Genomic DNA, 143645 nt, shown 5'->3' with positions numbered 1-143645 from the left:
AGGCTTAGAGCTAGACTTTTAAATTACTCAGCCAGAAAACAATAACAAGCAGTAAAAGAAGATATTTTTTTTTTAAGAGAATATCGAGGCTACATTGAAGTGCAATGGGAGGGGGAGGACATTTATTTCAATTTGTCCCAGGTGGATCCAATACGCTGCTTCCACAGGCCACTTCTAATTAAGATCTCATTGAGAAGACCCCTTCTGGCAGGGCAATTAAAATGAAAAAGGAAGGGATGCGCTTGTTTGGAGTAAATATAAAGAGCACCAAGGCCTTGCCTTATGAAGCAATTTTAAAGTTAGGAAGATTCTGTGGGAGGGTGTTTTAGAAGAGGAGAAGGTGTTTCTGATCCTTTCTTTTTTGGGTGGGGATTTTTAAAATTTTTTAATTTTTTTTTTTTCAACCACTTGCTACCATTTTGGGTAGTGAAGGACTGTGGTGTTGATATAAATCAATGGACTTAAACTAATGGGTTTTTTGATGCCTGCGGGAGAAGAAGGCCTGGAAATGGCAAAAGTGGCTCCAGCTTTTCCAGGCAAGGTTTGGATTTGTCTGTGGAACTCGAGATGCTTCTGGAAATCAAGCCTTTTAAATCCCATCCTGTTAGACAGAGGTAAGTTGCTCTTTGCTCCACCAACGCTCTGTTGAGGGAAACAGCGGGTAGCTGCTGGTTTTAGCTTTGCTGTGCAAAGGGTGAGTCTCTGAAACCCGCTCAGTTCTCTCGGGGTGGGGGGGTGTCCATACTGAAGTCACAAACACGTGTATGTATTTATCCAGATGTAAAATAGCTACTGGTGCTGCTGGTTTGTCTCTGTTGATCAGGCTGGTGCTGTGTTGTTGACTTCGTGTAGGGTTGCAGCCACCCTGCCTGGTCCTGCAGGTCTCTGCTCCGTAGGAGTAACCTGCGGAGGAAACCGAGGGGTGGCAATTCCCAGTAATAACTCATTCCCCGGGAGGGCCACGCAGGCAGCGAGGGTTTCCCTAATGCCGGGAGCCCTCAGCCGTGTCGGCTTGCAACAGACACCGCTGATCTCATCGGCGCAACCATTGCCAGTTTGCTCACGCAGGGATTTTTAGGAGAGGAGGAGGAGGATTTGGCACAGAGCTGCGAAGCTTCTCGTCTAAATCCCTCCTTTCTGCCTCTACCAGCTGGGCAGAGCACCCGCGTGGCAGCAGGAAGAGGCAGGCAGCTGCCTTCAACCCCCGACGTGGCAAGGGGGTGCTGCGGTGGGCTGTCCCACTCGATGCCCTGGGACTGGGAGCACCTTGCAGCTGGAGAAGGCTGTGACTGGGCTTGGAGGCCCTTCTGATAGGGTCAGGCCGACGGATAGAATAAAATGGGCTCGGGAAAACTGAGGTAAAATGTTTGGAGAAGGCAGTTGTTTGTACATACTGATACCAGCGAGCAGAAACCCCAGTTCCCAGTCCAGGTGTTGCTCTTACCCATTGGCGCAAGGTGAAATAATGTTCTTCCTCATCCTCCTCTGAGCCTGAATAAACTCCCTTTGTATGACAGGAAAGAACGCCAGAGGAGGAACTCCAAAAGCATTTGACTTAATTAATAGGAGTAGTCTCTCAGGTGATATGCAAAGGGAATATATCCTACCAGGAGGGAATATATCCTGCCAGGAATGCGGAGGTCTGCACTTTCAGAATGGCATCTCATGCGTCCATGCTCTGAAAACGTTTCCCCTTGCTAAAATAATCCTTTCCTTATACCATCCCCTCCTCCCCTTTATTAGAAAAAGACCCCGAGCAAACAATCTGGTCTGGCTTAAGTCTACAAAGTACTGGAATTTCCAAGTTAAAGCTGCAGTTCATGTACGTAAACCAAGCTATCTTCCCCTACTGCGTTATATGGGTTATAATAGCCTTTAAGGCTACTCAGACTCTGAATAAGAGCGTAGGTACTTACTGCAATAAATATTCCATCAACTGGCACCTACACTGAGGATTTTAAATTATCCTAATAAGGTTTCCAATTGTAATTTTTTCTGACCTTTAACTAAAGACCATGCTGCTGGGAGACTCGTTTTTGCTCTAACCGCAGCATGGTCCTTCATATATATTTGGTCCTTTCACCATATTTGGACTCCAGGCTTGGGAATCTGTTATTTAAAGACAGTATGAAGTATGTGCAGCCATGTTTGTGTTACAAAAATAGTTAGCACTGCCAATTTTGTCACTTACATCCATGAAACAGCCCAAGGAGGCCATTTCATTCCTGGTTCTACGTTCCGCTCTTACTCCAACACACGTAATCCATGCACAGATCGGTAGAGCCGCAAAATTGAATGGAAGGATGTACGCGAAAGAGCTTCGAGAAACATAAAAAGAACAAATCTAGTGAGCTTTGTTGAAAGCAAAGTACCGGTGATGTGATGTGGGACAGTGGCATCTTAGATGCTGCTGCCGCCCCTTTTTGTAGCAGGGTGGACATCCCCGCTTCTGCCAGTCAGCTCTCACTTGGAGCAGGAATAAATGACAACAAATGCTTTTTTAGAGTCCTGTTTAGTTACAAGAGGTACACTTACTTGAACAAACAGCACACAGGCAACTCTTTTTCTTGCCAAAACTCTGCAGTACCTCTTTTTCTTTTGTCCTTCTGGCCTGCTTTATTCTTGGGACAAGCAAAATCGCCATCCTTGATGTCCTTGTGTGGTGCAGCCCACCTGGAGAGCAGCAACACCTGACTCAACAACAAAAGCAGAGGTACATTTATTTAAAAAAAAAAAATAAAATCACTACATCGGCTTATAAATTAATATCTTTTCTGCCCTGTCAGAGCTACCGCTCCAGAGGGTGCGGTCAAAGGGATGTGGTGCCGGTGTAGGTGCAGATCTCTCTGCCCACAGAAGGTGCCTGCCAGTGCCAGGCTGCAGCAAGAAGGTGACTTCTGCTCGCTTCATCTAATGTGTCAAGTCGCCTCCCAGCTGGTTACATCTCTTGGCCACCATTCCCTTGGATTTGATTGTCTTGGAGATGCCATCGTCTGGCTGCTTACTTCTGAAGGGTGCGCAAGAAAGCCTTGCTCAGCTTCAGCTTCACTCTTCACAACAGCCATATTATCTTAGGCTTGTCTTCCTTTAGAATGTCCCCTCCTCGCTGCCAGCTATGCTGGTGCGGAGTGCTCGCCCCCGCTTTCAGGGGATATAAGTTCAGACACGCTCATCCAGTCTCACTAATAGCTGCCGGTACGTAGCCCCGAGCCACGCGGGGCTCTGCCAGAGAGCTGTCATGGCAGGAGAGGGGCCACGGGGATGCGGCTTCGGAAACCAAAGGGGACCCTCGGCTCGGGAACCAGGGCACGGCAGCCTGCAGCCGCCTCTCCTCGCCCTGCTACGCAGCCTTTGAGTAGGGGCGTAGTTGGTATAAGACAGGAGTTTGCGTTATCCCACCACGTAGATGACCCTGTGCTTAAATTCTGACAAGGGGTAGTCTCCCCGCGGCGCTTCAGGAGGAATAAGCCACGTTCCTGTTGTGAGCAGTCTTGTTGCGAACGAGCTGTCTGGCGAAATGGAAATTCGTCACCTGAAGTGCTAAACAGCAGCTTTGTCTTCCAAGGAGAAACCAGGGCAAATGCTCGGAAGAGGCTATTGGAGGGAAAGCGTAGGTTTGAATGTGCCCTCGGAATATACGTTATCTTTAGCTTCCCAATAAGCTAAAAATCTTCGTGTGACTGTAACGAGCTGAGGCCTCGATAGCCGGGTATTTTACTGCGGGAAGCCCAGCGAGCGCGGGGACCGCAGGACCCCCTTTGCCGGCTGTTAAATTCAGCCTGCACAGCGTGGGACACGGGGAAAGGCAGACGAGCGCATGAAACCCCTTCATAAATCTGTCAGGTAGGCATCCGCGGTTAGCAGTAGCAGCGCTCTTCTTGTCTTTGCCTCCCCTAAATTAAACCAGAGATTCCAGGCATAACTCTGCATGTCCTTACGGCTTTATAATTGTTGCCCGCATGGCAAGTCAAAGAAATAATGAGGATAAAGTAGCACAAACAATAGCTATACAAGCTAATTAGCCCTGCCTGTCACTGAAAATAATACAGTGGATGGGCTGACGATCTAAAGCCTTGCTTGAACTTTCAAGGCAGGAAGTTAGTATGAAGAGATTCTGAAATAAAGCATTTTCCTGTAGCCTGAGATGATTTTTCGGCGCCTGCAATCCATTACCTACTCAACGGTCACATCATAAATTCCCCTTTAGGACCGCAATTCTCTGTTACGTGCTTCATAACGCAGTAGATATCTACAGTTTCTAAGAATTGGTGCAACATCTCTAATAAAGTATGTGTCAGGTATTATGCAGGGCTATAACTACGGTATAATTTACAGTTTGGTGCCAGACTGCTGAAATGACCACCTACGCAGTGATGCGTTGGAGCATTTCAGAACAAAGCTGTAAGCCCAGGAACCTCTGCAAATCTCCCTCCTTGGAGCTCTCATTTTTCTCTCCTTTAAATAGGACAATTTCTCCTTAATCACAGAGCCTAATTCTGCCGTTGAAAAGGACAGTGTCTACTGAATTTAGAGGGAGGATTGAAGAGCGACTCAATAAATCAATAGAGAACAAACCTGGCAAAACTCATTCTGCACAGAATCAGTTTTAGCTCGGGAGGTCCCTGGGATGAAGATTGGTGGAGGGGTATTCTGGGAGGCAATTGCTATGAAATTGCCCCATTTCTACCCCGGCCATCAGCTGTTGGCCACCACTGGAGGTCAAGCATGAGGGTGGCCAGACCGGTGGTCTCATTTGGGGTGGGTTTTCTCAGAAATGCGTCTCTGCGCTTGCAGAGGGATGTGGGAAAAGCTGCTGTGGCAGGCGGCGCTGGCAGGAGGACCAGGACGCCACCACGGCATGTCCCTGCGTGGCTTCCAGCCCTGGTGACCACTGACCCCAGAGAAGGAGTGAGTGGCAGCTCGCCTGGTCTGAGAGGCTGCTCCAAGGGCACGAGCCTTCTCCTGGGGGCCTGACAACAACCACATGTGTAACTTCTTCCTGCCACTCTGGTCTTTATGCTCCTAAATTGTGTGAGTTCGGCTTTCTGGTAAATTAAAGGCAGGCCAGCGGTCTGTTTCAGATTTACGTACGTGTATTTGAGATACAGCTAGCCTAGGGGATCGAGCAAGGATGAGAAACCCGTCGTGTCTCGGTGGTGCCACAGACTTGACACATGGCCTCAGGCACACTCGCGCTCCCCGGCTCTGCTTTCCCAGTGAGTTTTGCCTTTTTTTGTTGCTGTTGTTGGTCTGGATGTTGCCGATTATATATATATATATATATTATTTTTTTTTAGCAGGTTGCTAGCTGCAGAGCCCTGCGCCCGTGTGCGGGCAGATGTCCCACAGCTGTGCAGCCGGCCAGGAATTCCCGCTTTGCTTTGAAGCAAATGAGCTTGTTCCACCCAGCAGTTTCAATCCCCCACCAGACAGAGTGCAGGCCCTCTGCTCTGGTTCAGGGCCGTGGCTGCCATCTATTTCTGCTTCTTCATGTGCTATAGATCATACCCAGAGGTTTCAGTCATTACCCAGGAGGGGGTTTTGCTGTGTCTGTCCCTAAGCATCCTTGGGTCTCAGTAAGAAGACACTTAGAATCATAGAATGGTTCAGGTTGGAAGGGACCTTAAAGGTCATCTAATTCCAACCCCCCTGCCCTGGGCAGGGACACCTCCCCCCAGACAAGGCTGCTCCAAGCCCCATCCAGCCTGGCCTTGAAACCCTCCAGGGATGGGGCAGCCACAGCTTCTCTGGGCAACCTGGGCCAGGGGCTCACCACCCTCACAGGAAAGAATTTCTTCCTAATATCTCATCTAAATCTGCCCTCTTTCAGTTTAAAACCATTACCCCTTGTCCTATCACTCTGCTCCCCAGCTCTCCTATAGAGTCGCTCCCCAGCTCTCCTATAGAGTCGCTCCCCTTTAGGTACTGGAAGGGGCTGTATGGTCTGCCCGGAGCCTTCTCTTCTCCAGGCTGAACAACCCCAACTCTCTCAGCCCGTCTTCGTAGCAGAGGTGCTCCAGCCCTCTGATCATCTTCGTGGTCTCTTCCGAACTCGCTCCAACAGGTCCATGTCCTTCTTATGTTGGGGGGCCCTAGAGCTTGAGGGCTCCCAAGCCCCATTGAGGGCTTGCCTTTAGGGTCCTGCAGTGTTTTGCGATGGGTCAGCATTGGAGCAGTGTAATTATTTCCAAGCTGGTGCACTGTTTGCTTTGCAGTAGGTGCGGTAATTGGTGTTTTTTCAGCATCTGGCATACAAGTGCAGTTACGATCCTGTTGGGTGCTGCCTTTACCTGGCAGCACCTGATGGAAAGGCAATGCGTGGCACGCGCCCATGCTATGGGCACACCACCACCATGCAGGCATGGAGCGCCCTGCAGTCTCCTCCCAACCCACAGCTTGGGGAGCCCCAAAACTTACTGACAATGAGCTGGGACTGTTTAGTTTGAGGAAGAGGAGGCTGAGGGGAGACCTCATTGCTCTCTACAACTACTTGAAAGGACACTGTAGAGAGGTTGGTGCTGGTCTCTTCTCACAGGTAATTAGTGATAGAACAAGAGGGAATGGGTTCAAGCTCCAGCAGGGTATGTTTAGGCTGGACATTAGGAAAAAATTCTTCACAGAAAGAGTGGTCAGACACTGGAATAGGCTGCCCAGGGAGGTGGTGGAGTCACCATCCCTGGATGTGTTTAAGACTTGTTTAGATGTGGTGTTAAGGGATATGGTGTAAGGGAGAACTTTGTAGAGTGGAGTTGGTGGTTGGACTCAATGATCCCAAGGGTCTTTTCCAACCTAAAGGATTCTATGATTCTATGGTTTTGGGCTGGAGGAGAGCCACAGCCTGGCTCCCGGGAGAGGAGGAGGATGAGTGACCCAGACCCACTGTGGCAGGCGAGGGCTCCCATCCCGGCTGTGCCAGGAGCTGCACCCTGCCAAACCCCACAGGGGTCCTCTTCCCCCTGGAGCCCATGCTGCTCAACGGCTGCCGCAGATCTGCCTTCATGCGGAGAGACTTTTAATCCTGACTTTTCTTTAATCGTCTCGAATCAAACCCAGGCAAGGTGTCCTGAGCCCAGAGAATCACAGAATCTTAGTGGTTGGAAGGGACCTCTGAGATCATCGAGTCCAACCACAAAAAAAAAACCAAAACCAACACCCACCTACTAAACTCCACACCCACAACCCCACACACAACACCCCACCACAAACAATAATCTTGGGCACTAGAGCATGCCCTGAAGAGCCATGTCCTGAGAACGTGCACGGGAAGCCTCTGTGAGCCATATGGATGCAGAGCTCCACCAGCATCCCACAGCTGGGCGCTGGGGTGGCACCTGCTGTGTGTCAGGCTGGCATGGGTGACCTGTGGACCTCGCCAAGCCTCATCCCAGCCTACCCCAAATGCCACAACCCCCATAAATGCCCATCCCACCATGAATTTTGAACTTTCTGTCTCCAATCCCACCTTTGTGCACCGAGAACATAGGAAGTTCCATCTCAACATGAGGAGGAACCTCTTTACTGTGAGGGTGGCAGAGCCCTGGCACAGGCTGCCCAGAGAGGTGGTGGAGTCTCCAACTCTGGAGACGTTCAAAACCCGCCTGGATGTGTTCTTGTGCCACCTGCTCTGGGTGACCCTGCTCTGGCAGGGGGTTGTACTGGATGATCTCCAGAGGTCCCTTCCAACCCCTACCATTCTGTGAAAGGCCACTCCCCCAAGGCGCTGCATCCTCAGCAGCACAGCAACCCCCATGCTGCGGGATGGGGTGGCTGCTGCATGTCTGGCTTGGTAGGATCCCTTCTTTGGGCACGTTCGTCCCCTTGATCTGCTGTTGGGACCGAGGGTCTGGGTCTGGGGCTCGTGAGGAGGCAGCCAGGCAGGCACCGGGCAGAGAGGGTGGCAGGGAAGGGGGGCCTTTGGCACCTGCCAGCCAAATGGCTGTGGGAGAGGTTTGGCATCCAGTCCAAAAGGCTAGGCACTGATGGCAGCTCAAAGGATGAGGGCTGAAAAATAGCGTCGCTCGGAGGCACTGGGAGCAGCCAGCGGGAAGTTGTATTTCCCACGGAGCGCCGCGTAAGCTGGCAAATCTCTGTCATCAGGGAATTTTTAATTGTCCATCCTTCTGAAGTCTCGGGGTGGTGGTGGGGGGTGGAAATCGGAATGAGATTTTGGAAAACTCTTCCCTTTCTAGTGGCTACCACATGTTTCGAAGCCACTTGCAGCTTGGCTTCCCTACAGGGAGAGCCTCCTACCAGTTCAGACAACTGGTGCTGTGGTGCCTGCCTGTGGACGTGGAAATGGACTCTGTCGAACATGTATATTTAAAAAAAAAAAAAAAAAAAAGGCCGGGGGGAAGAGAGAGAGAAAAGCCTTTCTTGCTGTGAGCAGGAACTGCAGAGTTGCAAGAATTTATATTCAAAATACACCGTTTGAGCTGCAGAGATAAAAGCCTGGCTCCTCTCCTGACTCAGCAGGCACGCTCATCCCTCTTCAGGGGCCAGCTTGGTCTGCAGGGGGGCAAACTTACTGCTATTCCTTAATAGATCCGTTATAGACCTGAGCGTACCCGGCAGAATGACTGGGACCAGTGACACCATTTGGGTCAGGAAATATAACAGGATTTGACTAAACGTTGATGTGATTAGGAAAAGTGTTTCTTTCAACTGGTACCAACTACTACCACTGTGCTTCGGACCTACAATTTTCTTTCTTTTGGGATAAGCAATATATGATGCTAAAAAAACTTTTTTTTAGTTTTAAAAAAAACGTATTTACAAAGACTTCGGCACGTCACTGGACGCAAAACTCTATCCTTTCTATAAATACGTATTGCGAAATATCTGTTCATCGATGTCAAAATATCTACAGTATAAATATTGTGTAATATAAATATAACTCTACATTAAATAACTAAACAAAACCCATGACAGACTGCGTGAGTCACTAGTGCAGATATATGCTGTATTGATTGCCGATGCAAAGGTCCACTTTGTAGGCTGATTTTATTTATCAGAATACACGCACCATTCCAAAACTGGAAATACTCCCACCCGCGGAGTATTTAAAGGATGTTCAAAATAAAATCCCCCTCTGCAAGTATAAAACTCTGTCAAAGACTTCAGACTCCTCAAGTACACTTCAGGCTTGAAATGATGGAAAATATGGGCTCCAGACTTTTTTTTCTTTTTTTTTTTTTTTTTTTCCTTTTGGCCTGGCAAACAAATGTTGTGACATCTCCCGATGAGGTCTCTGGATGCGTCGCTCCCCTGCATGGAGCCAGGCACCGCAAACCAGCTCTTGCGCTTGGTGTTTGGCCGGCTCCAGCTCGGCCAGGATCCAGCACTTTCTGGGTAATCAGGGACTGGGAAAAATACCAGGAGCCGGTACTACCCGTCTGAAAACACCCGTGGATAATTAGCTAGCGCTGCTTCATGGTTGCACCATCATTGGTATCATCCCCTTGGCCCCGCTTCCCTCTTGTTGTTTCTCAAACTCCTCACTTGGGGAGAGCCCAGGGTGAGGACAAGCTTCCTCCATGGCCAGGGCCACCGCACAAACGTGGCCCAAGGGATGGGCTATCTCTGGGCAAAGCCACTCTCCATCCCCAAGAGAAGTCCAAGAGAGACTTCTGGAGAGCCTGTGGATGGATGAAGCAGCTGTGGGACAGCTTGCAGGACATGCTGGGGGGTGGCTGCGTAGGTCCGTGCTTCACCAAGGGAGTAAGACCTGTTAACTGCTTCCCGGGAAGGAAAAAAAAATGGGACAAAGCCATTTCTGGCAGAGGGGATAGGATTTGTCCCAGGAAGGAGTAGCTTGGAGGATTTCTGCAGCCTGGGAAGCGGATGGGAAGTCACCTTCCTGCCTTCTCACGGCCTTGGGGAGAAGAGTCTGAGATGCGGCATGTGGAGGTGACTAAACGGAGCAACTGGAAAGAAAAGTCAGCGAAACTAAACCCGGGGGAAAACGCTGGTGGCTGTGTGAGTGTGCGTGCAGGAAGGAGGAAAAGAAACAGGGCGATGCAGTCGGCCAGGGGGGAAAAAAACCCCAACCTTCAAAATACGGCATGGAGCTGCAGGCCTGGGGATGCCGCCGAGCGCAGCGGGTGAGCGAGGGGCTGGAGGGAAGGGGGGGACCGGGGCAGCCCCACGCAGGGGCCGCGAGCTCGACATGGGGATTGAGACGTGAGCAGCCTCCGCTCGGGGCTTGTTCGTGCTTGTGCGCTCTCGGTGCCTGAAACGGAGCAGCTCGGCTAATGAGCAGATGTTTTCTCTGTGTGGCTGTTACAACATCCGTTAGGGTTCCTGCTAGAGATGTGTAACCGGTCCCTCCCCACCTACGCTCCGGCTTTGAACGCGAGCCGTAACACACAGTTGTGCAACAGCGTTCGCCTCACGCCGCTCCTGACAGTCCAAGGTACGTACGGAAACTGGAGCTTTGAAAAGAAAAATACTCCTGTTAGAGCTATAAACGACTCGACGTTTCTGATCTTCAGACGCCCAGTAACCTGCCTTACCCAGAAACCCGAATTTGGGGTTCCCAATGTGCCGGCCACCTGCGCTGCCGGCTTTGCGGTTTCTTTTTACCCGGCTCCGGAGCTGCTTAGTCAGGTCACCCCATTCCGTACCCCAATTGAGAACAGGACACATGGGGTACCAGAGCTCCGGTCCCATCCATCTCCTCCAAACCAACCCATCGTTGGGCATCACGGGGCAGCTGGCTCAGCGATGGGGATGCTGAGGGGGTAAAAAAAAAAAAAAAAACACCACAAAAAAAAACCCCCACCCAAACATTGGGGTAGTGTAGGGTAACAACGGGAACGTTACTCCCGTAAGCCACGAGTGCTTGATGCTTTCGTCAGTGCTGTGCTGGGATATCAAAAACTTTTTCAGAGAAAAGCCCCAGCCATCCGCACGCACCCAATCAATGCAGCAGTCAGTTAAATCCATGGGCAGAGATGTTGTACAAAGGATGGTGTTTATGCCACGTCCAGCTGTAAAGCAGAAAAATGAATCCTGTGGGTTTTAGATAGCGCATACTGTAATTGTCGGCTTAATTATAGCCTACCTGAGGCGTAAGTCTGATATCTTCCATTTTTCTGGAAAAGCCTTGTTCAGTTTCTCATTTATCACCTGGGAATTAACGTCTTGCAGACACCGCAGAAGGTGAATGAGTAAGTATTGCTTCGGCGCTAAAAACGTTTTCATGAAAATGGAACAAATAATAATAAGTGCTTCTTTGTTTTTCTTAATGGATTAGCTGGCCTTTTAAGAGAGATTACTTTTCTTTACTATTCTTATCTTATTTAAATAAGCAGTTGTGTGCCTCTCGTATGTGGCTCCCTGTGCTTGAATGGTATTTCTGAACCTCCCTAATTGCTGCCGTTATTTGTGCCCGAGCAGGGTGAGGAGTAAAACTCTGCTTTGATTTAAGCAGATGTGTTTGCATATCGCCTAGGTTACCATTTGCATGGAAGGGAAAAAGATCGCAACCACGGCATCCTCTGTCTTTCCTGTGGAAAAACGCTAAATGCCGAAGAAATCGTCAATAAATCATAAGGCTCTTCCCTCTTTGAGCAATTTATCCTGGAGAATCTTGAATTGCAGTTATTTTCGGCATACCGCTGCGGGGTCCACGGGTGTTTTACGGTCGGGTAAACTCGGCACAGAGCGTTTCAGGGATTCGCTCAAGATCTCGCAGCAAACTAATGGCAGAATCGCCACGTCCCCTTTCTTTTCCAAATTGACCCATCATCTTCAGTTTGAAAGAAAATGAGGAAACCCTCGTGTCTCCCTTCTCTGCCTCGCAATGAGGAAACATGGCGTTTTCAAGGGCAGGGCCTGGGTTTGGGTGCGGAGGTGGCCGGCGGCAGGTGAAGGCAGTGCAGGCAGCCTGGACGCGGCTGAGCCCTCTGGGGCCACCGCCGCGGGGGATGGGGTAAGGGTGGCACTGCCTGGGGACCTGCTGGTACCCCAGTAGCCATCCACCTTCCTTTCTTCCACTCCCCGTGTATTTGCCCCACTTGACGTCGCCGTGGCGATCGGCCGGGGAGCGAGCCACCCAGGGGTGGGCAGAGGCACCAGGAAGGACCAGCAGGTGGATGGGGTGGCTGGGGTGGCTCTGCTCCATCACGTAACTTCTGCACCGCGCAGGACCGTGCGAGTGTAACTCAGATGGCGCGTGGTGTGACACATGGTGCCCGACCTGCGTACGCTCCGCTGCCAGGGATGCTTTTGTAGTCATCTTCCTCCCGATGCCGAATTAAGGTTCCCAGGCAAAATCTTCAACAAAGGCTATCTTATGCAAAGCAACGCTATCCTATTTGCAAAGCTTGCCCCCGCAGCGATCGCTGTTGCCGTTACCTTTCAAGCAGCTGAAGTTCAACTGAGAAACCAACTCTCCTGGGAGCGGGGTTGGGGAGGACCAGGGCTCAGCCAGGTGGTGATGAGGGCAAGGAGGGATGCCGGCATCTTCTAGCAAGGTTACAGCCTTGCCTGAAGCGTTGGGATTACAAGGCTATCAGACGCACAAATAAGACTGTTGCAGTTAAATGAATCCCAGCTCAATAGAGTTGGAGCTCTTCCGCGCTATCGAATGGTGTTAAAGCCTAGCTATATAGTGATACCTGGAGACGGGCACCCCAAAGGTTGGCTGCTCAGGTAAAGGAGGGATAAATGAACTGTTTTCCCCCGTTCTGTGTACAGCAGCATGTTTTCCCACACAGTCACGCCATCTGTAACGCATGTGGTTATAGATGCCCAAAGTGTAGAGCAGAAGCTCTATTATTATTATTTTTTTACCAGTAGGTGCTCAGGTACCTCTCGTTTGCTTTAGGAGCCTTTGGAATTGACATTTTCTTTCCAGCCATCAGGGCTGGAAACCTTTATTCCCCTAATAAAAGCTGAGATTTTCACATAACAACGTGATTCTGGTAACTAGAGCTTTAAGAAAAAGGTCGGATAATGTGACACTTGCAATAAAAGCCCAAGATTTGACAAAGCCATATTTAGTGTAGCTCCCAGCTGAATGAGGAATTGCCATTATGCCTTCGGTTTAAAGTACACTTACTTTTATTCCAGGAAAGCTCTAATGCAACCTTTTCCTATTAGCTAAATAAAAGATTAAGTTAATGCTGCCACTTATTTTAAAATTTACTGAAAGTATCGGAGGGGGGCGGGGGGGGAAGAGGCGAAGGTTTTTGTAGATGAGTCACTATAGAAATACGCGACGTTGGTAAAACTTTGCTCGGCGTCATTCATTAATATTCATAGTAGATTTCACTAATTATGGTCTGAAGCAACGCTTCCTCATTTTCTTTTTTTTTTACCTTTTTGGTCATTTCACGGAATTTCTGGGTGTCGTTTTATTAGTCAGTGTGCGTGGGTCTCTCTTCTGTGGAGCAGGGGCAGGAGGAAGAGTTTTAGGGCCCGCGCCGCTGGGAGGCAGCGAGGAGGGCGAGGGGTTCGAATGGGGATGTCGGCAAGCAGGTGCTGCTGGTCCTTGTCCTACCCGGGGCCGGGGGGAGGGCGGGGGGGTTGATATCGGTACAAGGCTCTCGTGGAAATTAAGCGTCCTCCCTCCTTTCATGTGGAAGAATTGCTTTATGTGGGACACGTGGCACCGGGTTTTATCCTCCCAGTACTTCCAGTACGAGCATGTAAAAAAAAAAAAAAAAAAAAAAAAAAGTGACTACAAATAACACACATACAAATTTGGGCAAGGAACGTACCTTTTCTTTCCATCACGGCCCAGCTCAGATGAGGAGAATATTTTTTTTTCCAGACTTACTAATGGCTGGCTTTTGTCTCCGCAGCATTGAGCATGCAGGGGACATATAGCTTAAAATGGCAGAGAAATAATATATATATATTATATAAAAATATATATTATATAAAAATTATGTATTATATAAAAACGCCTATATATATATAGGTTTTTTTAGCTAAACCATGTCCTTCGCCCCAAAAGACTTTGCAAGGGTACCTATGACTTATTCTTTAATGAAAAGGATTCCACCACATGCTTTATTTTTTGAGAACAGCAGAGGAATATGTCAAAATTGGTCAAAAATAAGCTATGCAAGTAACATTCAATACTGTAAATTGGAGCATGAAACGATTTGTGGCCAAATGTGTATATTTATATTCATCGAGATTCTTTCAGAAAGGATGTTTTATTCCATTTTCCCTTATTTCACAACTGAACAGCGAGATTTCATTGTTCCTCATATTCTCGTGCATGCTTTTTACCAGCACTGCCGATGTACAAAGTGATTTCACATATTCTTGCCACTGTTTACCAAAACGTCTTTAAATTATTGAATCCGGTCCTGTATTAGCCTTTTACTGTGGGCTTCATTGGGTAGGCGTAGCACGGGGTACGGTTTGTAGCCCTGCTCTTTCCTTTTCCGCTTGTTAATTAATCAGTTTCGTACCATTGATCAAATTTTCATGGCTAAAGACTGTTTTCCTGTATTCTGAAAATACACAAAGAAACGTTGCGGTAAAGGTCTGGCGTTCAGGGAAGGAGCGATTACTGGCTCCAGCGAGCATCTAGAGTAGAGTAGCATCTACTGGAAATTAAATGAAATGACAGCTCAGAAAATGAAAAGTACAATAAAACCTTGGCAATACAGAGGAGGTGGCTGCTTCCACTCCTCAGGCGCAAACTTTCCGCGGCCCGTGGGACAATGTGATTCAGAGAAGACCAACCTGGATGAACCCACATAGCCAGGCTGTTTGGCGTATTCCTCAGTTAGTTTTTATCGAGGTTCTTCAACGGAGGACAATCCCTCACAGGGGACAAGTCAGTGCCTGGTCCCAGCTGTCCCATCCTCTCTCCACAGGTTTGTGGGGACCGGTGGTGCCAAAAGCATCCATGGGAGGGGAAGGGAGGCTGGGCGCAGCCCCCTCTGCTCCCAGATTTCACGTCTGGGGACTGGCACCCTCCTCTCCCGGAGCAAGGCTTTGACCGCAGATCCGCCAGGGGAAAGGAGGAGGGGTTTTGCCGGAGTTGGAAGTGAAATCCTTCAGGATTTTGGCCTAGGAATTCTGTATGGGGCTTACCCCCCCTCCCAGAGGGAACGCACAGCCGGCTTCTCTGTTAGCATCGCTTCGCGTAGGTAGCTCGAACCGTGCGTCTGGAGCGAAAGAGGGAAGGTACTTTCACTAAGTGGGCTGCCATTGATTTTCATACGTTCATAGGTATTAGAGAGGAAAAAAGACCTATTAAATCATCTAGTCAGTATAATCAGTGCAGAACTATTCCCTGCTGGACATTTACTGGTGGTTTGTCAACTCTAGTTCAGGAAATTGAGTTGTAGTGTTCAATATAATGGATTCTAAATTTCCATTTAATATCAGTTTTCTTTGGTTTCTGCTTTTACATTAATGCATTGATGTGCTTTATATTGATTGACTTTTCTTAGTGTAATGAGAACAAAATGCCACTTATCATTTAAGTCATTTAACTCAAACTAGCAAGCTATCAAGCTAGCTCCTCCCAGGGGAAAATCATAACGGCTATAGCAGCGAGCCATGTCGATGCACAAGTGTTGGTAAGACAGATAATTCTACAAATGTTTTAATTTATTTCAAAACAATGGGAGAGAGTTATACAGCTGAATATACCTCAAAAACTACTCAAACAATGAATTAAATCCTCAGCACTAATCTTGCCAGTCCTACTTGTCTCCCAGCTTCCCGGCAGTTTCATGTGTCTTATGCGCTCGGCTGCCTTAGCAAAAATAGAGTAAATTCTTCAAAATCATGTAAAACAAAGCAAACGGAGCATTAACCTTTGAGCCAAATCCCTACTTGGTTATGACCACTATGCCGTGGAGATCTACTTGAGAAGGACCGAAAGAAGAAGAGTAGACCCATTGCCTTCCCTCCCCTCCACTAATAAAACCTGATGCCGCGAGTAGTGGATTATTCATAGATTTCACCACAGCAGCAGTCCTAGCGTGAGAGTAGGTGACAGAAGTAGGTTTTGATCCTTAAAAATAGGTTGCTGAAAAGGCGCTGTGACTACTGTCATATATATCCTTCCTTAATATGAAAAATATCATACCCGTCAAATACCAGGCTCTTATAAACACGTTCTGAGTTTTACCACCCCAACTGTTTCGCAAAGGCTGCCAAACTCTTTAGCCGCTGGAAGAGAGCTCTGGGCTCAAACATCTGTAGAGCGCAGATGCGGTGCAGGGTGAAGTGTAATCTAAAACTGCCGGGAAGCAATTAAAATCTTACCGTTCTTAGTAACACATCACTGGAATTATTTATAGCATTAATTTTGAATATTGGGCAACAGCCTACCCTGTATGCTGGGTAAGGAATGAAGATGATGCACTCGGGTGATCCATTCCTTGTGCCAGATTTTTATGAACTTTTAATAAATTTGGGGTAAAGAATTAAGGCAGATGATATAAAACTTTCTCTTTGCAGAATGATGCAGTCATGTTTAATTATGAATTCATGGGAAGGTGTGAGGAGGAAAAGACGTCCAGATCCTTCCTTCTCTTTTTTGTGTTGTCTGCTCTCACATTTGCCGTATTGCGGTGGTCTACGTCTTGCCTAGAACACGCAATTACTGTCAGGAGTTCCGTTTTTACCCAGCATTTCTCTGAGCTGTTCCAATCCAGCCTGAAAATATTAAAGCCTTACGACCACTTCTGACTGTCAACAGATCTGTTCTCGTTCCCTGCCAAAAAAAGTTAATTACAAATAAACTATTTCAAGAGAATCTGAAGTGCGCTTAGACCAAGCGGAGTGCTGTCAGTGATTCTCTGCAGAAGGTGAAGAATCGGAAAATTTCCCATGACTTCAGGCTGTTTCCCTGGAAAGGTGTCAAAGCCTGAACCGAGGAGAAGGTGGCTGGGAGCATAGCTAAGTCACACTCCTCATTTCCAGGACTAATTATACTACTTACGTATGGCTGCCCTCCAAGGAAAACAAATCTATCCGTGCTTTCTCCATCCATCTTACTTCACTTCAGAAGCAGCTTTTGATTCCTCCTCCACAATCTCATAAACAAAGTTGGAAGGCAACATAAGGGCAGCCAGGCTGAAGGTCCCTGCAGCCCAATAGCCTGTCTCCAGCGGTGGCATGAGCAGGCTACGGAGAAATAAGAACACAGCAAGTGAATATCATCCTTCCCCTAATGGTTTCCCTGAAAACGGCTTTTTGCAGGGGAGGGAACTTCTTGAGCTGATACTTGCTGAGGCTCCTGTTGGCCCTGCAGACGTTGCATCCTTGGGCAGGGAATGCCAGGGCCATTCTGAAAAGGACCATGTCTGTGTGGCTTTTTGAGCTCTGGATCCTCCCGGATCCCTCCGATTCTTCCGGGTGCTCGTAGTGGAAGATGTGTCGTGAACGCTTGACACAGCTCCGCTCCTGTGACTTGGAGCCTTTGGCTTATCTCCTCAGTTACCATCTCTCCAGGTGGAAGAGTCTTAGCCTACCAACTGGTTCCTCATAAGAAGTTTTTAGTATGTGGTCATGCTCATTGCCCCTTTTTGACTTTTTTCCCCCAGTTCTGCTATAGCTGTCTGAGACCAGATCTGCATACATACTGAGAACAGCCAACCCATGCTAACAGAGTAAGTTTATAGTAGCAACATCGACCTCAGAACTGAGATAAAACAGGATTTTTCATTTCCTGTTCTTTGTAAAGTGGAAACGCCAGACACAAAATCAGAAGCAGCAGCCGGAGCTGTGTACAGCCCCCCAGGGCCGAGAAGCAATCATAACATGTAGTCCTGCCTGTCCATCCACTGGGCTCCTTCTTTAAATAAAAAGGCGTTTCTGCTTCCATTCTCCCGCTCTTCATCCTCATTCCTGTCAAGAAACTTTCTCACATCTTTGTTCCTCTTTTTGGGTTAGAAACCTTTTTCTTCCTCCCCCTTCATTTTTGGTCCAACTTCATTCATACTCAGATTATGTCTCTTGTTCTTGTTGGTAGAGGTTATTCTTTGGCTTATGGATATTTTGCATGTCCCCTTTTAGCTATAGTTTGGCTAAGGCGTGTGAAACAGGATCTTCTACCTACTGCTTGGATGAACAAATCCTTCTGGGACAGTTCAAGAAAAATCACTAAAGCCAAGGTTCTCTCCACTAATCATGATACCTTTGGCTCAAGCAACTGTCCCATAGGTACAGTTTACCCTCCTTTAACCAAACAGAAACATTCAGTGTTAAAAATTTAAATGATACAAAATTTCAAACATGTATAAGAAGAGCGTAATCTAAACTAAGTGTCTTAGCCCTGTCGTGTCACAGGGGCCTGGAAGCCTTTCCCAAAACATCTAGTTTCACTTTGTGCGACGGTGGTGAACCCTTCAGCTGTGGTTGTTGTGGTTGTGGTATGGATTTGATCTGAGTTACTTCAGCTGTTATATTTATTACCGCCAGTGGACCCTACTGTGTGACATTATTACATGAGAAACGCAATAGCTCTGATAGACTCAATCACTCATTTTTATCTGTTACATCCTCTGGTGAGGCTGGCTTGGGGGAATGAGGATGTATCTTGGAAATATTTGTTGCGAAGAAATATGTTCCTACGTTGTTACAGAATGATTTTTTCCTCTTTGGATACAGGTTCTCCTGTTTGACTTGCCCTATATATGTGCTGCATATATAATGTCTCAGCAATGTTTCTTACTGTGCCAAAACTTCTTAATCTGTTGCCTTTAGTCAGGCTGGTATGTTGAACGCAGCTCTGGATTTTGTTCTGCTGGCTGGTCAAATCCTTAGAAAGTGTGTCTGCAGTCATGGGTGTGCTTATAATGTGCGTACAATTTGCATACGGCTATATCTTTGTGTTTTCCAAAGGCAGTAACATCAGTTTCAGCTATGGCGATCTTCTCAAAAGGTGGTATTAAACTTTTTACACCCATGAGCAAAACCCAAAGTTGTCTTCTCTGAACATGCTTGCATTTAATATTTTTAGCGCCTAAAATCTACTGCCCTGTGGTTGAGGTGCTGCTGCTGTTCCTCCAGTATCCCTCTTGAACCTGTCCTCGAGGAAATTGAATTCTACTTCTGAGAGATGGTCGGAGGGCGTCAGGAGTGGGGCCTGGTCAGTTAATTTAACAGAAAACAGTTAACTTATTATTCAGATTTGCACCACATGAGAAATAGCCATCGTTTGCCTGGTGTCTGTGGTTTGCTACCTTAGGTCCACATTTACCATAGCAAGGACTTATCCCATGGGAAAAGCCCTTCACCACCACCATCCACTCCAACAGCTCAGGGCTTCCTCCAGGACAGTTGGCTTCCTCCAGATTTTAGAGTTGAAGTGTTTATTGCCCCTCCATGCTCAGCTGGGTCATGCTGTGACCCATGGCCATGCAGGAGGTACGTCACTCTGCTTATGGACTCATTTTCGTAGACGATTCTCCCTTTTCTGGCCATGGCACGGCATCTTTGGTACTGGAAGAAGTTTGTTGCTTCTGATGACTGCTAGGTTAAATGGCATTTATTATACCGTATCGATGCTTTCCGTGAAGCATCCTCTGAGGTGCAAATCCTACAGCTGTGCCTTGCATAAAATACAGGTGAAGCCCTTGGCTGCTGGAACGTAACAGGAAAAATAAACGTAGACGGCTTCCAAGCTAAAAACCTTAACCACCTCAGGAAAATCCAATAAGTGTTTATGCTCTTTCCTTTTAAGCAATTCAATCTGCTTATTTTAAACCCAGAGTTAGTACGGCCGCGTCCTGTAGAGCCATAAATCAGGGCGGTCTGTCTCTTTGCCAGTGCAAGATGGATGCCTGCTTCGTGTTAATGACTATTCAAACCGTACCCGGGCTCTGAAAAGCAGCGTTGAGGCGCAGGGCTGTCAAGGCGCGGTGCTGAGGGTGTATCATCTGGTTCTCTTCATCCCAGGGAGCAGGAATACACCACCACCTGCCTCGGCTGTCTGGCCCCGGGAAGGTTCCCAGCCCACTCCGGCACGGCCCCATCGCTTCTTCGGTGCCTCTCGTCGAGCAGCTGCTCGTTACTCGCCCAGTTGCTATTCCTCGGTGCGTTCCCTCCAATTATCTCGATTTCCTGGATCCTGTGTGGTTGCTCGCATAAATGTTACTTTCATTACGCGGACAGCCGGGGCAATTTCTGCGTCTCTGCCGTGTAACTGGTGTTACGTGGTGTGGTTCCTGGTGGGTTTTTATCACTGGGAAGCTGCTGTAGGAAGGCAAGAGCCGAGGCAAAAGTAGTGCAGGAACATGTCCAGTTCTGGGCTCCCCAGTTCAAGAAGGCCAGGGAACTGCTGGGGAGGGTGCAGCAAAGGGCTACCAAGATGATTAGGGGACTGGAACACCTCTCTGAAGAAGAAAGGCTGAGGGATTTGGGTCTCTTCAGTCTGGAAAAAAGACGGCTGAGGGGGGACCTTATCAACACTTGTAAATACTTAAAGGGTGGGTGTCAGGAGGATGGGGCCAGGCTCTTTTCAGTGGTGCCCAGGGACAGGACAAGAGGTAACGGGCACAAACTTGAACATAGGCAGTTCCAGCTCAACATGAGGAGGAACTTCTTTCCTTTGAGGGTGGCAGAGCCCTGGCACAGGCTGCCCAGGGAGGTGGTGGAGTCTCTGTCTCTGGAGACATTCCAAACCCGCCTGGACGCGTTCCTGTGCCACCTGCTCTGGGTGACCCTGCTCTGGCAGGGGGTTGGACTAGATGATCTCCAGAGGTCCCTTCCAGCCCCTGCCAGTCTGTGATTCTGTAACCATCTTTTCCCAGAACTGAGCCTTTACTGAAATGCCAGGTGTGAGAGCTAAACTTTTCCCGGGGCTGTGAGAGTTCCCTGATAAGATCCTGTGGAACGATGCGGGGCAGGCTCGTTCCTCACCTCACGGAACAAAATTAGTGGAGGTTTCACAATGTATAAAATAAGAGAGAAAATATGCCAGGGGTGGCAGGGGATGGTGCTTAGTCACTGGGTATTAAGCAACGCGGGGCAAGACAAACAAGGATTTCAGACTCTTTGGGGAGGCCACATCAGGTAGCCATATGGAGGCCAGCGGGAGTCCTCGCCTGGCATCTGTGGCCACAGTTGCGCTCTGGCACAGGGCACGGAGGTAAGAGAGGAGAGCTCCCCAAAGCCAAAATGGCTAAATGCCCCTCAGCATTTCCAGGTAACAGGAAAGGACTAGAAAAGTTTATCTTAACACAGAGCTAGAAATGCAGCTGGCTATTCCAACAAATCCTGATTTTATTTTTTACTGTACTTTCTTATAAAGACATACCTTCTATCAAGTAAAAAAATTAATACTACCCTGATTTCCACCAATGTGGCAATTATTTGGTTTTTCAAACCTGATAATGGATTTTTTTATTGCTAAATTTCAGCTCAATCTTTAGTATAACTTCAGCTACATGTTTTATTTTTTTATATTCCTTTCTGAAACACTAACATATTCAGGCATGAACAGAGGATGTCCTCATCAGAAAACATTAAATGCTGAAGGCATGTGGTAATTAACCTGTGCTTAAAGAACCTCCTATGAAGCTGTTGCATAAATCCTAAATTATAGCAGCCAGAATTACTTCAGAGTTTATTTCATTACACAAATATGCATCACCAGATCCTGACTTTTTACTCCCGTGGACAGAAATAGTCAGAGTTTTAGCTAATATTTCTTACTTGTGGTTTTGGAATAGCATAATGTTCTAGACGGTAGGAACAGAAGAGAGTCCTTAGTTGCCACAGAAGCCAGGGAGCAAAGAGACTTGGAGGGGAAAAAAGCATATTCTGAGAAACTGCAAGTGTCAGACTTGCTCACTGTCAGGCTTATGTGGAGAAAAGCACCAAGAAGGCTTCTGAAAATAAGTTGGAGACAATTTTAGTACAGATTTATTCAACCTCACACAGCCAGGCTCTGGGCTGTGGAAGAAATTGGACCTGGCTGTGCTCAGTGTGAAATGCCACGTGGGGAGAAAACAGCCATGACGTGTCCATCTGAATACAAGCTTTATTTGAGGGACTTCAACTGTTGCTCTAAATTTAAGTGCAATTGGATTATGAAAACCCTCTCTGAAAACAAAACACAGCCTATTGACATTAGGCCGCAGCAGCATCTCCAAGCCCTTAAAATATTATGAATGGAGTTAAAAGGTGCCCCGCTCCTGGGGAACGCCCGTGTGCGACGGCATCTTGCCTCACCTGAACCCACGAGCGACGCCACTCCAGGCGCACCGCTCCCAGTTTCAAAGATTTGGGAAAGCACGCCCTTGAAGAAACATCGTCAACAGAAATAGAGAGAATACAGTTGTGCTGCTGCTTCCCCACGAACACGCTACTGCGTAAATGGCAACGAGAAGTGACGCCAAAATGACCAAGGGGTCACCACCTCCCCTGACCAAGCACCAGTGTGCAGTGTGAAGGAAGAGGTCTCTGGGTCTTTCTGCTGGGCTTTCTCAGCAAGCTCAGCACACTGCTCCTTTCTTACCTGTAAAAAATCACTTTTTTAAGCTCATACTGATCAACACCTGACAATTTCTTACAGTGGCTTGGTCTTTTCAGCACAATTTAACCCATTGGCTTTTTACCAGTACCCCATAAAAAACTCAAGTTCTTTCTTTGCTTCTCTCTGTCTGCTTTGGGTTTGTACCTTCTCACGCAGATGGTCTGTTTTAACTCACTGGCTTACTGAATTTATTTTTCATAGAATCATAGAACGGTTTGGGTTGGAAGGGACCTTTAAAGGCCATCTAGTCCAACCCCCCTGCAGTAAGCAGGGACATCTTCAACTAGATCAGGTTGCTCAGAGCCTCATCAAGCCTGGCCTTGAATGTCTCCAGGGATGGGGCCTCCACCACCTCTCTGGGCAACCTGGGCCAGTGTCTCACCACCCTCATTGTAAAGAACTTCTTCCTAATGTCTAATCTAAACCTGCCCTGCTCTAATTTAAAACCATTGCCCCTCGTCCTATCTTTTTCCTTTGAAAGAGAAATAGTTTGGAAATAGTCTAGAAATGGCAGATCAACCTTTTTATGTAAATAAGAAAAGAATAAGCGTGTTATTGACCAAATTTGGAGTAGGCTCTTCAGAAATGTGTTTACCGCTGAATTAAGTTGCTGGGCTCCAGCAAGAATTTCTAGTCAAAACAAGAAGGAGGAGAAAAAAAGGAAATGATGGAGCAGTTCCAAAACAGGCAATATTCTCGTGAGTACTTTATTCACCTGGAAAATGGTAGCTTGGGATCCTAATTTGGAACTAGTACTAGCTGAGGGCTATAGATATTTACATGATTTCTGTAAATGACTATATACTTACCTCTGTCTTTGAATGGAGCTATTTCATCTTGCATACATACATCAATACACATTGAGCCAAAGACTGCAAATTGCTATTTTCACCAAAAAAAAAAAAAAGAAGAATGAAATCTGTGATTCTCGTAGTTGGTTTTGATCTTCACTGCAACAAAAGTGAATGTTTAAAGAGCAGGGCCAAATTACAGAAAGGGAATGGATGGTAGAAAAGCCTTAGAAACTACACTAGCCCTGTGGCTAGTGCGCTGACTTCAGACGTGGCACATGTGAGTTTGACTCCCTGATTTGCCCTCGCATCCCCTAGGGAACTTCCTAGCCACAAATTTCCTGGATATTCTGGAGTTTCTTTCTCTCATTCTGGCTTATCATGAAAAATTTTAAGCATCTTGGTTTCATCTCGATGCAAATGAAATCAAGTGCCAAGCCTTTGTTTGTTTGGTTGTTGTTATTTAAATTAAATACCAGTGTCTCCCACCAAGCCTGCTCCTTCGCATTCACTTCTAAACCCATCAGGCTCTTGCTGGAGTGCCACCGACAGAGTCCGGTTTTTCTGGTTTTTCCTCTTCTAGAAAATCCTTTACACTTGAAGCACCGTAAACCTTTTAATCCTTCTCTTGACGTTTGAAACATCTTATGTAATTTTTAATAAAAGCATGGCTAATAGAAATCTGCATAATAGTGCCCGGACTTGTGGGCGGTAGCTTGGACTGGGACTTCTTGTGGTTCTCAGCGACCAGCGCATTTTCTCAGTGAGGAGGAGGAGGAGTAGCTCAGACTTTGGCTCTGGTAGGATGTTCTTCACAGTTTTCTGAGCAGAAGGGATTTGTCCCGGTTGTTTTGGGGACAATAAGACACAAGATAAAGTCTTTCATTGGGTATTTTGGAGCTGAGCCAGGCTCCATACTGCCTTACCCCATGCTAGAAGGAAGGTAAATCCAGCCGCTGATGGATGCTTATCCCTCTCAGATTTATCCATCATCCACTCCATGACAAACTTGTGTTGTGAATGCATACAAACACTCTTTCACTCCGAGGACATCACAGAATAACATACTTAGGATGATGATTTGGAGGGTCATTACGCTGGCAGAGATGGGACATTTCACTGTGTTAAAGCTTTCTGTAAGTTTTAACACGTGGTGAGTTTTAATGATAAAAGTATGCGCTCACTTTAAAAAGTGTGATTTTTCTCTATGAGAACAAAGACAAAACAATAAATCTCACCACTATGATTATGCTTAATATTAAAATTTCTTTCCTCTTTCAGCTAACTCGCCTTTTCCTTTTTTTCTAAGCCAGAATTTCCGTAGGAGCAACATATCTAAGCCAAAATCCGAAGCACAATGCTACTGAACAGTGCTGAAATCTTTCTAATTAAACTTCTCCTGAGGAGTTCTCCTCGGGAGGAGAAATGCTTTTGAGAGAGGTCTCTTTGGGCACTGCAAGCAACCCGCAGAAAAGCGGGACTTCTCACGTCCACCCCACTGGAGTCCCCGTGAGCGCTTTCTGACAAGCATAACGTAAACAGGAAGAAAGCTTCTGTCTTTATGAGATTCCCACCTGGAAAACAGAGGAAGACTCAATGGATAAATGAAATATGCCTGAATTAAAAGACGCTTGCCAATTTGACAAGATGGTTCACTAGCCAGGTTGTGACTAGGTTGTATTATAAAACAAGACAAAGTGAGTGATACATATTGTCTTCAGCTGAACGTTGTAATCTAAAAACACCTTGCGTTCTAAAATCTATGCTGTCCTTAAATAGCACGCGTTATCTTTAATGACGCTGTTCTTTTAGCTGTGGAGGAATACTAGCGGCAATCGGACAAGCTCAGCTGGCCTCAAATTTTAGCGGTCTCTGGTTTTCTTGTGTGTCTCAGCACAAAATCCTTTTTTATTTCTTGCTAAGCAGAAATGGCAGGGTGTGGAGAAGAGGCGGCGTGTTCGCACTCCAGAGGACGGGAGCTGGCTGTACTCCTTTTGAAACTCCATAAATTACTAGGAGCACAGGAAAGAGAGGAAAGCTCCTTATAGTCCTCCCTGCATAGCTGAGACATGAGGGGTTTGTATTTATTTTTATTTTATTTTTATTTTTATATTAGGGGCCCCAGACTTGTCACCATAAAACTCACAACACCCAAGTAGGGGAATAAAGCCTGGATCCCATCAGGGTTTCTATATGTGTGTTCAGGGTTTCTATATGTGCGTATGCTAACACAATCTTAGGGACATCTTCAGGTCCGACATCTATTCAGGGTTCCAGATCAGTTCATCTGCTAATTTTTTTAATTTTTTTTTTAATTTTCCTTTGTGTTTTTAAATGAATGCGTTTTACTACTACTTGCCTCCTGATTTTTTAAGTGTATTTACTCAGTATACAAAGACTTTTTAGATATTTTCATAAAGTTTACTTCCTAAGTGAGCCAAAACCAGAGAACACGACAAGTCTGAAAGATAAATCCACATAGATCTTTCTGAAGAACATAAAATACTAATTTCAATGTACTCGTGTTTCAAGATGAACTAAGAGAGTGTTGAAAGACTACTTTTAAAAGGGTATTTATGTCATATTGGCTTATATTGGTAGGACTATATGGAGAAATAAGAATTGTCAGACTATTGCAGTAGTCATGTAATTTGCCATAGACAGTTGCATTGTACTCTGTCGAGTGTTACAGCTAGGATCAGGTAAACTTACAACAGAGTGTAAAAATCTTTCCTATTTGATGAAAAGAGTAAGACTGAATGACCTCGTGTCCGTTCCCTTGCAGAGGTCTCTGCCTTGATGGGTGTTTCCATTCCTGCTCTGCCATATTTTTTGATGTAGTAAAGCTGAACTACTTGCAGGTGAAGATAGTTCTTGGTTGTTGGAAAGCTGCTAGAACAGCTTTATGTTTTTGCGGGGTTTTTTGGCTGTTTCAGTTGCAAAGCTTCTTCAGAATCAGGTTTCTTTAATGGCAGGGAGCTGGTTGATAATTCCTAACTTTGCTACTGGATAATCTATATCTACTTGTTGTCATCTCTCTCTGTTGTCCTCCCACCATTCCCAGCATATATTCCCCAATATACTCAAAGAAAGGAATCCTCTCTTCTCCTCACCCCTCCTTGTAAGTTGCGTCTCCCTTCCCCTAATCATCCGAGCAGTCTTTCTCCCCATCTGTTACAAATCACTGGTTTTAATGTATTTGATGGGAGCAAGAGACAGTAGAGTTGTTTGGGTTTTTTTGTTTTTTTTTTTTTTAGAGGTTGGAGGAACCTATTTTCCTTGCTGTTACAGGAACTTGCGTCTCAATTTCTGGTATTAGAATCTGATTTTGAAGCTTTTTTCATGCTGGGACTCTTCAAAGGGGTGTTCCACAGCAGGCCAGGGATGTCATGCAGAAGTATTTTCACTGAATTGCAAGGCTAAAGCCTAGGGGGCTTGTATCACCGAAACCACAGAACAAACTGGACCTAGGGAACACAATCCCAGTCTATAAACACTAATGCACTGCTCTGATTAAAGTATTTATGCTCAAAGGTGCATAAACACATGTCAAAATGTTTCAGAAGTGCTTAAATGGCCAAATCTCAGTGTATTGCAGCCAGACTTAGCTTCTTCCATCGCTTATTTGCTTTTGGTATTACCTGAAGTTCTAAATTTCACGAATTTACAAGCTGCCATGGAAATTCATTTTGTCATAGGCTGCAAATGAGTAGCAGTTGCACGTACTCATAAACCCCTTTTATTGGCTTCCTACACAAATTTAATTTCAGTCCTTCAGCTGAAATGTGAAACACAAGGAAGCACACTTTAAGAAAACTAAACCCCCATGTTTCTAAAATGTGCAAATGCAAACAAATAAATGTGTTTCAAATTTCATTCTGTGCTGATCACTAAAATGTAGCTTGACAAATCATATTACGAACTGAGTTCCTTCTTCCATTTTTTTAGCCAAAAAAAATTTTAAAATGTCAAATCAGTTGCAATCCTTTATTCTTTGAGCACAGAGGACACTTTTAGCACCAAACTACCAAGTATTTTCCCATGTGCATCATCCTTCCCATATGTGTAACTACAAAACAGATCAGAAAGAAACAGGAAATAAATAAAATCAGACAAATAAGACGTATTTTTCCCTTCAAAACATAATCCTAAATGCAGAATCTGGAATAATTAGCAGCCCCTAAACAATTTTAATGTAAATGGTATTGTAACCTGGGGCCCAAGCCTGCAAACATTAAAGAATATGAGGTTACTTTATGAATGTGAGTAATTCCTCTTGAGAATATTTGCAAGATTAGAAACCAGAGTAATGTGATAAAATAGTATGGAAGGAGATTGTATTACATTTGTACAGGCCGTACCGGTTAGATACCACTAATGTAGTCTATTTAATATTAATCAAACGCACAGGCTTCATAAAGATGACAAGATTAGATGTTTTAACAAAACAAAATTAATCTACCTCCGGCACTATCAGGTTGGCACCTTTGACGAGGAGGGAAAAGTCTAGCCAAAGACTCCATTTTGGGAAACAATCACGGTATATTTTTCAACATAGAGAAAGTAAGCTCTGAAAATCCTTATTGAGATGGAGAAAAATATATTAACGGTATATGCTACGCGGTACACCCAAAGAGGCAGCGTCCCTAACTTAGCTGTTCGGAGCGGTCCGGCCCTACCGCTATCGCAATTAACAGCAAAACTCCTGGGGTTGTCGCTGCAGCTAAAAGAGACCCGTGAGCCAGAGGCTGAGAGACAGCAGGGTTGCGCTACGGGAAGGTAACGTTGCTTTTCTATTACTCAAATATTTAAAAAAGAAAATTTTACACATTCACTTGAAATGCTTTTCTCCCGAGTTTTAAAAGTGCAGGGATGTGCAGCAGAACCCTTCCGGAGCTCGTTAAACTTCAGTGATGCTACTAAAACCACAATGTCTTTGAAACTTACGTTCCTTTCTGTGCGAGAGGACCTCGTTATGTGAAGGCGGAGGATCTGTCGGGGACCCTAAATGGTGGATGCGTTTTTGTAAGCATAAACAGTTCGACAGTAATTTCGCTTTAATGTTACGTTAGCAGTTTGCATCCGTCTTGTTACAATCAGACCTTTGAGAAATGGTATTTACAAACCATTTTTGGCCAAAAACACTGGAGGAAAAAAAAAAGACGTTTTAGAAAGCCAGAAATGTGTTACCCATCATTACAGCCAAGTCCATCTGCTCCTAAATATATACCTTAATTGTATTCAAATTTCCTCACTTGCACCAGAGGAGAGCGAGAACCACCTTCCTGGACTTGAATGGTCTTCTGGGGCTTAGTCCAACTCTCACTTATGTCAATGGCACACATTTAAGCTCTGCTTAAGTCATTAAACAGAACAATTTCAGATTTTAGGAGTCAAACCAGTGCTTTCTCTAGATTCTTCTGATCCCAGTGAGATTTCTTCTGAGATAGCTCATCTGAAGGTACACAGAGAAAGGGTTTGTTGCAGAAGGACTAGCCAAGGAACACTGGGGTCAGAGAAAGACTCAAACGCAGCCTGAGACAGCCGAGAAATTACCACAATGCAGGGAAAAAAGCCAAAAGGTGAAATTAAACTCCAGTCCAAACATTCACAAGGTCCTGAACAGCACAGATGCTTATTCTGCAGCGTGACCCTTGCTCATCGTAACAGTTCATCTGCTCGGGATAGCTATTCTCAAAAGATGTGACACAGCAAACTTGGTGCTGCCTGACGAAGACATACAATGTAAGATTTTATGTAACTCTGAGTTCTGGTTCCTGCTCGGTTATTTTCTTCCGTAAAGAGGAGAATCTCTCATACGTACTGTAGAAACAATATATTAAGTCTGGCTAACATAAAGTCTGCTCTGCGTTACAAAACACTGAAATCATTACATAGAGCCAGTGGTTGTCTATTATGTAGTAAAAATGTTTCTCTACGATTATTTTTGTAAATGTTTTGTGTGTGTGTGTGTGTGCAGTAATTGAGATCTGGAAAGTTTTCCTTGTCTCTTTATGAAAGGCTTTGTGGATATTTGTATTATATTTTAGGAGGAAACACTCTCACATTACAAATTACTCCCTTTCAGTGGAGTCTAAATTCACTAAAAGCCGATGTTTGGAGTTCACTGCTAACTCACGCCTGTATTTGTGCAGGACACGCACTGAATTTGCAACTTCCACCCCTTTCCTACTCAGAAAGCCCTGCGGAATTGAAATGGGAAGAAGAATATACTGCAAAGGCAGAGTTTCTTCTTCTGACCACCCATCCCAGAGGCCGAGGCCACAGGTTGCTTCCAGTGAGGAAAGCCGAGGGAGACTCAGCATGCTTATGTCCTTCTATCAAAAAGCTGTTCTGCCAAATCTCTTTTGGGTAGCTTTAGTGCAGCACTAGTTCTTTTTTAAAGCAAACTCAAACCTTGAAGGGGTCAAATAAAGTAAAGTAAAATGAGTAAGTAAAGTAAAGTAAAATGAGATTTTTCTTTTAATGTTGCCATCCGTTTGCCCACCACTTTGTCTTGTAAGCTACTTTAAAAGGACATTAAGCAAAGCACTTGAAAGGCAGGCAAATGTTGCTAATGCAATCTTACCTCTGCGACTGTTCAGAAAGACACAACTTAATCACATTCTTTTCAAAAACATCCCTGTCCCATTCCAGGTGAAAAGAAACATCCTGTGTTGCTTCTGAAATTCACCAGTTAACACAATTTCATTCCCTGAATGGCTGAAATAGTGTACCGAGGAAAACGTTCTTATAGGTGAGAACCGTGCCAGCGTAATTATTGTATTATGATCACTTGCATATTGGCAGCGGTAAATTCTGTCAAATTAGTGTTTGAGAGGAGGTTTTGGTTCTGTATAGAATACTATACTATATAATAATACCATTAATATATAATAATAAGTTAATATAATACCATTAATATATAATAATACTGTTCCATTTTGTAAACAGAAGTTTGCTACCCTTTAAAGCGCAATGTTGAAGGGGTTCCTGCGAAGCTGTACTACAGAACGCGTGTGGTAAGGTGAGTCTGTGTCATCTGTATGAGGTCTTTCATAGATATTATACGATTTATCAAAAAGCAGCATTTGCAAGACCAAGTATTTTCCTCTGAAAGAAAAGCAGATGCATTTAATTATTTCTGAGTATTAATTGCAATTAGTATTTAGATGCATCACTGGCTTTCCAGTTTGACTTTGCTTCCTCTGTCAGCCCTGTCACCAGTAAGCAGCATTTTCGTCTATAGAAAAGGCCAGAGGGATGATAATGACAAGACTTCCAAAAAAACTAACAGGCAGAGCTTTCTATAGGCCTGCTACATGTTCCCACATCAACCGGGAGTGACTAGAACATTTCAGAGAGAATTCACACAGTCACATTTCATGTAGAAAGAATAATTGACATGGAGACTAGGTGGCACATACCAAAACGCAGGACCCTTTCTACATGCTCATCAACCGGTGTGTGAGAGCTTAATCAAAATGCATATTCTGTAACATGTAACAAAGCAAAAATCTCTTCTGTCATATGAAGGCTGAAAAAATTGCTAGTATGTGCACATCCGAAAAAGGTACCAAGTTCTTCAATAGGTATAAAAGCCTGGACTTTGACAGGGACAATAATCAATCACAGTGTGTGACAGACCATGAAACTCGCTCCGGACTGGGCCAATGAATCAAAGTATTGCTGAAATTGCAGATACTAATGCAACTGTCAAAGATTTAAAGTGATTAAATTCAGCGGTATTAAAGCAATAAAATTCTACCAACATGGTAGTCCTGAGGCAAAGGGATGTCTTAATAACCTAAAAATTGAATTTGCACTCTCTTCTCTGCCCTGAATCATAAATAAAAGTCCTGTCATGGTTAATTTGGCCTTTCAGGTTTCCAAGGCAGACATTGCTCTTTGTGGACACCAGAGATTCCTCTGCAATTTTTATAACCATATATCGTGTTCTGATACCTATTTTAGCCTTTTTTTAAATCCAAATTGGTGTACTGTGTTCCATGATTAACATTTCCCCTTTAAAGGGACCTGGACGAATACATAAGTTCTACTGCAATTAGCTAGGCAATTATTTAGGTAAAATTCCTTTCAGTTGGGGCTTAACATTTGCCTAATAACGTTAAAACCACCTTGAGATCATTCTTGGCCATGTGCACGTGAAAACACATACACGAATAAATTCTGTGGGTGTGTGGTTTGTAATATCTGTGCTTTAAAATAATGCGCTAATTATCACTGTCACACTTCTAAAGATGTTATTGGGACTATGAAATTTTAGGAAACCATGTTCCAATGTTTTCTATAGCATCTAAAGGATCTTATAGTCCCTCCTTGTGACTAAATTCATGCCAGCTGGATGTGAAAGAAACTACTACCTAGCTGCAAGACCACTGTGGACTGGTCCTGATAACACAAGAACACCTATAAACACACAGGGAGAGTAGAACTGAGACATAAGTTTACACACCAAAAGAATTGTACGGAGATAAAACTAGCCACAACCCGCATGCATTTTCTTACTCTTCTGATCACTTTTTGGGTTTAGCACATCCAGTAACAAAGTATTTACGCTAAACCAACTCTAGCTATTCTTGTAAAAAAAAAAAAAGTCCCCGTGAGAGAAGTTCGTAAGAATGACTGCTTCCACAGCTGTAAACAGTGTCTCTTTTTCATGTGAAGCTTGAACCCAAACGTTGCACCCCAGCAGTAGCCCAACCAAAAAATGAACAAAGTTTCTTGAACCACTCTTCTTCCTGCATTTTGCCCAGCTGATCACAGAATACATCCTGTCGTATTTGCATTCCCTCCACCTGTGTCTAATGTCTAGAATAAAAGAGCCCCGTGTCTGGCTGCCTGTTAAGACGCTATCATAACAATACTAAGACCTTACTAGTTAATGTATAAAGAAACCTCATCCTCTTACTCGGTTATGGATTAACTTCTTACACACCAAGACCTCTCACCTAAAACAAACTGTCCTTTCATTTTAGGTTAGCTTACACTAGAGACTGATTTCCATTTTCTCTTGGATTGGTAATGCAACTATTTTCCAATAAAGACATAGGCTATATCACTTCACTATTGATAATCCTTCAAAAATAAAGCTAGAGTGTCACCGCACACACAAAAACCTGCAGGATGTGCTCGTTCCCAGAAGCCCTACTGACATATATGACAGCACGCGGCACCAACATTTCATGTGGCATTAAAGTGCAGCTGGTACCACCTAGGCTAATTCATCAACGAAGAAATAAGTAAAGTAACTCTGGTAAAAATGTCACAAGCTTGAGTGACACAGACAAATGGGTCTAAACTAATAATTTCATTATAGTTCGCAAAATACATCAATTGAAGTTTAATGCTTTAGATCTTTCATGCTTCTTAGCCACTACGGCGCAAATACATTTACCTAGTCATTCAGGAGGGGCACCCCCCAATCTTTGGGAATCGCTTCTGGGACCTGTTTTCCTCCAAACGCTTACTGGGATAGGGATTTCCAGACTAGGATGGCACAAACAGTTTGTCATGTTAATACTGAATCTGCCAGTATTATAGTATATTATAGTATATACCTCTGCTTTCAATTTTTCTTTAGAAAAACACAGCATGCTCTAGACTCAGGAGTTCCTTCCTTTCTGATGGGATGGGATTAGACGTCTGACTTACACAGTGGCTATTTCTTTAATTCAAATACATTTTCTTGTATTTTAAGACCCCAAAAAAATGCACTAAAATACCTCTGACGTAGCAACGCCTGGCTTTGTAACTTAAGACACTACTGCAAAAATCTGGCAGTCCTGCAACAATACAGCAGTGTGCCTAAATGTTACCTCAGAAAGGAAAAAGCAAATGGGTATGTATGCTTTTTCTTTTTCTACATAATCTTTAGCCTTATTTTTCTTCTCTCTGTTGTGATCCTGCACTGACATCCCACTTCTTCCAGTGGCATACGAAGCCTGTCACTCTTTCGTTCTTCTGGAGGACACAGAAAAGCCGTACATGCCAACTTTTAGCTTTTTTATTAAAATGGACAGCCATGTCAAATTTTATACCAAAGTTTTCTTTTTCTCGGGTATTTTCCAGTTGGTTGAGTTCCATAGGTGTTACAAAAAAGCAAACACCAAACAGGGTAAGTGGCCCCTTCAACTGCTTCTTTTCCATTATTTTGTAAGATTGTAATCCCGCTAGTTTTCCTGCTATCCACAGAATACCTGCTGTAAAAAAGGCCTAGCTTTCTCAAGTAAAAGATAATCAGAGAAAATTCCCTTTTGGAAACAAAGAACAAACCAAAGCAAGTAGCTATTACATTATCGACGTTCTTCACAGATCACAAATTAGAACCCAAATGTTGTTGTGGTGGTGTGCTTTTTTTTCTGCAGGTACAAATGAGTGCAAATTCATGGAGCGATAGGGTTTAAGCTGGACAGTGCTATGAAGTAGGCAGTGGAAGCACTACAAGAAATTTGCTTTTCAGATTTTCTTATTCTCGTAATGTCATTGTCCAGTTCACTGGGTCTACAGGAAAGTTAAAGCAGCCGCTTTAACTTCTGAATGTTTAGACCTTACTGAAGTATGTTTAAACACGTATTCTTATCACACGTCTTTTGGAAAAATCTTAAGATTTATGAAATATTGCTGAACACTCATTTTTCTTCATAGGCTCATCTGTCCAAAGTCAGAGCAGGCTATTTAAAATTTCAATCACTTCTAACAGAATGGCAGTTCCTGCATCACTGCGATAGAAACATCTGGATTTTATTCCAGAAACATTCTACGGTTCCATCTGCTAAAATGCTTTTTCTCGGTGGAAACTAGTCTGTGAGGATTTAATTTTATTCACCTGCAAAATTCCATTCATATGACCTTTTCATTGAAACGCACATGCAGCATCCTTCAAACTGAGAGGAACTGACATTAAAATGAATCACAGAACGGAGGGAGTACATCACTGTCACATTAGCAGACACTTGGAGCCCTGTTGAGAACTATTCTCTTTCAAAGCAAAAAATACAAAATGCAGACAAAATCAAAGCCAAACATGAAGAGTTATAGCCTTAGAATAAATTAAGAGTATATAAATACGTAACCTGAAGTAGCCGCCTACTCTTTTCCAGAAAAAACTCAGAGAATGTTGCACTTACATTGATTTAATACAGAAGGTAAATGCAATGCATTAGCCCCACACACAGATTAAATGGATGTCAAGCAAGACATGTAAAGCACATGCTTTGCATTTCACACAGGCAGAACATTTATATATACGTATTCCATCTACAGGGGGACTCGGGGTGCACAGAAAGATACGCACTCCCTGTGTGGTGTTTTTAGAGTGTAAAGAATGTTAAGGGGTAGGGAAGGAAGAAAAAAAAAAAAAAAGAAAAAAAAAAAGAGGGCATTTTCTAGTGAACCTGCCATAATTTTGGCTGGCCTCTGGGGAACACGCAGCCAAGAGGAGCCTGTCCCACGGCACCGGCGGGCGGGCAGGCTGCTGCCGGCCTCTGCAGGGACCCGCTGCCCCACATGAGGTAAACGCTGCAATGGCCCCCACGCCACTCACACGGAAGCCACCGGCTGCTACCGTACCCAAACCCTCTGCGGCCACCGCGCCCGCCATCTCACCCCCGTCAGGGCCAGCCCCGCCCCGCGCGCGGCCCTTCCGGCAGCGCTGCGTCACTTCCCGTGCGGGCCGCGGCGAGGAGAAGATGGCGGCGCTGGGGGAGCCGGTGCGGCTGGAGCGAGGTGAGCGCAGCGGCAGCTGGGGGACGGGTGCTCCTCGCCGCTTTTTTTCTGCCGCTCGGGCGGTGGAGCTGCTGGCCCAGCCCGGTCCTGCGGCGCGTTACCGGGGGTCCGGCCCGAGCCCTCGGAGCGGCCTTCCCCGTCACCCGGCCTGAGGCCTCAGGGAGCGGTGCCTCGCCGTGCCGCGGAGGGGGCGAGAGCGTGCGGTGGTGGCGATCCGGCCACCTCCGACCCCGAGCGGCTCCTCTGCCCTAGGGACAGCTGGAGAGCAGCCGTGCGGTAGCTGCTTGGAAAATGTTTTTCTCCGGTTCTGGTTTTTTTCAGCTTGTTGGTGGGACTTGGTTCTTCTTCGGCTTTTCTTCATGCGGCCCCCGAAGGTTTTTCTCGCGTTCCGGCTTGTGGCTGGGTTTCCGCGGGTGCGCTCCCCCTAGCTCTTATGTGGATGTGTCTGCTGTGCCGTCGCTGGTGTCGCCACTTCTGCGAGCTCTGAACGCAGCCTGCTAACTCCTTGTTTCTCTTTCTCTCTTGGGAAGACAGACTCTTGAACACAGCTGAATCCTTAGCTTTTAAGTTCAATCTGTTAGGTTGTGTCTTAGCAACGACAATATACTCGGTTTTTACAGACTTACAGAATGGTTTGGGTTGTAAGGAACCTTAAAGATCATCCACATCCAACTCCCCTGCCATGGGCAGGGACACCTCCCACTAGACCAGGTCAGTCAAAGCCCCATCCAGCCTGGCCTTGAATAGCTCCAGGGAAGGGGCATCCACAGCTTCTCTGGGCAACCTGGGCCACTGTGTCACCACCCTTCCAGTAAAGAATTTTTTCCTAATAGCTAATCTAAGCCTTCCTTCTTTCAGTTTAAAACCATTACCCCTTGTCCTATCGATACACTCCCTGATAAAAGAAGTCCCTCCCCATCTTTCTTGTAGGCCCCCTTTAGGTACTGGAAGGCTGCTATAAGTTCTCCCTGGAGCCTTCTCTTCTCCAACCTGAACAAACTCAGCTCTCTCAGCCTGTGTTCATAGGAGAGGTGCTCCAGCCCTCTGATGGTCTCTGTGGCCTCCTCTGGACCCGCTCCAACACATCCATGTCCTTCTTATGTTGAGGGCCCCAGAGCTGGATGCAGCACTGCAGGAGGGGGTCTCATGATAGCAGAGTGGAGGGTCAGAATCACTTCCCTTGACCTGTTGGCCAGAAGACAACAGACAGAGGCAGGGGTCCCTGTACACTTGTTGATGGTTCTGCTCAACTCTGTTACCCTCTCACTTTTATGTTTTCACACTGATTTTTGTGTTGTTAATACTGTGCAGTGTGTAACTAGAATTAGGAGGAAACGGAAAAAAATAAAAAACCTACGTGGGTATTTTTTCTGTGGTACATTTGTGTCTTTTATCCAGGGCTTTTAAGAAACTGTGATAGACTTCTTTCAGGGTGGTTCTTCAGAACTGTGCAAAGTCCGCAGTAGCTCAGTGAACACATGGTTGTGTAACAAATACGGACTAATAAACCAATCATATACATTAGGAAAACTGGGATGGGAAAATGGAATTTAAATGAGAAAAGAATACTGACTATGAGAAATCCTGTTCTTGAAAGGAAGGCAATTAAGTGGAGTGTAGTTGATTGGATGAATTGACTGTTTTGCCACTGCCGTCCCGTGGGGACCACCACCTTTGTTCACAGAGCTAGATGCTTTTTTGTAGATGTGTAACACACTGTATACATCCACTTTAGTGTGTTTAGTACTATCACATGTTACCTACCACAGAACTAAGTTTTTCTGTTTGCCTAACCCTCCTTCCCATTCCACTTCTAATGTGTGAGAGAAGGCCTGTAAATAGTGCCTTATGTAAGGACTTTGCTTCCCACTCTGCAGCTCATCTACCCTCCCCATTTACAGAGCTTGTTAATTAGGGCAGCTGCTTTCACAGTGGATTAGTTACTCTTGGTAGGTCTGCGGAGTTAAACCTCAGGCAGCATCCTCCTCTACCTCATTATCCTGCCACTATGCTCTATGCCTGAAAACAAACAAATCTGCAGAGTTACTTAGGGATCAGTGGAACAAAGGAGCTATTTAGTCTTCTGGTATATTGGTCTTTTTAAGAAAAGAAGAAGAAGGGAGCACAGTATAACAGACCTACAAAAGCAAGAGCTTTATTTACAGACATGAATAACCTCTGTTAATTGTGTGGGGTTAACTGCAGATAACCTGATTATGAATCATCATCAGCTTGAAAGTGAACATCACTAACGTTGGCATGTAGCATAAGAAAAGAGAGAATAGTGTAGAAAATGAGCTGATGTAAAATGGTTACCATATGCTTACAATGAGGGCAATTGAAAATTCTCCCTGTCTGTTCTTTCCTCCAAGCTGTGTTGCAAGCACCACCCCTCACATTCACCAGAGGGCAGGGATAAAGCAATATTTAACATTTTGAAGTTATTGTTATGGTTCAGTGGTGATGTGTGATAACTCTGCATACACCTTAGGAATCCAGACTATTTGAACATAAGCAGCGGAGGTGGTTAATCAGGAGTATCTATGAGGACACAGCAGATTCCCTTTTTCTGTGTTTTGTTCACACATATGCTTGGAGTGGTGGCATCTTGCTGGCTTTTTTTTCCTCGTTCTTTTAGTTTCAATGTGTCTCTTTTTTTAGGACTTCAATGTAGTATCCCATAATCACAAAAAGTTATTTGTGAAGAACAGGCAACTGATACAAAAGGGATGAAAAGGTTAAAATAAAATCTATTTCTTAGTTATGTGTGTATTCCATTTTACAATGAGTTTTACGGGTGATTTTAATCACCTACTTCTGGAGTTATTTCTACATCGATCCGTGTTGAAATCCATCCTGAAACAATTCTGTAGTGTTCATTTCAGTCTCTGGTGCTGAACAGTTGGCCGAACCGTAGTCGAAGACAGCTTTCAGCTGATCGTACCCCAAGCAGTAGTTCAGGAGAAAGCCAATTACATCAGCAGAGTAGTCAACAATCTTTTCTTGAAGAGAAAGTCTGTTTTGCCACTTGTTCCCAGCTAAACTAGTTCGTTTCCGGAGCAGTATTGCTGGGAGAGATTGAATCTTCAGCTTTTGACTAACGTTGCCTAATGCAGTTCAGTAGGAGAAAGTTACGCTAATTTCACGTTCAGGCTGGTGTAATGGGATCCTGTCAACAGGATAAAACAAAACAACTGTTGGGGAAAAAGTTGTTTTGTTTGTGCAATAATCTGATTTTCTTTCTAAAAGCTGAATCTGATTTACAGTGGGTTCCACTGCTAGGCTGGATGGGGCTTTGAGCAACCTGGTCTGGTGGAAGGTGCCCCTGCCCATGGCAGGGGAACTAGGTGGTCTTTAAGGTCCCTTCCAACCCAAACCATTCTATGATTCTGTGATTCTGTCTACCTGAGCAAGAGGTACAGTGTGATAAAAGGGGATCTGTAGAGTGCTGAGGACCCAGCTTTCATGCTGTGTTTGTCTGCTTTGGGCTTTTACTTTACAGCAGCAGGTTGGCCTTTGGTCTTCAAGCCCTTTTTAATTAAAGTGCATCTTCTGCTTTAGTTTCACCTAAAAGGAGTCCAGTTCACCATATCCCAGTCACTTTTTGACAAGCTGATTCTGTGCTCTTGCTCTGCGCTTTATGAAAGACATAGCCGGTTCCCAAACTAACCAATTTTACCTTAGGGTATAAAATGCTATGTAGTTAAGCATTTAGCCTGTTAGGAGATCCAGGTAGGAAATATATCTAGTTTATTGGTGAAACATGGAAGTCAAAAAAAAAAAAAAAAAAAAAGGAGAAATTAGCAAATGGAATTCTGGAGTCTTGATTTCTGCAGCTACTTCTTGGATCAGTAGATTGCTATCACCCTTCAGAATTTCCTGCAGTATCCTAATCAACCTGTTAGACAACAAGTTCATGCACCCTACAGCTTAATGAGGTTCATGGACCACAGGCTTGAGAATGACTGCCTAGAACTGTATTGTTTATGTGCATGAAATAGCCGTTTGTTTGCAAACATCTGCAAATATTTAAATGAGAGCTGTATTGTAATTTACAGACTTACTAGACTTTTATCATGAGGATATGGAGTGTTGCAGGATTGGAAGTGCTGCTATTACCATTTGTTGATCATTCTACTTCAAGCTGTTCAGTGCAAGACTTCATGAAATTAAGATATTGTGTTCTGCTATTGCTGAACACAAGGATTACTAAGGATGTTGGTGATTTTGCATCATAAAAAGATTTAAAGATTAATAAACAATCACATCTAGAATCTTTATTTTCACCAGCTATTTTGTAAGTTAAATGAAATACAAAATGAGTGTTAGGAAATTAAAAGCTTGAGAAGCATTGTTTTCATTTTTTAGTGGTACAAATAGCAAATATGCATGCCTGTGTGAAATGAGTTCATTGTAGACTTGGGATTAATAATAGGTTTTGAAATTTAGGTTTTGATATTTCTTTGTGTTAGATAACTGATGCTTGTAAAGCTTGGAAATGCTTGCCAAAACCTGCCAAGTTCTCATGGCACATAGAAACCTTAACTCTCATCTGAACCAATTTGTGTCTTGTGGCTGTAGCGGTAATAGTTGGATATTTTTCCATGAAGGATTTGTTTCCAGTCTGTGGATGACCAGTCTGTGAGGTTAATTCATACCTTGTTTAATTGACCATGCCACCCAATCTCAGTGTAGTAGTCAGTAAGATACATCTGATAATTCACAGGAGTGGACAGAACATTGCAGTTGGTTGTCTCCTGACGGTGCACTTCACCTCAATTTCAGAACATACACCCCACTGTCTTCTGTAAATTCTCTGTAAACACTCCACTGTTACGTAAATTCTCTCTCTTTACACTCAGCCTTCAGGAAAAGTTTGTGGCTATTGCACATCATCTGTGCTGACGTCACACCATTGAGTAGACGTGAATCCACATGAAAAATGATTGCCTAAAGGTTAATTACAGAAAAAAGGAAGTAATGCATTTGGGATATAGCAGTGTCCCAGACTTCATCCTTTTCTAAAATAATACTGTGCCTTATTTATATAGTAGATTAATCACTGCTTCTTTGCCTTTGTGATAATGAAGGTAATCCTTTCTATCTGCTTTTCTGAGAGACTGTTCTACTTCTGTTCCAGGACTTGCGTGATTCAGAGTCATCACTAATGTAACACTTTGGAAATACAAGTGAGGGATATGAATGTATTTTGCTCTTGTAGAGCTGCCAGGAGCATGTCACATAGCGTTTGATGCCTGTCTTGAGCTGCACTGGTCGGGAATCAAATCTTTCACAGGGAGTTCAGTTTCACAAAGCAGCATCTGCATTTATATGCACAACGCGAGTTCTTAGGAACAAATTTCTAGGAACGAACGAAGAGGTTTGGGGTTGAGGGTTCTAGACTACAGAGATATTCTCTCTCAACTGAGAACATCAAAAGGAGTTTGGTTGTTTTTCTAAGCACTTTGGGGGAGGCAGGGGGGAATAGACCAGATAGTTCTCAGCCCTGTTGTAGGGGAAATATTGAATGTACTCTTGTTGAACTGATTTTTTTAATTTAAAAGGAATGTTAGATAATATATTTGACAATATTCTAGGTGGTTTTAACAAAATGTTATCTGTGCAGTAGGTAAATTATGAAGTGAGCATATGAAACGATGATACTGTATATACCTATTAAATACTTCAGTCTGATTTAAACTTCAAGGAAAAATCACATTGTCTTTGTAAAATGCATATGGCAGTGATACCTCCAGATATTTTACAGGGTTGGGTTGCTGTGGTTGACTTAAATTGTCTGAAAGTACAGTGTTTTATTGTAACATTTTGTAGATACATAGTTTTATGGGAGAAAGGAAACTAATACATAGTTTTAAGGTGTATACAAGTGCACACATGCTGCTCCATTAACTTAAGTTAAAAAAAAAACAAACAACAAATCACCACTTGAATTTTCTTAATCATTCCTCATTAATAGTGCTTTATTTTTCTGTAGACATCTGCAGAGCAATTGAGTTGCTGGAAAAATTGCAGAGAAGTGGAGAAGTGCCACCACAAAAGCTGCAGGCATTGCAAAGGGTCCTTCAAAGTGAATTCTGTAATGCTGTAAGGGAGGTAAGTTAACTTGACGTAAGCAGTTGTCTTGAGTGAAAAAACAGTACGTTTTACTTTTTCCTTTTTGTGCTCAGTGCAATAATCTGATTTTCTTTCTAAAAGCTGAATTTGATTTACAACAATAAATACCTTAATAAAACAAGGCTCACTTTTAAAGTTCAAAAGAAAATAATTTGGAATAGCATAGGTGTATTAAATAGTGGCTCAGGAGCAAATAACTTTTTAGAGGTTATTTTGAGAGTCTGTCTTTACTGTCTGCTAGCACAAGATCCTCAGCACAAGAAGGATGTGGACCTGTTGGAGCGGGTCCAGAGGAGGGCCATGAAGATGATCAGAGGGCTGGAGCACCTCTCCTGTGAAGACAGGCTGAGAGAGTTGGGGTTTTTCGGCCTGGAGAAGAGAAGGCTCCAGGGAGACCTTATAGTGGCCTTCCAGTACCTGAAGGGAGCCTATAAGAAAGCTGGGGAGGGGCTGTTTGCAAGGGCACGTAGCGATAGGATGAGGGGCAATGGTTTAAACTAGAGCAGGGCAGGTTTAGATTAGACATTAGGATGAAGTTCTTTACAATGAGGGTGGTGAGACACTGGCCCAGGTTGCCCGGAGAGGTGGTGGATGCCCCATCCCTGGAGACATTCAAGGCCAGGCTGGATGAGGCTCTGAGCCTAGAAGATGTCCCTGCTTACTGCAGGGGGGTTGGATTAGATGACCTTTAAAAGTCCCTTCCAACATTCTATGATTCTATGAACGTAAAAATGGACAAAGTATCAATTGCCTCTGTTTCTTGTAAGCCAAATCCACATCGCCTTGCACCACGTTACAGATTCTCTTCTGGAGATTTTTAGGTGATTTAATATGCCTTTCTTTTGCTGTTGATGCTACCACTGATGATAACACCTGGAATGAGTTAAAACATCTGTTTGTAGACACAGGTGTCATCTTAATGTTTTCATCCTATCAAGGACAGTGTGTTTATTTCTTAGCAAGTCCAAATAATTGCCAGGTAGATAGGAGGATGTGGCTTAGCCCTCAGAGTAAGCACTTCCTTAGCATTAGTATTCTTACTTGCCTCTATGTTTTCAATATTTTTATTTTTCTTAAGATATTCAATTAGTTGCATCAGTTGAAGAAAAATTTGGGGTTTTGCGGGCAGGGATGGGTTGTCAGGAGAGATTTGAAGAGCTATCCTCTAAGTGATTTTTGCATGTGTCCTTATTGAAGAGTTCCCGCTTGAATCAAACATGAGAAGATAGTCATCCGTGTCTCCAGTCAGGTGTGTTAGGCTAGCCCTAAGCATTTCATGGTGATGTCTGAATGCTGTAGAAGGAGGGAAGATTTAGGTTGAAACCTGGATATGCATGGATTAACTGAGTAATAAAGATGTCAAGAGAGTTGTTTCTTCATAGAGTGGTAGATTTGTCACTTGACACCTTGTAGCGAATCAGGGAGTAACTTCTTATTAGAGGTATGTAGTTTTTAGTTTACACGTTTTTGAGTTGTATCTGATATTTTGTTATATTATGTAAGCAGAAAAGTACCTGTTTTCCCCATACTTAAACTGTTTTGTCTCTAAAGGTGTATGAACACGTATATGAAACTGTGGATATCAGCAGTAGCCCAGAAGTTAGAGCTAATGCAACAGCAAAGGTAAAAGCCAAACTATAACTTGTGTAAAATACAGTAGTTTGTTACTTTAGAAGCAGAAGAAGATTATTTAAAATTCAGACGGATATTATCTGGAAGTCTGATAAAATGGATAAGCTTAATGGGTTATTAAAAGGTGTAACAAAAGACCTGTTATTTTTAAGTTTTTCTGTTTTAATTTTATTCTGGGAGTTGTAAATTTTTCATACTAGTGTTGGTATCTAGGAAATTAATCTCATTTGTCTTCATATTTAAGGTCTCAGAGATAAAAATACTTTTTCAGCCTGCTCACTGTGTCTAGCTAAGGTGTCTATATTTAATTTCTTATAAATAGGAAGATCTTGTTTCTTACAGGCCACTGTAGCTGCATTTGCTGCTAGTGAAGGTCATTCCCATCCCAGAGTGGTTGAACTACCCAAAACTGAAGAAGGTCTTGGATTCAACATTATGGGAGGCAAAGAACAAAACTCTCCAATCTATATCTCTCGAATTATCCCTGGCGGTATAGCTGATCGACATGGAGGCCTGAAGCGTGGAGACCAGCTGCTTTCTGTAAACGGAGTGGTAGGAATTGGTTTTCACTTTATGTAGCAATAACTACTTGTTTCCACTTGGGGGCACACAGAGAATATACATGGCACAAGCTCGATGTCCTCTTTTAATCTTGGCAAAATAGTTTCTTTTTGTCCTTGCAAGAGCAACTTGCCTAGGTTTCTGTAGAGTTGTGTGCACTGAGAGATCTAGGATTATGCTTTGATTATCTGTCTCATCTGGGAACGATACTATTTATGTCAGTAATTCAGATTCTGAGGGGTTGTATAAATTTAGTCAAAGTATTGTTTTGTGGAATAGTAACTGCCGCTATGGCTTCCTCCTTCATCAAAGTTTCACAATGCAGATTTTAATTAATATAGTTTCCTGCACCTTCTAAGGTAAGTAGTAAATTATGCTATGTTGCGTTAGACTGACCAGATTCTTATTATCCCAATGAAAATGCTACTGCATAATGGAAGTGGTAATAAGACGGCTCTACAAGGTGTTATTATCTTCAGTTGTTAATTTTTTTTCCTTCCACTTAAGCGTACTAAGCTTCATAAATAGAGGCTTTCTAGCATATTTTAAGGAGTATATGTCTAAAGTGCTGTTGTGGATATTTATTTTTAATAAGTATCCTCTTCTGAAGAGTTAGAATGCAAAAAGCAAAACACAGGGTGACTGGAAAGAGGAGGCTATGGACAGGCTTTGACTTATGGCAGCTGTTAGTCAAATGCACATAAATATCTCTCAAACCATTGCTTTTATTTACAGAGAAGCTGTATGCTAGCTTAAAATTAATGTTTTCACCATTACATCTGCAAACTCAATTTTATTTTAAGACTGAGGGTCGAACTAAATCTTATGCCCTTTAGCCCAAGGGGTTTTTTTTCACACATGAAAGGAATTGGGACTTACTGGGTGTCTGTACTCTAGGAAGGCCCCGCTAGCACAAATCTTTGATATACTTAGCTCCTGACTATTACCTGGCAGTCCAGCTGTCCTTTTCAGGAGTCACAAGAGAAGTCATGGCCATAGTGACGCAACTGTCCTTGGCCTAGCCTTCCTGTTATTTTGAAGCATTGAGGGACAGGTGTAGAACTGTCTTCAGATGAGGCCTTCCTCACCCACAGACCCTCTTAAAGAAAACAAAACCACGGCTCCACCCAAAACTGAACTTGGTCATCAAACAGCTGGTACAGCTAACAATGGCTCTGTGTGTGCGTGTGTGCATGCACACGTATAAATACATGTAGCCATTGTAAGAATATAGTGAGTGAATGCATAAAGTACTGTTGAGAATGCTAATGTGGTCTCAGAAGAAACATCTTCTGATGTTTACAGATGGAATCATGTCATCTTAATACATGACAGGCATTTTCTTGTAACTTCTAATTATTTAAAAAAAAAAAAAAGCCACTGCCAAGACTGCAGTGAATGTGCCATAAAACCACTTTATTTTTTTTCAGCTGGGAGATCTGGAGTGTACCGCAGAATTTTAGGTGTTTTGATATAATTAAACGTAGAACTTTACAAACCTTTTACTACCAGTTTTAAACAGAACAGCCTACACATCCACTTGAATAACAAAAAAGGAACATATTCAAATATATGTGTTGTCTAAGTCTGATAGAAGAGAAATAACTTGGGTTTTTTTAACTGTTGTCTTTCTTTCTGTAAGTAACTTTATAGTAACGGGGAAACCCTCCAATCAACAGGTACATCACCTGCCTTCTAGCTTCTAATAGCACCAGTGGGAGGTAGGCTTGGGGTAGTCCCATCATTGTGTTTAATAAGTTTGGGAGAAATAAGTTTTGCTGATAAAATATATGTTGTCCAGGAATGTATGTTTGGATGCAGTTGTTGAGGACTGTTGCTTAAAATGTGTTATTAGATGAGTCTAATATAACCCTAATAAATTCTTAGAGTTGTTTTAGGAAAGTATTTTTATTCTGTTCTTATTGAGTTGGGTTAGGCTATTCTTAATCAGTTTAGAGGAAATTAACTTGAATACCTTGCATTTAGTGAGAGACGTGGGGAGCACTGAGGGAAGCGGCACACTGCATGTTAGCTGCTGTGGTGCAGGTGCCCAGTATGCACTGGTTTGCCTTGTCATAACACAGGATAAGGTCAAGAAGGCAGCTGTCTTGCAGGGGTCTGTGGCAAGTTATTAGGCAAATTGAGGGTGAAAGCTGAATTTAGAATGCATGCCAAAAAAAAGAAAAACAATCTTGAGTTTTAAATAAGTGTCCTCCTGAAGTTGCTGATTTTTAAGTATAATTTCATAATTGCCTAATGTTATTCTTGTTGTGCTTACTGTATGTGAATACAGAATTTAATTGTTCAGCATAAACCTAACCAAAAGTTTTGCACTACTCCTTTGTTAATACTAATTAGTATATTTATCGTCTCCTCTTTACTGATTTGCTGAAGAGTAAATCCTGAACTTGGGTGACATTGTCCTTGTGTGGTCTTCAAACTAGAATAAATACTTCAATATTTCATTACATAGACGTTGTTAAAAAAATGAAAAATATCTGTTTTCAGTGTGTGTCTTTACTAATCCTGTACTTCATGGTTTATGCTTTGCAGAGCGTCGAAGGCGAACACCATGAAAAAGCAGTGGAACTGCTGAAGGCCGCTCAAGGAAAAGTTAAATTAGTTGTGCGATATACACCAAAGGTCCTGGAAGAAATGGAGTCAAGATTTGAAAAAATGAGATCAGCAAAACGCAGGCAGCAAAATTAACATTGTATGCAATAACTTAAAGAGAAATATATTCCACTTACATTTTTATAGTTTGCTTTGTGACTCAGTTGATCCAGTGCCTGGGCTACAAAAGACCCTGTCCTTTTCATAGAATCACAGAATGATTGAGGTTGGAGGGACTCCTGGAGATCATCTCGTCTAACCCCCCTGCTCAGAGGAGGGTTAGCTAGAGCAGGTTGCTCAGGACTGTGACAAGCTGGGTTTTTAACCGTCTCCAAAGGTGGAGACTCCAGAAGACCTCTGGGCAACCTGTTCTAGTGTTTTGATCTCCCTCACACTACAAAGGTCCATTCTTATGTTTAAATGGAGATTCCTGTATTTCTATTTGTGCCCGTTGCCTCTTGTCCAGTCACTGGATGCTCCTGAGAAGGTTGTGGCTCTTTTTTTTTCACTTCTCTCTATCCAGCATTTACACATGTTGGTAAGATCAGCCCTGAGCCTTCTCTTCTCCAGGCTAGACAATCCCAGTTCTCTCAGCTCCTCCTTGTCTGTCAGGTGCTCCAATCACTTTAACGACCTCTGTGGCCCTTCTCTGGACTCAATCTTGTACGTATTGAACTGGGGAGCCCAAAACTGGACCCAGCACTTGCGTTGTGTCTCACGAGGGCTGAGCAGAGGGGAAGAATCCCCTCCCTCAACTTACTGCTCTTCCTAATGCAGACCAGGAGGCTGCTGGGCTTCTTTGCCGCAAGGGCACGTGGTGGCTCGCAGTCAGCTTGGGATCGTTCTCTGCAAGGCTGCTTTGCAGCTGGTTGTCCCCCCAGCCTGTACTGGTGCTTGGGGTTATTCCTTCCCAGATGTAGGACTTTGCACTTTCCTTCGCTGAACTTCCTGAGATGATTCTTTGCCCGTTTCTCCAGCCTGCTGAGGTCCCTTTGAATGGCTCGCTGGGAGTGTGCTCTGTCCCGTCGCCCATGTTATTAATGAAAATGTTAAAGAGTATGGACCCCAGTACAGACCGCTGGGGTGCATCAGTAGTGACTGGCGTCCAGCTGGACTTCGTGCCACTGATCACAGCAGCCCTCGGCAGTTCAGCTGTTTTTAGAATGTTTTCAGTCCCCATGTGTTTCACAGTTTAAGAGGAATGTGTACTTCTAAAATGGCCTAAGATACCCCGAAAAAGCATATATAAAAGCATATATGTTGATATTTCTATTGATTTTTTTAATAGGTCTCTTTGATATCAGACCCTTAAGCATGAAAGTGAATTTAGAGATTTTTTTTCAAGGGCGTTTAATAAGATGTACAATCGGCATCCCTTTTTTCCTCTTTTCTTTTGGCATTACTTAACATAGAATCTGCAGGTTTTTTTGCTGAATGATTTTTGAAAAAAAGATTCTTATGTAGCAGTATTTTGGCACTTTTCTTAAGAATATGTTGTATATCAACTACAAAACCTAATCATGATCTACTGTGTAGCTGATAATGATACCAGATTTTGTAATGTTTTGGTGAGTACATTATTTTTACACTTCTGCTAAATTGTAATTCGTTACTCTGGAAATAGTATTACCTCGCCTGTAAATAATTTACAGTTGGTGTTCTCATATAATGATTTTGTAATAGCTGACATTTACAGATTTGAAACAATCATTCCTGTAACTTATATTATTTTGTACTAATTTTGAAGCAGTTAAGGGGAAAAATGCAATTGTGTGTGCAGTTCTGGATTGACTCTCTAGATGTATTTTTATATTCAAAAACAGAAGATATATTAATGCAGTGCAAAAGAATTCCAGATGTTTCCCTGACTTTCTGCTGTTTAAAAGAAATATTCATCTTAATTGTCATACCTCTCTTGTGTTTTTAGTGTGTTCTGTTGTAGTCTTATCTACAGACTGATGGTCTTGGAATAGTTAGTACCTAAATTATTATTACATTTATAAGAGTAAAATGTTTTGAGGCTTCTATGCCAGGTTACCCTGACACGTGAACTCGTCTGGGGTTTTATTACTGACTGCTCCTGACTTGGGGGATTCTTTTTTCTGCCAGGGAAGTGCTACATCACCATTGCTGTAAAACTTTACATGGAATGGTGCTGTGGTGGTAATAAGGAACTCTCCAGGTATAAGAGATTAATGTCTTATTTCAAGCGTAGTTGACGGTGGCACGGGTTTTGTGTGCCGTTTTGAAGAAACTTTTTCTGGACAGAGGTCCAATTCCTGGAATCTACCAGGTTTGAGACTCTACTTGTGTAGTTTAGGTTTGGGGTTCTTTTTTGTTTTTGTTTTGTTTTAAAGCTTCACCTTTGGTTATGTATCTAGAATTAACTTGATTGTCTACTGGGTGTCTGTTCACTTGTACGGCAGCTATGAGTGCATCCTAATTGACTGTTAGTAATTTGATTCTTAGAGGCTTAAACTGAAAAGTGCAGTTCTTACTATGTGGCTAATCCCTAGTCTTTTCACATGGAGCAGTACGGTCCATTGTGAAATAATTCAGTATGTGAAAGAAAGGAAAAGGTTAGCGACCTAAAAATGGCAGCATGAAGTTTGTGCTTTGTCAGTTGATGTATTGGAAAAGAAAAATAATGTGATTGCTCCAGGCAAGTGAGAAAATGTGACTGCTTTCTGCATGTATGTAAGCATGGTAAGCCTGCAAAGAGAAATTTGGATTTTTGAAGATACTGATAGCTGGAAAATGCAGTATAAATATTTATCAGATGACACTGAGCACTGAATTGCATGGTTGATTGTGTCATAGGCCTCTTTCAAAAGGCCTCATGTGACTGATGCAACCATGTCGTTGAATTGTATATTTTTGTGGAACAACTAATGTTTAAAGTATTGAGACCAAAATCACTAGTTATACCAATTGTGGATGTGTTTTAATTTAATTGTAAAATAGTAGAGATTTGGTTTAGAGCTATATATAAATATATATATTAAAGAAAGGTATGGATACAAGATAGGAATGTGCATTTTAAAACCTGTATCCCTTGTGTTACTGAACAAAGAGGTGTGTTTTGTTACTCTACAGAAATATTTACTCTAGTGCAGCTAGAGCTGCTAAATGCAGTAGCAATTTCATTCTGAACTGTAGCATTTGGGTACGGCTTGCCAACTACTACAAAATGTGGGGAGGTATATCTGTGCATATAAATTCTATGTGTAGAATTTAATAAAAAGTTTTAAAATTCTACAACAAAAAAAAAATAATCCAATAAACAGGCAGCTCATTAACTACTTTAATTCTATGAAAACCCTACGATATTAAGGGAAGGATGGGATTGAAATATGCCAAGAAACTTGATCTCTGTTACTACTGAGCAGTGCCTGTACTGTGTCAATATGCAGTCGCTCCACACTTGGCGTACTTGGGTTTGCAAACAGATTAAGAAGAGAGGTATCCTTTCTGCAGGTAACTTCTGCATCTGTTGCTGCTGGGAGGGATCTTTGGGTTTTATCAACACAACAATAAAAGTTAAATTTCACGTGCATTGTGTTTGCGTGGGTCTTTTTTCCAACTTTCCATTTTGAGTGCTGTTCACAGATTGCGGTAATTGGGTGTTTATAATCTCTAGGGCATAACATAAACACCCTGCACGCGTGTGGCTGTCCAAAGAGAAAAACTTTAAATCTGTTACTAGTTTGTCCTCCTGGTTGCTTATGGATCTTCCCTTTTCTATCCTAATGTTTTGTGATTTGTTGGAGATGAAAATCAGCATGCCATAAAGTATGTATAATACCTTGAACCCTCTGCGGTTTTGAGACCTCCCAGGTCTCAGCTGCATAAACTTTACATTATGGACATTGTTCTGAGTCAGATACTATCTTTGAATGGTTTGAAGCAAGTATCTCAAGTAGCGGGATGTTGAATTTCTGTAATTCCTTCTTTAAAGACCTTGTAAGGTTATCAGCTCCTCAGAAAAATGTGCCTGGAGTTAGGAACTGAGATAAAGGTGGGAGAAAATGCTTCAGTTCTCAATGTAAAAAGGCTTTTTTTTTTTTTTTTTTAAATGTAGGTAATATATGGACATATATGCAGAATATACGCAAAAATACTTACATGAATATTTTTATTTGATGTGTAGAGGATTGATAACACATGAACTGGAAATCAAAACACACTTTCAATTTTATTTTAAAATCAAATAATTTCCATGATCTGACTTACGCACCAACTATCTCCGTTCGGCTAAACGTGGTTCAGATTTTTTGGAGATAAACTGTAAATTTCAGCATGACACTGAACCAAAGACTGAGAGACGTAAATGCAATTTCATAACTTAAAAAACCAGTAGATTATCTACCTCGTGTTTTTCATTGCAATTACGGGCTTCACTGATTTTAAAACAACTGAAAAAGTTGGTGGAAGGTACTTTGTTTCTGACTTCCGATTTCAGCTGTGATGGAGCAGGAAATATCCAGAAAAGTATTTTGTCCAAGCTCGTATCCCACCTTAAACAGTCATGGAGGGAGAGAACCAAAATTACTTATAAACTAAATGAAAGAAGCAACTTCAGGGGTTTGCTGCAAAATTATTTTCTTCTCTTCTGATCATTTCTTCTGGAGGCTGCCGCTGGATGCGAAAACGTGGTTTCGTCTTAATTTAAAACCAAAAATGCTGGTTTGAAAAAGCAAAACTTCTGCGTATCTGAGGCTGCCCGCATACTGGCATAAGGTGATGAAACTCGGTGCTCCTGTCACCCTCTTGTCCTCAACGATGAGTCCTTGCTTCTGCTGGCGTTTGCTGGTTGTTGACCGCCTACTACGGAGCCGTTTCAGTCCAGGCAGCCGGCAGAGACCAAGGGATTGTGTTCAGGGGTTTTGGGTCAAATTCCTTTGCCTTAAGCGAACTCAAAAGCAAAGTGCACGCTCACGGGAATTGCATTGGTGATTGGAATTACCGGGAAGCCCGGGATGCGGAGCAGTGTGGGGTTCTGTGAGCCTTTGGCTTGTAAAATCCTGATTAGAAGCTGGTTCTGGAGAAAAGCAGTCCTGGCTTTTATTAGGGGAGTTGTCCTTTGCCTGGGGAGTCTGAGGCTAAGACGGCACGCTCAACAAAAGACAGCTGAAATTCAAAAGTGTGCCTCAGGATAAAGTTGGTAGCTAGTTCTAATCATGTAAAAAAAAAAACCAACAAAACAAAACCCAAAACACAAAAAACCCCCACACACAAATGAAGAAAACAGCACCAGATGTCCCAGGGTAGCCTTTAAAAATGAAGTTAGCGTTGAATTTGAAGTATTGACGTGCTACAATTTCTGTTGTTTTACAGACCCATCTTGGGTCTGGAGTGACAAAATCAGGAAAAGTAGAAGAAACTTTTTGCATCCCTCACCTTTGTTCGTTGGGTTTTGTTGGGGGGGTTTTTTGTTTGTGGGGGGTTTTTTTGGTTTGGTGGTGGTTTTTTTTTGAAGTAAATTGGGTATTTTATTGGTAACAAAGGCTTAAAATGGTTTAAATAAAGTCTTCCACCTCAGGCACATGCTAATTATTTCTTCCCCACTCCTCAAAGAAAAACGAAGGAGCCTTGTCACACATTGCAAGACTTCGGAAACTGGATCTATTCATTCCAGACTGAACAATCCTCAGATCGAGGATTTATGCTATGTGAGGATATATGACTTTTGTATCTCTTTAATTATGTAGCATAATGTATTGATAAATCTTGCCTATATAGAGTCTTCTGTTAATATAAAAGCTGGAGTAATATGGGTATATTCCAATATTGCTGGGTGTTCGTGTTCAGTCCTATAAAACCTTGCATCGAAATGATGTGTCCTGTTGAGCCATGGTGATATTTAAATAGTCATTTTCTCCCTTTAAAGTAAATTTCTCCCCCCTCTTTTCACCAGTGTTTTTAAAATAGTATATTTTCCTGGCTGGCTGATCTGATTTGATAGCATAGAAGGCAAACACGGCTATCTAAGAGTGACCCAGGTTTCTGTATGAAGTTACTGGAATGTTTTTTCCATCATACCATCTGTTTTAGGCACTCAGACGTACATTCTTCCATGTTTCTTTCTGATTTCTCCTTGGCTATCTAGAAAATAGACCTATAGAAGGGGGGAAAAAACCCCAAATACCCCACCACCATCACCAAAAAGTCGTTTTCCAGAACAGCGCGAGGCTTTTACAGAGTTGTGTACTTGCAGAGGTAAGTAAAACCACCTGTACCTGCTCCTTATCTAATCGCAGCTCCGCTTCCCTGCCCCAGCGGTACAGTAGCATTGTCTGAATAAAATCTAATCTGTGCTGGAGACTGGCTGGCTAACAGCGGGGAAATAAGTCACCGGCCCTTTCACCTACTTCAAGTGCCTGTAAGTAAAAGGCAAAAGTTAGTGATTTATTGGATCGCTGGCATTGCAGCAGCGCCTAGAAGTCCCGGGTTGGAATCGGGATCCTATTGTGTTTTGCAGTGTACAAACACAGAACAAATAGTTTGGCTCCAGAGAGCCTCGATCTATTGCTAAGAAATTGTAGGTTTTGTGGCCAGTGTTGTATGATAAGTGTTTCTGAGAATTGGGGGGGGGGGGGGGAAACAGTAGAAAATAAGACTTTTTGCAGTTTCCTCTGCGATTTCATTTGGGGCATTATTTTTTTTATTATTATTTTTATATTCTGAGGAGCACAAAAGTGAGCCTGTCCCTCGGCACGAGCAGACAGCTTGAGACGCAGCTACCTCCCCTGGTGTATGTATTAAAACTTGCTCTTTTTTTGGCAGGCTCCTGACTGTAATTTGCTGAAGCCGAGAGCCTGCACTAGCCATGCTGTTTTTCCGTCATCCCCATGATAAATGTGGAGTCCCGAAGAAATTGTATTTCTCGGTGTTGCTGTTTTGCCAAAGTATTAAAGGTGTATGATGTGTCTGAGCTGCTGCCGGCGCTAGACGTGGGTCACACTGCAGCGTAACCACGTACGGCGACAATTTTAGGTAAACGTGAGGATGTTTTCAAATGAAATAGCAGGAGTAATTCTAATTAGACAAGCAGAATGCAACTAGGTAAGTTTAAAAAAAAGGATCACGATTATTCAGGATTGCAGTTACTTATGAAAAATGATGATTGTGTCTTTGAGGTTTTTGTTGTTTATTAGCGATTGCCAAATAGGTTTAGTTGCTTTGTCCTAGGTGTCTTCTAAGTTTTCGTATTAATTTCCAAGTCCTGTCTGGCGTACTAGGCGTTAATATCATGGTGTTAGGTCAGTCTTGGTATGGTGGCCAATGGATGTATGTCCCAAGTAGCGACCCATCCGTGGCTGGTACGTTTGCTCCCCTCCACCAAGAGTATCTTTGAAAATCATAGAATCATAGAATCTTCATGGTTGGAAAGGACCTTTGAGATCATCCGTCCCTTGGAGAGCATCAGTGTCAGTGTGTCTCAGTCCTTCAATCGGATAAAATAGGATAAAAAAGGCCCAAAATGACTAGTGTACGCTTATGCCCCAAATTTTTGAAGATAGCGTAGTCCCTGATAGCTCAACTCGATGATAAATCTTGGTTACTTAGCAGTTTGCTTCCCTTCCTCCCCCCAAGACACAAACTACTCCAGGTAAGGCCGGGGTTCCTCCCTCACTCTGGTCATCAGGGCTCTGTCGAAGCCTGTTGACTCTGTTGCCTTGTAACTGTAAAAGCTTTTCAAAAGGACAATCTGAAGCCAATCCCGCAGAAACTCAGGCACCTGCAGATTAGTAATGTTTATACCGCTACAAAACATGAATAAAAATGAAATCTTTTCTTCTGCTGCAGCGTTTGAGTGGGAGACAAAGAGCAATACAGACACGGCGTTAGATAGCCGATGAGCAATCGCATGCTGTAACAAAAAGAATCCCAACGCTTCTGTTCATCCTCAAGGCTCCAGGAAGAAATCAGTCTCCTGCGGTGAGCTAGTCATTGCAGGGAACATGCCAAAATAAAGGATCTGGCCTGTGCGCAACATGATTTACATCAATACGTTGCATCTGGGAACGTCGTTGGGTTAATTTATACTAATAGAAAATTCAACTTGAAACCTATGGGGAGTGTAGCCCCCTCGGTCTTCATCAGGGATATTCTGACTATGCCTGTGACTTAAATATAAACCATTCAATTTGTTAGCACTGCGGGATTTTTGGTAATGGAAATTGTTGATTAGCAAATGGTTATGTTACATACGTAATTGTTCCCTTATAAGACCATTTCTCCATGTGCATTTTTTTTTTCCGGAGCATTAGAGTTATTCTGTGGTGACGATACGTAATGTATCAGATGGAGTTTTCTTTGATAACGAACTGAAAGAAAAGGACTTTATTCACTCTAATGCAGAGGCTTTAATAATATTTTGCAAAACACCTTAGGAGCACAGGCGTGTTCTGGGAATAATTTATCATCGAAGTTAAGTTTACTCCTTTACATTACTTGGGCTCCATTATAGTTCTCCAAAATAGGGTTTAAGTAGGATTTAAAGCTACATAATCCTTAAGCTGGTCCTCTGCAAAGGCAGATTTCACCCTTAAAGCACTGCTTTTTTTAGGTTTTTTAATTCCTAGTGTAATGTCTTGCCTTAAATTTTATACTGGTTTTCGCTTCAGTGGCTCATGAAAAAAGTTAAAAACAGGCTGCGGGACTTTAAAAGTACATTTTTTTGTTGTTTTCTATGGAGGATCTCGAGAAAAGGGGTCTCCCCCGCTAGATGCTGCCGGAGAGCTGCTGCTGGGGCTGGCTGCGATCCCTGCCTGCCCCTGCCTGCCCCTGCCATCTCACCTGGAGCGCTCCTCTCGCCACTTCTCAGTTGGCCACGTATCATGAAATATACCCAAATGCTTAAAATACTTACCAGTGGATACGGACGTTGCCTTTTCAGCAATTAAATTAGCGGCAACGCTTGGCTTTGAGCTATTAGGTTTTTCTTCTCGCAGGTTGTTTCTCTATTCAGCTCAGCGGCTCTGTCTTCACCGAATTCCGTGTCCTTCTTTGTAACCCCATTCCCTGCAAAGTACTTGCTTGTCACGTATAAACCGCCTGGTCATGGGCTGATTTCACTTTGGCTATCGCCTGATTTATTTTAACGTTAAAAGTATTTCGTGCTAGAATGCCCGTGGAAAATCTTGATCGTGCCATGCTTGTAATGGATGTTTTATAGAAAAAAATTAACCTTTGAGACTAGGAACAACCTGCACTTTAGCACACATCGTTCCCACCTCTTTAAAATGAGTGAGGGTCCATTAGCTCAGCGTGACTCGGAAACTACGTTACAGCAAAGTGCACACAAATCTCAGCGATGCTCAAATCTCAACCAGCGCATGGGAGAGGAGACCAGTGGTCGGACGGAGAGGAGAGGTGAGCAGTGTCTGCCCCACCAGGGTATTCGAGCTGGGGTACAGATTGACATGAATATTGGGCTAAAAGCTTACCTTACGTCCTAGTTATTTTGCCCTAAATCACTTTTTCGTTCCTGTGTAATTACCTATTTTCAGCTGATCATTTGGTTAGAGGTGGCTAAGATAATATTAATTTGTTACGTTAGGATGCCATGACGTTATGGTGAGAACTGGTCTCCCTTTTATTTAAAAAGGAACACTTAGCACTGAAGAATCTCCAGGGCTAATTCTGGACGGCGGAGGAGCTGACACTTCTAGGCTAAAAAAAAACCCCAAACCAAACCAAAAAACAACAATAACCCCCCCCAGCTCTTTGGGCTGTCTTCTCTTTTAGCTTTGCTCTATTTGATAGAGCTTTGCTCTATTGGAAGTGTTGGAATAAACTGTCTGATGTTATGCTCTTGTCTTTATGGGGTAACGTCCCTTTTCTAGTCACAGCCCAGCTCACTGGATTCCGGAGGCAGCTTTTGGGATAACTGAGCAAGGACAAATTCATCAGGCCAGGCTGCAAAACGCATCCCGCTCTGAACTATGCGGGGCAATCTCGAAGTAGTGGTAGAGGCACTGTACCGTTGGAAGTTAAGTATTATTTATGTATAAAGGTAATATTTCATTACGGGCATTTTTAAAATTAATTTTCTCTCTTCAGTACTTAAGTTGTGTATTTCTTTCCTTGACTCTCCGTGTGCTGTTTTCAAACTGCGGATCTTAGCCGTCTTGCTTGTCTTCATTAGTTTGTCTCGTGTTACAGAGGTGTAAAGTGGGTATTGACAAAGCCATTTCCTGAGCAAGGTTTTGGCCCTACCAAAATAATTCTCAATTTTTTTGTCATTCCAATCATTTTTCTGAAGTCTTAAATTGTTCCTGCGTTTCTGCTATATCAAGGTTACCTTCATTTTCTTAGCAAAACTCTGAACTCTCTCTCTCATTTGACGCTTGGTTTCCTGAAGCAATTTTCAGTTCTACTTCAATTGAGTAAAAGTTTCGGCCTCCTTATTGGAAAGGAGTATGCTTTAATTTTTAAGAGAACTCGCTTTGTCAGTGCAGATATTCCAGACTTTGTTCTTTTTCTACTCGCAGCAGCTCCATGTGATGTTCTCCGGCATACCCTTAACTTCCTTGGAACTGGAAGCAGTGTGTTAATTAATTTCTCAGCAATACGGGACTGGAATGGGGGGATGGAGCAGCTCACAATGCAGGACCAACAGCGTGTGGGTCCCTGCTTCCCTCTCCCTCACCCCCTTCGGACCAATATTAGCATTAACCGTTCGCACAAATCCGTCTTAAATCAGCGCTGCTTTCGTGGCTTCCGTTGGCAAAAGCGATGTCAGAGAAGAAGAATCTGAGGATGAGGTTGCTGGTCCACTAGCTGGCGAGCCACCTGCTTTATAACGTCTAATCGTCTCTTAAAGCAAGACAAATTCTTCATCGTGACTGCGAGCCTGACGTTCTCGTTCACCTGCTGTCCTCCCCTGGCGCAGCTCCCGCCTCCAGGAGGAACTCCTCCGGCCGAACCTCGGGTCGTATGTATTTTTGTGTCTGTGCTTCCAGTCTTTATCTGCATGCTCTTTCACATCCAACTCCCATCAAATCCAAATGAATTCCTCTCTTTGCAGTGCTGCTAGGCAGTTTCGTGGCAACGGCAGAAAAAAAATCCAATGTCCACGGTTTTGTTTGGTGGTTTTGGTTTTTTTAATTTTTCCCTACGTCTTTCAAGCTTTTCAACAAACACCTGACCGAAGTTTCACAAACACCTGCCTATACATTGGGCTTGAAATCCTGAAGGTCTTATGCAGAGACAGACCGGTTTATGGCGCTTTCCAGTTTCCCAGAAGAAGAGCAGAACGTAGTTTCCTCACAGTTCAACTGAAGCAAATCTTTCATTTTATTTTATTTTTTTAATTGACTTGGTTCTTAAATCCTTATCTCTTTCATCTGGTTTAAAGCACACCTCGGGATCTTTCTCTCCTTTATGTTTTTTTTTTCTTTTTTTCTCTTAAACGAGCTGATCGCTGCCTTATGCTGTATTTTGAAGGACGCTTCTTGGAATTTGTGGCGTTGAGGATTGTTTTGGACTAGATCTTTTAACCATGATGATTTTAAAGTCCATGGGTACAATTTTTAGTTAAATACACCATTTGATAAAAGGTACCCATTATTTTTTTCAGCTTAAAAATACCTGAGCTTGTAGATCTGTATTACATAAATAAAGCAGCTTTGCAAGAAACGTTAGGGGTCTCCTTATAAAGGAAAATAAAACCAGTAAATGCCTGCAAACAGGGCAGCTGCATAAGAAGAGAGAGGGAGAAGCGTGGGCTGTTGATGGAGGAGCGAGCAACGCTCCGACAGTGCTAGTGAGGGAGACGGAGAGGTTGAAAAAATGAGGAAAGGATTGAAGTTACTTTGCCAGAACAAGTTACAGCCTAACTGGAAACAGCAAAGCAATATCACCTGAACGGAAAGGACAATGTGGATGGCTCCTAGGACAGGAGTTTAGAAGACGGAGACTTGAGATAGCTCCACTAAGGAAAAAAGCACCTGAAGAGATGCTGGGAAAAGAAATTGAAAGATTGAAATCAGGCAAGGATTGACAGGAAACGCTAAACTATTCCGGGGCTTCAAAGGATGAGGAAAAAAGTGCTGCTTTTCTGCTTTCGCTAGAAATCTTTCGTCCTTTTTTTCCAGAAGAGAAGTCCTGCGGGTGTTGCAAGTGGCCAGTACCGCAGTACAAAGTATGCTCCGTGCTAATATCCGTCTTCCGAACGCCGTGCAGGCAACAGGGGCCACTTCTGCTCCCTTTATTTTTGGTTAGTGAAGTGAGACTATTTGCAGAGTTGAATATAAGCACTTTGCTATTTTTCTTTGCCAGTTGGGATGAAAAGAATGCTTTTTCTTGTCTGCATTGGCTTGGGTCTGTTTTGTAGAAGTATGTCCAGAAAATAGTTATTTTTAACTTTTTTCCTTTGCTGTGTTGGTTCCTGCTCCTCCATCGCTGTCCCTGAGCGCGGTGCAGAGTCTGACGTGAATGTGCAGTGTCTTTGGCCCCAGTAGTTGTTCGAACAACATGGTTTTGACTTGACGTATTTCCCATTCCAAGCTCAACTAGGGAGAAGGACAAGAGAGAACCATATGTGTCTATATACGTATGGCAAAGCTTTATTGTATGTCGGCAAATTCAGCTTTGTTGAGAACTTTGTACTGCTCGCAAGGTATAGGCGAAGCACACAGCAAGTTATTAAAATGACCTTCTTTTTGCAGTGATGAATTACGATGTTCAAACAAAATCAGTGCACCAGGAACAGGATACCCACTATGGAAGAGAATAATATTTTTAGTAATTGGGTAAAATAGTGTTAACTTTTTTAGAAGGGAGTTAACAGTTGAAAAAAATGACGGGGAGAAACCGTAGGAGGTGGAGGAAGATGCTGGAAGCTCTGTATTTCTAGATTTGTATCCTCAGTGGGTGCTCTGCCTTTTTGAGCATGGATGATTTTAAATCTTCGGTTCTCCGCTATTTACATTCCTGATTTTTTAAATTTCACCAAATGACCTATTTTGGGCTAAGAGTTTTCTTCTTTGCCCCCACCTCAGTCAGCACAAGGAAGGCGTGATTAGCCCAGACTTCAGCCTGGCATGAAGAGTGTCCCCTGCGATGTCCCTGTGGGTGAGGGTGGCCCTTGGTAAGGTACAGTGTAAGGTATGGGCACCTCAGCTCCTGACGCTCCCGGCACGTGCATTGGAGCTCTGGTCCTGGGCCAGGGTTGCTGTGAATGCTGCCTTTTCACTGGGTGTCTGCTGGGAACAAGTATTCCTCATCCCCGATGCGTTTGGCTCGCCATACGTGTGTGGCTATTTGGGATTTTTCAGATTTGACTGTAGCAATGTGAAGTCAGCACCACCACGTCGTGTGAAACGCTTGCACGGTTGCTCTTGCGTTGGGCTGAGGGGTCAATCACCATTGCAAATCCGCTCTTGCCTTCGGGGAAGTCAGCAGAGCTCTGTGTGGTCCATCCCATCCCATCCCATCCCATCCCACCCCATCCCCCTGCTGCCGCGGAGGCAGGTCAGTCACTTACCTGGTTCTGTGCTCCTCCACCATCCACCCACGAAATGAGCAGAACGATACCTACCTACCGACCAGCGTGGCGGCAGAAGGGCTTAGGAAAGCTCCGATCTTGCAGGTGGCTCTCTGGGTCTCTGCTGTTTTAGTTAGGGCTGCGCAGGCTCATCCCCCGGTGCGATTCCGGCTGCAGCTGGGGGCTGTGCTGGCGGCGGAGCCGGGCAGGCAGCTCCCCAGGCGGGTTCAGAGCATCCAAACGAGACATGTAAAGTAGACGGTGCGAGCGTTTGTCATCAGGGCAGGCTCTGGCACCTTCACAGGGCTCGATTCAGCCAGGTCCCTCTGCTCAGAGCCCATTATGGGGTCTGGGCAAGAGGGAGCCAACAGTGAGAGGTCCCAACTGGTGTTACAGGAGTGCTGCCGTGGCATTCCCAGTAAGATATGGTTATTGCACGGAGCATGGTGCATAGGTGAGCAGAGCTGAACACGTAGCAGGCTCATTCCTGGTGGTAGCTGCACGTTAGAAGTGTCCAAAAGAAAGCATGTAAAAAAACCCCAAAATTGGTTAAAGAGAATAGCAGCACACACATGACGACGGAGGGTCCTAACCTCAAGGATAGATGGGTGTTCAGTTTTGTTTATTATTTTCTTAAGGCAGTAAGGAAAAGAGGACACAGACCCACTGCTGGCACAAGTTTGGTTACCATGCAGGGGTTTTATAAAAGCCAGATACCATCTTGTGGGGCAGGGAAACAGTTTTTTAAAGCAAATCGTTTTTGAGAAGAGTTTGTGGTGCAGTCATTTTGGTAACGGGAGAGTGAAACGCTTTATGTCTCTGACCTCCCGCTCCAGGAGATGGACGGGCGAGGCCGGTTGGGACCCTCTTGTACCGGACCCCGCCGGGGGCACAGGAGCCGGCTGCTGCCTTTGCCACCCCTCGCTGCAGGCCCGAGGGTTACTTCATACCGCTGCTTGGCGGCTGCGGTGCGGGGCGGGGGTCTGGGAGCGGGCCCGGGTGCGGCCGCAGCAGAGGTCGGGCTGCAGCAGGGGGACACGGGGACCGGGTGTGGCGGGGCCCTCCTTCACGCCGCCAGCCGGCCCCCATCTCCCCGCCCCAAGGCTCCTCCGGTCGCTGAGTCACGGTTCTGTAACCAAGGGCGCCCCGACGGCCGCCTCAACGAGGGACCGGGGGGTCCCAAGGTGTCCCCCGGGGGTCCCCGCGGAGCGGCCCCGCTGGCGCGGCGGGAGCGCGGGGCGGTGCCACCTCCCCCTTCCACCCGTCAGCCCCGCCCCCCAGCGCCCATTGGCCGCGCCCGCTCTGTGCTTTGCATATTGCCCCGCCCCGCGCCCTCTGCGCGCCAATCGGGGCGCGGGGGCGGCCGCCTCATTAGCATACGCACCTCGGCGCTGGGAGCAGAGCAGCCGCCGCCGCCGCGGCTCGCAGCCACCGAGGGCCGGGAGGGGCGGGCGCCGCGGGCAGCCCCCGCCGCAGGCAGCCGTAGGGGCCGGGGCCGCGCTCCCCGGGGCACCGCCACCCGCCGGACAGCGGCGCGGGCCAGCCGGCCATGGCCGCCCCCGCGCCGTACCTGCGGGGCTGAGATGAGCGGCGGCGGCGACGACGGGCGTTGGATGGGGCGGGCGGGCGGCGGAGGGCTGGCTTCCCCGGCGCGCCGCTGAGGCAGCCCCAGGGCCGCGCCGCGCCGGCCGGAGGCGCCTTGTTATTTTTATTTTTTTCTTCTTGTTATTATTATTATTTTTTTTAATATATTTTTCCGCCAGCCCGGTGGAGTAGGGGTTGTGCGCGGAGGGCGCCGGCGGAGAGCGGCAGGCCGAGCCGGGGGAGGCCGGCCGGCGGTCGGCGGGGGCCGGCGATGCGGTGCCTCGCTCTGCTCGGCCTCGTCGCCTGGGGCCTGGGGAGCTGGGCCGGGCCCAGCGGCGGAGCGTCCCCCCCGCCTTGCCCGGCCTCCTGCAGCTGCGACGGCGACCGCGGCGTGGACTGCTCCGGGCGGGGGCTGGCCGCCGTGCCCCCGGGACTCAGCGCCTTCACGCACGCCCTGTGAGTAGGGCCGGGGCGGGCAGGTAGCGGTGGGGGCGGGTGCTTTGTCCCCCTTTCTGAGGAAAAAACCCTCAGTAATTGCCTGTTTATATATTTGTTGTCGCTTCGGCGGGTGTCATACAGCACCCCCCGGCGCCGGCCCGCGGCGGGGGGGAGCGGCCTGCGGGCAGCGGCGGGGCCCGGCGGGCCGCACGCAGGGCCCGGCCCCGGCGGGGCAGGTGAGGGCGGCCTGAGGCGGCACCTGGCCGCCGGCTCCTCGGAGCCCCGTGGGGGCCCGGCTGGGCAAAGCCTTCTGAAAACCCCAGGGGATCGGTCTCGGGGGTTTAAAAGGGCGGGGAGTGAGGCGGGGGGAGCTGCTGGGGGGTCTTGTGGGGGCGAGGTTTGGGGTGTCCGGGTCGCCCCTGGGTTGCCGTCCAGGGGTGGGGACACACAACGCTGCCCGTACGTGTGTGCGATGTCCTCGCACCGAAGCGCCTTTCTCTTCAGTTTTCTTCAGAAAACCATTTCCCAGGCCAGCTCGTCTTCGCCCAAAAGTGAAGGCGTTTTCAGTCTGCAGCATGTCTAAATCCAGTTAACTGAGGATGACTTCGCTTTTACAGAATCTCTCAGTATGGCACACACAGCTGAACTTTAAAAAACACAGCATAAGACTCAGGAGCTTGGTCAGGTTCTGCTTGTGGATAGAGAAAAATGTAAACTCTTAAAACAGTTTCCCCCGTGTGCTATGGTATTGTAAACTAGGCGCAAACTGGTGGATCTTGTGTTGAGTTTGGGTAACTTTAATAATAAAATTTTAATTGAGGACTGAACACTCTCTTCCTTAGAGACACGACCGGAGAGGGATTTGCAGCTTTCAATATGGTAGTTTTGCTAATCCACAAACCTGTTAAGTTTCACAATAAAACCTGTCAGTCTTGCCCCACTTCTCGGCACAGATTTCACAGGCTGGAGTGAGGTCTTGTATGGGCCAGTGGTCAGGTCTGCTATTACTAAAGCTTCGCTGCCTTTACGACACATAGTACAGAGCACACTACAGCAAATTACGGCGGGTGGTTTCAGATCGGTCCTGAACTGCTGCATTGTCAAAATACAGTAGTAGTGTATGCCTTTGAAAATATCACTTCTTTTTTTTTTTTTTTTCCTCTTTGTTTGCCTACACTTACTTAATATGCAAAGGGAGTCTGATTCTTAGTTACTGGAGGTTTTGTTTACTGAGCAGGTTTCCAGTTTCTCCTACCTGTTTGGACTTTTTTTTTCATTTAATTGTTCAAGCTGGGTGGAGAAAGATTACTGGGCCTTTTGCTTGTGTAGTACTTGACAAGTGGCAAAAGTTGTTAACTGCACATAAATATTTTTTTCCTTTTTCTGCTTGTACGATGTTAGTGGGAGCAGACTTTGTGGTGGTTTTTCTGTGGCAGAAACAATGTTTTGTGAGCGTTTGGGGTAGGGAGTCAGGAGCTGCCGTTGGGAAGACTTGGGCTTGCTGGTAAACTGTCTTCACTTTCCTCCACAAGGAAGTTACCCCATTTCATAAAGTACTTGAAGCCTATCTGGTAAAAGCCGCATTTAAGCCCAAGGTTTTATGGCTACTACCTTGTCTGTCTGTCTTGTAAAATGGGAATGGTACATCCCCGTGTGTCTACAACATGGCATTAGACAACAACCCATGTTGTCTAATGGGTACAAGTCGTCATAGCCAACACCCATTAGAGATAAGGTTGCCAAAGAGTTTCAGTTTGTAAGTTCCTCCTTGCTATGCAGGTAAATTTCCAGAAACCAATTTAACGCTTACGGCAAAAGTGAGAGGAGACCCGACCCGCGCGTGCTTCAGCGTGTTTTGAGATGCGTTTGTGTCACTGCTGGTTTGGTTTTGCGTTCTTTAAACTGGAGCAGAATGTTTTCACTGTCTCGTTGTGTGGCAGTGAAGGATACCCTTGGTCCCCATTTGTGTTTAGTTCCTGTTTCCTTATTTACAGAAGGAAAAAAATGGGTGACTCTTGGCACTTCTGTGCCTGAATAGTCTCTGTTGTAGTGAGGCCACTGGAAGTTTAGGGTATGTAGAACACAGTTTCGTAGGCAATAGAAAAGTCATTTCTGACCTGCTTGGGCTGGGCAATCTATAGTTTTGCCAGAGAAGCTGAGTTGGCTTGTGTTGAGGGGGAAAAAAAAAATAAATAAAATAAAATCACACCTCCTAGCTGACATGTTTGTGTCATGGCAAAGTGTCTTAGCTACGTGAAGAGAGGAAAGCTTTTCTATGATTCGTGTCAGGCAGCATAATGATGCCAGGAAATCCCCTTAGCATTGCTACGGGGCTTTTTTTGATTATAGCCGTAGCAGCAGAGAGTTTGTAGTGTAGAGATGGCTGAAAAAGTGTTACAAGCGATGATGTTTTGCGATACTAAAGCAAAGTTGTGCCTACGTTTTTACTTTGGCCAGGAGAGAGCAACTGAAAGTTGCTCACAATTAACCCAAGCTGGCAGTGAGTGAGTTTCAGGGTGGTTGAGAACCATGGAAGGGGGTTGGTATTTAATTCTTACTGCTTCTGTTTTCCTGCAGCCTTAATTTCTTTGCATTAATTTTAATAATTTAACATGACTTCCAAGGTTTATTCCAAGGCTGTATTTATTTAAAATACAGCTATGTTTCTTGGGCTGCCACAAATGGTCAGGCAGGGATTTCTCTAGAGCCTCAGATTCCCCTTTTTCCTTATCTCTCCTTCTTCAGCTCTTGACTGATCCACTGCTCATTCCTTGCTTGCTGTGGTGGTTAGGAAGCTCCTCCAAACAGAGCAGTTGTGGGTTTGTTTTTTTGTGGAACGCCCCTTGAATAGACACTCCACTGCATTCGTACCTGGCTAAATGTGACACTGTGGTGCAGGAGGAGAAGGACTGGGCTCATAGCAGGGGGGTTCTATGGTTACCCCCTTGCACCGTGTGGTCACGTGTGGGTGGTTGCATCAGACCGAGCAGCGTGGAAAGACAGAGTATCTGCTCATTACTTTTGAGTCATCGGCGTGCTTTGAGAGGTGGAATTTGAATAAAGAAAGGTGAGTATGTCGTCCCAACCGCAGTCGTCTTGGTGAAGAGATTTTTGGGAGATAGACAAGTGCTGGGAGGAGAGGTGGCAGCACTAGAGCCAGACTCTCTGAGGGGCAGGAGGGGAGGAGATGGGATGGATGGGAAGGAACGCAGAGGGAGTCAGGAGGACATGACCAGGGATAATTACTCGATACTTTTACTGTGGGCGGCCATTTGTTCTGTATAATTTAGGTAGGTGTTTATGTAACTTTTAATTACCAGCTGCCTGTTTTTCTGTTTATGAAGGTTGTGATTTTGCTTTGTTGCAAAATAACTGTCGTCTAGCAAGTTGAGATGCCCATGCAAGAATGTGAAAATGTTGTTTGTTTGGATTTTTTAATCAGTGCAGTACGCTCCTGATCCTTGCTATGATATTTCACGTGCCATGTGCTAGAAAATGTCCATGTTAATGGAAGAAAGTTACGGTAGGGCATACTTGTACTTGTGCTTCTCATGGGTGTCAGTTTGAGAACTAAAATTCCAGTTTTGGGGCTTTAATACTTGTGTGAGTCTTGTGGAGGAGATGAAAAGCAGATAATTCTGGCTAATGACTTCGGAGAGGTCTTGCATGAGCCTGGCTCTTTTAGGGGCTTGCCTGACAACCATGAGGAATATAGTCCCTTTTCAGTGCCTGCTATTATATTTCGGGCACTTGAAATATAAAAACATTACAGACAATTTTCCTTCTAGTGCTTCTTGCTTGTATTTTCAGGGAATGGCAGGGTCCCTTGCTTTAATTTTACTTTCTTTGAATTGTGAAAGGAGGGTTTGCGAGTCCCGGCTGCCCTAAAGGATAGACCTTCAGGATGAAACAGTCATCTTGGTCTTTTGTTTTTTATTACTCGTTTAACCTGATACTGGCTGTCTTTCTGTGTGCTGTGTTCTAGCTTTATAAGATCAAGATGTGGCAGCTAGCATGTCGCTAGCTTTATAAGATCAAGATGTGGCAGTTGAGACGATCGTTTTTTTACTTGTTTCATACCACAGGTTGCTTCAGCAGATGCAGAGAGTTGATTATCTTCTCTTCAGTATGCAGGCTATCCGGAAGCACCTACACCATCTCACGTTTGAGTTGTCTTGATCCGTTTATGTACAAACAGCAAAATGATACGGTTCTGTTTGGATTCAGTAGAGTTTGCACGTTTTATTTTTTCCTTTTCGTCTGGCACTTTTATTTTTTGTAGAATGGTGATGAAATGCAGTAGGTAGATGTGAGGTGCCATCTTCTAACACGTCTGGTACGAACATGCAGGTACTTAGCATCCCGTTATGGTCAGATAAGCACAATAAGGACCTGGCTGCGGTTTTGTGAATGCTGTCTAGCAGAGTTGTTATGGTGAAAAGTAAAGATGTCCAGACGTGACCTTGAGTCTGGAAAATGTAGCATAATTGCAGTCCTCCTGAGATAGAAAAGCCTTATCTAATTAGAGGTTTGAAGGTTTTACAGTTACACCGTTTAGGTTTTCACTTGCCTATGCCACGTGCTGGTGATGTGATGGCAAGTACTAAAAGGCTTATTCTGTCTTTTTAAAAGCATGCTTTCCATACTTCTTTTGGAAAGACACGGTCATGTTATTTTAATGTGAATATTCCTGTTAGTTGGCAGAAATGTTGTTACGTTTGTACAGGCCTATGAAATCCCATGGGCAGGAGAGGGGTTTGAGTTTGCTGGTGCAGCATCCAGCACCTGGTGACTGGACCAGAGCCCAGTGACTCCAGTGGCAGTCTCTCCAGTTTCTTTCACCCAAGGATTGGAATTCTTCTGATTCATTTAAAACTGGCTGATTTGTCTGTCGGTCTTGTAAAAAAGTAGACACTCTTAGGTAGCGCCCAGAAAAGTGAAGTTGTTGTTTCAAAGTTTGTGAAATATTTTTTACCCTTTTTATGTTCTCTGTTGGCAGCAAATTTGGTGTTTTCCTCTTTTCCTTTTATTACTCCCCTCTAAAACCCCAGTGCTCTGCCATAGCACTTAATTTGTCAGGTATTTGGCATTTATTTTGTACATTGAGCTCATTTGTATCAGCAATATGTCACTTCTTATTTGATGCTTACTGGCTGAGGCTCATGAGTGTGACTTTGGGGAATATATACTAAGATAAGTGTGCAGCATGGAAAAAAAGTTGGACTTTAGTGTAAGCAAGTTTATGCTAGTAAATAATTACCTTTTCAGCTCTTGAGAGGAATTTACTAGTAACTATCTGCTTGAGATGGAAAATATGGAAGCTGTAATATAAGGACTGAAAAACAAAACAAAACCCAAAGAAACCTCCTCCGCAAGGATCTTTATTTGTTTTGTATTGTACATCTAAGCCAGCAATTTTTGCAGAACACAAGCTCTTATTTACCCAGAGAAAATTACTGGCCTAGATTTCAGAAGGGCTGAGCACCCATATCTCATTTTAGAGAGCATGGGAGCTGCGGGGCTCCGGGAGCTTCTCCGAATGTCAGAGACCCTCCTCTCCCTTCCCTCCTCTTGGCCACCCTTACGCTTTTCCTAAAAGTTTGTTCCTAAAGGTGGTCCTCGTGTTGGGAACGGGCAGGAGCTGGTGATGTGTTTATGTTCTGGAGGATTTGCCAACAACTCAGGTTTGCCTGCTCCTTGTTTTGCAAACAAGCAAGGGAGTGAAATGGATGGGGCTGGTTAGCTTCAGCGCGGCCGCCTGGGACTTCATGGCCAGCAGTTATTCTATTAAGGGATGAATGTGTTTCAGGCAGCAGCTCTGTGCTGCCAAGTTGTGGTTTTGGGGTTCTTTACGGAAGAAGCAGAAAGGCAAAAATAGCTTGAGGAGGAATTAGAGAGATCAGTATGATCCCAGAAATAGGAGACAAAGGTGGGAGAGGGTACACAGGAGAGGATAAGAGAAGAAGCTGTCTCTATTTGAAGAAACCTGTAAATTGAGGCAACAGAGATTTAAATGTTACGAGACCTCTGCTAACAGATTTATCAGAGCATTTCATGGGCTAGAGGTCCCTGGCCATCTTCTGCACTGACCGAGGATTTTGCTATGGGGAAATATTCTTCTGTAGTTTTTCATACCTGCCTTTCAGGTATGAAAACTGCCGCTGCAGTTTTCTGATAAGATGTTCTCAAACTTTGGTCTGAAAAGAGATTTCTGGTCATGTGACGTTGTTTTTTAATGCTCTCCCACCGCCAGCTTGCCCTGCACAACCCTCTTGGGAACATGGAGGTAGCTGTTGGTATTTCCTCTGCTGATAGTTGGGCAGACGGCTCAGTTGATGTGGAGTTGCGTGCAGCAATGGGTGTCACAGCAGCTTACACAGAGAGGAAGATCTTGGTGTTACTATATAAATACTGTCCTCTCTATAAACGTGTCTGAAAGCCTTTGTTTAAGAATCAGGCCCAGATTTATTCAGTTTTGTGTTCCAGATAAAGCTGGTATGGCCACATCGGAAACAGCTAGCATTAGATGTATGGGTGCCTGGAAAGCGTAATTAAATCATGCAGAAACGGCATGTGATCTACCTGGCAAAACAGTTGACCTTTTTGCCTTTTTTTTTTTTTTTTTAAAGTGCTGAGTTACTGCAGCTGTCAGTGAGTTTCACTGAAGTTGAAAGTTTCCAATATTTTCAAATCGTATGTAATTTATTTTAAAATACATAGCTGAAATAGCAGAATGCATTTTATTTTACTGTTGAATGATTTAACTGTTACAGGATTGTGACAAGGTCAGAACTTTCCACTTCCCAGAAACATATTGCTGTCACTGAAAGATTAGGGGAATAGAAATCTGTGTTTCAGCTTCACCCTGAATTTGAAAGCACATTCTGCATACAGCCAGTCAACTTACATTATTAATGATATACATCTTTTACAAAATAACAGAAGGACTGTAGTGATCTCAAAAATAAAACTTTAAAGTAGGTGTCTGAAAACCATTGTTGAATTTGAATATATAACAGCTGACTAATGGCATTATACATAATGTCAGTCAATATGAAAACATGTTTTTAAAAAATGCGGATAGCTATTTTTGAACAGGTGATATCGACATATATTCCCTGATAGACTGGAGCGTGACGTCTGTGAGGGATGTATGTGTTTTTGGGAGGCAAGAATATCACATAATGAATTTTTGCCAGCTTCGCTTTCCTGGTGTGTTTTTTATATTTTCTGTTAATACTTACTGAGTTATAGGGAAGTCATATTTTTCTTAAGTGGCCTGTTTCAGTCATAGAGTATGTTTTGGAGTCAGTAAAACTATTGGCTAAGCTTTTTACATTCATTTTTTTGAACTTATTAAAAAGCATATTATTCAATACATTTTGTTTAATTCAATGTCTTCTCAAAGGAAGAACAGTCTTCATAGCATGGCAGAAGTGAAAATGAATTCTTTAGGGCCTTCCCTTATGTGCATTTTGCACTTCTATTTGCAAATACAATTCAGTAAGGGAACCTGAAACGAGTATGTGGAAGGTAAGAGCAATACGTTTTTCACTATTGAAGAAAGCTTCTTGTGTTTCTCAAGTGATAGCAGTTTTAGAGGTAGCCAGATGTTCGTTGGTATAATGTGAGAGAACTCTAAAACATGTAAGGTCTGTTGTTGAAATTTGATGCTCAATGTGAATCAATGTTTGGGTTGTTTTGTTGATGTTGTTCAAATCTAATACTGATAAATACACATATAGTTAAAAATCTTGTCATAACTTTGTTACCTCTAGGTAATTCAGGCAGTAGTTGGTGATTTTTTTGACAACTCAACCTCAAGATTTTGGCACAGTGAAGATATAATTGAAGTAATTTTTGAGTCTGAAGTTTTTTTTGGTATTTAAAGTTAAGAAAATATTAAAGTTAATTCTTTTCTTTAGGGGTAGGAAAACTATTACAAAGCTTAATACCTCTATCACTTTTTTAAAATATAGTAAGTAATTCCTGTAAGCTTTGCATTAAAAATGTAATGCAAATTAACATTTTTATGTACAAATTAATGCAATTAAAAATGAGGGAGGAGCCTCAGACCATCAACATGGTCTGTAGGAGGGGATGGAAGTTATGCAGAAGGTGCTGTCTTTGGGGCAGAAAAAAAGATCTTTTTGCTAATCAAAAGACTAGCAAGTGCTAATTCTTTATCTTGAGGAAGAGATGATGAAGAAAAATCCAAAGTCAGGTGAAGTTGTTGAGAGCACCCTGAGAAGTCAGGCCATCGGAGAGTAAACAGCTGTCTTTGCAGCTCTCAGTTGAGCATTTTCTTACTGAAATATAAAGACTTTTTTTTTTTTTTTAAGCTGTGTACCTCCTCCTTTTCTCTCCCCAGCCAATCCTAGAGGAATGCTAGGGACTTAAAAGGACTTTTTTCACCCTAAAATTTTTGAGCAAATGTGTTTGGACTTTTAAATGGTACGCAATTAGCAATGAGTCATAAATGGATGTGCAATTTCAGAGGTATGCAGGGGAGGCCTAAACCTGTTTAATTTAGCTTAATAGTGCTGCAGTTGTGTATTTTACAACCTCGTTCTGTGAAAAATGTGTTTTTGTTTGGGAGTTTTCCCATTACCTTCTTGACATCTGCATGGTTACAGATGAATGGCCTGACCCAGTGCCCCAGCGGGGAGAGCGGCGTGGCTGTGCTTTCAATAGGCATGTTGCGGACAAAGGAAACATATGGAATATTTCATTCCTCTCTTTGCAAGCGGTGTACGGGGCTGTGAGGGCAGAGGGCTGGGGCCTTCAAACTTTGTGGTAGATCAGTAAGCTAGCCATAAGGTTTGCTGTGAGCCACCAAAATGTTCTTGCTGAAGGTGTTGTACTTTACGTGGTGCTGTCTTTTGCCGTGGGACCAGAACCCCAGCTGTAGAGCAAAGCCATTTTGTCATTGCAATATTAATAGTGTGACCATGCGGTGGAGTTCACCGTGGTCATGTTTTGTTCCTCCTGATACGTGATACTAAGCGATGTTTTTTTCTCAACCATTGGGGCACTGTGGTGGTTGGTATTTGGTGTTCAGTAGGTGTAGAAGATGTGAGTGCAGATGCGAGGGTCCCCCAGGAACGTGCCTTGGGGGTCTGTCTCCCCCTATGCCCATGACTTTCAGAGCATGAAATCAGACCAAATGTTCCCTGTCATCCAAACAGGACATCACAGTATGTTAACTTGTAAAGTGAGGGTTTGTTTTTCCTGCACTCAGGACTTTGGGGTTATGGCAGGAAAGCAGGGATGGTTTTCTCCTGTTGCAGCACCACCTTGGAGGAGAAGATGGTGCGAGTCAGGAGAGGACGTTTGGGGAAGCTTGCTGCTCCATGCCTGTTAAAAGGACTTGGTGGTGTCTAGCTTCGATCCTTTCTTTGTTGCTAAAATTTCATCTAAGGGGTGTTGTGGCTGTTCTTCTTGAAATTCCGTTTCATATGTTTTCAGAAATAACTCTTACTTCAGAAGTTTCCTTGCTATTTTTCTAAATTCTGATCCAGAACAGTTGTGGGTATAGCTGTCTCATCTGGAGAAGTGAAGGGACTCTGAAACCTGTGACTCTGCTGTTCAGGCCTCTCTCTTTGGGGCAGTGGGTCTTTCTGTGTGGAAGCCTGCCTGGTGTTCTTCGCTTGTCAGGACTGGTGGATCTGGCCTTCACTCAGTTCTTGCACGTAAAAGCTGTGAAGGAGCCATCTTCTTTTTCTGGTGCTATGGTTGAAAGCCCTAGAAATGTGTTGGGTTTTTAGCTAGGGGAAGCCTTGCCCAGGCTGGGAAATATGCTTGTAGCTCTCTCAGCAGTTCTCTGAGCTGCTCGTGCAAATTAGGAGCCCTTGAACATACTGAAGGGACACTGTGGTGTTTAAAAGATTCATGCAGTTAGGCCCAGATTTACGTGTTCTTGAAGGATATTTTGCAAAGTTGCTGCCAGCAGCAAACTCTTTGTTCATCTCTTTTAGTTGCAGTTTCACTCAAGTGGCTTCTCAGTTGAGCACTAAATCCTCACCCTGCTGTGCTCCCTCTGGGTGTTATCTTGGGGTCTCGGTGGCCCTCATGGAATTAGGGGGGGAAGGCTGAGCCGGGGAGAGAAAAGGATATAGTCCTGTGTGAGGGGCTCTGCTCTGAGGACGTAGCTGCTGGTGGTTTGGACCTGGACAGGCTTCAGCCTTTTGGTACTTTTTTACTGCTGTTGGTTTTAGCACTTGGGTTTAGAGGGGGGGGGGGGGGGAAAAAAAGAAAAAAATTGTATGTGCTAATATTGACCAAACTGTTAATATTTTACAGAAGTAGTGTGAGTCTTGCTAGGTGTAGAAAGTGTCTTTTCCAAGGGCAAATCTTCTGGTTCTGTGCTAAGTGTTTAGTGGAGGGATTAAATCTCTTCGATATCCAGCTCAATTAATCATTTATTCAGAATTGACTTGCTCTTGCTTGACACTTCGTTTTCAAAAATTTCAGCTATTTTTTTGCCTGTTCTTTTTTTTTTAACCTGCTTCCTGCAAAGACAGATCTCTAGTTTCCAGGACAAAAATGTACAGTATCTTGATGTTTAGGAGTTTTAAGCAGGATTTTTATTTGGTTTAAGGATAATAAAAGTCAGTCACTTATTGCTTCAGCAGAAGCCTCTGCAATTGTGCAGGAAGGCCAATTTTTTCTCCTTAAAAAAATTAAAAAAATCTTTCTCTACTCTCCTAAGTAATAATGCCGGTAAAATAAATCTATAGCGTGTTCAAGAGAGATGGCTATTGTTTAAACAGTAATATATCAGAAATCCTGCTTAAGAGTAGGACTGCTTCCGCTGTCATTGTCTCTCCACTCATATAAGATAACTTTTTTTGCCCTAATAACTAACTGCGTCGATGGGAGAAATTCTGTAACATACATTGGATTGATGCTTGTTTCCGAATACCCTGGATTTTATCTTGCCAAATATATTCCCCTTTTCCTTCAGGTAAAATGCATCATCTGGTCTTAGTTGGTTCAATGCCTTCAGGAATGGAGAATAGTGGAATAATAACATAAACATAAAAAATATTCCTTCTTAACGCCATTTTTCAGTGAATTGGAGTCAGTGAATTTGGTGTCTGGTCCAATTTATTTTGCTACAAAAGGGTCAGATTGATATTGTAGGCCACTTTGCTGTGCAAATTGCTCTGCCCACCAGTTTGTCCTTTGGTGCCTTCAATGGGAATAGACAGCTTCTGTTTCATCTCTGTCCTGCCAGTGCCCGGCAGGAGACACGGCTCGGGGCTTGCTCCTCATTCCCAGTTTGTGTGGAGCTGCTGAGGCCCTCCAGGCTCTTCTGTGCAAGGAATTTGGGAGGGTTCGGGGAGCTCTGTACAGTTTGATCCTTGACTGCTTGCTGTCTTAAAGTCCATGCCAGACTCATAATTTTTTGCCCATGTAAGCTTTGTTACCATAATAAATATAATAGAAACAAATGCTTCAAACCAGAAGGAATGTAATGTGCAAGTAATCACCAAGTTGAGAAATTCTGCTGTACCATGGCAATGTGAAGTCATGAACTTCAGTTGTGCCCGTGGAGAATACGTAGCTATAAATATCCCACAAATGGAAGGGCAATGTTTAGTTCATGTGCTTTCTTTCCTGGTGACTGTGAGATGTGTACTTGACCACTAAGGACTTCTACATCATGCCTGTACCATCCAACAGAGTACACATACTGCTATAGGTTCCCATTGCCCTACTGGTTTGGGACTGTTTTATAGAAGACCGTGCAAATTGGCAAACATTTGTACATGTATCTGTTTTGCTACATCTGAGAAAACCATGTTACGCTGACTGGAGTCCCCCTCATTTGTTGAGAGTACAGTTGGACTTTGATCTTTTTTTCTACCCTTTTGGAGTAGTAAATGCTGGTCATGGCAAAAATGGGTATGGACTCCCTACAATGAGATGGATCTGTTGAATGGCTAAACAAGCAACAGGTACTATTCTGAACTTTATCTGGCTTCTTAAAATATGAGCTTGTGCCTGTTTTCCCTGCCCTGTGTGTGTATTGCAGCATTCAGGGCTGACAGCATCACTGAGGAGTTATCCCTGTTCTGGAGTTCTTCTCTTCAACAGGCAATAGTTGAACATAGAATTTTCACCGATAGCTCCTGCGTGACCGGTCCCTGCTTGGTTTTTCACACCTTAGAGGTACTAGGGAAACTGAGGATTCTGCGCATGATATATGTGTATTTTTTCAAAAACTCCCACTTCTTTCAAAAGACAATACATTAGTTGCGTTGTGCTGTTAGAGAGGCAAAGGACAAGAAGTATGTAGTGCCTACAGTCATTCATCCCGTGTGCTGAGTTTTAATTATTGGGACCCTTCTTGAAGTACTATGATAAATTGAAAAGCAGCTTCTGATTTTAAGAGAACAGGTGAATCACAGTGTGAATCAGCAGTGAAAATGCAGAGGTATTTTTACGTGTGACCATTTTCACTATTACAAAAGTCCTTTGCATCTCTGATTTAAAGAAGGAAAAGCAATTGAGTGGTAGCACCCTGCTGCAGGATTTGCGCTCTGCCCATGTGTTTGCATTGCGGCGCGAGCCTTGTGTATGCCAGTGTTGAGGAACCTTGCCCAAATACCATTCTGTTTAGCTCTGTTGTACGTAGATGGAAATCTGTTGGTATGTAGAGATATCCAGTTTTGAAAATCAATCTAAGGACTTTGCCAAAAGGATTAAGAGACAGGCTAATAAAGTTTTAAAGTTTAGTAAAGGAGGCAGAAGGGTTCTTACAGCAGAACGGTGCTTAGCAGATGCTGCTTTTGAGGTTGGTGGCAGATATCTTAACAATTCATACGTGCAGATTTATTGGGGAAGCCTTATGGTCTGTCTACGTTACACGTCTTGATTCTCTCCTTTCGGAGCTCAAACACACAAGCATGGCCTTACATGGGATTGCTACTTAACCTGTCCTTATGGAGAAGTCTCTTTTTGGTTTACATCTCTCTGAAGTGTATAGGACACCAGAAATACAGAGTATTGCTCTGTACTTGCTTTATATTTTAAAAGCAGTTAGCACGCAGTTTATTTGCAGAGAATATAGGCAAATCATCCAAGAACCTTCTGCAAATAACAACCAAGAGTCTGTGCGATTAAAAATGCAAACAACCCCTGTTCTGCTGCCATCTTGTCGGCAGCAGCAGTGCATTGCTGAGGTCTTGGGCTCTTTTCCCCAGATATGGAACTCAAGGAGGAGATTCTGTTACAGCTTTCCTTCACCAGCTTTTCAGGGTTGTGCAAATGATTTTCACCAAGTTTTCACACAACAGCCCAAGGCTTTTGAGGAAGGACTAGACTAGAAACTCATCACGCTTATTCCCATATGTTGCACTCCTTTAGACAAGGCAATTTCCAAAACACTGTGGCGGCCGAAGCATGAGAGGCATCTTAAATACTGAAAACCTTGGTCATATTTTAAGCATTTTTAACTGTTAAGAAGATATTATCTGCGGAGAGATTAATGACCAATAAGTAAGCTATGTTGGATCCAGGCTTGCAGAATGCAGTTTAACTGCTTTAGGTTTCAGCACACTCATTTAATTACTGGGTTACAGAATGTTTTCTCTGCTCTGGGGGGAGATGTGCGTAGGGGAAATGTGTGCATTTATATAAAGAACTGTGAATGAAGTTAGGGGATACTGTCTTCGTGTTGCCTAAACAATCCTGCTTTAGGTTACCCCCGCCTTAATTTCCTTTCAAGAAGATTGTAGGTAGGTCTTGCTATCGCTTACACTCGATTACTTCAGTGTTCACTTCCCCTATGTGATGTAACATGCACAAGCTTAATTATTCTTTTCTGGCCTAGGGAGAGATTTCCTTCCAATAATTACCTTCACTGCCCTTTACCCTTCTGCACATTAGTTTGTTTGGAGAAATGTAGTTGCTCGGTAAGCAACTCCAAACAAGGCAGTGCCCGGAGCTGTCTTGGAAACATAATTTATACCTTTTACGTAGCATGTTAAGCTTCAGTTTGCTGAAACTCGACTACTAGATGTACCGAATTAGCAAGCTCTAAGCACTTCTCCCTTAACTAAAGGCGGTAGGAGTTCAGCAGAAAAGCACCAGTTTACACCGCACTTTGATACTGTAGTGGGGTGATACAGGTAAAAAGGAAAGTACATTTAAGTTAGCAAATAACATCCATTAATTCAACCATCACTTTCTACTGGTAGCTGTTGTTTAGTCATACACTATTTAAATGTCAAAAGAGAATGACTCCTCATGAGATGGATGTGATGCAATGCTGCCAGACTGATTGCTCCTGTGATAGCAAAGAAATACATATTTAATCTTGTGGAAATTTCTCAGGATTGTATCCTTCTGATTGCTCCTCATGCTGTTCTCCGTAATACATAGTATGGAGGAAAGAAAGGACAATAAGAATAGTAAAGACCAAAAGGAATAACGTGCATAAATTCTTTGTTAAAATCTTTTTTATTTTAACTCGGTGGTAGTTGGAGGAAGGATGACTGATCTGTTTCTTGGAATGGGTGGTGCAGAATTAGTTCTCAAAGCTTTGTCTCTTGCAACTTATATTAATCTGTATGCTATACGAAGTACAATTTGATATGTCAAAAGGATGGGGATGCTTCCTTCCCTACCGTGTTTACTGTAAATAGTCCTTACAATAATGTAACTATTTTGTGGTAAATATAATGAAAAGTAGCAAAAGGTTCCCTTTGTCTTGGACCTCTGAATATTTAGTGCTCTTATAAAGATGAAATAATTATTTAACTCTACTATTAATTGCACAGGAAGTAAATATATTTGTAAAATCGACTGTATTTAGATATGCGGAAAAAATAAACTGTTTTGAACATGACAAAGTTCTGTATATTTTTAAGTTACACTGCCTTCTTCATTATATCCTGATGTTTGTTTAAACACAGACAAGAAGTGATCATGTTTTGAATATTTTCTTGCCTTTTAAGGTAGTCTCTTAAAGCTCTAATCTCTGATCTGTTGCAGGATTACTTGTCCCTCAACTAAAAGTGAAAATAAATTACTACACCTGCTTTATACTTTTCAGGTTTGGTAGTGAATATAAGATGTGTTGGTATTTATTGTGGGATCTGACATAATTGCAGAGCTCTGCTTCATTTCTGGTAGCTTAAATGATTTGCTGGTTTCAGTAAAAACCTTTTCACCCTCTCAACTTTCAGGGAGTTAATTTTCTTTCCTTTTTAATAGTATCTTCACAATTTTGCTTGTGATAGATTGGAAAAATTGCTGTGTTGATGGTAGTAAATGAAGAAATTGGTTATGAGGAAAACAGAGTGTCAGGAGCACTGAGGTGTCCTTATTAGGGGCAGGTTTTGAGCTGCGTGGCAAGTTTTACTGGCCCCAGTTTACTGATTCAGTAAAACCCATAGTCTTTCAAGGCAGAAGAAACCGGACTTCTTTGAAACAAGCCAGAACAAGAAAAACCAGATCTTGTTATTAATGGAGCTTGGGAGGGGGTATTCTTTGTCCACCTTGCATGCATTATAGTTGTCTTCACTGCAACATAGGTTTATACGTTAAAAATGAATGTATATTGACCGGTGGCCTTTAGGTAAGAGCTAGACTGTATTTCCTTGCGTATAGGATAGCTATGATGAAGTAAAAATGTGCCCATGTTTGTCCTGTGGAGGTAGCCAAGGAGACAAGGGTTCACAAGCCCAATTTTCTTCTTGGAGTTCATCTGTAAAATGCATATTGCTGGAAAGATGCATGTGCTATTTCTGTCTACAAGCAGGCTAGAAATACAGGCGGATTACTTGATTGCCTTTTTTTGAGTAGCTTGCTTTTCCATCACATGCATTAGATGTGTTTATATAAAAAATTGATCCTATGTACATGATTAAACTTGACAAGCCTTAATCTCTGTTGCTAAGAGTGTGGGCTGGATAGTTAATGTGGTAGGTCTTTGTTTTTCATGTAAATACTTGTAATGTTCTGTTTGCATTAAGTATGCTGTTTTTTTCTTGACAGTTTAGTGATTAAAATCTACTCAGTTTTAAATAGGTGTAGTCATGTAAATACTGAGAACAGCGTTAAACTGAAGAGAGAATTTAACCGTTTCAAGAAAATTACTAGTAATAAGTGCTTCTTTGACCTCTTTTATTTATAATGGCAAGCGATGGATGTCAGGTTTTTTTGGCTGAGGGTTTCTGTAAAAGGTTTCATTTGCTTGTATATATTTTCCTTAAAAATTAGAAAACATGCTAACTTTTTATTGGTTTGTATTCTTAGTTCACCAATGGTAAGTATTATTATTTTTATTCATGTTAGGGCAGAATTCCGAAGTCCAGAGCTGTACCACTAAATTTGGTTAGCACAACTATCCAGTTTGGGATGCAGTTCCTAACCAACAAAGTCATGCTGGAGATTGCCTCTGTCCAGACGGTTTTTGGGGGAGGTTGTTTAGGCTTTGGGTGTTTTTTTTTTTTATTTGTTGTTTTCCCACTGTTGTGAGATATTTTTTTTTTTTATCAGCACAATGTGAATTTGTATTGTAGTTGATGCATTGGATGCACTTAGGGTGATGATGCATTGGATGCACTTAGGGTGATGATGCATTGGATGCACTTAGGGTGATATTTCATGCTTGTTTTCAGAGTTTAAATTATTTTTCTTGCTCTTTGCTGTTGGAGAGGAGTCCCTTCTAAACTGCTGTGGTAAATAATCACAGAAATTGTCAATAATATAACAGAACTTGAGAGCAAACTCCTGCTTGATCGATGTTGAAGCTCTGTCAAGGTCAGTGATATAACACATTCTGATAAAGGCTTGTGAACGGGCTTTCCAAAAATGTGGCCTTGGAGTTAGGCCTTCAGAACCAAGTCATGCAGATGTTATCGTCTTTTTTTTTTTTTTTTTTTTTTTTTTTACTTTTAGTACAGTTACATCGTATTTTCTTACAGCGGGAGGAAACAGGAACACCATATAGGACAGGTGGTAGTCATGTATTATTTGTGGGGGCCTTAGTTCAGTGGTCTCAGGTAGACTAGAAGAGATTTTGGTGTATAAGCAGTTTGATTTTTTTTTTGAATATTTTTTGCCTAAATAGGCAGTCTGTTTTTTTTTTTTTTTTTTGTTAAAAACAAAATCACTGATTACTGCTGTCAAATTACCATTCCTGAAAGGCAAGTTAATTCCTTGACTATGTGAATACAAATACGAGCAGCTAGCTCTCTGGTGTATTTTTTAAAAAATTAATAATAAAAGCTCTAAGCTGATTTATACCCAGTAGCATTTTGCCTGGATGCATATAGACTTTATAGCAAGGGGTGCTCGTTAAGGAATGCCTGCTGGATACGTAGGTAGTGTAGAGAGGAGGGTTTTAAACCATTGCTTTTTGTGTTTGCTCAGATTGGTGTTAGTAATAAAAACGTCTTTGTTCTGTTCTCTCTGTGTTGTGTGGGGTTTCTGTCAGTCATAAAAAGGCTATTCCCGGTTTCTTGCAGGGGAGAGGGCATTTTGGAGGTTACCAGAGCTTCAGCCTGTGGTTCTTTGACGTGAAAAATACCTTCCACTAGTGATTTTGGTAGCTTTTGGCTGCACCTTCTATTGCCGGGCCGGTCTCCTGGGAGGGAGCTGCCCGTACGCTGCCGTTCACGGGATGAGGGCATTCACAAGGCCATGGGGAGGGCTGGACCCTCGCTGGCTGGGTGTTGGCTTTGTTGGGTGGTGGATGTACCAGGTGCCTCCCTCTCACCCCTGCACCCATCACCCCACAGCCTGCCCCCCAGGCTGGTTTGCAGTGGGGAACGACTAGATGACTAGGTTACTGCACCTACGAGGATGATATTGCAATGGCACTTCCTTAAAAACTCTTTTGTTCCCTATTTGTGGCTGGGGGAGAAGCCCTTCAAGCAAAGAGCTGCTCCTGTTTGCTCAAATATTCCAAGTTTCTACAGCATTTCTGTTAAACAGAGAATGTCTACGCTGCTGAAAAGCAGAGGTAGTCCCCAAATGTCCCGTTTAGTACACAAACATCGGTATTACATCAGTTTGGTTGTAAATAATGGAGTACAGATTACCTTCGCGTATATTAAATGCAAGCAGATATTTAATTGTACGCAAGGCCACTAAACCCAGCAGGGTATGTATCTTAGCCTCCACAAGCGCTGATTTCCAGACAATGCCAGTGCGTCATGTGCAGTCTCAACAAATTAGTCCCCTGCCTTACCCCGTCCTTTCTCAGCTGCCTGCTCCAGGATGCCCAGGGATGTTTCATCAACATGCCTTGTTCCACTTGCCTTCACTTTGGGAGCTGCCGGCTCGCCATGGATTTGGGCGAGCTGCTGCGGTTATGCCAGATTTATGACCGCCTGTATTTATTTATTTATTCTTGACGGAGCAAGGGGTGTACAGCAAAGAGCGGGCACAATAAGGGTGAACTTCTTTTTATTGACGATAATATTTAAAAGCTAAAATGTAACAGTATTTCAGTTGTGAATACATGGAAATTGTGTGTACTGCTTAATGTGTTTCAGAAATCCCTGTTACTTTTCTTCCTTAAATACAAGAAAACAGGCGTGTAATGCCTCATTGAAAGAAGCCTGTAGGGGTGCTTTGTGAGGGTCTTAATTAAGGGCTTTGAAAGACTAAACAAAAGGAAAAAGAAAATGCTACAGGGTTATTGTTATTCCAGCCCATTGGCTCAGCGAGCTGACCATCCATTGGTGCCTTCTGTCCATTTGGGAGCTGAATGACACTTTTGTTCGTGGTTAACAGAGGTGAAAGAAGCCAATTATTGGCTGTCTTTTCCACAGGGCAGCTGCAGACGGATTTCACTGCAGGCAAATATGGACTTTTCTGCCACAAGGATGGTTGTGATGACAGTTATTTTTGTGGAATTGTATGAAAGAAAACAGATTATTTTTTTATTTCCCTCGCCCCCCCCCCCTCCAGTGACTTGTGTAGATGTTTATTGAAAACTACTGTGAATATGCTGGTGTGGAATGGGAATGTGTAAAGAGCTGGATTCCCCACGGTAACAGCGTACTTGGCTTTTTCTCTGGGTGTGTGAGAGTGAGGTTTTTTTGGTTTTCTTTTTCTCCTCTTATTTTTTTTTTTCTTTGCAATTGCAGTTAATTTTAACTATAGGGTTTTTCTAATTGGTGTGCAGTGTGCATTAACCCTCTTATGGCTGCCAGCTCAGACTGTGCTGGCTGCTTTGTCTGCTGTAGTGACAGAGGGGCAACCTCTGCAGGTTCGCAGGAAGCCTTGCAACAGCAAAATAAATGTCTGCGTGCCGTTAGGGACATCAGAAAGTGTCTCTGTGCCTGAAACTTGCCACCCCTTCTCCCATGTCTGTCAGTTGGTACATAATAAAGTCTTTTCCCACAACTCTTGCTTTTAAAATCCAAAACTTATTCCTTTCTCCCCAAATTTTCTTTGTTTGAGCCTTTAGTTGTAGTTTAAATATGTGAAAAGACTCAGTTGATGAAGAACCAGGTTCACCGACTGTTTTGATTCTGGAGAAGTTCCCTCCAGTTTGGGGCAGGTTTTGAGTAAGGACCCATGTCTCGGGCAGAGTTCATCCATCTGTTTGTTCCACTGAAAGACTTATCAGCATGTGAGCTGCTCAGGAGGCCTGACAGTGGTTATGGGAGGTTCCTTGTAGTGGCCTCTCTGGGTAGCCATCTAAAATCTGCATTTAGACATAGTTCATAATAGTAGTATGGAAAAAAAAAAAAAAAGAAAAAGGCGGTGTTCCTCATCTTATGTGGCTTTCTGCTCCAGGTAAAAGGAGAGTCTGTCCTTTTGTCCTCCGACCTTCGGAGGTGGAAGCGCTATGAGGACACTCCTCCTTCATCTCTTGGTGCATAAAGAGGAGTTTTTGTGCTTTCAGTTGCCATCTCTTCATCCAGACTGATTATTTTCCTTAACAGATTTCTTTACTGGGTGGCTTGTTACTTGCAGATGTGACTGCTCCTGCCAGTTTCCACTATATTGCCAACCCGCATTGACTGAAGTTGGCCGTGCCTGCCCCTTGAGCTTAGTGTGGTGCAGGCAGCCTTGCTGGAGGCTCTCAAACCATCTGTGGATGCGGCTCTGCGGGCACTTGTCATCTGTTGGCCAGTGTCAGTGGTAGGGCCGTACCTCTGCCAAGTTCCCAAGAGCATATGAGATGCGTACGTGCGCAGTGCTGTGAAGTTGTCCACGCAACTCTGGCAGCGATGGTTGTGCAGTGACAAGGGTGACCATCTCCTGGGTGCGGGGACCATCGGAGTGAGCGAGCAGCCCGGCTCTCAGGAAAGCAACATCCCGCAATCTGATGTTCCAGCAAAGGGAGGTGTCTGGGTGTGAGACCCTGCTCTGCCTGGTGGGAGGTTGTGGGAGAAGGCTTAGTCCCAGGGCTACTTGCAGAAGTAGGACTAGTCTCTTTGTCTTCTAGGAGAGAGGGCCAATTGGTGGCCAAATTTGGAAAGCAATAGAGTAATGACTTTTTTTTTTCTTTTTTTCTCATCATACCAGCTAGTTTTTTACTGCAGACTTTGTGGGAGAAGACCCACTGTTACATATGTGCACACCACGGATGCTGCTGTCACTGTAGATCCTGAACTTTGATGCGTTTCATGTTGCTTTAAGATGACAGCAAGTGCAGGTTGGGGAGGAAGAATAAAAGCTACACAACTTTGACCACCAAGGGAGGAGTTGTGATTTTTCACAAGGCAAAGCATACGTCAAGTTTTGCTTCTTGAAATGAAATAATTAGCTCTGTGATAAGTCAGATAAGAACGAGATAATACCTAACACTTTCATTATAGAAGAAGAAACAAAATTGGTTTGGAATACTTCCTTGACGTCCCTTGTTCGGTCCTGTACTGTTGAAGTACAAGCTGCACCCCGTAGCTCTTTTCTAAGATTGTCCTGGAAGACATTTTGTGCAGCTTTCATTTCGATTCGTGTCTAAGGTTCACTGGAAGGTAAGGTGGATGTGCTCAACCTGTGTCTTCATGTGTGTAAGGGACTTGGCCATGCGTCTCAAATAAATCAAAAGAGGAATGTAGCTGAAACCAGTATAACCCGAAAGGATGGGAAGCTCGTACGAAGCTGGTGTGGCTGTTTGGGTTCCTGCATTTAGCTACATGTCCTGTCAATAGGCAGCAGCCCTGGCATTGCCTTTTGTTGAAGGTCCTGTTTCACTCGGGAAACACAACAGTTATGTTGTAGCACGTGTGAACCCTGCCGTGTGAGAAACTTCAGAAGACTTCAGGCAGACTTTATTCCTTCAAATGTCTTAAAGTGGAAGTTACTCTTCTGTTAAAGTACTGTGCAATAATTGATGATCAAGAATTTCCAAAACCTAAGTTTTACATCTTATCAAAATTGCTTGGGCTTCTTCGGCTACTTTAAGATCCCTTGAAAATTGCTATGTAAAAGCATGTTTGGTTCTATAAAGGCCATTCCAGGTGCTGCCACGAAATCTATTTTGACACTAGAAAGCTGTACTGTGTTCTTTTAGTTTTCCCACAGTATATAGATAATTATAGTGCTGTATTGCAGAAAAAAGATTTTTTTTTTTCCCCCCCGAAATAATTTTCAGTTACATCCAAGTTAACATGTTGTATGTAAGTGAAAAAAAATTCTTAAATGCTAAAGCTGTTGTATATAGCTGTTTGGACTGATTGGGATGTTTACATTTTGCCTTCTGGCTTCATCATATCAGTGTCTGTGTTCACACACTGATTTTTGTTTTGCTTTTTTGCTTTTAGCCTCTAAAAATGTAGGGCTTACCCAGAGTTTTGAGGCTCAGGTTGCTTTCTAAACATTGGGTGGGACAGACTAGGAGACCAAAATAAACCAGAAGAAAATGAATAAAATTCAAAGTACTTAGAGTTACTAAAGTTGGCATTTTTATGAAACTGGATTTGTAGCTGTTTGTGTTCTTTTTGCAACAGAGCAAAAACACAGAGTGAAAATGCAACAGAAGGCTTTTATATGTGTGTAGCACTGCTTTTCTATCCGAGTAAACAGATTTAAGTGCCGGGCTCTGTCTGGACAGCTCAGAAGCACTGGTAGCTTTATCCTCCCCCTTCCTCTCAGAGATGCAGAAGAGATTATTCTCCTTTGAACCTGGGCTTTGGGAAGGGGAAGCAACCTGTCCAAACCCACAAAATGAGTCTGTGCTGGGGCAAGGAACTGAACCTCGGCAGATCTGTGTCCGGGGTTGTAATGGGGAGCTTTTGGTGTGAAACGTTTGTTGTAGTAAATACTGTGTTGCTAGGTGGGGTGAGATGTGGTGTCCTTGGAGTCCAAAGGGTGAGCATGGCTCCCTACGCTCCTCTTGAGGCGGTTTAAGTTTTATGGAATTGCCCTTGAAGCTGTTAAATGAAACGAAACGTGCCTTGTAGTTGTTTGTGGGTATGCAGCAAGGGCCCGAGACTGGGGAGGGGGAACCCAGATCTCATTAAACTGGTTTGATTACATAGTTTGATGATGTTCATAGTGTTTCTGCAGTGCTTGTTCACAGAAGTTTTTGATAAGGAAAAAATGCTTGAGAACTTCCTCAATAGTAATGAACAAAACCTTGGCTTGGTCATGCGTGAAGTGTCTGTGTCAGGTTTAGCAATGTGTGCTTTAAATTAAAAGTCGGATATGACTCTATCCTGGGGCTGACTTAACTCGTTAAAGAAAAATCAAGAGTAATTTAAAAATGACATAGTTGCCTTGGTGGTTGATGGTTCAATATGACTCCGCAATGGTGAGGACAATTGTTGCAACTGGCAATTCTGCCCTATTTTAACTTGGTTGCAAACATGGTGTTAAACTTTATTTACTTACAACATGACAGATACCTTTCTGTAAAACTCCTTTAGGGAATCTGGTGTTGATTTCATTGAAGGTGTAGCTACATGTTACACTTCCTTTTGGTGCGAAGTTCCCACTGTCCCCTTACTGTCCCCTTCAGTACCTTTCTTATTTCTACTACCCTTTCAGTTTGCTGCCCCATAATTGTGCCGATACAGCTCTCTGTGAGGCTGTGCTATATACAGGACTGTTAACCTCGTCTGATGTTTTAAAAAAACAACCACAACAAAAAAAAAAACCCAGCAAAAAGCAGGAATACTTTTGTTTAAATCCAGTTTATTATAATGATCTGATTCCAGTATGCTGCCTATAAAGAGTCCCACTGTGGACGTGGAAAACGATGGGAATATAAGCCAATTTTCTTCATCAGAAGGAAAACACATTGTGTATCTCCACCCTGGGGGATGTAGTAGGTTGAAGCCTTCAGCATGTAACCTGTTGCTGCATTCTCCTCTTCCCTTCATGTGTGAAGACCTATGGATTGAAAAAAATCCCACCTTTCTGCTTACATTTACTGGCTTTTACAAATAATCTCAAGTCTTGCCAAAAATGATGGTTGTAATGAATGATTTAGAGGCATGTGTTTGGGCTAAGATGCTCCCAGGTTCAAGCCCCTTACCTGGAGACGTGTTATTCCACCCAGTTTACCAGGACTGTTGTTAAATGAGATAGATAGAGGCATTAAAGTATTCCTTGTAGTTTCCCATATCCAGAAGACATGTCAGTGAAACACAGAAGTGTTGCTAACAGCAGGACAGCATTTTGAACACTTGCACCCAAAGGCTCCACCACCAGGTTTACGACCTGTAGCCCCAGCCATACTGCCTGGAGACAGGAGACAAACTGGATCAAGTGCTGAATACGTGCAATTGGCATAAAATAATTACACTGCTTAGATTTGATCCCCCTCAACAACTGTGCTGCTAGTTGCAGCGCATGGTGAGTCTGCCTGGCAAAGATGGTCCTTTGAAAAATGTTGGTCCATACAGATTTTAACTGCACTGCTGCTCTTCTGAAGTCCCCCTGTAGTCTGTGGTACCTCAAGTGGCTGCGGATCCGAGGGGATTATCACCAAATACTTACAATGACTTTTCCAATGTTGATCATCCAAGATTCTTGGATGACCATGTTACTTTTTACAAATGATTTTAAAACACTTTCAAGTCAGAGGGTAGCTGTCGTGTAACCATGCAGAGAGTTTCCCTGCCAGGAGTTTGGGTGGTAGCAGGGCGCGGGAGGCTGGTTACAGGCTGGGGACATGGATGATCTGAGTGCCCACGCAGTTTTGTCCATGGACTTCGTTGGTTATTCGCCGTTTATGTAGGTTACCCATAGGTGTAGGAGTAACTCGGCACAGGCTTGCCCTCAGACTACTTGACTAATATGCCGGTCACACTCAGGGCCTGATTTTTTTTTTTTCTGTACACAATTCCCTGGTGTTACGGTAGTCCAGAGAGTAAATAATTATAAAACCATGAATAATGCATAATTTTACTCCCTACTATGAATAATCTTGTAACTATGTGAGGGAAATACTCTCGCAATGAAAGACATTTTGTTTCCTCTTCCAGTTTACAATAAGCCCATCCTTCAGCCCGTAATCCGCACCAAACGTGTGGCTCTTAAAAATTAACCCAAGAGCATGTTAACTTGCACTATATTCCAATTCCGGGATACGATCTCTTTCATAATAATGCAGTGGAATTTTTTTCTGGGTTAATTCCCCACCATGTGTCAACATAGGCCATTAACCGTATGTGTGATTGCTTAATGGCTGGCCTGCAGTGACTCAAATACCAGTTCAAAATGGGTCTTTGCATACAAGTATTGTTCTCTCTAAGATCTTGATGATGGCTTGATTGGCACATGAATAGGGTACATTAGAGCTAGTTACTGTGTCTGAAAGAAAGCTAAGACATCGTGTTGGAAGGAAAAAAAAAAAAAAAAACCAACCCCAAACCAGGTTGATGTGACATGGGAAGGAGGAGGCAGGAGAAATAACTTACAAATATGGTGGGGGGAAAGGGGGATGTTACTCCTCTTGCAGGAACAGACCTGCCTGAAATTTTTCAGCCTTCCTGCAGCTGTCAGTGAAAATGCTGTAGGTACTGCTTCATCAAAATGCTAAAAGCTTACTGGAATCAACAGAATTTACATGCTTTTTTTCGTATTTGTACTGAAAAAGGACTCCATGTACCCCTATTGCCTAAAACTTCTCAATATCTAAGTCCCCTCTAATAGCCAGGGTTGGTGGGTAGTCTGAAGTTTGGTTGTTTCCAGGTTAAGTGCTTCATCACCACATGAGTGGCCACACAAACGTTCCAGTCAGTTTGAGCCACAGAAAAATCGATGGAAACATTGCATATGTGACACTTGCGTAGCTGTTGGAGCATAATTTCTTTCTGCTGCTACCAAATGGGGTGAACATACACATCTAGCAAACGAGAAACTGTCAGAACAGTCTCCTGTTTCCCTACTTAAAAAAAAAAAGGCGCGGGGGGGGGGGGGGGGGGGGGGGGGATAAAAGTAATTCCTTGGTTTTGAAAGGGACATGGTGGGTAGTAGCTGGATGTAGCACATGAGAGCAGCATTGGGCAGCTGGACGGGTTCCAGGCTCCCTGGTGACTTTGGGCAGGTTCCTCCACCTCTGCCTGCCTGCTTTCCCTCCCATGCTGTTTGTCTTGTCCATTTGAGCAGCAAACCCTCTAGGTGAGGAGTGTCTCCAACTGTGTATTTGTACAGCGCCAATCACGTTGACATGTTGAACTAGGGGCCCTTAGCTTCTTGTTGCAGTACAAACAACAGATGATAAGACGTGGTGCTCATTAGAGAGATAGCATGGGTACTTAGGAAATGGCAAGTTGTATTTGCTGGGTGGGAATGCAGCCTGTGTCTTATTTAGCCAGTCACAGCAGATGTTGACTAAGGCTTTAAGTATTTGGATATTTCCTTTTCTTACAAGAATGTTTCCTAGAAGAAGTGGAAAAGGAAACGTGCTCGGAAATGAAAAAAAATGGCATGGCTGATAGGCATTTTGTGACTGCGCAATAGGCTGTGAATACAGAACAGGTTTCTGTGCTTTTGAAGTGTTGGAGGTCTCTGTGATTGTGTCGGAGGCAGTAGGACCATATTTAAGATTGTCTGGGAGAGATGGAATCACAAGGAGAAAAACCTACATTAATGCAAAAATTGGTTTCAAACCTTCCATTTTGTTCTATCATTAGCAACTTTGTCCATGTTAAAAGGAATGGTAGATGAAGATCAGAAGGAGAAACATGTGTTGGGGAGTGGCAGCAAGGATTGAAGGATATGGGATAGTTACTCCCATGGAGTCCTGGCTGTTGGCATACCCAGAGGTGTCCTCAAGCTGGGCCTTTCCCACTGGGAGATGGGCAGTGGTAGTTGTGCAGACCTTCTCGGAAATTGGGAGAATGTAAATTTTAAATACGATACCAATATAACATAATGGGGCATCGGTGTGCTATCACCATATAAATGTTAGCTAATGGCATAGGCAGAGGTAGTCAAACCTTGTCGTAGCAGATGTAGGTAGTATATAAAAGGCAAGAAATTCATTACTTGGCGTATTACTTCAACCTTTTTTTTTTTTTTTTTTAAACTCAGACACCATTGCAAGCTCAAACACTTTCCAAGTGTAGGCTCCTCTGTAAACATCATCTTTCCTTTGCCTGATGTTTGTTTGCCTCCTGTTTGTGATTTCTAGCAGTTGGGGATGGTGTGTTGGCATTTAACTTATATCCTTGAATTTTAGCTGCACTCATTGGATTCACAGTGCAGGCAATTACCGTTCAAAGCACTAGTTGTGAAGTGGTGCTTCTGGAAGAGAATTGTTTGCTTCTTGTTATCAGGAAGATACAGTAAAACAACAAAAAAAGTCAAACTTGTTTCTTTTTAATTGTGTGACTTTAATTAGAAGTTCCTCGCTGATTCTCTAGACTTTCTAAGCTTCCATTACATACTGAATATGATTAAGACATGGGACAATATGAATGCAAACTCGTTTACTCAATCCCTTCAGTGGTTTTGTGTTCCTCCTGAAGGAACTGGCTGAATGGGGAAGTAGGTCTAAACCAGGGATGGAATTCAGCTCCTTGTCTCCCCTGGGACTGGCTGCCGAGGTGTGTGATTTGGTTGAAAATTACGTTGGTTTTCATCATGTGAGCGTGTTCCTACAAGGAGTTCAGCACTGAATGTGTTTCTTCGAGGCCGTAGCACCACAGTACAACTTAGATTGGTCTATCCTTGAGTTTCCCCGAGTTCTCCTCTCCCTGCTGCCGTGAGACTGGGCAGTTCTCCTGGTTAGTGCAGGTGTGACCTGGACTGAATTGGAAGCGCTGACCATCACCATACAGCTACATATACTTCTGTCCCTTTGTTTTGGTTAATCGGCAAAGAATGGTTTGTCTGGTATACTAAAAAAATATCTTTTGCTTTGTCTTGTTTATCTTCACCAGTGTTAACATAATCGGGCTATTATCCACGTATCAATGGTCCCAGGGGTAATGGGTGGCTACCTGTTACTATTTTCCAGCGTCATGTTGACTTGCATTTGCAATAACCTGGCTTATTTAACGTGGCTTCTAAAAATATTAACAGCTTTTCCTAGTACTACTGAAGCTGGATCAGGGTTACTACCTGGGGAATTTTACATAAGATTAAGACCTTTTACCTAATGGTTTGGTAAAAGTAGGTAGGAGGGCTTTATTCAAATATAGATAGCTCTGCCTAAATCATTTTGTAAGTGTTATAATTAAATAACTCAGTGGCAGAGGGCCCAGACCTTGGAAAAGACTGAATGGAGCCTACAGTATTACATGCTATTATCTATCAGCAAACAGGTTAAGCTTGCTCAGAGGGAGTATTTTATAGGATTTTAAAGGTGCCTTGTTGAAACATGATCTTCTTTCCTTCAACAAACACTCCTCTCCCTCTCTGTCTCTCTCTCCTTCCCTCTCCCCCTTACCTTCTAAACTTCACAAAAGATAGAAGTTAGGTGGAGAGCCAAAAAGAAGTTAGCTATGAATGAAGTGCAGGGGAGCACAAGGGAGTATTTTGATTGTATTTTTTAAGCAGCCAATCTTGTTTGGCTTTGGCTGAGATCTAATTTTCCTTTTCTGTAGCTAGATAGTTCATATTTTTCCAGCTTAAGGTCTTTTTTCCCCAAAGTGGAGTAGTTTAGGTCCTTAGCGTGCTTTTGGACGCAGTGCCGGAATGCGGTGGGAAGGTGCGTGTGCCCCCAGTTTGGTGCAGATCCAAGTGCTGATAGCTGAAGCTGCAGTACAGGATAGAAGCGCAGCACTGGCATCCCCTCTGGGTTCCAGGAGACATGCCAGCACACCAGAGCTGGGTAGCAAGGAAGGTTTCTTTGCTTAAAATGTGCACACCTTTTGGCTGGGGAGATGCAGTGAAGAACAGTAGGTGTTGTCAAAACAAAAATAAAAGGCTGTTGCAGCTAAGTGTCCCTCAGACCAGAGAGACTGGCATCATTTTCCGTTTCAATGCCTATCAGTTACTGTGAGTTGTTGGCTTTTATTCGCTGCCTATATCTTGAGCTAATTTATTTATCATTTTTGCCTGTCCTTTCTGTAGCCCTCTCCAGGAAGCCTGTGTTTCCCATTTTGTGGTCCCTCTTTGCTGTTGCAGCTTTTCTTCTCGTGCAAGAATTATTGTCCCCCTCCTTCATTTCTGTCATCTCTAGTCAGCTGTCCTTTCCAGCCAGAACCCCTCTCTGGCAATTGGTAAGAAAGACATTTAGGATAAATCTGACAAGGGTCAGGCTACATTATGGTAGAGGCAGTGCTTTAAAATGAGAGAGAAAGCGATACGTGCCCTGCAGGAGATGCTATGACATACTGTGCATTTTATCTAATTCTCTTCTGCGTGATACCACTGATGAAAGCTGTGGCTTAAGCCACTGTCTGAAGATAAGAAGAGTTTCTTTTTTTAAAATGTGAGAAAATTAGTAAGTTGCCATTCAAGATACGAAGTATTTCTGCTCATCCTGGAGCCTGGGGAAGTTTGACTTTGGTTAGTGGTAGAATAAGGAATCCTTAAAAAAAAAAAAAAGGCAACAACCAGAACTTTCTATCAGGAACTGTAATTCTTGCACAGAAGCAGTATAATAAAAAAAATTATGTGCATTATGCTGCCTAGTTCAAGTTTTGGAAATCTCCACTACTAGCTACTTTAAGAGTAGTTTAAATCTCCTGCTTTATGCAGAGAGATGTGGTGCTGTGTGTTTTTACTGTGTCCAGCAAAGGTGCTTTCCTCTCTGCAGTTAATTTAACTCATTGGATGCCTATTTTCAAGAGAGGGAGGCTTTCATAGCTTTTAGTGTCCTTGCTGGTTAGTATATGCACAAGTGTTTTCCAAGACACATGTTTCTGTGTTGGGTAAAAGCAAGGGATTTTGTTAAACTAAGCTGGCAATGAAGATTAAAGTAGTTGTCAGAATAACCTGAAGGGATCTACTGTAGCAGGCTGAAGACAGCAAATGACTACTGGAGTACCGTGGCTTGATTTTTCACACTTGGCCTGTAAAAATCAGTCTCTGCAGTACCGGGGATGGCGAAATAACACTTTAGTAGGTTTCTTCAAGCTACTTGTTTTAGTTGTTTTAGTTGGTTTTTGGGGTTTTGTTTTTCTTTTTTCTTTTTTCTTTTCTTTTCTGTAGAACCTTCCTGGAAAAGGGGCAAAACTTCAGATGGAGCGTGAGAGCCTTATTTTATCGTTCAAACCCACAGCAGCGGTAGTGCTGTATGAGGAGCATGGTTGTGTTTATATTCTGGCGTTATATCTCTCCTACCTGAAATGGCGAAACTAATTGTAACTCTAAGGCTGTGATTCACGTTATCCCCGAGATGCAGCCTCCTCTTGCTAAAGAGTTTACCACCTTCGGCTGCTCATCATTTGAGTTTCGATGCCAGCTCCTTGCCCGATCACGCCCTGACCTGCCTCAGTTAAAGTTGGCGAGCGACTGAAGATTTAGCCCGGCTGCTTAGTACAGATAAGCCCGGTTAATGGCTAACTGCTGAAAGGTGCAGGTCTGCCCCTGGCTTCTCCTTCCTTTTCCTAATGAATTTACGGTGGGAAACCAGGGCATCGCCGTCCTCGTCTTTCCCCTCTTAAAGCTGTTGTGTCCGTTTTGCGTTTCCCGGGGAAAATGTCCCAAATATAAGCGTGGGGCTGAGTTTAATTTCAAGACAAGAGCTGTAGGTTGCTGGGGCTGATCCTGCTGAGATCCTACTGCAAAGCGATGAAAGAATGAGAAATTTAAAATAAGCCTTTTGGATACAGAGTCTGAACTTCAGTGTACCAGTAAAATTCAGTGCAAGTGTGGGGGTCTTGTGCTCTTTTTTTTTTTTTTTTTTTTCTGTTGTGTTTTCTTTTGGCCGGGGGGAGAGTTGGTGGCAATCAAAAGACTTCTGCTGGTGTGCTGTTTTTAGGGGACTTGTGCCTGGATGTAACAGTCCCATCCAGAATGGGTCCTTCAGCGTAGTCCTGCTGAGGTGAGGCATTAGGCAACAGCTGATGTGATCCTTCTGTTGTGCGATAGCATCATTCGCATGGGCACTGCTAGAGGTTGGGAAAGTACTAATAGGTTTTCACTTTGTTCATTCTTAGAACTTTATTTTATATAGTAAGACCTTAAATCAGTGCTGGGCTCATAGGCCTGAGGTCTTTCTAGCAGAGGCGGAGGAACAGGTGAAGTAGGACAGCTTCTCCATGGAGAATTCTTTGACATATCTGAGGCCTGTACTAATATTTTATCTTTATTACATGGACAACCTCCATGATTCTGCATAAACTGATTTGTTTTTTGAAATTTTAGGAATAGTAAAATGAGTATTTTCTAAAACTAAAAGCAGCAGAGACTTGGCAAGAGCTATTTTTGTTTCAGACCAGTGGGGTTGGGGGGAATAATTGCCAGTATTTTGTCATAATATATGGTGGTAGTCTACTTTTGTTGTAATTCTTCTATAAACCATGTATTATTAGGTATCTTCCAAATTAACTAAGCAAACTTTTCAGAGAGTAGTTAAGTCATCTAATTTTAGCGATATGGGTGTTTGCAAATATTGTTTGTAAATTCTTGCATTGAAGGTCATGAACTACCTAATATTTTATTACTAGCAGATAGTGCCCATGACCGCATTCTTTGACTGATATTCTGTAGAGGGAAAAGAAAAGAAAAAAAGATTTTTGTGTATATATGTTTTCTGTATATAGATATATATAGAAACACTAGTGTCTGATTTTTGCTTCTGCAGTTCCTTGTGGTTTTCCCCTTCTATATTGGTTGCTTTTTCGCTAATAGCGCACTTCAGGTGAGATTAGTGCGTCTTCACCTTCTCTCATCTCCTACGTTGAAAGATAAAATTTTTTCTAGCAATTTTTTAAAGTGTGATCTACCCAAGTCTGTTGATTGGTGAGGCATTGGCAATCAGTTTGTGATTTCTGCAGCAAAACTGCTTTTATGTAATGTTTTTAATTAAACAGAAATAGATTTAAAACTTGTATTCTGATCATTGAGAAACTATGAAAATTGGTGGCTTGATTTCCCCAAAGTCTGTGAATCAGTGCTATAAAGATTGGCTTATTTATTGAGTAGGAGTTATTATCCCATGGAGTGAAGGCAAATACAGAAACTTTGTAGCAATTCCATCTTTTTACAGTCCCTGAAGATTCACATGGTAATGCTAAAGACAGAATTGCAATGTGTCTTTGTGCCTGTTTTTGTTAAAAATGCAGTTTCACTGAAAATAAGTATAAGTAGAATTCGTGGACATTGATGCTGCATCTCAAATCTTCATTAATAGTGTAGGCGTTCTGTTTTGTGCTTACATCCCAAGAGTCTACTCCCCATATTAAAATTGTAGATGCTAACACTTGGAGCTACAGGCAAAAAACATTCTTCGCTAATTTCAGATCCTGGGGAAAGCTGAAATTATGTAGGATTTGGATGTCAGCCATGCTGTGTGTCTGCATGGTTTCCATTGCCTTCATTTAGGGTTGCATATGACACTTCTGAAAATCATGTGTTTATCGCTCTGGAAACTTCAGGACCGTTGCTTTCAGATGGATGTGACTTCTTACTTTTTCCTGTCCTAAAGAGCTATCACGTCGTGCAACAAATGTGATTGCAGTCCAAATCCTTGACAAAGCAATGGATAGCCATTCATAAAGTGCTTTCTGGTGATATGTACTGTTGACTTATTTTCACTACTACCATTTAATATGGTATATATGATAACGGGGTTTTATATCACCTGGACAGTCTTTTGAGAGAGTTGTGATTTTCTTGCACAGGTTACTCTTGTAGGGTCTCCACTCCCTTCCTACCCTTCTGCCCTATTCATAAACGCCTCCCAGTTGGTACTGGAAGGGGATGTATAGTCCTCTGGAAAGGAGGGGACTAGCCTGGATGTGTGAAACACGTGTATTCATGACAATTTGAAAAATGTATACGGGTAGTAGGGAGAATGAAAGTTGCAGTGTCCTGTGGAGCAGACAGCTGACCATCCGTGTATCTGATACTTTTATTTACTTTCCTGCACAAGAAGAAAAATGTCCCCCGCAGCAACTGCAGTATCTCACGGTAGCCAAGCTGCTGCTGAGACACAAAGCACCTCTTAAAGCAGGCGGGCTGTGGAGTTTGGAAATAAATCATCTCCGGTTTGGCTCCTTCTGGAGCTTAGTGAAGGAGTCTGTTGTGCCACAGTGGGTTTTCTTGGTCTTCTCTCACAATTGCGTTTGTTTTGTATGTGCTGAACCTTATTTTCATCTCCATTGCTCTTGAGTTAACGTTAGTGTACTCTTAACAGCTGCTGAGGAATAACTCTCTTGGTTTGCACTGGGATATGAGGAATGAAGTTTTGGCCTACTGTACAATAAACATTTAGTTTAAAGAAACGGTTGTACCTAGACTTAATGTAGGAATGCAATGTTCACGTCAGTGGTGGCCTGTGCTGCTCGGTCAGGGGCAGCAGACCAGTCACCAGTTACTTCTTAATCTCAACAGAAATTCACTGACATCAGTTGACATTGTCAGCTGCCGCAGGGGAAAAAAGTTTTGGTTTTTTTTTTTTTCTTTTCCCCAGTAACTATGGTGTTTTTTTATATAATGCATTCTGTTGTCAGTATAAATAAGGAAACTTTTTTTAATGAGCTGCGTTAGACATTATGGTCTCGCAACTGGAGGAATAACGTGGTCACTCTTTGCAAAAAGTGGTTTAATTAGCTGCTGCAACGTTTTTGGTAGGTTATATGGTACTGACATGGCATTCAGTTCGTAACAGCATGGAAGAAGGCACAAATGTCCTGAGACACTATTTCCTCAGAAGCATCACCAACCCCTCCACATGCTCCTTGCTCCCCTTAAGGGCCTGACTCTGCACCTTCTAAGGTCAGCACTGAGCCCTGGCATGGGTGGGAGCCATGGAAGATATCCTGAATGTGAAGCTTTTTAATTTCTCAAGGGGGTTGGTTTTGCTGCTACAAAATAGTTCTTCAGGGATTTGTGCCCTTTCAGTATAGCTGGAAGAGTCTAAATTGACCTTTCTCTGCCTCATTAGAAGAAGTGATAATTCCAGTTGAAGCAGATGTTTGAAAAATAGTGGTGGCTCTGGATGGGCTAAAAAAGTCTTCCTCGGCAGTAGCCAAGGGCTGGTACTTTATTCCGAGATCGAGCTTTTTAGGTGGCAAGCAAAATCTGCTGTCCTGCATGCAGTCATCAGCCCTTCAGATCTTCATGCAGGAGCTTCAGAGGTACTTGTTGACTGTCAGTGTGATGGAAGGCGTGGTTTGGTTTTGTTTGTTTGCTTTTTATCCAAAATACACATGGAGGTGGCCCATAGGTGCTAGAGAACAATGTGTGGAAGACAGCAAGCAGAAGGAAGCTGGGAGGGCTCTACTAACGAGTCTCACTGAATTACTCGTTCATATTAAACTACTTTTTTTTAAAAAAAAAAAAAAGGCAGTAACCAAGTAAAAAGTAAGAACTTGGGTTATGTCACGAATTGTTAGGCAGTTATTAATTTAATTATCAAACTGAATTGTTTTCATGCTACTTTTACTCATGTTGAGTAATAACTTGCTTTAGGACTGGATTATCTGTGATGGTTATGTAGGTGTGAGCTGAGGTGATGGCACCACGTTGCCACTTACTGCTCCTTCAGAAAGAAAAACGCTGAACAGGTCTGCATACCTATCATGTAAGCACTTGCTGCCGGCCTGTCTCTGCTCATGGACTGAGAATGAAATCTGCTTAAAACTATTACCTCCAGGACTTCTATAGGTTTTTTGGGGGGGAAAGGCTGTGGTAGAGCTAGGACATGTTTCTGCTATTCTTGTCAGTTGTTCCAGAAGCCACGTTTGCCAGAAGCTCTTTATTAAGTCCCAATGCATGTATTCTTTTTTCTTTTTTTTTTTTAAAGACACTGTGGGATGAAAATTTGCGTGGTGGGTGGTCACAACCTTTTTTATTTTTTTTTTTTTAATTTTTTCATATGCTGTGGTTTTAGAGTGGTATTAATCATCTGTGTTAAAATTGTATGCATGTGTGAGATGGCAAAAATCAGCACTGGGGATAACAGTACTGTAGAGCCTATTCCATACATGCATACCCTGTAGTTTCACAGTAATTTTTTTTGTGTAGAGGTGTCAGAAAACTTTTTTATCAGCTTTCCATTATATAGGTCTTTGCTGCGACTGGATTCTCAAATTACTATGCATTGAAAGTTTAGCATGCAAATTTCTAGAATGGTGTGTTACTGTGTGGTGCTAGGATATTTTTTCTGTTACACCGTCTGATTAGGCCTTCTTTTTCTCTTCTTCCTAGAGTGTAAAAATCCCTTACTGTTTACTGATAAATCTATATTTCTTCTTCTCCAGAGATATCAGCATGAACAACATCACAAGGCTACCAGAGGATGCGTTCAAGAACTTCCCCTACTTGGAAGAGCTGTAAGTATTTCACACACATTGAAGTTCTGCTACACCATCAGATGGCTGTGTAAAGTGGAAGGTGGGTGGGGAAACAGTGTTGAGTTGCGAACAGAGAAAGCAATTATACTTTAAAAAAAAATAGTCCTGTACATGTTTGGAAACCGGAACAGTAAATGCTACTTACAAGGGACTTTTTACAGTAATTATTTTAATCATTGCTAGAGTGATGACACATACTAATTACAGTGTTATCCAAAGATAACACAAGAGGTGTGTAATTACCATTGTTTCCAAAGGAGCTGCAGTATAGCTGTTGCGTAAGTTCCATAAAATATATGTTGTTTCGTTTACAGAGCAGCTTGCTCCCATTGCCCCCGTAGGCTGCAGATGCAGCACTTGCAAGCCCATCCTGACCTCCCTCAGAGACTGAAGTTCTGTGGTACAGGGCTGCTTGTTCTTAGTTTCTCTGGCAAAAATTCTTTCTCCAGTTCCCATCTCCCTCCTGTCCCGCTGCCTTGTTAGCTCTTTATTTTAGGTTTTTCTTAGGTATATTTGGTCTTCTGAATCCTCAGGCTGCACTAAGGCTCATTGTTTGACCCCCCCCCGGTGTTTTGCTGAACTGAAGTCTTAACTGAGATGTCTTTGCAAAGTTGAAGCACCCCTTCGCAGCATAGCCCTGAATTAGGTTGTGTTTCAGAGTCAATAAACAGGGAGAAGGCTTTGACTTTCAATTACTACTTTAGTAAGTACTATTATGTGACAAGTGACTTCTGCTTGCCTTAGTTTCCTTATCTATGAAGAGAGGGTAATGGTTCAACCTTTGTCAGAGAGCGTTGAGAACTTCCAGTAATAAGGAATAGATAAGACAAAACCACAGCAATTTGTTTTGCTTCTCTTGCATTTTTGGTGTCAAAGTAGCATTTCTTGTCTCAAAGAGCATTTAAAATACGCAGTAGGGCTGTCCTTATTTGTGACTTTGGCTAGGCTGGAACTATGAACTCTGTGTTGAGAGATTATTTTTTTTTTTTCAATAAATGCAGCTTAGGGAAAAAACAGTGCATTTCCCCAAAGAGACAAACTCTCATAAAGTAGGGAAGAATTCTTCCGACTTCACAGATGGGGAAACTGAAGGAAAGAATGAAAGCCATTTGTAGAGGGCAACAGGATAAATTAACCCCTATAGCAAAACTGCAGATAAAGCCCAGAATCTTTTGACTCTGGTTATCTGCTATAACCAATACAACCACCACAACTCACTGGAAAGAAGATATTGAGAAATTGGTAAGAGCTGGTCACTTGCTTCTGAAGAAAGACTTGCGTTTCTGAAAGCTGTTTTTCCTCCTTGCACCCCAGCTACGCTGGTTGGTCTAGTAAGGTGTTCTACCTCTCCTTACAGTTTTGGTCTCTCTTATGTCCTGATAATGTAGCAGTTACCATTACTAATACACTTAAATAACTCCATTTTCCCTGGTTCTTAAGTAGTTTTGACTCAGGTCTGTACAATTGCGAAGCACGGTTGAGCTTATTTATGTCAGATGAATTGTGTGTGATATCTTATTTCATGCTTAACAGGTTCTGGTTTATTCCCTCTGACTGTATTGCTTACATTTGCAATATAGTTGAGAATACCTTGTGAAGGAAAATAGATTTACCAGGATTTCAGATGGTGCATGTGTGTAACTGACAAAATTTAAGAAAGGTTCTATGGCATGAGTAGTCAATTTAAAAAATATATAAATAAATAATTCAAAGCCTGGGAAGGCTTCCTTGGCTCAGAATATATACTAAACAGTGTTCCCTATGTGCTTTATAATACATGCCGCTGTATGTCTGTATGTTTGTCTTGCCTAAACCATGACAATGTTTTATTAGACTATATTTGTAGTCCTTTTTTTTTTTTTTTGCAAACTCTTTATAGTCAAATTCGTACTGGAAGCTGAAAAAAACCAAACAATTCTGTTTTCCCAACTTCACATGACTGTGGGAGACTTCATTTTTTTTTTTTATTTTTTTTTCCCCCATAAGTAATTAAGCAATAAAACCTAACTGGTGGGTGTGCATATTGTGTAACTTCCATAAACCCTGGGGTGTGTCAGGAGGTAAAGAGAAAAGGCAGAGCCTTCAGCCATCATCTATTGTGTTTATTGCCTAAGAGCCATTTGTTACATATACCTTTATTGTCCCCCTAAATTCCAGCATTTCAGTTTGCAAAAAAATAGGCTAGCGTTAAGCTCAGAATTACATGTGAACACCCAGAAGCTTTAAATTATTCCTAGCATGCTTACTTGATATGTTAAAGCAACTTATGGAAAAAACACAGACAAACCAAAAACCAGCTTTGCAGTAAAAACAATACTTGCCAAATGTTTGGACATATTCAAATCGATCATAATTGCTTAGTACAATAGAAAAAAAATTACAATTTTCATTTTATGTTTTGAGTTACCTCCTGCAGCTGCAGAGGTAGGAGAATCTCCAGGAAGATTAAAAAGAAAAACTCTCTCCAATTCAACAGCTATCACGGATGCTGAAAGACAGGAAAACGACCGTTTTCTACTTACAGCAGAGCAATAACTAGACTGTGTCTGTGTACCCTACTTCTCAGTTGAAGAGCATTAACCAAGACTTGTGAATTGTTAGTGATATTTCGCAGCAGCAGCCTGCTTTGAATTTGAAACCTATTTGCAGAGGCTCTGGCCATGCCCACCAGCAGTGAAATGAGGAAGGTTTCTTCCTTTTCTTTAAAGATCTGGTTATGGTCATCCACACACAAGTCAACTGCAGGTTCCCTTGCTTCAGTTCATATTCTTCCTAGAGGGAATATAATAAAGTAGATTCAAACAAAAGCAATCTCATTGTAGATTCAAACAAAAGCATTTCAGTAGAAATGACCGGCACCAGACATGGCATGTTTTTGCTTCGTTCTGGCCATTCTGTTTTCTCTATGGGACAGGGTACAGAAATTTTTCTGTCTTTATTTTTGCTGGTTGTGGACAGAAAAAACCAAGCTGTTGTACTTCCCACTCTACAACCACAATTTTCCCTCTCCACTCTAAGATGATTTTCAAACTTTTCTTCCTGGCTTTTATTTATAGTTGAACAGATCCAAATTCTGACTGCTGGGCACTAGCAAAGTTGCTTTTTCAGCACAGAAACCTGGGCGTGAGTCTCTATGCGAAAGAAAAAGAGACAGAATTAAAGCAAAGTGGTGTTGAAATCTGTGCTTAAAGTGACTTTTCTATCTAGAACTTCTCCCAAGAATGAAAGACCCCACAAACTAGTGGGAATGCAATAAGTACCCGCACCACCACGGACTCTAGTAGCTCTTCATCCAAGAGACAGCCCCAGACCCCTTGCTCTTTATACCGTGCTTGAATGCTTCTGGAGATTAGCCCCTGACAGAGTTAGTTAATAAATATTGCAAAATAGTATCACAGAACTTAATTGAATGTAAATGGCAGGCAATTAGATGTATTATGTAGGCAACTGAGTCTTACGCAGTCCACGTTTGAAGAGGATGGGATTAAAAAAAATGCAGTAGGAGCCATTTAAAGTGGGGGTTGTCATTTCCTTAATGCAATGAATTATTTGCTATTCTGGAGAGACTTCAGAGGATCGTTTTCCAAATCCTAAAATGAACACTAATGAATAAAAGTGAAAGAAGCAGTGTACCAGACTTGTAAAAGGTGGCTGCTTGATTAGAAGTTGCCTTCTACGTCACAGAAGGGGGAGCAACCTGGGTGCTTCAATGTATGCATCCCGTGCCGTTTTCAGATGTGCTGGGTTGTCCGAGACACCTGCATAAGACTGGCAGGTCTGGCGCAGCCGGGAGACTGATGGCAGCTGGGGCCAGGTGGAGGAGGACATCTGAAATGACACTAAATGGCTGTGTGGGGCAACTGACTTACCTGCAGAGTGTGAAATCTGCGGGTATAATCTGATTTTTTTTGTACCTTTGAGGTAGTGTCCTACCTGAGTATTACTCGCCAGGTACAAGCAAAGGGATTCCAGCTTGTCCGTGGGCAGAATCTGCCCATCGGGTTATGTCTCCCCGTGCCCCTCTTCACAGCCTCGTCATGCGTGTCACTGCATAGCACACCTATCATATGTCTGTAGGATTCTTGCACTATTTATAAATGTTATAAAAATTCTCCATCTCCGTGCAACTGATACCTATCTGGAAGTAATTTGCAAATGATTGAGACGGCAATGGTCAGAGTCAGCGAGGAGCAGACCACCAAGGGTTTTGCCACAGCAGTTAATGAAGTGTATTCTCCAGAAAATGTTAACGTAAATATGCTGCAGCCCTGAACTTGATATGGAAACTAAAAATCCTTGAAGAACTTGGCTACGGTTTTCTAACCACACCTTAAAGTATTTATAGAAAGCTAGAAGAGGGAAATATAGTTAGATAATGCAGTGTTTTTAGAAAGCAGAAACCATTTTCCAGTGTGAGCTTTTAACTAGAACAGTCAGGCTGTGTTATGTGTTGGTGCTCTTCTAAATGGTTGCAGTTCCTTCCGATATTTAAAGTTATCTAAAGTAGTCTGAAGGATTTTAACTGTATGATTTCCATTTGCTATACTTGTGAATGATCTGCTGGATTAATTAAAAAGGCGCGCTGTCATCAAGGAAAGCAAATCAAAATGACTTTTATTCTTGGTCAGTTTTCTGGTCTGGCTTCAGAAACTCGAACCACTTGAGTAAAGCAGAAGTCTCCTCGACTTAACGACCTTTTAAACTTGTTTTGATTTCCACTCTTAACGTTTTAAAATGTTATTGTCTTATATGCCCTGCACTGATGGGTAAGGTTTAGGTTAAGGTAAGGTAAGGATAAGGTTCTGGCTGTCTGGTCGATGCGAGAGACAGCAGGGGGGCAGAGGACAGCAAGTTGTCCTGCTCTCTGTCTGTAGGTCACCTGTGACACAAGCATGTGGTTGTCTGAAGGGGAACACCGGTCACCTCCCAGCCAGTCTGCCTCCGGGCAGGGCTCTGACCTTCTCCAGCAAGGGTTGGGGAGGATGCTCTCGACTGTTGGGGTTTTGAAGACCCCGTAATTGAAGACCTGCAAGGAGAATAATCACTCCTGAAGGCACCAAGAGACAGGTGTGCTCAGTTACCTTCCCGATGAGGGCTGGTGCCATGGTCTGTTGTATTTCTGGTTTTTGTTCATATTTGATATGAAACAGTCTCTCTTCTGGGACACTACCCTCATTTATTTATTTTTTTTTTATCAGTAAAGGGCAAACCTTACTAAGTTTTTTATTCAATAGCTGGTGAAATTGATTTAGGGGAATAAGGTGATAAAAGGAAGGTTTAGATCAATAAAAGGTTTCTCTTTGCTGAAAGACAATGCTAATCTGCTTTTTGAGAGATGAATAAGCAGTGAGCGAGAGACAGCACGTGTGCAACTGTAATTTTTTAGGAAAAGAAATAGTGTAACTGAGAATTTGTGTGACTATTTAATTATATTTATGCTGACTACAGCACTGAGATATCTTGCTTAAACATCTCAAACCCCTCTCCCCGCTCCTCAGCCGGAGTCTCTGAACATGGCTTTTAATTGACAAAATGTATTTTAGGAACATAAGGATTAATTAAAATGCATACTGGCAGTGAAAATGAGGTGGTTTTGCCATAAGGTTGTAATCAGGAAGTATCTGCAAGGGAAATGTCTAGAGTTATTTTTCCTCTTGACTGCAGCTGAAGATGACCACCTGGCTGAAATGTCACAGCTGCTTGCTTTTGTAGTATCTATTTCAGTGTGTAATTTAGATGGTCCCCTTCCTTCTAATTTCTGCATCAGCACCAAGCTGTAGTATCCTTGGGGAGGGAGGGGGAGTGTCTGTCTTTTTTATTACTTGGGTTTTATGAATAAGGCATGTGCTGGAGTTCTGCCAAGGCCACCAAGGCTGAGCTGTTAGTTTGGGATGCAGTGTCTTTCCTCACCTGGCTGTGGAGCGTTTGCTGGAAGGAGGCTTTTTGTCCTTCAGTGCTAGGTTTTTTTTAAAGTAGTATTTTCAAGGTAGTGTGCAAACGTGGACGAGGTGGTGCAATTCCTCTCCCTTTCATAAACATGAGTAGTCCCAAGAAGCTGGAGATGGAGAGCTTGTTTCAAGTAGAAAAGTTAAGGGTGAAACTTCATGAGAAAAGTCATCCTGATGCCTTGTGTTAGCTGACACCTGGTAACTGGGGCTGTGGTTAGACATCCCCTTGTGAAACTAGCTGGTATGTTTGGAGATGTTATCACCCCATATCTGTCCATTCAGCCCCTACCAGCAGAGACTGAGGAACGAGCCGAGAGCTCTCTTCAGCTGCTTTGTTATAAAGGCAGCCAGTGTAGAAGTCCTCTGTTGGTATTTCAAAAATAGCCGGCTGATGTTGGGTTGGAAGCTGATGAGTGCTCTTCATCCATCTGCCAGCTCCGAATATTTGAACAGCTGGAGGAGGTAATTTCCTCAGTTGCTCCAGCTCGAATTCCAAGAGGTAAAGTTCTAATGAAGAAAATGCAAGGTGTAGGTTTCACGTGTGGTAGCAAGTTAAGAGCCTAAGCTTCGACTTGACCAGCTAGCATACATTAGAAACATTTGCTGCCTTGTGTGCGCTGGAGCTTTAGAAAGTGCATCAGCGTGTTGTAACTTGCACCTTCAAATTCTAGTCAAGACAAACCTTTAGGCAAAGACTCCCAAGTAGAATTAACCACAGTCAGCTAAGATATTTTTAAACATCACCTACTTGGTCTGCACTAGATGCTAAATGATGTTTAAAAACATGTTGGCCAACCCGTGTTTAATTAATGTTTTCTTATCTATGCGAGTCCTAAATCAGTTTGATTCTGGATGAGTTTCAATCCTGCTGATACAAGAATAATATTTCTGTAGCTTAGAAGGTTCTCGCTGTGCTTAACAATTGCATATTTTTCCTGTTTGTGGGGACAGATGCTAGCTAGTAGGTTGAGTAAATTCCAGTGTTTTTAGAAGATGAGGAAGTTTCTTTCCAGTTTCTGTTTCTACATGTTAATTTTAAAAGCTGGTGTGGTTGTGTATTAGAATCCCAAGACTGGTTATTCTCCTGCAAGTACTTTTAGAGGGAAACAAAACGTTTTTCCTTATCTGTTGTCTTCGAGTTTGTGTTCAGCATTATTTTCGCATGCGTATGCACACAGAAGCTGGCTTAGCTAAATGGCCTGGAGGCTGAACTTCGCGGTGTTGTGCTTTGAGACCCGTCTTACGAGCCTGAATTTATTATGCTGCCTGAGCTGCCAGGTTGGGGCTGTCTGAACGTATAAACCAGATAAGAAACTTCTGGAGGTCTGAGCTTCTGGAGAGCCTCAGAAGCTCTCAGGCTGGGTCTCTCCAGGTAGAGTCCCCCGAACCGTCCTTGTACTGTGCCGTCCGCCTCCTCTTTTCAGTTTCAGAAATTGGAGCATGAGACAAGAGATGCGTGCGCAAGCGAGCGGGCAGCCAGTTCCAGGCTCAAGCCTTAAGAGGAGTCATAAAAGCCTTAAATATTCAGAGGGAAAAGCAGAAAAAACAAATCCTATGTGTTGGAGGTGAATGCATTATCCCTGTATTCTAAGAAAGTAATTGGCTGGTCTGAGTGCATTCTGTCATCGTAGTGTCTCGGTATGACTCTGTATGTTACCATAAAAATACATGGTGAGGAATTAAATCATTCTTTTACCTCCTTTCCTTCCCTCCTCTTGGGTGGTTGTATTTTGGTATATTTTTTTTTTTTTGTGAGTACTGAGGTGTTCTTGCCTAATTAGCTTTGGCAGATTTTTCCTGGCATAGGAGAACCTGTACTCACGTAAAGTTCTTTTCCTGCCCTTCCTATATAAAAGTAAAATTTTAGATGATTCTGATAAAATACTTGCCTTTTTTTCAGCTGGGGGAAAGTTAACCGTTGATCTGAATCTGAAACAAAGAATCATATTGAAAATTATTGTCACTTTTCTAAGGGAATGGACTCCATTCATTCTGGAGATGTCTACAAAACCTTGGTCTTGCATTTACCCAGTATCTATCTGAAGTAGTTAGAAAACTGGTAACAGAGGTTTAATTGCCCAATATATGTAGATTTAAGCCAGTTCCACATGTTGCAGTGTCACTTGCTAGATGCATGGTCATTCAAAAGTTCCCATGCCTGTAAAGCCAAATAAATGCTAGGGCAAGAGACAGGCTGTATGGACAGATCGAAGCAACTTTGAGGGTTTACTATCTCATTTTTTCACCCTCTCATGTCTAACCATCAATATATTTCATTATCTTGGAAACCATCTGAGCATCCAAATAGCGCACTCTACCAAAAGCACAAATCTATAGTTAATTCAATGGTCGCATCCCACTTGATCAAAACCGAGCTTGCTTGCTTTCATCTCTGTGTCTCTGCTTTACAGACGAGGTGAGTGAAATGTATTTATAGCTAGGAAGGCGCGTGCTGATGCTGGAAGAGCTCCTGTCAGTTCAGTGTAGCAGCCCATCTGCTGATCCTCGTGGGCAGCAGAGAGCCCGTCTCCCTTGTGTGCTCTGCGCTGGCCCTTGATGAAGTTGGTATCAAATCCACAGATCCTCTGAACTGCAGCTGTCAACCACAGTTTCCCGCCCCGCTGCTTTCTCAGCAGCCAGCCCACCGCTATGGAGGTCATTCCCATAGCACAGCCAAGTGCTGCTGGTCTCAGCATCCACAGCGAAAAGGAGGAGTTAATGTTAGATGTGGCTTTTTGAGGAAGAAGAAATAAAACCCCGAAAAGCACCCGCTTTCCCCTACTCTGCCACTGAATTATTTAAGTTTGTGCATCACGGTGAGGAACACGGAACATTTGTCTGAGTTATCTCTTTCTTGAGTAAACACGATGGCGTCTGCAGCGAGAAATTAGAGGGAAATGGAAATCCAGAGTGATAGAACCTGGATCAGCATATGCGGAGTCACCGGAGTGCCTTGAGAAAGCTATCAAGGAAAAGGTTTACCTATGGTAGAGCAAAGGAAAGTTATCACCACACAGTGCAAAATGTGCAAAGGCAGTTAGGGAGAAGGAAGTGCATTTTATAGAATGTATTCTGCTTTCTGCTATGGAGGTGAGAGGAACCAAAGTTGCTTACTGCAACAACTTGTCATTACTGCTGTAGAATCATAGAATCATAGAATGTTTGGGTTGGAAGGGACCTTTAAAGGTCATCTAGTCCAACTCCCCTGCAGTAAGCAGGGACATTTTCAACTAGATCAGGTTGCTCAGAGCCTCATGAAGCCTGGCCTTGAATGTGCTGTAGACTGGGTGTTACCAATTTTCAAGACAACGTGGTGTTGTTGCTTATTTTTAAGACATGTCTGTGTTAGAAAATTTGTGCAAACTTCTGTTTTTTGCTGGAGAATAGTATTTGGGACTACAAAGACAGCTTGCTTTAACAGCTCATATTGTATAATAATTGTTTCAGGTTATATGTGTTTCTTTTGGTGCATGTGTGTTGTAGCCTGTGGGCTCTACTTCAAGGAGGTCTTGCCCCAGTTCAGATACTGCTTGCAAATTGAATAATAAAAGGTATTTTGCATGGATGGGAATGCTTGCTTCCTTCAAAATCAATCATAATTTATTTTTCTGGTAACAAGAAAAAATATAATTATAAATATCCTTTCGTAGCCCGTGAAAAGCAATATCATAGAGTCGTATTTTGTCTTGCAGTGGGTGCTGGTGACTCTTGCTGACAATTCAACAGTGGAATTCACGGACAGGCTTTAGACTTCAATCAATCAATCAGCTGAGTTTACTTAGACATTAAAAATCTTTAGACTGGGAATGCGTTTTGAAAACAAGCTATTACCTTGAAGTTCGGTGTAACTTTGAGAAGGCTGTAACTGCCAGAAAGGGAAGTCTGGGGCTGAGAAGTGCCTACTCAGCTGGACGGAGCTGGTGCAGTTTCAGTGCTGGTTGTAGTTACAGGCTTCCTTTTTCAGTCCTGATGTGTCTTGGCTTATGTACTCATGATTTTATAAATAGCAGTTGAGGTTGTATAATAAACTACTGCAAGTAAAGGAGAAGGGGACAAATGCGTTTTCCATTAGCAGAATAAAGTATCCATTTAGTTATGTTAAATTGGCGTGGAAGAATTGGGAGCAATCTGTGGGTTATTGATTGGCTCCACAGCCCTGCAGCAGGCTGCAGCTGACAAAAGTCCCAAAGGGGCCGTTTGCTAATCGCAGATAAGCAAAGTGAAGCTTAGGCTGGTGATATGGCTCCCATTTACCAGCCCGCCATCCCCTTCTGCAGCTGCCTAGCTTGGGTCGGGGCTGTCTGCACAGGCGTGTGCCCTCCCCGGGCAGGGGACCTCTGCCGAGCCCCAGGTATTTTCCTACAAATGGTTGTACCTCTTGTTTAAGGCTTCAAACCCCAATGAATAAATTGTAGCACATAACTACTTATCATTTGTTAAGGCAATTCAGTTCCATTCCAAAGTGGCTGCTTTTCTGGAGTAAGTGGAACCTGAAGCTCTTTTCTTAGGTTTGAGAAAATTTAATCCATGATACCCAGCAAGTGTTGTCTATAAGGCATTTTCAAAGGTTATTTCTGTTGCAGGAGAACAAGAAGTAAAATTTATTTTGTGTGTGGGAAGCACAAAGAATGCCGAAAAACTTGATGTTAGGGACAGGCATGTAAGGATGGCAGAATAGTTTGATGTAAAACAGCAAATAAGTAAAGTAATTGCAATAGTGCAAGTGGGGAAGCAATGGAATATTTTCCACTGGGATGAAAATAGGTAGGTAAAAGTTGGAGAGCTAAAAGGAGGTGTTGAGTGGGCAGAGGGGCAGTGGTGGATGGTCCGTAAGGGATGTGGAAGTTTAGCCTTGACTGGACCTTGAATTGGGAGTCTTGGGTCTTATCAGAAAGCAGCTAATGTAGAAATAAAAATAATAAATCAGGTGATTGCAGTCTCTGTCACTATTTGAATTTTCAGTGAGGAAGCAAGACTAGAGTTGATCCATGGAAAAAGTAGCCAATGTATTGTTATCAGGGACAAGCTGGACAGATAAGGTTAGGAGGATCCCAGAATACCACCAAAAGGGGGGAAAAAAAAAAACCCAAACCACAGAAAAAACACCTTGTGTATGTGCATTAGATCTTCAGAAGGACAGGAGGAGACCTAATTCTTTGTTCAAGTAACCTGAGGTTCACCACCATCTGGGGTGCAAGACAAGCAGAGAGATTTCTAACAAGTTTGTATTGCATCCTGTCAAAACGAGAGTGATGGTTTTAATTGTTACAGACAAAAATGTATCCTTGGGACATCCTCCCTGATTTTGGAGTGACACCAGCGATTAACTTGGCTCGGTTTAACATGCAGCCGGTTTGCCAGACTCATAATTGCAAAGTTTTAATTTCCCAAAAGAGAGAAAACAGTCTTTGCTGCTTTCAGAAGAGTTTCAGTGCAAGAAACTGTGCTTGCGGTGTACTCTGGGAAGGAGATACCGTGGAAGATTATTCCCCAGCCAGATTGTATCCTGATTTCTGTAATAACAACAAGGTGTCTGCTACATCTGGAGGTCGTTTACTGTGTCACTTAGAACAATGATTAGAGGGTATTGCTCACCTATATATGACAGGACAGCAGAAGTATTTTGTCCTCCATATGTCCTGCTCTGTGATGCTCCTATGCTGAAATTGATTTTGTCTATTTGAATTTGTCCAAATTTGCAGGAATTTTGTCCCATTGAAACACTCGATTTTTATTTTTTTTTTAAAGTAAAAATAAAGGACTACAATTTTCAGTACCAAGCAGTTACAAGGACATTGCCAACCTAGAAGAACGGTACTAATGTGGTCACACATGACCACTGTGATTCTACTGCAGAAGCCTCCGTGGTGTAACTTGGCTGGGCTAATTCAGAATCCCTGCAGTCCTGGGCAGAGTTTCCAAACTAGGGGAGCTGTGATTGAGTTACAGGAAAACACGTCGGTGTGATACACGTTTACACCCCGCTGCAGATGATGCCTGCTGCTGTGTCTGTGTGCCTTGAGAAGTAAAAGATGGCAAATCAAGTTTTTGTGGCCTTTGAGACCAGGTCTCTGAGACACTTTCCGCTCCAGATGAAGGGAAGGATGGGTACTTTGCTTTTGATAGAGAAAATGTAGGGCTGTTTCAGGTGCTGCTTTGTTGCAATGTGAAGTTGTCCCACCATAGAGAAGTTTCCAGGGTTGGTCCCAAGCAGGTTAGTGAGTCTTGCTGCGAGGAGATAAAGGTTGCTTCCTTTCTGTTGGGCTAGGGTTTGGAGTGTGGGGCTTGGTAAAGCTGGGATTTTCTTTAGCCCATTTACTCTGTGAGAAAGAGAGAAACAGAGGTGCCTTTTAAATATTTAACTGTTTTAAACATTATATCTATTAGGAAGAAATCCTTTCCTGTGAGGGTGGTGAGCCCCTGGCCCAGGTTGCCCAGAGAAGCTGTGGCTGCCCCATCCCTGGAGGTGTTCGAGGCCAGGCTGGATGGGGCTTTGAGCAGCCTGGTCTGGTGGGAGGTGTCCCTGCCCAGGGCAGGGGGCTTGGAACTGGATGATCTTTAAGGTCCCTTCCAACCCAAACCATTCTATGATTTGAAAATCTGAGTACAACTATTTTTGAGACATGCTGGAAGGAGATAGTATGTGAAAATCCAACTGGATGATTTCAGTGGTGACTTAGTTTATATGCCGCACATGCGCTACATTATATACTATTAATTCTTCATTTCTCTCTTTAAAATGAACCTGATTATGTAAAGAGAAATCTTTCCATCCTCCCCGCCGCTGCATGCTGCAGCAGAGGGAAGCGTGTTGGGAGCGGTGTGCGATACGTTGGTCTCTGCCTGCTGGAGAGCCGCAGTTGAAACCTCCTAAGGAGCAGCCACGCTCCCCAAGGCTAGGACGTGAATGATAAATGTCTATTTGGCAAACTGATTAGTAAAGCCTTTGCACACTTGGCTGGTTGTATCCTGTTTCCTGGAAGGCTGCCAGATGGAGGAGAAACGGAAATGTAATGGATTGCAGGTTGACGGGTTTTTTTTTCCCCCCTGTTGGTTGGTTGCAAAAAGGCTGAATAAACAGGAGTTGCCTTGAGGTAGGCGAAGTCTTGCTATTTGAAGTCACGCAAACCATGCTCTGGCTCAGCTGTATTTTGTTTCCAGGGCTCCGTAGGGTTGTGTTAGTGACACTTGGTGAGGCTGGGGGAGGCGATTCAACTGGATTTAGTTTAGCTTTTTTAAAACAAATCATAATCCCCAGCCTCTTTGGAGGGGGAAGGGAGAAGTTCCAGCAGATGCATGAGGAGCTGCACACCAGCCTGATTCCTGGGGAGCCTCGGCAGAGCCACACGTTTAACGTGGCTGCCGCTTCCCGAAGCGTGTGGTCGGTTATCAACATCAACCAGAGTGCCAAAATAATTCAGTGCTATAGCCTCAGTTAAATTTTGCGTGATTTAAGGATTTCTATTTCAATGTTTTGAACGCTCCTTAAAATAAACATATGTTCTGCAGATCACTGGCTCTCTGGTGTAGAGAACCCGGCATGTTTCATCGATATTTCTTTGTTTACGGTGAACTTCTTAGGAAATTGTTAAAAAGAGAGCCATGAAATATTACAAACATCCCTCCACATCCCCTCAGATAAAGTTAATACAGTTGATTTGGGCAGATACTGACAAGAAAATGAATTTTAGGGGAGTGTTTGGTTGCCATCTGGAATTTTTCATTCATGTTAAAAATTTGAAGTATTTGAAAAATCATGTCACGGCTCCGAAATCCTGAGGTTGTTTGCAGACAGGAGATTTCAAGGATAAGCACACATTGATTACTTTCATTTTTCTTCTAGTTTCAGAGCTGTTTGGTTAGACAGAAACCTCACAGACAAATTTTTTTTCAGCAGTCAGGAGGTGTCGTTTTTTTTTTTTTTTTTTTAAGACAGAAACAGCTGAGATTAAGCGTTCTTGTAATGGTGTCAGAGCCATAGCTATGGCGATTGGGGTGTGCGTGAGAATACAAGGAGTAAATGCCAAGGTCTGCTTCAGCAAACGATAGTAACACAGTTTTCTAAAATCAAGTAGTATTTGCTGCTGCTGTCACCTTCCTGTTCGTGAGAAGCTGTTCTCTTCTCCCTTCGTTTGTAAATAAAGCCATCTACTTTGACAAGTGGATTTGATAAACATAACTAGCCTCCTCTCTGTCAGGCAGCATTTTATTAAGTCATTAATTCTGTTGTGAGCAGATTTATGTAGGCATCAAATGCTTTGGGTAATCTCTTTTATGTAGACTAAGATAAAAACGTAATAATGTTGCTATGTTCTGGCAAGCTGATGCTTTAGATGATGCTCTTGTCATTTCCTTCGTTTGCCTCTTTGAAGTGATATTTTCCCCTTAGTGTGGCCGGCTTGCTTCGCAGTGCCCTGAAACAGCAGAGGTGGGTTTTGATATTCTGCAACTTTTGTTAAAGCGCATTGGCTGGTCTTTAATTATTAACATGTACTGATTGTGCATAGTATTTCCACCAGCTGATTTCATTGTACAACCTTCTCCAACGTTGCTTTTGCTTCGCTTGGCTATGAAACCGAGTCTGAAAGCAAATACTTTGGCTGAAATGATGGCATCTTTTGGCAGCTGTGGGTTACCAGGTGTTCTGCGTTACTGTCTTTTACCCTTAATAAAATACCTCGTGTCACAACTGCTAGCAGCTCAACAAAGGTTGGACCACACAGGGTCTGCTGGTCAGGATAGAGGGGAAAAGGTTGAAGGAAAAAGGAGCGGGGGAAGGGGGGAATGAGCTGTTTGAAAGCAGCTGTTTTGGCTGCTGTTTCTGCTTTCCTGCTTTGTGTTCTGCAGCGTCTCCTGTATTTATTACTTTTAATATCATGGTGGTTTTCACAATTTACTTAGTGTCTAGCAGTCCAAGTTTGAAACCAGCCACATTTTGAGAAAGTATGGCTGAGGATCTTGTTCCCTTTCTCCATCCTCCAGAACAGTTTTCTTTCCTGAAAAGTTTGTCCAAAATAGCTAACCAAAAAGATGAAATATTCCCAAGATTACGTTTTGGTAATGTCAGCAGGCGTCCTGTCAATTGTCAGCACTGTGAACATACCGCCTGCTTGCGAATATCCTCTTCATGTTGGGGATTCTCATAGAAACTTTTCCCTGCCTCGTGCCAGCATCTAGCTATTTTTACTTAACTGCATAGTTTCTTTAGAAACTGCTGTATAGATTAAAAACACATGGCTACCAGAGCATATGTTTCAGCAGAGGAATGCTGAAAGCCAGAGGATTGTATTAAAAGTTGGTAAATGCACTTTTCGAACCTAGTGCCATAAGAAGATTCTTTATCATCCTGGGGCGGGGGGGGGCGGTTTGGGTGTTTGCAAAAGTATGTCCATGAGGCTGAGCCATTAAAAATGTACAATGACTAAAATAACTGTTGCAAACTTGGAAGATCATGAATATAGCATAATCAAATACAAAATGCATAATTGCTTGCAAGATTTGATGTATCACTGGCTTTCCTTGTTACATGGTTGTAGAAGTACTGTATGTTGTGACTGAAATTATTATTGCAATTTTTTTCCAGGCGACTGGCTGGCAATGACCTTTCTTTTATCCATCCAAAGGCCTTGTCTGGGTTGAAAGAACTCAAAGTTCTGTAAGTAATCGGGTTTTAGAACTTCATAGCTAGCTGTATGCTTTCTTAGTGCACAGCCAGCCTGTTTACTGGTAGGCTGGATTAATATTTCCCCCCCCTTCTCTGCTGGCCCCCCCCCCCAAAAAAAAATCACAGCTCTCCTACATTATTATTTTGTTATATAATGCTTGTTTTAAGTGGTGATGATGAGCACTTGGTGAATTTGACGAAAATGTAATTACTGTGTTTAACTAGAACGCTTACTTGCTTCTGAAGTATATCTTGTAGCACAAGAGTCCTAAGAAGGAAAATTTCTAAAAAGGACACGTAAAGCTTTTTGTTGTTCTCCACCCCCTCGCCTTACTCCGTCAGGTGTCCTGACATCATCAGGTAGCACTACTACTCGGACATGTAAAAACACTATTTGACCTTGGAATCAACCCGTGCCGGTGATAGAAATAACTGTCATAGTTCGATGCTTCTTTAGATGAAAATTACTTGCTATTAAAAAAAAAAAAAGTTTTAATAAAAAGAAGTTAGACTTATATGCCCTGTTTTCCATATCCTGTCGTCTTTTCCGAAATAAGAATATTCATTTCAACTGTTTTCCCACAGCTAAGAATAAAAAGAGCTTTCTGTTGTGTGGTGTTTTAAAAACCTGGATCCAGAAATCGTAGCATTTATGCTGATGTAAATATTTTCAGTTGCTAGTAGGATAATAGATAGTTAATTAAACAGGTATTTAAAAAACCTAGTGGAAAAGGACCCTGAGTTTTTAAAGAAAGAAACATAAACAAACAGCATAAGCAGGGTACAGATGAGGAAGCTGCCCGTCTGCAATACTACTTAATATGATGTTTTGTAAATTGAATGCAGAGTGTCAAGGCTTTTGAAGGTATCTCTGCCAGGATACTCAATACTGGGTGCCTGAAATTCTAGCAGTTCTTGAAAAATTTGAGACTTGGATATTAATTAACAGTAAACTTCCTTGTTCACTTGCTTTTTACCCCAGTATGCACCAAAATCTAGTAATGTTTTATGATGTGTGAGATCTCAGTTACTTACGTTCTCTTTATAGAAGAACTCATCATGCGATAAGATGTTGACCTATAAGAGAAGTCCTTAAAAAAAACCCAGTATAGGTTAATTCAGCTTGGCTCTAGTTTCCTTCTGTGTCTTTTTAACGTTGTGCCCAGAGGTGCTTTGTTGTGAACACACTTTGTAAATTAGATTGTTAATGCATTGTGTATTGATGCGGCTTTAAGAAAAATCAGAGGTTTGTGTCTTTTGTAGCACGTATAGGATCATTTCACAAGAAAATAATAAAATACCATGCGTTGTAGCAAATTTGTACTAGTGTCAGTTGCTCAACCTCTTCAGTGAGTTCCCAGGGGATTTTCAGAGTATTATGTCAGAGGCTTGTTCTCTGCCAGTTAATGTAGTTAATGAATGAGTTGTAAATAAAACTGAAATAGACCGTTTTCTTTTCATTGTTGCCTTTGGGTATCTGGTCTTGATAATTCTACCTGTTTTTACGGACACTCTAGAAATCTTTGAAACCGTAACAGGACCATGGTCTCTTTTGTCACCTCTACTGCTCATAAAGTTTAATGTCAAATTCTTCTTTACTAACACGGTGGATTTTTACAGAACCCTACAGAACAATCAGCTGAAGACTGTACCTAATGAGGCCATCAGAGGATTAAGCGGTTTACAGTCCTTGTAAGTTTTCTTACTTTGCTTTTCTTCTTGTATTGTTCTCCAAGTTTCACTTTCAGTCACTTGGTACGTTTGCTTTGTTCAGTACAGTTTTGAAGTATAATCCTGTATGTGTAATAACATACCTAGACTTTATGATACTGCAATTGCAGCTGGAGCAAAGTTTCCCAAGTAAAGTTCGTAAAGAATTTTATTTGTCATCTCTGGTGGGGTGACCCAAATCCAGACTCTTTCAAAACCCAAACCCAGGTACAAGGTTGCTGTATAAACGCAGTGGTGGTGGAGTTAAAACATTTATCATCCTTCTTGCATGTCCTAAGGTGTTGAAGCAATTTTAAAATGTTGTGCAAAAATGAATCATGCCCGTGTCTTTTGTATCCGGAGGAGGAAAAGGGGTTTCTGGGAAGGAGTGTTGCTTGAGACATGCATAGTATTGGTTTTACTGGAAGGTGTTGAAATCGGACAGACAGTTACGAACACCTCAGCCATTACTGCTAGTTGCTCATAAGATATTTCACATGTGCTTATACTATCTCATGGCTTATTATGTTTTATAAAGCATCTTAATCAGCCCTTAATACTTAGTTACAGCTCTCTAGGTGGTAGATGCTTATCACTGTGATGAGGAGGCGGTGGGGGGAAGGGCTTCAAAATTTTTCCTCCTTTCAGCTTACCTGCAGAGCAAGAGCACAGACGATGTATGTATTCCCTCTGTGCCCAAAATCAGGTTTCTGGCCTAAGCTCCTGTTTCTTTCAGTGTTGCATCAGGTTATGGAATAATTTTGCAAAAAACAAAATTTAAAAAAAAAAAATTATCAGTTTTGCCAAATAGCTTTGCAAACTTATTGCGCAACTTCTGCAAAGGTGCTTTCTGCATTCCCTAAACTTGGATCTTGGCCACTGCCTTCTCGCAGTCACTCGAGTATTCCCGCCTTTTCCATCTGGAGTGAGCAGCACGGCAGCACGGGGCAGAATGAGATTGGCTGCGGATTAAGGCGGTTTGGGAGCGGGAGGCTCTGCAGCGCGGGGACGTGGCACCTCCCGGTACAGCCCCGGTCCTGCTTCTGCTGGGCTGCTCACCAGCTGGCATCTCCAGCCAGCGCGGGAAGCACCCGGCTCCCAGCAGCAGAGAGCAGCGAGTTCTCATGCCATGCTTGGCGCTGACTTTTCCAAGTTCTTGGATCCAAGAGTAGGACAGATGCAGGTTTCCACTTTCCAAATTTAATATCCATGTTTCCCCCTTGTTTTCAGTGTGTGTGTGTGTGTGTGGAAGAGAGAGCACCTCGTCCGAGGGCTGCAGTCTGCTTAGTGCAAATAACCATGCAGTGTAATAAAAATCCTTCAAATTACATGATGTGAATAACCCTTTAGTAATTATTTAAAAAAACAAAACAAAACTCCTTCCTGGCTTCCAGCATTTCTGTGATGCCAAAAAATAAACTACTTCAGTAAATACTTTCGTTGTCTACAAATCATCTATTTTGTTTTCGATGAACGTGCTTTTTTTTCCTCTACTTATTTACAGTAATGTTTGTTCTCTAATTAAAGTTTAAAATACTAAATCTCCAGTTGCCGGTTTGATGGTAATTTTATGTGCAAAAGGGAAAGGACAAAACTAAGGGAAAAATAATGAATGTATAAATTAAACTAGCATCTCTCTCTTTTAAATCCCTATATTTTTAATACTATTGGAAAGAAGATGATGTTGAGCCATTTAAAAAGACACTTTAATTGATGAAAAAAAATCATAGAATAATTATGTAATATTGTATAATGTAACAACTGTAATCACTTGCCATAAGATCATTGTAATTAAAATGTAATAGTAACAAATTAAAGTGTGGTGAGTTTTCCCTTTCTGGGAGCTTCATTGTTCATAGGCAAATGATAAATTGTATCAATTTTAGGAAGGTGAAAAAGGAGGAAACTGGATTAATAAGTAGCAAGCTACTTGTTACTTCTTTTTTGGAGGAAAACCAGATTGAGACTTCAGAATAGCTGTTAGAAATATGGGAGGGGGTGGCAAATCCAGTGTGGAAGTCGTCGGTGCCAGAAGCTCAGGACAATCCGCTGATGTGGATCAGGCTTTGGGTTGCCCCCCCTCTGCCCCTGGGAAGGGTGCTGTCTGCATCACAAGGTCACCATAATTTGTTAGAATTGGCATCAATTTGAGAAGAAAATGTTTTTTGAGACAAATGTAGTCAGAAATGTAAAGCATTTTATGTGTGCGGTGTGTTTACTTCATCAGAATGCATTTCTGTCATCTTAACAAATTTCAGGAAAACTTTCAGTTTATTGCATCGCTCATGAAATTACAGCGTATTTATGTATATTCCCTACTAACGTAGGGAGCACCTTCTGGCAAAGGAATGTAGGACTGGTCCTATGAATTTTGTGTGTGAGCATGGAAACCTAAGTGTCAGCATGTTGCTTTATTAATTTATTTTTTAAAAAAAAAAAAGGGGGAAAGTGATTATTTTTTTTCCCCAAAGGAATTTGTGTCAAAAATGGATTTAAAGCTCCTGAGCTGCTCTGACCTTCTTCTAAAACAAATAACTCTTTGCAGAATATATGTTAGAAAACCTGCTTCTGCCTTTTTAATACATACTCTCCATCCAAAACCTGCAAGTTTAAACATCACTTAACTGACTCTCTTCTGGCAGTTTCCCAGTTTGCTCTGAAGTAGGCTTTAGGGGGATTTTTTCTTGGTGAAGACACAAATTACTTGCTCATAAAACTTTATAGTATATTGATAATCATTTGGTTTCCAGCTCCTGTAGAACTCTCCAGTTTCTCTCTTAATGTGCTCCAATTTCTAGCTGCGTAGGAAGGCGGTTGCCACACTGTATGTATTAACAAGCCCAGTAAACATACCTGGGTGGAAATAAAGAAGATGGTTACAGGAGCTTCATGATCTCTAATGTTTATATTATAGCTGGCGAGCAGCCAGCCTGGTTCAGATACTAAACGACAGCTCTTTATTTTCTGTTTACGTTGGATATTTTCCCAGCTCTGGCCTCCGAAAGAGTTAGAATAGAGTCCTTATTTATGGAGGTGAAATTTAGCAAAATGAAAGAGTTTTACCGAGTGGAAACTCGCTGTCTAGCACCCCAAAGAAGTTTATCTGGCAGGATGTATTCTCGCATTGCAAGATGCTGTGATATGTGGGGCCGTGGGACAGCACTACAGGACAGAAGGCACTAGTTGCCTGGCTTGTGCCCCTGGCTTTTGATAGCAGAAAAGCCTGAGAAATAAGGAGCTTCACAAATGTAAACAATAGTCTTGATGCATTTCAATTACTGCAAAGCATCAGCAGTGTATTTTTGTTGTCACAAGGCAATGAAGTGGCGTACGTTGTACTTCAGATCTGGAAGTGGTGTAGGTGAGGTTTATGGGCGATCCAAGGGTGGTACGGAGAGCCAGAGGAGGCTCAGCGACGCGCTGCTCCCGCAGTGTGCGCAGAGCCTGAAAGGACCAGGGAAACCACTTCAGAGGGTCATTTCTTTAGTGCTTTAGCATATTTAACTGCGATGACTGATTTTGGTAACACTGCTTATTCTGAGCTTTGACCCAGAATGCAGAGATTTGTAAAATGGTTCTGTAAACTACAGCAACTACAGCAACTTTAGTCCCCGGGGAGGGACTCTTTATCAGGGAGTGGAGCGATAGGACGAGGGGTAACGGTTTTAAACTGAAAGAGGGGAGATTTAGATTGGATATTAGGAAGAAATTCTTTCCTGTGAGGGTGGTGAGCCCCTGGCCCAGGTTGCCCAGAGAAGCTGTGGCTGCCCCATCCCTGGAGGTGTCCAAGGCCAGGCTGGATGGGGCTTGGAGCAGCCTGGTCTGGTGGGAGGTGTCCCTGGCCATGGCAGGGGGTTGGAACTGGATGATCTTTAAGGTCCCTTCTAACCCAAACCATTCTATGATTCTAATTTCTAGGGTTGCTCTGATTTCTAATTCTAATTTCTAAATTCAAACTTTAGGGTTGCTCAGTGTGTGACGAATACTGGAACTATGTTATTTAAACAAAGACTTTGAGATGCTTTAGAAAGGAGATCTGTGTTCCACTTATTTTAAACTCAAAAAATTGTGGTGGGTGTTCGCCATCAAATCCAGGAGTCATTTCTGAAAGCCTGTCAATAGCTACTGATGTATCAGAGACAATTTATCATAATCGTAGTTCAGGCATCGCCGAGGTATTGTCCCTGCACATGTGCACACATGCAGGGAATATTAGAGCCTTCTGCAGCAGTAGTTCAAAGCGCTGGAGCTACACTGTTATGCCAGATTCCCAAACTGTGGGTCCTGGGACCATGCCAGTGTGGTGCTCAACGGTGATAACTCCTGCCTCTCTCCGCGTGTGGGTGTTCGCCTGAGCTGCAGGGTGGGTGCCTTTGTGCATGTGGTCAGCAGTGATTCTCTGCGGTACCCAGCAGCAGTTCTGGCTCCGTAGCCCGGTCTGCTCCCAGCTGCCGCTGCGGGATCACAACCAGTTCTGCCGTCTGCTCTCCTATCTCGGAAGGCTGGAGCGGGCTTGAGGCAGGATGAGGCAGGAGGCATGAACGTGCTGAACTGGAATGGGATTGTGTTTTCTGGGAGAAGGAATTGGCTTGGCCCAGCCAGGAAAGACTGGGGTCCTAGTGTGGGATTGGGAAAAATGAGAGCAGGATCTTGTTTTGCAGGGTAAAAATATACAGTAGAGAGATGGGGACAGAGGAGGGAGGCGTATTTCAGTCAGTCAGGACACATTTTAAATGTGCTGTAGCACATATTTGCTGTAGCCTAGTGTTTGTAACATTCTTTTTATTTTAGGAAAGATTCCTTATACAGATCAAGTTACATCTGTATCTATAAAAAACCAAAACCCAAATCAAATCTAGAAACATTCTGCTGGTACCCTAATGAAACCGCACAGCTTTTCACCGTGGTTTACGTTGGTGACAATTTTAGTAACATAAACCATAAGCACGTTGAAAGGTTTCAGAGGGAAAGATCCCCGAATTTGGAGAGGACAATGCAAACACTGTCTTGTATCCAAAAATACACAGTTCTGTTCTAATTCTGCTGCTTTTTTCTTAAAGAGTGCTTTATGGCTTCTGTTGATAATTTTGTGATTCTGGATTATCGAGTTTTAAAGGATGCGTATCTAAGGATAATCTTGTCTGGGAGGCTGTAGGAGATGTTCATTAACAGCAATGACTAGATGAAGTTAAGAAGCATTATATGGTCTCTTATGTAGTATATGGTATTAAGTGTAGTATGCACCTTTAACAGTGGCAGGTGGTTTTTCAACTAATCAACTTTTAATGGGTTGTCTCCAGAGGTTTTTTTAGTTCTCTGCTTTGCTGTTATTAAAGGGTTAAAGGGGATCAGGCCTCAAGTGAGTCTGTGTTAAGCTCTAGGATTAAACTATCTGCACCAGAATGGCAAAGGAAGAAATTCGCACACATTTTCTTTTTAACCTGAAAAACAATACAAGCTTAAATATGCTGAATATGCTTTTCTCCCTTGCATTTTTTTAGGGTGAAGAATGTATAAGAGCTCTCCTGAGCATGTTTGATTGTGCTGAAAAATCTTTAAATATGCAGCAGTTTAAATATACTGCTTTGTGAACTTTACATGCTTGCTGAATGACAGGAGTCTCATTTTTCTATGCCGTGTTCACCTTTAGAAGCTGTTCTGGTTTCCTTGAAAGTGAGATAAGAGTATTTCTTGTTGTGAGCTTCAGGAATATCTGGGGCTTTTGTAGCCTTTTTTCTTTTCTTTTTTTTTTTTTTTTTTTTTTTAAACTGTCTGGGCTTGCTGAAGGAATTGTTACTGTTTAAATAAAAATCAGGAAATTCTTTAGAAACTGAATGATCAGAATCTTAACTGGGATGGTGGAAGTTACACAGCACGTGGGTAAAGATCAGCTGAATCCTCTATGGGTAATTTGCAGCAAACTTGGTATGAGCTCTGACTGGTACCATCCTAAGCATCTAAATAGAGGAAACAGATATACTGGTGGCTGAAATAGCTTTGGCATGTATCATTAGTTTCTGAGGGCTGCTGTAAAGTTGTCCATGAATAAAGCAAATCCTTGTATTGATGTTCTCGACACATAAGGCACAGAGAGCCGCCGCTTGATACAGTGAGCAAACGTGCTAAGTATTTTGAAGTACCTCTGTTAACATGGTGGGTGCATTGTAGCTGAATTTCCGAGGTACCACGCTTATCAGTGCTCAACTTCAAAACCTAAAAATCTGCTCCAGTGTTATTTGAGTGATTTCTTTGTGGTTTTTGAAGGAGCACTTTAAAGAGCAAAGTTCTCCTAACGATTGCCATTGAGCAGAAGTGGTTTAACACAAGAGTTGGGAGTCATTTTCCTTTTGTTAACATCAATGTTAAATTCCTGCTATTAGTATAAGGCTGCTAAAATTTCCCAGTCGCTGAAGCCTGGAAGGCAGAGAGCGGCCACAGATAGAGAGCTAGCGAGGCTGGGATGGTAACTGCAGACAAATCTGCGAAGGTCTCTTCTTCCCAGGCAAATAGTGTTAACAAAACATGTGGCATTAGTACATTCATAATGAATATTATTACGAAGATGATGGTTTTGAGGTGCATCTCGCATCCGCAAGGTGAGGAGGCAGCATCTACAGTGATGGCTGCTGGCATCCGAGTGGTGGTTTGTCCCAGGAGAGCAAGAGCTGACCATAACGTTCCTGGAGAGGCTACAGGACGAGAGCAAAACACAGGATTTTTTTTCTCCCTCTACTGAGCTTTTTGCCCAGCTCTCCCCATTGCATTCCTGCTCCCTCCGGACCAGCTGGGATCACGCAAAGCTGCTGGTTTCGCAGCCTGGCTGCGGCGTGACCCTTCCTGTGCAGCTGAGGGATGCTCTGCCTCGCCTTCCCCCATCCCGGCGGGGAGGAACCCGCACTGCCCGGCACCTGGCGTCTTTTGGAGGATGGGAAAAGAATCAGCCAGAGAAGTGGCACCGGAGGGACTGGTCAGTCAGAGGAGATGTGCGAGCTTGGTCCTGGAGGTCTCCCCGTGCTACCCAAGAGGGATGTGGGCTGTAGGGCTCCTGCCCTAAGCGGTGCTGCTGCCAGCCCAAACGGGCCATGAGCATCCTTTCCTTTTAGCCTTTTTAACCCTGTAAATAGACGCTGTGCCCAGCACCGGTCTGCAGTGTCCTCCTCATTGGCAAGCACCTGCTTTTGTGCCAGTGTCTGGCACAGCAGTTTCTGCTGCAGTTTGGTGTGGTGCGGGGTGCAGTGTGTCACCCCCCGCTTAATGTATTAAAAAAGCTGGATGCCGTGCTCCACCAGGTGCCACCTCCCAGGTGCCTGCTCTCCGTACATCAGCCTACTCCTGGCAGGTCTGGCCTGAGATTTGTAGTGAAAAGCTTTATGAAAATTTGAAATACACTGGAGACAGAATGGTAATTTTGTGTGTGTTTGTATTACTATATAAATATTAAAAATTCATCTGTGTGTGTGTGTTAGACTTTGGAACTTTTATTCATTTGAGTTGAGGTAGGAGTTCATATTAGTTTTACAGTTTCCTTAAAGCTGAGTTAATTGTTTGAAGACCTTTAAGTTGCTGTGTTCTTTACTTGTTTTAAAAATATGTCAAATACTGATATAAGAGCTGCTGAATATGTAGGTTTCTATCATCCTCCTGCTCTTTCTCCTCGTGGTGTTGGAGTTTGTGTGAGGAGGGAACCTGACAGGTAATAAAAGTGAAGATGACAGCTCCGCAAGTGAACTCTGAATTTATAGGCTAAACCGTAAAGGTCTCTCACAAGCCAATGCCTATAGGGAAGCTGGAATTGGAGTAGCTTCTGAAAGATTAAGGAATTTAGGTACGTGCTGCAAGCTGTAATTTAAAGAATATAGTCTTATCTTTAACACTTTAGTGGAAAAGGACTGTCTTTGTAAAAGTTCAGTCCAAGCGAAGAATAGTACTTGTACACTGCTAGTTATTGGAGCTAGTGAATACTGCCTTATCCCATCTTAAAGAAAAGGTGTGGTCCTTAGTTGTAGTATTTTGTGGCAGTTGTCAAGTATTTTAGGTTGGCTTTTCAGTTGTTTCACAAAGTACTCCATTATGTGCATTTTATATTAAATAGAAGCATTTCAGCTGTGTTGTGTGTGCTGAACATGATGTGGATAAGCTTTGACTGGCAGAGAAATAAAAGAAAAAAATAACTGTGGCATATCAGGCTTACACTAAGAGGCGTGAAGGAACACAAAAAATGTGGACGAGACAGAAATAGCTGAATGAGTTAAAAATACGTCTTGGGGTGTGACAAGCAATAACGGAAATCCAGCACCAATAAATATTTTTTGTATAATCATGATACCCACTTTGGTTCTTTTGATGCTGTACTTCAATGTGCAACATTTGTAAATCACATGTTTTCCCTTTAAAAATGTAAGTGCAGCTCAATGAAAACTCCAGGCAAACCATTCGTTCTCAGCTATTTTATTGCTGGATCCATTGGCCTCTGGGAAGACCTTGGGCTAGCACAGTGGTCCTCAGAGCTGGAAGTCACTATGTAAATGGAGACACACACAAATAAGCACAGGGTGTTGTCCTGTCTTTCTGCTTGACACTGGCATTGCTAGTTGCTTTTAGCTCTATTCAGACATTGCATTTGTTAGGACGATGCCAAATATTTGTGCAGAAGTGACAGGGAGCCAGAGAAGCGCCCTCTCTCACCTCCCAAACCTCCCTGCTCAGTGACAGCGGCCGGTGGTGGTGGTCTTTCCCCCCTCAGTTTTACTGCTGTGGGCAGGAGAAGATTAATGTGACAGACTGGGATGGCTGTGGAAAGCCATCAGTTTAAGACGCAGGTACTTGGGTACTCGATCCACCTGTGCTGGGGGACAGAGGTCTTGGCTTGGCAAAGCAAGCTGGGGATGAAGGGTCCATCATCTCCTCCATGACCTTCTTTGTTCTCCCTGGCTGAGAGCTCAACTCCCCTGTTGTGCGCGTCCATCCTTCCCCTGGTCATCTTCTGCTTTGACGGTGGGAGAAGAGGAGCAGGGCTTGGGGCTTCATTGTGTGGTTTTGTTTTCCAAAGCCTGATAGAGTAAATGGAATTTAGCGAGGAGCACAGCGAAAGTACGAACATTGGCGTCGACAAGTAGTCGCAAGGACTAAGGGCTGCCTCTTGAGTATGCTGCTGCCCTTAAAAAAGGGGGGGACAGGGAGAAATTAGTTGCAGCGAGGACTCGGATATGTTTATTCCACTGGAAAATAATTCTTTTGATCTTCAGGGAGGTGTGTGAATTTAGGAGAGAGAAGAAAGACAGGTAATTTCAAGTTTGGGAGTTGGTTGGTTTTTTTTTTCTGAAGCAGAGCCGCAGGCTTTTTTCCTTACCTCCCCCCTTATATATTTTTTTTTCTTTATTATCATCAGGCATTTAATTTCTCTGAAATGTTCCAGTCTCAGTGCAGTCTAAAAGCATTCAGAGTAGTGTACACACCTGTCAGACCATGGGGCAAATGCTAAGGGGGTGCCAGTGTACGAACCGTAGGAATTAGCTCTTTGATGTACAGCTTTAGAGCTAATGGCACCTCACTCAACTTCAGAGAGAGCCTTTGACTGCAGACAGTTCCGTAAGTTCCCACTTATATCGGTGTATTTGTAACTTAATTTGATGCATTTCTTGACTTCATTACACAAAAATTCAGCTGCTGACTGTTTTCCCTAATAGTTTGAAGTATTTAAACCATGTATATCACAACAAAACTCTCTCTCACAGAAATAGATTAAGTCCATTAATTCTCCATCAAGCTTCTCTTCCCCCTCTGAATTCAGCACGTCCTTTAAGTGCTGGGGTCCAGAAGCACTTTCACTACAATTTAAGCTGTCGTGACTGTGCCTGGGGACAAACATAGCGCAGTTGCTTGGTCCACTCTGCCAGCCCAGAGAGGGACGGGGTGGATGGCTGGAGGCAATGGTCTTAAACTAACCCAGCTAGACTTTCAACAGCGTGTCTGATCATGGCTTTAGAAACGCAGTGAATGCTTAATAGAACTCAAAACCTGTGCCGATTTGTACCGTAATGAACATGGATGCTAATGGAGGAGTGTACAAGTGTTTCATCCCCCCAGTTAGCAGCGTACGTACCCTGGCTGGTACACCAGTCACTTTGAAGCAGTTATGCAAGGTGTTTTCTTCCACGTTTGCAGCAAAGTCACCACGGTTCAGGTGTGTTGACCTAGAGAAGACAGCCTTTAGGGCAGAGGACAGTCAAACATTGCCTGTTGCTCTCAGCCCTACGTTGCCTCCGATTGGTTACAGTCCCTTGTTTTCATCTCCTGGGCTATCACTGCTGAACTTTCCTCTCATCCCCATATGAAGAACAGCATTTTATTAATGTTCTGCTGCTTTCTGGTTCATCCCTTGCCCACTGTCTATTCCTGGGGCTTCCATCTGTAAATCCAAGGTTAAGCTTGGGTGGTTTTCTGCTTTTGTCCACGACACATCTGGTTATGTGGCGTAGAATCGACAGACCTGAACCGGTCCCCGTCTGTGCCTTTTGCCTGCCCTGGTTGCTCGTGATGCTACCCAAGTAACTGCGCTGCTAGGGTAGGAGGTTAAAAAAAACCAAATTGGTTCGGAGCATACTGCATGAGGAAAAAGCACATGCCGTTCTGCACAAGTTTCTGCTGTCACTGCCAAAGCCGTCAGACAAGGAGTTGCAGTATCGGGTTTGTCAGTTGTCATGGATCAGGATTCTGGGTGAGACTCTGACAGTAACACCTGCGCCTCCCGTCATGAGGGCTTCACATCTGGAGCCGGCGCTAAGGATGTGCATTTTAGCCTTCTAGGTTTCCAGGTGTGGGGTTCTTTTTTTTTTTTTTTTTTTTTTTTTTGATGCTTTGAAACTTGAAGAAGCAGTGCAACCCCATAGCATAGGTGAGCCGCTAACCGTAGCAGAACTAATTGTCGCACATGGTTTGACTTTCTGTATGAAAGATAGTTAAGTCTGCAGGAGTAACCGCGTGCGTTACTCCTGCTAATGTTTGCAATCGGAGTTCATTTGGGGAAAAAGTGTGATGGTGAATCCAGTAACGTACAGTAGTCAACCGTGCTGATGTGCTATTTTGTATTTTGTTGTGGAGTACGTTAGAAAGGATAGGTGCAAGAGTGAAAGAAATTCCTGTTTTAGTCGATAAAATGTTTTATTTGTCGGGATAATTCATAACTCTGACACTGTTTATCAGCTCCTTTTGATAGTCTTGTTTTCTAAAGTAGTCACTTAAGGCATATAGCAGTACTACAAAACAAAGCATGTAGCAGTATACGATGCTATCGATAACGTAGCTATAGGGATAATCAGTTCAAATGAGCAAATGCCTCTGCAAACTTTGATACACTGTCATGCTACCATTTTAAAGACTCGTTCCAGCATTAGCAGCTGGGGGTTGTGTGCGGGGGGAGATACCTATAGCTCCCAGTTTACTTTGGTAAGCTGATTATAAGCATATGAATTTGTTAAAATGTTTTATTAAAAATGTGTGAGAAGAAGGTTTTTTATGAAACTTTCTTTTCTGAGCTCTTCATTTGCCTTGAAAGGGTGTTTATGTATCACTCAGTAAACCTTCAGCCTTTCCAATATTATTTCAGTAAAGCATATTTAAGCTTAAAAAAAATAATCAGGAGTAATAGGACTTGATTACTGATAATTGATGTTTTTACTTATCTGTTGTTTCTGAGTTTCCTATGTGAATTATTTCTGTTTCAATGCAGGCGTTTAGATGCTAACCATATTACTGCCATACCAGAAGACAGTTTTGAGGGTCTGGTGCAGTTGCGTCACCTTTGGTTGGATGACAACAGTTTGACAGAAGTTCCCATCTATCCGCTCAGCAACCTCCCCTCTCTGCAGGCGTTAACGCTGGCGCTCAACAAAATAACGCACATTCCCGACTACGCATTTACAAACCTCTCAAGTCTTGTTGTTCTGTGAGTATTTGTAACTGTATTTCGTAGGTCGCTCTGATTCTCTCCTCGGTTACAGTTTTGATTAGTCCAGGATGGCACTGAAAATGGTATTTTGCTACTTTTCAGCTCAGTTGTCTAGTAACAGCCTATACAGCCAACACGAGGTGATAGTGTGTATACTAGACAACCCTCTGAAGGTTTGCTAAAGACTTTCTCCTAAACAGAAAATCAAATGGGCCATGGGTGGTGAGATCGATGTATGTTTTCCTGACATCTCATTTTAATAATGAGTATTTCAAACCAACGGTTGCCAGGGAAAGCTTTCAGAGATATTAAAAGAAGAAAATATTATTTGTCACAGACCTGTTTCTGTGTAGTCTTAAATATCTCCAAGGATGAATGTGAAAAATGAGTTTCATTTGTATGTTTAAATCATATTTTTTTCGCACTTGCGGATAGTGAGTAGTTTAAAATGGGTTGTCTTGACTGTGGGCAATCTATTCTGTTGCCTTATGAGGATGAAATATTTCTGTCTGGAAGTGAAAGACGTTCTTCTGCATAATCCGCCATCATGCAGTGTTTTTTCTAAACCATTTAACTGTCTTGATTTCATAGAAATATCTGCTAATTTGTTAATTTATGTGAAATCTATCACTTGTTTTCATACTTGTTGTATTTTTGCTTTTTAGACATCTTCATAATAATAAAATAAAAACTATAGGAAAACACTGTTTTGATGGATTAGACAACCTCGAAACCTTGTAAGTATGTGGCTTAAAGTAATATATTGTTCAGTGTTTGTCTCATTCCCAGCTTAATGAGGGTTACTTTACTGGTACGGTGAAGATATTGCAAATAAGGCATGTGTGCATTGCGCAACACGTACCACCGTCCAGCTCAGGTTTTGGAACTGAAGGCTAGTATCAGTGCAGTGCTCCACCAAAACTAATTAACTGTGTTGAGAAGCAGGTAAATATTAGCCTGGGTGAAATGTCACAGTGGAAGATGTGGCTCTAATGTTCCTAGCCCTGATCTAGCTGGTGTGTCTTTGCATAGCACTCCACTGAGTCAGGTGGATATATCTGAAGTGTTTGAGTGGCCCTGTGGGTGATAAGGGACAAATATTGGTTTCTCGGATTTACTGTAGGATTAAACATATTTAAGATATACTGCCAAAACTGTTGTGTGACGGTAGGAGGTTTCTCAGCGGGCCCCAGCGGGCTGTTTCTCCATTGCTCCTCCATTTCTGGATGGGCACCGCTGCCTGCCAAGGAGACTGTCACTCACACGTCCCTGCAGGTCATGAACCCATCCTCTGCCGGCTGGTGGAAACCAGCCCGGCTTCTGGTTCCCAGCCTCTCGTACAAGAGATTCACCTAAGTTCCCTTCAAGCAGTGGCAAATATTAAGGTGATGGACTAGTTTATCTGAAAGAGCCTTATGTTCCTTCAGACAGGAACAGGGAAGCATCACCTTCTCCTCACCCCATGTCTGTCATCCCCGCTGACAATTCATGCTCCCCCCAAACCCGGGTGTCCGAAGTGGCTGGATTCTGGCCCCGCAGTACTTCTCAACCTCCAGAGTGCCTCCTTGGCCAGGAATGGCTTCCAGCTGCTTGGGTTACATTTGCCATTTCCCTTCAGCGCACTCAGTGAATGTCTAATAAGCAGTATCTCCTTCAGCGGTGCATTTTGTTATGCTTAGGAGAATGCTAAATAAATAAAACAAATGAAGGAGGGCAAGGGCAACCCAACAACAACCTCCGTTGTCATGAGGAGTTTGGATGAGTCCAGGAATGCTGCTTACTCCAACTATCTTGTTGTTCTCTTAGAACCTCAATTAAGTAATAATTAGATGCTGCGTAAATACGCATAGCTGCTGTAAGACTCTTAAAATGTTTTTGCTGCTCATAAAGAGTCCCTTTTGTGGAAAAAAGACTGTAGGAGGTCCTGACATTACTGCTAGAACGGTGACAGGTTAACTGAGATTTCAGCAGATCCCTGTCACCGACGTGTACTGATTCAGTGTGATGAGATTTCCCTCTGCTTCTGTTCAATATTTATAATTGGTTTTGCTACAAGGTCTGCTGTTACCTAATGGACTATTTACTGTTTGTTTTATAAAACCTGAAAGAAGAGTTCTCTTAGTAAGCTAATAAGGTGGTCATTTGTATTTACCTTTTGGTTTTTGTTTTTTTTTTTTTTTTTTTAAAACTTGGAAATCTTAGTTCATTTCCACATAAATTGTGTTGAAGAAAAATCTGTGAAGTGTTGAAAAATACTGAGCTTCGCTGTTAAGAAAGTGTCATTTGATTTAATATGAATAATCCTCTGGATAATATTAAATATCTTACTGAAGTTATTAGCCAGTTATAAAGCATGTAAAACATCAGAAGACTAAATCTAAGTTAAAGTTAAGCTATGGTGTAGTAAAAGATGTTCTGAGAACTTTTTACTTTCATTGAATTGTCTTAAAATCTATTTGGACAATTCATGACCACTGTTAAGAATTTTATAATTTTCCTGCTTTGTTTCTTCCAGGGATTTAAATTATAATAACATGGTAGAGTTCCCTGAAGCCATAAAAGCACTCCCAAGTCTAAAGGAGTTGTGAGTATTACTTATGCTCCCTTTTTACCAGTTTTCTTTCTCCTTTCCATAAATAAAAAGAGAAAAGAAATTCTTGTATTTAAGAATGCTTGTCTCATTATGCAGCAACCTAAATCAGATTAAGTTATGCTAAGTGAAGCTATAATTAAAGGAAAAAATAATTATCAGCTAGAGAGGGAACCTCTTGAAAATGATTTTGGAGTTATATAAGCAAGCAATTTATTCAGGAGAACCATTAGCATAGATCTTAATCATGAGCTGGTTTTGGCCTCCAGTAGCAGAATTAAGCGCTCACTGATCACACGCGTTTTCCCTGTCCCCTCCTTAAGAGAGGAGGAAGAAGAGAGAAAGCACAGGATCGTGTTTTGGACAGAATAGCTTTCTAATTAAATATTTTCAGTTCAGCTGATGTGTAGTAGACAGAAATCATACCTTCAAAGTTATTCCTACAGTTAGATTTATTCCTATTTAACTACAATCCTAATTTTGGCAGGATTGGGAATTGAGTAGGTGTAAAGAAAACGACTATTGGTTGAATCTCCTGGCAGTATATTTTTAAATGTTGGTTTTCTTCTTTGCTAATATCTTTAGGGGATTTCACAGTAACTACATTTCCATAATTCCTGATGGTGCGTTTGCAGGAAACCCCCTTCTAAGAACGATGTAAGTGATTTTCATGCATCTATTTTTAGTCTTTGCAGACAGTGAGTGTAAGAGCAACGATTGAAACGTGTTTTTCATTTCCCAGACATTTGTATGATAATCCTTTGTCTTTTGTGGGGAACTCAGCATTTCAGAATCTGTCAGACCTGCATTCCCTGTAAGTATCTTCTCAACGGTGTAGTACAATAAATGGATATGAAACGTTGTGACTAAGAACTCAAAATAACTAATTTTTCTGACTGCCTTATAACTTTTTTGCAATAAGCTCTAATAAACATTGTTATTGTTGGGAATATCCAGTTTCTTAAGAAGCTCTAGTAAATATGCTGTACAACTTTTTTTTTTCTTTTTTTTTTTTTTTCCAAATCTTCATTACCTTGCATAAGACACATAACCTCAGGCCAAATGCTCAGGTTCTTACTTAAACAAACTGCAATATGTCCTGGGTGGTTTTTGAACAGGGATGTACATTGTGAGAATGTTTTGCAGGTTAGTGCATGCATGCGCTCGAAAGATAGCAGTTCTGGGGGTGACGAGTAAGCAAAATGGAGTGAGACTTCAAACTTTGAACTACAGACTACCTTTGAGTTTATGCCCTTTTCGTACATCTCTTTCCATCTTGATGAATTCCAGTTGTTTGCTAATGGAGGAGTAATTTATTAAGCAGATTACTACTACAAGAAGCGGTGAAAAGACTTATCTTTTACACACTATTTATGTGTAAAATTTAAACAAAAGCAACAAGAATGTTAGAATGTCTCCTTAGTGAAAATATCTACCTGACAGCAGGATTGAATGTCACAATTCGTTTGCATAGTAGTTTACAGCTAATTTTTGTGGGGATTTTTTTAGGGTCATTCGGGGTGCCAGCATGGTGCAGTGGTTTCCTAATTTGACAGGAACCGTTAATCTGGAGAGTTTGTAAGTATCTTTTACAGAAATAATTTCCAATAGTTTCTTGGATTTGCCTCTTGTGAAGTGATTGAAATATGATTAGTATCTGGGGAGCAACTGGTTATATGTTCTCTTCCTGTCAATAAATGTAACTATATAGCTTTCCTTACTGTGATAGAATCATAGAATGGTTTGGGTTGGAAGGGACCTTAAAGATCATCCAGTTCCAACCCCCTGCCCTGGGCAGGGACACCTCCCACCAGACCAGGCTGCTCCAAGCCCCATCCAGCCTGGCCTTGGACACCTCCAGGGATGGGGCAGCCACAGCTTCCCTGGGCAACCTGGGCCAGTGGCTCACCACCCTCACAGGAAAGAATTTCTTCCTAATATCCAATCTAAATCTCCCCTCTTTCAGTTTAAAACCATTACCCCTCGTCCTATCGCTCCACTCTCTGATAAAGCGTCCCCCTCTCTCCTGTAGGCCCCCTTTAGGTACTGGAAGGCTGCTATTAATTATTTTTTTTAATAGGGTAAGCTGGCAACAGCCTACGTAAAGGCCGTTGATACTAAGCCCCATCTCACAGAACTAAAAACCAGAAAAGTTGGCCTCTTTCAAAAAGCCACACCAAAACAAAATGTTGGTGGGTGAATGTAGAATCCTGATAGCTGAGAAGTCATCCTTATTCCGCTCTTAATATGCTTGTTATGCCATCTATCATCAACAATGCAAACATTTATATATGCTGGTTTTTTTCACAGAACTCTAACAGGGACCAAGATAAACAGTATTCCTGTTAATTTATGCCAAGAGCAAAAGGTGCTACGAACTTTGTAAGTATACACGTTGTGCTCCTATTTTTATCTGCGTCAAAAGGTTTTAAAAGAAACTTAAACCTAATTTGAAGCTGAAGTATTGCTTAGAATTGCTCATCCTCATAGTTCTATCAGAGTTGGAAATCTCATTCTGGTTTCTTGATTTTTCAAATCAGGACTCATGGCAGAATTGATGTGATGCCTTTTATTCCTGAAAGAGGGTCGGTCCCCTTTCTAGGGCAGCGCTGTATTTCTCTCATGTTATAAAGCTATGGAAGGTGGTGCTGCAGAACAGTCTTTGCATCTGCAAATTCGTGCTGCCACCGTTCATGCTTAACACAACAATAGTCACCTACATTCAGAGGTTAAGGAAGAGTTTAGTTATAGTGCTTTGACTTTTTGCGTTCAAGAACACAGGAGAGAGCATCAGGAACCAAGAGAAATGGAGATGAGCATGAGGAAGAGGATAGTAATACAAAGGCTTGACAGAAAGAGCGATAAACATGTGTTAAAATAAATGCAAAAAAAACCCCAAACTGGTAAATGAAACCACTGGGAAGGAAGAGGCAAAGCCACGTTTACAAAGGATGCATGCAGGAAAATTTGAAACAAAAGCAAAAAGTGCTGAAAAGTGGAAGAGAGAAACATGTTCTGTTTTATAGAAGAAAAACTGGGGAAAAAAGAATGATGAAGTAGGATTTATTTTGAAATGGCAGTTTCTTTTGAACAGAAATTGAGGTTTCTAGTCCCTGTTTTACAGCATAGTTTCACAGAAAATTCTGAACTTTTCTAGCTTTTAGGGAGGTACCAGCACACTAAATCAAAATTTGCACCAAATTCCTGCATTGCGTGCCATCTGTCATGCAATGGTCATGGTATGGTTTTGAGGTATGCGTATATCCAGATGCAGAGCTGAAAGCAGTGAAATAGAATATAGAATATACATAGAAATAGAATATAGAATCAAATCATGAGCTGTTGAAGCCACTACAAAGGCATGGCTGCCTTATCCATTACTTTTCGATTACAGAACACTAGTTTCAGTTGTTAAAATTTGTCAAATAAAGAGTTTTGGGATGAAGGTTGTTTTTTTTAATGCTTGCTTGCTTTACATCACTGGTTGAATATTTCAGGAAAGTAATTAAAAAAAAAATAGTTCACTGAATTCAGAGGCAAAAAGGGGGAGAGAAAAATGTAGCCTTTAAAAGGGTTACACAAATAGAGTGGATGCAAGGCAATAAATCAACACTTTACAGAGTTATATAGACAGTCTTATTTCTACTATTTGCTGACTGTTGCAAGCTTGACATAGCAGTTATGTCTTTCTACATCTTTGGGTGTATATATATATATATTATAACGAAAGTGCATAGCGGGGCTAGTTAGGATGGCAGCGGAGAGATCACGCTTGTGATTCCCTTCCTGATTTTCTCTAAACTGCCCTTAGTTTTTCCACAGAATGTTACTAACGAGATTTTTCTGCCAATCCATTTAATGATTACAAGTGATGAGATGTTTCAAGTAGAAAAGAGTTGAACTAAGCACCTTTCTCCTGGTTTTTGTTTTGAAGGGACTTGTCCTATAACAATATAAAGGACCTCCCAAGTTTTAAGGGCTGCTACTCCTTGGAAGAAATGTAAGTAGAAATACATGTTGTTCATCTTTATTACCTCCTTAGTATGCTGAGTCCGAGTCTCTAGAAAGTTTTTTGCTTCATGTTTGATCATAAGTTTCTAAGATTAAGGACAGAGAGAGATAACATGACTGTCTCATGTGAGGAGTGTGCTGGACGGAGAATTCCACCACTTGTGTTTTCCTCAGTTAGCTAAGGTTTAATTGTTCCTATGGCACAAAAAAAGAATGAAGGACACCTTAATCCTGCATTTCATAGTCGTGTTGCTATACACATAAATGGAGTGAGGACTTAGGTGTTTTCCTTCCTCCCTTTTATCTCTTCCACTCTTCTTCAGTTCCCTCCAACCGTCAGCCTATGCTTGTGTAAAATGTTTTTTCCTCTAGTCCCTGTAAGACACATTCAAAACCCATCTTCGCTTTTCCTTACTTTGTTGCTTTAAATCTTCTTAAAGGTAATTTCCAGACTTTGCACATTTTTTCTGCCTGCGTATGTTCCTACTTCTCCTCCTACCTCTACTGCGCTCAAGCTTCTTTCGGCTTAATGAGAGTGGGGCTAATAGACTTCTCACAGGCCTTTGCTGTTAAACTCTTGGCATTTTTGGGCTTGCTGTACACACAGTTCATTGTAAAAGGAGCTAGTGAACTGGAAGTATAATTTATTTGCCCATTATCTCTTAAAGTGTTTCCCAATATTTTCATTTCATAAATCCATATTTTGAGAAATGAAAGTGCACCCAGAGTTAGAATATGCCCAAAGATTCCCTGCAGAATGAAATAGATTTGTTTTAGACCTCAGTGTGACTCTTCAAAGTTCACAAACTGTTACTTATAGCTTGGAAATAATTCAGTCCACACTTAACAGTCTCTTCTAAATTAAATGACTTGTGAATTGGGATTGAGCAGAGTGCCATGAAAGAGCCTCATGGTTGTATTAATATGTCTAATGCGAAATACTTAAACAGTTTGCCTGCAAGGGGAAACGGGAAGTCTTGCCGTTGGTAAGGCTGAATCTATGTATTAGCAGGCACCGAGCTATCTCTTGGTTTGAAGTCAGCCCAGTTAGCCAATGAAGTTCTGTTTCTACTTCTTTACTTTGCAGTTCCTTACAGCATAATCAAATCCATGAAATCGCAGAGGATACCTTTCAAGGACTGTCCTCCCTTCGTATCCTGTAAGTGCACATAGCTTCATACTGAGTAAAATGATGGTTTTGATTCCCATGTAATCCGATATCAGGGTTTGGTGTTACAAATCTGATTGATGGCAAAAGGCCAGGTGTGATGGATCCTAAGGTGAAGCAAACATGTACAAGGGACACTAGAAGCAGACAGTTCTCTTCTTTCTATTCTCCGTTTTGCTTTTCTAGCCTCTAAAGATATTACTATATTATTCCATTATATAGTATTTATCGGAGATATCCTATCTGTTTTCCTCAGGAGGAGCAGACCAGTAACCAAAATTGTCCCCTCCCCTTACATCTCTAGCTATATGAAGATTGTATAGGAACATTGAAATGATCAGGGGAAAAAAAAAAAAATCCACAAATCGACAGGTGTCACGATATAAGTCATGGTGGTCCAACAGGAGCTGGATCCGTATTTTGACATCCAGCCAAGCAGATGCCCTTCTGCTTGTTCTTTTGTTGTCTTCCCCCATCTGTGCCCTGCCACAAGTGGGGTTGTCACCGAGGGGATCGTCCTGGCACCTTCAGCCCGGGAATGGGCGGTGTCAGAGCCGGCCTCTGCCTTGGGAGCGCAGGCTGAGCTGCCAGCGCCAGCGAGGAAGGGAGAGGGGGCAGGAATGGGAGGTGGCTTCTATTTTGGGGATGAGGTGAAGCAGGATACAGCTGCCTTACCAAGGGATTTGGCTGCTGCAGCACGTGGCTGACTGGGGAGAGAGGGGAAATGGGAGGGTTCTTCAGCTTTTCTGACAAAGGCATAATTTATTTGTCACCTTAGGTTTTTTTCTCAGTACAGTGGCTGTTACAAAGTTTTGATGAAACTGCTAAAATAATCTCATTTGGCATTCATTACAGTGACCTCAGTAGAAATCGGATTCGTCAGATCCACAAGGAAGCTTTCACCACTGTTGGAGCTATTGTTAACCTGTAAGTAGGCTGTTCTGTGCAGCAGCCTCCTCTCTCTACCATCAAACTGCTGAGCGAGTAAATGTTTCTCGCTTAAAACTGGTGTGTGCCCATTGTATGTTTCATCTGTGTGGATCACGAAACCTTTCACTGGCTGAAGGGATGGCAGGGCATGCTTCTTGAAAGTGCCGGCTGCCCTGACAGGCGTTTGCTAGACCACAGCCTTAGTGTGAGACTTAAAAAGCCTTCCTGCTCCAACGAGGTGTGTGCTGTAGGATCTTCAAACTTCCTTTGGTGTAACACTCTCTTAATATTCACATTTCAGAGACTTAAGTTTCAACGAACTCACTTCAGTTCCCACTGAAGGATTGAGTGGACTGAACCAGCTTAAACTTGCAGGCAATTCTGAGCTGAAAGAAGCTTTGGCAGCGAAGAACTTTGCAAAGCTCCGGTACGTTGGTAAATAACACTACAGAGGGCCTCGCTTATTTTGACAGTAACAAGCAACATGACAATAAATAAAAACAGTTTAGATAATACTAATGACAAACGATCTGCTGAGTCCTGTAGGGCCTTAACCTTGGCATGTGTGAAAGGCCATCTGACTCTTCTGCTATAGAAGCCATTTGCAGATGATTTTCTTGGAACCTTTTGTGTTTTTCCTCTGCCGCTTTTCAGGCAGATATTATCTGACTTTGGAGCAGTGGTTTGGGTGGATTCCATTTGTTATTGAACTGAGCACATCTGTCTTTCAGAGCGTGGAAAACGGGAGCAGACACGCAGGTGTCTGATTCCATAATGGCCACGCTTTATACATATGCCGTTTATTCTTGGAGGCAAACGATGAGAGTAACAGTAATCATTCAAATGGAAACCTGGTGCTGATTTCAGTGGGAGGTGGATCAGACAGTGATTAACTGCTTTGCATTTTCAAAGATCTATCTGCACATTAATATTTCAGTCCTCCAGAAGCAGTTAGAAATAGTTTCCCATACTGTCCCGTGGAAAAAATGGAGATGAAGATACTGTTAATTTGTCTAAGGCCAGCAAAGGCCATGTCAGGCCTCAGCAGTCCTGGAGAAACAGCAGATTGGTTTTTAGGTTTTGATCTGTGTTTGAGACCTAATGCATCGTGGGATCCTTTAGACTGATGTTCCTCTTAAATGTTTACAAGAGCAGAATTCAGGAACAATACTTCAGAGAGCTGATACAGTAGCCTTGAGTCATAAAAATTAGTTTCTGGTCTGCTCTTATCTCATTGTTTATGTGGACTTTTTAAAACTTTATGCAGTTGTACTTCCCTATCAGGGTTAATAGCGTGCATCACTTCTGTCAAACGTACAAAAAGACAATAGCAAAAAAAAAAAAAAATCTTATTTCAGGGCCACAAAATGAAGAATGAGAAAGAAAGATACATTTTTAAGATTGTGGTCATCTGGGAATTAGCTGTCTTAGAAAACAGTTGCTTGTTAATTAACTTGCTTAATTAGTTTTCAGTTGAATTTGTACAGCAATGCCACAAACACTGATCCGAATTTGTTTTGTATATGGACTAGAGTGAGTAGTAAAGAGCGCTAAACACCACAGAATTTTCTTCATACTCCTTGCAGCAGACGACACTTGGATGCATCACCTGTCCTTTATCTCAGTGCAAAAGTTCATCAGAAATGGTTACAGCTGATGCAATTGGAAATAGTTTTTTATTAGCAACTGTGGCAAAAAGAGGCTTCAATTTTCAGCACTGAAGTGTGCCACTTAGATATTTTTAATAGATGGTAATCTTCACCCAGGTTAAAACGAGTAACAGTGTTGTTCTGCCTGTATTTCAGGTCACTCTCTGTGCCATACGCGTACCAGTGCTGTGCATTTTGGGGATGTGATTCTTATTTAAACTCTAACGCTGAAGATTCCAGTCACCAAGATCAAGGTGCCTTGATGGATCGTGAGAAGGGCAAGTGTTCCATTGTACTAAACCGGCAGTGTTATTTTGGGCTAGGCCAGACCAAATAAACAGCATATGTTGTCTTTGAATAAGGAAATTTGAAGAATGTAAATCTTTATAGGGATACAAAAGCCCTCTGTGAAAGTGCTTAGTGGCTGCTTCCTAGTAGGCAGTGCAGTGTTCTTTCTATATGTGTAACATTTGCCTGTTTAAGGGGGAAAAAAACGAATCAAATTTTTCTTGTTATAAATTCTAAACTGCCAGTATTGTTTCTGTCACTTTCTGCCAGAACGAAAGTTTTATGGCTCTCAGTATTTTGACCTTCCTGTTCAGAAAGGGCTTGTCCTTCCGCTGTCTACTTCAAGGCCCACAGAACTTTCCCCGGTGAGGAAAGATGTTGCTGCTTTGCTATAAAGCATTGTGAGTAGCTGGGACAGGCAGTAGTAACTCAGACTGCACTGAGCGTTCGACCTCACGTGGCAAACCAGAACAGCTCCACTTGTTAAAGGCTTGAATGTTGGTGGAGTCTTAGGTCTTTAATCTTTCAAAGGACTGCTTCCATCCTAGGCAGCTTCACTGCATTTCCCTTTTTTTTTCTTCCTACAACTAACCTGTTTTTCATTTTTACTTGGAAACAGCTGATGCAGATGCTCTAAGAAATGAGGAAAATGAGGAACTGGGACAGACTATTATTCACTGTACACCAGCAACAGGTAAATCTTACAATATGCTTTAGCCACATTGTGAACTTCAGGCATGGTGTTATGCAAATAGCTGTCTGCAGAATTACACGTTTCATTCCTCGTAGTCATTCTGTACACAGAAGATTAAATTCTAGAATGCTTGGGTGAAGCTTCATTTGATGTCAATGTTGGTTTGGATGAGCAATCACAAAGATTTGCCTCAGCCGTAGACACATGGCGCTATATTGGAGAAGGAAGTGTAAGCAGAACATACAAGGCTGTAATACTTTAATTTGGAGCTTGCTGTGTTTAATGCACTGTCCCCTAATTCTGCATTACTCTTGCCAGAGAGATGTCTGTGGAGCAGACTGTATGAATGCTCATCTGTTTTGGTGAGAAATCAGCCTGTGCTTTAAAAGCTTAACTCCAACCGCTGTCACCGATGGTTTTAACTAAGCCTGACGTCTTTGCAGAAGAGAGGAGGAGGAACACTCACGTGGTCTGTTCCCCAGCCCTGCTATGGCCGCATTAATTGACAGCAGAGGGCTGTTACAAGTAGCTGGAGCAGGCAGTAGCATCTTAAACTGCTGTAGATATTTGTGCAACGAATAGTCTTATTGGCATTCCAGAACTACTCCAGTTCAGGCTTGAACAGTCCAGGAGTGTTGAAAGTCTTTGATCTTGCAAACAAGCATTCTCATTCATTGCTGCCCCTCTCTTTATCTGCCTCGTACTGCGAATTTCCACACACAGTTTCACTCAACTCCTAAAGCGCTTGCTGTTGTGCCCTCCTCCTTCCTTGCCTTCACACGGGTTCTCCAGAGGATTCCTTCTATAAATCTTGTACCCTCCTGTTTATGCAAACAGGACCACATAGATGGGGGAACAGTATGCTTCCAGTGAAGTTACTTCTGGATGAACAGGGGTTTTCCAAGTCTTCTTTCATTCTCTTCTCCTAAGCTGATATTTTACATCCATTATGACAGTTTGTTTGGTCTTCATCTTTTGGGCTAGCTCCAGCTTTAGTATGTAGAATGGCACAAGGATTTCTTGATCACAGCCAAAAAAAAATTGTGGTCAGAAAGTCAAATATTTTATTAATGTAACTGTACGTGATCTGAGAATTAGTTTGACCGGTGCTGCTTATTTGCTTTTGATCTCCTGTTCACAAAATGAGAATTCAGATGGCGTGTTACATGGGTTAAATCTTTAAAGCCTTTAGTTCTCTCTTTTTGCCCATGCCAGAGATGCTGTAGCTCTAAAAGGAGTGAGGAGCTTGTTTTACAAGTTCACCATTTGCCTTGTTAGTATGGGAGGGACTGGTGAAAACCAACTTGTTTTCTGTGCCATGCTGTCGTCTGGTCATAAGTAGGACACTCCACCCACCGTGTAAGTTCTGAATCATTGCTCATCTCGTAGATCCACTTTCCGCTTTGCCTAATGGCAGGAATGGGTCGCTGAACAGTGGCACTCAAGCAGCATAGCACGGAAAGCTGCAAAACTCACCCTTCTGAGCCTGGATTTCCCCTGCTGGGCTGGGAATATTGGCGAGAGAGGAGGGTAACCTTTAACTCTAAGGATGGTTAGACCTTGGAAGAAGGACAGTGTGATGCGTTTTGTTTTTCTAAAGATGCTTCACTCTACAGCTACTAGAAAACAGACTTCAAATTGATTTTGGAAGCACAGCATTGATGTTTTTAAATTTCTTAAGTAGGAAATTGTTTCTATTTCTAATTAGAATTTGTAATTTCTAATTAGTATTGCTCTGTCATGTGAATGTACCATAAAAATAATTATTCCAGCAAGGATGTCTTACTCAGGAATACCTGCTTAAAAAAAAGGACTTTTACTGCTGATTTTACTGGTCTGATAATCCAGTTAGCACTATTATTTCTTGCCCAGAAATGAAGCTTGGTCATTAAACAAAAAGATTCTTTTTTTTTTGACTTGTCAGTTTGGTAACTTCGGGAAGTTGCTTTAGGCCTTGGGAGATTTTTGCACTGACATTTAATCGCTCTGCGCAGTTGCTGTTCCAGCCGGCGTTAGGGATGGGCGGTACTTTCCTTTCACCTGCCTAAAGGGAGGACAGGAGCCGCCCAGAGCCAGGACTCCGGGGCTGAATCCGGCTCAGAAGCTCCAGCCCGAGGTGGCAGCACCATTTGGCATCTTTCTGCTCTGCCCTGCCCTCAGCTCCCCGAGCGTCCGACTGCAGGGAGAGATCCCCAGCTATTGTGCGTCGGACAATTAGCAGCGCCTAATGGGGATGTAGGAGAGGTTAAACTCTTCTAATTGTTACTTAAAATCAGTAGGATTTCCCCATGGAATAAATAGCAATTAGAAGGATTAGAAAGTTAAGCAGAAGTAGTGACCTTTTTTCCTTGTCTTGCCTCATATTGTTTTGCTTGTTGGACATTTTTTATTATTAAAGCTTTTTTTAAGTGACAAAAGAAGAAGAAAAGATTCATTTTCCCTATATGACTTTCCAAGCTTACAGTGCCTTTCAGTGACGAGGGTGGGGGAGAGGACTGTAGTGAATTCCTGTCCCTATTAAAGCTGATAAATTGAATTTGTCGGCTGTTTTACAGATGTTTCCTTGTGACCAAAAGTTACTCCGGAAGGCACGTTTGTGAAACATTTTTTGAGAGAACACGTTACTTCTAAAAAATCCTTCCCCCTTCTGAGTTGGTTGTGAACATTGGCTTTTGTTTTGTTTTTTTACCAACTTTTTAATTGCAGTATGGAATCTAAAGCAAATAAAAAGTATTTAGGTGGCACTACTAAAAGCTATTTTGAGTAGCTAAAAGGTAATTAAGTTTGTTTAGCTAGCTTGTTTATACAAAGTATTCTCAAGTGACCATTCATCACAGTAATTATTATTTCAGGCATAATTAATTAGTAAATAGCTTCACCAGAATAGTTTACTTTCAGCTGACCTATTTAGCAGTTCAGCTGTGTGCTCTATTCATGAACTAATGAGGAGAGCTCTTGTAATTCCTTTTGAAAATCTTGCTTATTAAGGCGCGATTTTTTTCCTAAATTGGTTGTCCTTCTGTTTTGTTTTTTCTCTTCTAGGTGCTTTTAAGCCTTGTGAATATTTATTGGGAAGCTGGATGATTCGACTTACCGTCTGGTTTATTTTTTTGGTTGCTTTGTTCTTCAACCTGCTTGTCATGTTAACAATATTTGCATCCTGTACTCCATTGCCATCTTCCAAACTGTTTATAGGCCTCATTTCTGTCTCTAACTTATTTATGGGAGTCTATACTGGTATTTTAACTTTCTTGGATGCTGTCTCTTGGGGAAGATTTGCTGAATTTGGCATATGGTGGGAGACTGGCAGTGGTTGCAGAGTTGCTGGGTTTCTTGCAGTCTTTTCGTCAGAAAGCGCCATTTTTTTCCTGATGTTGGCAGCTGTTGAACGGAGCTTCTCTGCGAAGGAGATCATTAAAAAGGGGAAAAGCAATCGCCAAAAACAATTTCAAATTGCGGCAGTTTTTGCTTTCCTGTGTGCTGTGGTAGCGGGATGCTTACCACTTTTTTATAAAGCGGAGTACTCGGCATCGCCCCTTTGCTTGCCCTTCCCCACTGGAGAAACACCTTCGTTAGGCTTCACAGTAACTTTAGTGCTCCTGAATTCGTTAGCGTTTTTGCTAATGGCTATTATCTACACTAAACTGTATTGCAACTTGGAAAAAGAGGACCTCTCCGAAAACTCGCAGTCCAGCATGATTAAGCATGTCGCTTGGCTAATCTTCACGAACTGCATCTTTTTCTGCCCTGTTGCGTTTTTCTCATTTGCACCGTTGATCACTGCGATTTCTATCAGCCCTGAAATCATGAAGTCTGTTACTTTGATATTTTTCCCGTTACCCGCTTGCCTGAATCCGGTTCTGTACGTATTCTTCAACCCGAAGTTCAAGGAAGACTGGAAGTTGCTCAGGCACCATCTGACCAGGAAGAACGGAGCGGTAGCGATTGCCGTCAACGCTCAAGGGGGCTGCGTGACGCAGGATTTCTACTACGACTGTGGCGTGTACACCCATTTGCAGGGTAACATCGCCGTCTGTGAATGTTGCGAATCGCTCCTCCTATCCAAGCCCGTGCCCTGTAAACATTTAATAAAGTCCCACAGCTGCCCCGCGCTGGCAGTGGTGCCTTGTCAAAGGCCGGATGGCTACTGGTCGGACTGCGGCACCCAGTCAGCCCACTCCGACTACGCGGACGAGGACGACTCCTTCGTCTCGGACAGCTCAGACCAAGTGCAGGCCTGCGGCCGTGCGTGTTTCTACCAAAGCCGAGGATTCCCTTTGGTTCGTTACGCCTACAACATACCGAGAATTAAAGACTGAAAGGGCTCGTTGCCCTCAGCTCTTCTAATAAGGAGGTATAACGCTTCGTAGACTGTTGCCTGTGTTGACCTTTCGAGCAGGAAGCACTTTTGTAATCATCGTTTAGTGTCATTTGTAAAGAAGGGAAGTGGGCAGTAACGTCTTGAGCCATACATTTAAAAACAATTAAAGAAATAAATCAATTGCCCTGGCTGTAAATAATTGGTAAACCAAATTCGTTACCCAATATTTTTACTCTTTCCACGCAATAGTGGTTTCTTTTTATACAGTTTTTTACATGCTAACGGTGTGTTTCCACATTGTACTCCAGTTGTACTTTGCTTCTGCTGTTGGCAAGGTAAGTTCTGTTGATTTTTTCTTTTTTTTTTTTTTTTTCTGCCAAAGCACAATATAAAGGACAGCTGTTTAATATTAAAGAAATTATTTTTAAATGTGACTTTTCTATAATTAAGCAAAAAACTCTCTTGCTAGCTTTGTATAGTGTATTCAGCATTGAATCTCAGGATGAATTTTACTGCAGGGCCAAAAAAGGGATTGATTCTCCCATATGTGACTGTGACAGCAATATAGGAAATACCATGTTTGTTTTGTATTTCAAGCCAACGTTCAATTTTTAAAAAAAAAAAAAAAAGGTTTTGTTACAATAAAGCACTTGTAATCTGTATCTGTAGACTATGAAATAAGCATATTAACAGCTGTCGGGAATAATAGGGTCAAACACCAGTTTTTCCAGTGGTGACGTATTACTTCAGGTGAACCACAGCGACGTTCTTCAGTATTAGGCGGTCGGGTCACACTGTTGGCAGGAACATCGATGCATCGGCAGGGGGTTAGCAGCGCTGTCGGTGTGTGTATGCAGCTCGTGCCTTTGCAGAAAGACTGGCTAATACTCTGCAGCCTGTAGAGTGTTACAGCACCCCAATGATACCTACGAATAGACTGAGATTTTAGCAGATGGAGGGAAAACTGAAAGCGGTTTTGCAAGGAAAGAAAAGCATTTTTGCCAATTATTTTACTGAAAGTACACTGTGCAGAGTCACTGATTTTCATGTCAATCAGTGCATTATTTTTAAACTATCCGAGTCCTGAGACCCAAATGATTTAAGTACAATCAGTGATCCATTTATCTATATTTAGTTTGAAATCTGATCGATAAAAAGTCATGAATGCATGGTTAAGTAATTGTGTAGGCTAAATCAAGAGCAAATCCACTGCCATCCCAGTTACTCTGGAGACATTCTCGTTACGATTTAAAGCTAGATTGCTGTTTTGAGAATTAAACTGTATATACTGTTCATACAATGAATTTTTATCTTTGTATTGTAAATTATTTGATAGAACACATGATGGGAAATGTGGCTTCAGTTCATTTTGTTAATTAAAGCTACCTCCTAAACAATAGTGGCTGCCAGTAGCAGAATGTTTAAAATGTGGTTTATATACTTTTTGCATTGTAAATAGACATGGTTGTATATTGTCACTGTAATAAAAACAGAATCCTTGTATATCAAAATCATGTAGTTTGTACAAAGTATGGGAGGATTATTTACTGTATGCTGTTAATTTTGTAAGCCAAAATATTCACATGTAAAAACAAAAGAGGAGAAAACCAACCCAGAGTTGTTAATTCTTATATTTACGCTCATGAATATTACATCTGCAATTAGCATGGAATGTTACACTGAAAGCAAATAAAGGGTACATGAAAATTGAGTGTTATTTATCTTTGTTTTTCAAAAGTTAAGGCTGAAAATGGTGCACGTGTAAAATTATTGAGCATAAATAACGTGTCACCTGCTCTCCACTACGTGTGATGAGAGTTTCCGGAAAGAATTGACAGCCAAGTAAGGAAGTTGCCAATTTACAAGTGGATTTCTGATCTCGGACTAATGCTGACTCTTGGCATGCAGAAGGTTAAAACCTTCAGAGAAGTGTTTGCCCTCTTATAAAGCAATCTCTTTATTAAAGACGTTATTACGTATTGTATTTGAGTTGAAATGTTTTTAGCATGGCTTGGAAAATCATAGAGATGATGATTCTGCTTTCCATACTGTTTCCATGCTGAGAATTGTGGGGGGTTTTTTAGCCATAGTTTTGTGAGAGTCCCAATCTGTTCCACACACCCTCTGTTGGCCAGCCAGTCCCAGGTAACGAGAACAGTTCTAACAAGAATACGAAAAGGACAAGAAATGTCAGCTGCCGGTTTGTAATCAGTAGGGAAAGAAATCCAACTATCAGTTTCAGACAACGTTCCTGAGTATGGATTTATTTCTTCTGCTTTACTAACGAGTCTTCACTGAAATGCTATTAAAACGGTCTGATGCGATCCATTTGGAGTTTCCGTATTTAATTTCTACGTCAATATGTTTTTGAAGTTACAGTTACGCTAACGGTTAATTTTTAATGCAGTCAGCCCAGTGT

At 42.7% G+C, this 143645-nt stretch overlaps 2 protein-coding genes across 2 annotated transcripts; both read left to right on the top strand.

Moving 5' to 3' along the window:
• The first annotated feature begins 34913 nt into the window (after window positions 1-34913).
• LIN7C (lin-7 homolog C, crumbs cell polarity complex component) lies at window positions 34914-49499 on the top strand. Its single transcript, XM_063332579.1, has 5 exons — window positions 34914-35004; window positions 41000-41118; window positions 42691-42762; window positions 43114-43323; window positions 45886-49499. The coding sequence occupies exons 1-5, from the start codon at window positions 34968-34970 to the stop codon at window positions 46039-46041; spliced, it is 594 nt and encodes a 197-aa protein (XP_063188649.1). The 5' UTR covers window positions 34914-34967; the 3' UTR covers window positions 46042-49499.
• An 11342-nt stretch (window positions 49500-60841) lies between these two features.
• LGR4 (leucine rich repeat containing G protein-coupled receptor 4) lies at window positions 60842-143210 on the top strand. Its single transcript, XM_063332994.1, has 18 exons — window positions 60842-61480; window positions 96214-96285; window positions 111838-111909; window positions 113539-113610; window positions 125357-125572; window positions 126241-126312; window positions 128091-128159; window positions 128751-128822; window positions 128908-128979; window positions 129675-129743; window positions 130476-130547; window positions 132100-132165; window positions 133264-133335; window positions 134200-134271; window positions 134576-134701; window positions 136080-136201; window positions 136831-136905; window positions 139948-143210. The coding sequence occupies exons 1-18, from the start codon at window positions 61296-61298 to the stop codon at window positions 141222-141224; spliced, it is 2853 nt and encodes a 950-aa protein (XP_063189064.1). The 5' UTR covers window positions 60842-61295; the 3' UTR covers window positions 141225-143210.
• Window positions 143211-143645: the final 435 nt, after the last annotated feature.

The sequence above is a fragment of the Chroicocephalus ridibundus genome, chromosome 4 (genome assembly GCF_963924245.1).
Source record: "Chroicocephalus ridibundus chromosome 4, bChrRid1.1, whole genome shotgun sequence".
Lineage (NCBI taxonomy): Eukaryota > Metazoa > Chordata > Aves > Charadriiformes > Laridae > Chroicocephalus > Chroicocephalus ridibundus.
Note: the sequence above shows the minus strand (reverse complement) of the source record. Positions and strands in the feature narration are given on the sequence as shown.

What these genes read in the sequence shown, in the direction of transcription:
- LIN7C (XM_063332579.1), top strand. Translation starts at nt 34,968, where the DNA reads ATGGCGGCGCTGGGGGAGCCGGTGCGGCTGGAGCGAG. An exon ending in TCTGTAATGCTGTAAGGGAG is followed by an intron (nt 41,119 to 42,690) that starts GTAAGTTAACTT and finishes TTGTCTCTAAAG; the next exon opens with GTGTATGAACACGTATATGA. An exon ending in GAGCTAATGCAACAGCAAAG is followed by an intron (nt 42,763 to 43,113) that starts GTAAAAGCCAAA and finishes TGTTTCTTACAG; the next exon opens with GCCACTGTAGCTGCATTTGC.
- LGR4 (XM_063332994.1), top strand. Translation starts at nt 61,296, where the DNA reads ATGCGGTGCCTCGCTCTGCTCGGCCTCGTCGCCTGGGGCCTGGGGAGC. An exon ending in TTAAGCGGTTTACAGTCCTT is followed by an intron (nt 113,611 to 125,356) that starts GTAAGTTTTCTT and finishes GTTTCAATGCAG; the next exon opens with GCGTTTAGATGCTAACCATA. An exon ending in AACCCCCTTCTAAGAACGAT is followed by an intron (nt 128,823 to 128,907) that starts GTAAGTGATTTT and finishes TTCATTTCCCAG; the next exon opens with ACATTTGTATGATAATCCTT.